The sequence below is a fragment of the Lactuca saligna genome, chromosome 8, assembly GCF_052625555.1.
Source record: "Lactuca saligna cultivar CGN05327 chromosome 8, ASM5262555v1, whole genome shotgun sequence".
NCBI classification, from domain to species: Eukaryota; Viridiplantae; Streptophyta; class Magnoliopsida; order Asterales; family Asteraceae; genus Lactuca; species Lactuca saligna.
Window position 1 is genome coordinate 87,607,971 of NC_136424.1, and position 144,179 is coordinate 87,752,149.

Sequence of the window (144,179 nt, forward strand, 5' to 3'; positions counted from 1 at the left end):
TCTCTCCTCAAAATACTCAAATAACGGCTCATTCGTGCCTGCTCAGTAGACACGTGCTCAGGGCAAAACATTTCCCTCTCATGAAACATCTTGGTAATAGTCGTAACAGACTCCGTACCCTGCTTGAGGGTCAAAAACTCCTGTGCCAACCGATCTCGTTCCACCGAGGGAATGTACTCATCACGAAACATGGTGGTGAACCTCTCCCAGGTCACCGCAGCAAGCTCTGCTGGAGAGTAGTGTGTTGTCGCGAACTTCCACCAGTCCTTCGCCCCTAGGCGAAGCTGGTTCAGCGCAAACCGAACCCTCAAGTGCTCCGGACACAAGCAAGTACATAAACATCTTTCAATGTCAGATACCCATCTCATCGCTGCAATCGGATCTTGCGTCCCATCAAACTTTGGTGGCTTCGTGTTGCTGAACTCCCTGAACAATAACGAATCACCCCCTTGCGGCCTAGCAGCAGCGATGGCTGTAGTGGCCGCTGCGACAGCAGCCTCAGAAAGAGTGGCATAACGTTCGTCAAAAGTCTCAATCAGCGTGGTCTTAATAGACCCAAACATCTCTGGTATCTCTTCTCTGATGGACGCATCCACCTCCTCATGGATGATCCGGCGGATCTCCTCATCACTAATCTCGCTGCTCTCTGGCATAAGTCGTGTCCTCACCATGATCTACCTCTGAAATACAACATACGATATATTAGAAATTCATTCGATCATACTCGCACTCGATACGATATATTAGAAATCCATCCTGCTCAACTCACAGGGTCACCTCTCGACTCACTGATTCAAGGCTTAACCAAAAGAGGTTGTCACATGTGATCTACTTCCTACTAGATCTGGACCTGGATTTGGCCAACTAGCGTTCTATTTCGAACATACGCCTTTCTTGTGTCATTTGTTGTTCTCGTAGTTCCCTAAATCCAGCTTGGGATGCCGCTAGTTCTCTCTGCAAGAAATTAGTACCATCCCTTGTCGCATTATGATTGTCTTCTAGGTTGCGAATGTGAATGATGTTGACTCCAGTAGCAGCATCAACCTGCATCAATCGGTCGATAGCAGCTCTACATTGTTCATCGTTACGCACCACACGACGAACTAACACTAGGAGGGCTATGTCTGTTGAGCCTCCTGCATCCAGATTGTAGAAGCTTCGGTCTCCTTGGTAAGGATGGTTCTGAACCTACTTGTTACTCCACCTGTCTAGGTTTACCGCCCACAAAAGTGTCGGGCCTTGGAAATTTTGTCGTGGATTGGGATTATGGGCAACTGGTGGTGGATTGTAGGCTTTTGATCCTGAATCAGCATCTTCGGGAAAATCTTCTTCAAAATCCTCTTCTATGGGTACTTCATGATTTTCTTCTGCCTCTGCATCGAGCCATCCTCCATTTCCCTTATTAGGAAAGTACGGGTCTCCGGGGAGATGGAATTCAGCCATTATTATCTAAGCGAGAATAGGGATATAAGAAATATCTAATATAATTAGTAAACATAATATTCAAATACAAGTTTCTACGAGAGAAACTTATGGTTAACAGATAATGAATTATGTTCGGTATAACTCCTACTAAGTCCTCTTATAAGCACATAGTGTATACTAATTATATGCAACTCGGGTCGAATAGACCTTCGAATAAATAAACCTACTCTAAATCCACATCCAAACAAGGAAAAGGAAATAAATCTTAGACCACTCATTTTAAGTCTATGCAACCTTAATCATATATAACCATGATGCATGCACTTAGTACTTATAGAACTATCAGCAAGAGTCCTTGGTTATCATGTAGTTGTTCTTAGTATATAGTGCCTAAAATACTCCTATAGTATTTTAACTTTATGTTCTATTCTAAAGTTCTTCTGTATATGTATAGTTGGTAAGTTTTAGACATGTCGCAACACTACCATCACTTCCAAACACATGTTCATCGTATCTCGAATAAATATAGTTGATCGGGCTATATTTATCCTAGATATGATTACATAACTGTCCAGGTTTGGTTGGAGTGTCCAAGTAATTTGAAAGAGAGTATCAACGAAAGGTGAGTGAGAGTAAAAATATTTATGTGTGAAAGCTTGTTTTCTGTTCTTTAATAATGTAAAATATTCCAGAAAATCCTATATTTTCTTATGTAAATGAAAAGTAGTTTTATTCCATAAAACCGTTATGTGTACGTATTGTTGTACTTATATAACATAGTTTTAGTTCATGATAAAACTATAAAATGAATGTTTTCTTTATTGTACTCTTTTCTATTTGCAAACTAGTGTTCAGTGTTTGTATTTCTTTGTAAAACCTGTAAATGTGAGTGTTCCTGGATCCACCAGATATTAATGTAAAATGTATTGTACTACTGTAAATTGTATGTTTGTAAAACTGGTACTTTAAAATTGTACTCATGTTTAGTTAATTATAAACTAATCGTATTGTTAATATCATTTTGATGAGTTATTATAACCATACTTTGACTAGATGGCCTAAATCGACACTTTGGAGGCGTCAGAATTGTTGATAACAATTGTCACTCATAGGCATGTCTGCCCAGGTGTAGCTTACAGTCTGAGTGCGGGATTGTCAATCTCATATAGATCTATACACATTTGTTTCGATCGCCATGATGGAGATTCTGGTTATAATCTCAGAAGTTTAACTATGTTGTTTAACTGTACAAACAACCTGAACATTTACTCATAAAAAGTATATAGACGTTACGTGTATAATAGTAATGAAAACCCAATCCTTCTTAAATAAATGATTAATAGTATGTTCCTTGTTTAGTATACTTGAAATATATTGGAAGTTGTTCACACTTGTCTAGTTTTGAATCAAATCCTTATTCTTTGTAAAATAGTATGCTCTTGTATACTTGACTCGTGAGTTAGTGTTCTTAAATCATAAATTATACATATTATAATTTATATGTACGTCTGTATTCATACTAATTGTTCATGAATGCAACTCCTTGCTCCACATGTTACAAAGGGTATTGAATATTGAATGAAATAACTTATATATATATATATATATATATATATATATATATATATATACATATACATATACAAATATATATATAACTAAAATTTAAACGACATTCGTACAAATAACCAATACCCTAAGTCCACATATAAAACAAGGAAAATGAAATAAAACGAGTTATCAATCCTAAGCCGTTTAAATCGTGTGTGTGTGTATATATATATATATATATATATATATATATATATGTATGTATGTATGTATGTATGTATGTATGTATATGATTTTTGGGGAAATATAAGTTTATAAAATATTTTAAAGAGTTTAACAATTTTGAAATACTTTTGGTGACTTGATGTCATTTTAACAATAAATTTGAAACCATTTGATTTGAAGATAATTGAAATCCATTTTGTAAGATATTTTGAAACCATTTGTTTGTAACACAAAATCCTTGTGTTAGACCTGTATTCCCTCCCGCTCCCCCACCCCCCCTCCCTCCCTAAAATCTATAAAAAGTATGAAAATACGGGGGTATGAACTCACCTTTTTTGAGTAGCATGATTGTTGAATAAATATTGGATGTTTATTTCCACAAGTGAAATCCCGTAGCAAAATAAGTCCTATATAGCAATTTGTATAGTATATATGCAACAAATTAGTGAATATAATCTTAGGAATGATTGGGAATTGGAATAATTTGTAAGTATAACTTACGAATTTGAGACTTAGAAGCTAAGATATTAAGTTGGGAAGTGTTCACGACCAGGAGGGGTGTTCACGGCCCAAGAACACTTGGTGTTCTTGAGTTCACGGCCAGTTGGGTGTTCTAGGCCCAGTGTTCTTGATGAATGAAGAACACCTGGAGATCCTAAGCAAGTTTTTAATAAGATTCAAAGGTTTTTGGTCGGGTGTTCTTCGTGTTTTTCGCGTGTTCTTCGTGAAAACTAGTGAAATTAACGGGTTTCAGCCTAATATAAGAAGATTGAAGGATGTTTTTAAAATGTTCTTGGCTGATGATACTTGAGAGAGAATTGTTGGAGTTTGCGGCCAGAAGTGAAAGAATGAGGAAAACCAGTCAACACTTATATATATATATATATATATATATATATATATATATATATATATATATATATATATATATATATATATATATATATATATATATATATATATATATATAGGGAGGAGTTCAGGGGCGAAGGATTCACAGCTTCGGTTCATGATCGGAAGGCAGTAGTTCGAACCCTAAGTAGGGGAGAACAGGTTATCTATGGAGAGGGCACTAGGATAGGTTTCGAATTTTGTTCTGCAGCCAGGGATCGGTAGTATATTTAGCATGGGTACGCGGGCTACTTGGCTTATGTGGTGGATACACGGATTAGGGATCAGGTTTCGGTTGCTGATGTTCTGGTTGTTAGGGAGTTTGCGGATGTATTCCCGAAGGAGTTTCCCGGTGTGCCTCTCGAGAGGCAGGTCAAGTTCAGGATCGACCTTGTGTCAGGTACGGCCTTGACTGCCAAGGCGCCTTACCGTTTGGCACCGTGTGAGATGTAGGTGTTGGGTTTTTGGTCATAAGACATCCTATGTGCTCATACAAACCCTAATTCTTGGATCTAGGTTTCTCTATTGTACATGCTTTGAATCCAAGACTATAAATCCTAATTCTAGCATACATATAATAATATTAACATGAGAATAAGTTTATAGTGTTACCTTGATTGTTATGTAGCAATAACAATTCCAAATCTCCTTGTATTGACTTTGGAAGGCTTAGAGTCACAAGTGTCACTCCTCTAATGGCTCACAAACACCATAAGCAAGTGGAGAAGGTATAAGGAGAGAGGTGAGAGGTTAGAATTCGTATCTAGGACCTCTTGGGAAGGGATACACGAATTCATGGCCCTAGGGGTGTTTATATAGGTGTAGAGATAGGGTTTCAGTCATTATCCTTATCTAGTTGATTATCCATTAAGCAACCAATAAGATAATCCTTGAATCCTTATCATACTCGAATTCTAAGGGATTTACACCTCAAATTCGTTCACCATATATATAAGATAATCCTTACCTTATTTTGTAACTATCACATAATTACAAATCAGCCCCTCTAGTTTAATTAATTACATTTGATCACAAAACTAATTCTTAATTAATTATTGACCAATATTAATTAAACAAATATGATTTCTCCTTTAATATATTATTCTTATAACATATTAATAAATCATATTATCCTCTCTCTCTTTATTCATTTCTCCAATCAAGTTGCTTTGGTGAAGGCAACCCAAAAGGACCATGCACCATCGGGTCAAGTACATACCAAAATAGTTATGGACTTAGACACTAATCCAACAGCCTCCCACTTGGATAAGTCTAACAACTATTCTGCGTATGACTTCAGATCCCGATCTGCAATCGTAGCTTTCCAAAGCCGCTGTCAACTCTGATCATATCAGATACGCGTGTCCTTAGATAAGGGATCATATATTCCTCCATTCTTGATATCGTCTGAGACATGATTTCTAACACACTTGGCTCAAGCTTGTAAAGAATTATACAACATTGGCTCGTGCTCGACTCGTTTTTTAACTGACGTGCCTAAATAAGCTTAAGTTCGGATCGATCTCGTTAAGAAGCTTGTTTACTAATACTCTAAATCCATAATTCTCCTAATATGTTTTTATTTTAATATATATAAATAATAATAAATTATATTATATAAAGGCTCATTTTGGCTCGCGAGCCTAATCAAGCTTATTAACATAGGCTCGAGCTCGAGCTCGTTTAATAAACAAGCTTAATATTAAGCTCGAGCTCGACTCAGACTCGTTTAATATCGATTTTAAGTCGAGCTTTTAACGATCTGATCCCGAGTAGCTCGCGAGTAGCTTTGCTCATTTGCACACCTACTCTCTCTCTCTCTCTCTCTCTCTCTCTCTCTCTCTCTTTGCTTCTTAGTCACTCTTTGACTCTCATTCTCCCTCTACTTAAAGTTGGGAAATAATTTAGAATCAAATCATTAGCTTTAAGATTTCCAAATGCATAACATGTAATCTTGATTAAACCCATATGAGAACCTAACCTAGAGATTAATTGATCAAAGGTTTGGAAGTATAGAACATTCAAGGGTGGGTGCAAAGAAACGAAGGGGTTTGTAACGTCTAAAAATTTCAACCAATTTAAAACATTTTGTTTCATCCAAAAACCATTAAGTTAATACAACTCGTTTTCAAAATAGTTTAAACATCAGAGTATTCCCAGAACCATATCATAAAAACATAAAACATGAGGAGCGGTACGATCACGCCTTCGTCTTGCCACGATCTCCTGAAGTACCTAAAACAATAAACCAACACTGTAAGCCCGAAAGCTTAGTGAGTTCCCCCAAAGTACCCATACACACATAAACATACTCATACAACAAAGAACAACATACTATGGGTCCAATCAACCTTCCGGTTGGAATACCCCAGGCCCCTCAACCATCGGGTCGGAATGCCATCATATTGTGAGTCCAACAATCCTACCCGGATGGAATACTCTCGGCCCACAACCATCAGGTTGGAATGCTGATACACCTATACCTACATCAATAACTACTATGGGTCCAATCATCCTGCCAGATGGAATACCCCAGGCCCCTCAACCATCGTGTTGGAATGCCAATATACTATGAATCCAATCATCCTACCGGGATGGAATACTCCTGGATCACAACCATCAGGTTGGAATGCCCCACTTCCTATGCATACAAACTACTACTATTACTATGGGCCTATTCATCCCGCAGGATGGAATACCCCAGGCCCCTCAACCATCGGGTTGGAATGACAACATAATACGAGTCCAATCATCCTACCGGGATGGAATACTCTTGGCCCACAACCATCGGGTTGGAATGCCCCTACATTAGCAAGCATGAACACATAACAGGCAACCTCATACCACTCTACAAAATCCACATACTAGGGACCTATCATCCTACCGAGATGGAATACCCTCTGCTACTACTCTACATGCATAAATCACAGTTAATCTCCTACCAGCGTGCATAAGACAAGACCAACTACAGGTCTATAAACATAAAAACTACCCAACTACCAGGGTTCTGATCCAACAGAACTTGCCAATACTCAACTATCCTATCCTCCAGGATACTAAGCTAACAGAGCATAACATCATATTACTTCCCTATCTGCCAGGGTACTAGCAAGCATATAATCACGTACATAACAAGCTATAGAAAACAATAAAAGGGCTGGCCTTGGTGCCTTAGACCCTTGAGTACAGTGAGGATAACTCACATGAAACGAAGAACCGAACCGCGAAGGCACTCTCCCGAAGCATTGCTCCAAACTCCTTATGGGTTTTAGCCATAAGAACTTTCCTATGTGCGCATGCAAAACCCTAATGCTCGGATCTAGGCTTTCTAATTAAACATGCTTTGAATCCAAGACTTCTAATGGCTAATTAGGTTAAATAACAACATTGAAACAGATCTAGAATCATACCTTTGAGTTCCTTCTTGATCTTATAGTCTTAGAGCTTCTAGAGTCACAAATATCACTCCTCTAATGGCTTACAAACACCAATAGCAAGCAAGATGATTTAGGAGAGAGGAGAGGGGAGAAATTCGGCCAGACTATCTCTACTTTAGATGGTGTGTTGTGATTACTCGAATTCCCTCACCCCTAGGGTCTATATATACTTGTAGACTCCTTAAGGATTACAGCTTTAACCCTAATTGGATAACTTAGACTTTAAGTTGATCCATATCCTTTCCTTGATAACCCTATGGACGATTTTGGCTTATCCAAGCCCTAGAAATCGTCCATCCTATCTAGGATAAGGATTTATAGTCTAAAGTGTAACTATCAAACAATTGACAATTTATACCCTCTTATTTAATTAATCTCTTTAAGTCACCAAATTAATACCAATTAATCTATGACTTATATTAATCAAATAACCATATATTATTCCTTATAATATTTACTCTCTCTTAACAAATAATCCTTCAAGTTGCTATGGTGAAGGCAACCCAAAAGGACCATGCACAACCGGATCAAATACTTGCCTAATATAGTTGCAGCCTTAGACACTATCCCAACAGTCTCCCACTTGGATAAGTCTAGTAACTATACAAGTACAATTCGGTTTGCAATCGTAGCTCTCAAAGACGCTGTCAACTCTGATCTAATCAATCTTGTCCTTTAGATAAGGGATCTTACAGTCCTCTGTTAGATATCATGCTGACAATCCTATGGAATGGTTAGTCAAGCATTTGATTTCTAGATCTCCGATTTATTTGACATAGAACTTAATCAAACACATCAATTCAGTTCTGACCGGGCCCGGCACATAAGTCAAATCAAATCATCGAGTGGCCAAGATATCTCTTCTACCCTCTTAGGATAAAATTTACAGATAAACTTCGACTTATATGCATTTACTTATTCATTAACCAACTATACACAACAATGCGTTTTATAACACCAAGCTACTGATGCGTTTTCGCATTATCAATGTACAATCAATTAACAAATAATAAACCATATATCTAGGTTTTAAGACTATATGATATTATCGTCTTGCGATCACCTTTTATATCATATTCCATAAAGTGATTCCAGCAAGCGCGGGTTTGTTCCAATGCTCAAAACCAGTTCATAAGCACTCATGAACGTTGCAGCAACCCTTGCTATGTCTAACACCATTTAGACATTCTACACAACAATTCATGACAATCTTCATTCATATCTACTCCCAACATATGAACGATTGTGGACCATTTGAATAATTCGATTATTCCTAATAAACTCAATTATTCTGGAAGTCAAAACATGCAAAGTGAAAAAATAGTTAAACAATTAACATATGACAGTAACTTTACTTATAAATAAAACTCCTTTATTTAATCATCAAATGTTAATTACATTTATCTATTATACGTTTCTAATACTATCTAATCTATACTAATATCATCCTTCAGCCCAATACTCCTAGCATGCTGCAAGTGCTTAACCCTACTCAGTCCCTTCGTAAGCGGATCTGCTGGGTTATCTTCTGATGATATCCTCTTCACTACGAGTTGTCCTTCTTCTACACGATGTCTAATGAAGTGATATTTTCTGTCGATATGTCGAGATCTACCATGATCCCTCGGTTCCTTAGTCAAGGCAACCGCACCTTCGTTATCACAGAAAATCTCCATGGGCTCCTTTATGGTCGGCACAACTCCAAGATCACCAATGAAGTTCTTTAGCCATATTGCCTCCTTCGACGCTTCGCTCGCTGCGATGTACTCTGATTCGCACGTTGAATCAACTACGGTTTCCTGCTTGGAACTTTTCCAAGTCACTGCTCCTCCATTTAGGGTAAAAACCCAGCCCGACTGCGAACGATAGTTTTCCCTGTCGGTCTGAAAGCTGGCGTCACTATACCCTTGCACCTTCAAGTCATCACTCCCTCCAAGGACTAAGAACCAATATTTCATCCTCCGAAGGTACTTAAGGATGTTATTCACCGCAATCCAATGTGCTTTGCCAGGGTTCCCTTGATATCTGCTAACCATGCTCAAAGCGAAGGCTACATCAGGGCGAGTACAATTCATAGCGTACATGATTGAGCCAACTGCGGAAGCATATGGTATTCGGCTCATTTCTGCTATTTCAACTTCGGTACTCGGACTTTGAGTCTTACTCAACTTGGCATTTCCTTGTATCGGTAATTCTCCCTTCTTTGAGTTTTCCATACTAAAACGTTTTAGTACCTTCTCTAAGTAAGTATTCTGACTAAGTCCAATTAGTCTCTTACTTCTTTCTCTTACTATCCTTATTCCCAAAATGTAAGAAGCCTCTCCGAGGTCCTTCATAGCGAAACACTTCCCGAGCCAGGACTTGACTTCCTGCAGAGTCGGGATGTCGTTTCCTATGAGTAATATGTCATCGACATACAGAACGAGAAAGCTTACTATACTCCCACTGGCTTTGACATATACACAAGATTCATCTTCGCTTCGTACAAATCCAAACTCTTTGACTTTCTCATCGAAGCAAAGATCCCATCTGCAAGATGCTTGCTTAAGTCCATAAATGGACTTCTCAAGTTTACACACTCTATTCGGATGCTTCGGATCCACAAACCCCTCTGGCTGAGCCGTGTAAACATCCTCAGCCAACTTTCCATTAAGGAAAGCGGTTTTGACATCCATTTGCCAAATCTCATAATCATGAAATGCGGCAATTGCTAGCATCACTCTAATAGATTTAATCTTCGCAACTGGTGAGAAGGTCTCATCATAGTCAACTCCGGGAGTTTGAGTAAAGCCCTTCGCGACCAATCGCGCTTTATATGTGTGTACGTTCCCATCCACGTCGGTCTTCTTCTTGAAGATCCATTTGCACCCAACGGTCTTACGTTCGGGCACATAATCAACCAAATTCCAAACTTGGTTATCGTACATGGATTGGATCTCGCTATCCATTGCCTCTTTCCATTTCGCAAACTCCGGGCCTGCCATGGCTTCCTTATAGCTATTAGGTTCATCAAGATTTACTAGTGTACCATCACTAATATACGTGTCCCCTTCGGTAGTAATATGAAAACCATAAAACTGGGGATGAACTCTAACTCTATCGGAACGTCTAAGAGGTAAGGATTCGTCAATCGGTTCAACCGGAGTTTCCTCCTCGGGTTGAATGCCATCGGTAGAGGTTCCTTCATCTATCGATTCTTGAATCTCTTCAAGTTCGATTTGCCTCCCACTGTCTCCTTGGCTTATGAGTTCTCGCTCTCGGAAAACTCCTCTCCTCGCAACAAAGACAACATTGACTTTCGGTCTATAGAAGAGATATCCAAAGGATGTTTGCGGGTAGCCGATGAAAATACATCGCTCACTTCGAGGTTCAAGCTTGTCGTGAGTATCTCGTCTTACGAAAGCCTCGCAACCCCAAACCTTGATATGTGCCAACGAGGGAGCTTCCCCTGTCCACATCTCGTGAGGTGTTTTGGTAACCTTCTTAGTAGGGACTCGGTTAAGGATATGGGCGGCAGTCTCTACGGCATACCCCCAAAAGAAGATAGGTAGTGAAGCACGACTCATCATAGAGCGAACCATATCCAATAAGGTTCGATTACGCCTTTCTGCCACACCATTCAACTGCGGTGTCCTAGGAGGCGTCAATTGCAAAACTATTCAACACTCCTTGAGATAATCGTGGAATTCAAGACTTAGGTACTCTCCTCCTCGATCGGATCGAAGCATCTTGATTTTCCTGCCCAATTGATTCTCCACTTCATTCTTGAACTCTTTGAACTTTTCAAAGGTGTCTGACTTTTTCTTGATTAAGTAGATATACCCATATCTACTATAGTCATCGGTAAAAGTCACATAGAAGCGGTTCCCATCCTTCGTGGTTGATCTAAAGGGTCCACATACATCGGTATGTATTAGGTCCAATAGCCCCTCACCCCTTTCACAAGTACTCGTGAAGGGTGACTTAGTCATCTTTCCAAGTAAACAAGACTCGCATGTGTCATCTTCCCTAAGGTCGAATGACTCCAACACTCCATCCTTTTGGAGTTGTGCTATGCGTTTCTTGTTGACATGTCCAAGACGACAATGCCACAAGGATGATTTATCCATACTAGTGGAACAATCAATATTCAAAACATCATTTCCTAAGTTATCAACAATCATAACAGTTTCATATATTCCATTACATGGTATAGCTTCAAAGTAAAAGACACCATTTAGATAAGCCAAAATAGAACCATTCTCATTATTAAAAGAAAATCTAAATCCTTGTCTATATAAACCATGAAATGAAATGATGTTTCTAGCCATTTCTGGCGAATAGCAACAATTGTTCAAATCTAAAACTAAACTATTCCTAAGCACTAAAGAATACACTCCAATCTTGGTCACAGGCGACGATCTTCTGTTTCCCATGATTAGATTGATCCTTCCTTGCTCTACATCCCTACTTCTTCATAGTCCCTGCACATTAGAACAAATGTGATAACCACAACCGGTATCAAGAACCCAAGAAATAGCATGATTAGAATCGTTAGATTTGATTGTGTATATACCTGCGAAAGATGGCTTGATCTTTCCTTCTTTGATCACTTGCAGGTAATCCAGGCAGCTTCTCTTCCAATGTCCTATCTTGTGGCAGTGGTGGCACTCTTCCTCCTTTGGGTTGGAGTAGGGCTTAGCGGGATCAAGTTTGGTCCCACTAGAAGAGGCACCATCTCGGGCTTTCACCTTGTGGTAGTTATTCGATGAAGCTTTCCTCTTCTTTCCCTTCCCTTGACCAATAGCCAAGACAGGAGCAGCGGACGGATTGGGAGTAGGTGCAACAGACTTGTCCTTGAAGTTGCTCTCAGCGACCCTCAAGAGACCTTGGAGTTTGCTTAGGGTGACCTCTTCTTTGTTCATGTGGTAGGTCATCCTAAATTGGTTGTACATCGGAGGCAAAGAGTGAAGCACCATGTCGATCGCCAAGTCTTCACCGAAGTCAACATTTAACTTGCGAAGGCGGTCGACATACCTTTGCATCTTTTGCAGGTGCACGGTAAGAGATTCTCCATGACCCATCTTAGCGGAGATCATGTTAGTGAAAATCTCGTAACGCTCTTGTCTTGCGTTTTGGTGGTATCTCTCCAACAAGTCTTGATGCATCTCGTATGGATACATGTCCTCGTAGGACTTTTGGAATTCGGAGTTCATGGTGGTGATCATGATGCAATGTACATTCGTTGCATCTCGCTCATGAGTTTCAAAGGCGGTGATTTCGGCGGGAGTAGCAACTTCGGGGTTGATTTTCTCGAGCTTCTCATCGAGGACATACTCTTTATCCTCATAGCGAGCAATGGTGCGAATGTATCTTATCCATTCGCTAAAGTTCGTTCCATCGAAGGTGACCTTTTGGCAAAGGCTCATCAACGTGAAAGAACTAGCAGTAGCTTTGTTTGCGTTCGACATCTATAGAAAGGACAAAGATAGATTAGAATAAGAATCCTTAATTATCACCCAATAAGAAAAATTAGGGCTAGGATCCAACAATAACATTTACATACTAGAAAAGGGATGCCGTAATCTAAAATGCAAATAAATTGAAGGTAAGTGAATGACGATTCACTAATTCTCCATCACAAAACTTAAACTATTAGTCCTAAGTGTTTTTGAGAATTCCTAGGTTCGGATGAGATTCATTGAACTATTCAATGGCATGTTTAAATCTCGATATGCCCCTCTTGTTTGTGACTGGGATGCCGAAGATCACAAACCGGGTGTGAATTACCATGCAAATTCACATGGTGCCTTCATTGTAACGATCACCTATTCGATGTGCCGGTAAACCACACACGCTCCATCGAACTATGATAAACAATGAATCACCCTTTGCCACCTTCGCTTAGAACCAATTAGTGTGCCGGTAAACCACACACGCTCCACTAACTTCTTAGCAAGGTGCAAAGTGTAATTTCATGGGATTGCATCAATTCACTTTTCCTAAAGTAACTAAGATTGGGAAATTTTTTAAAACGTGTAGTTACTTTGTATTTCTTATTATACTTTTAATGAGAGGATGAGGTTGCCCTATCCTACCCGTTCGGCTAACAACCCTCCACCAATCAAGCAAGCGGTGGGTGTGAGTGTACACCCATTAAGCGCCATTTTATAGGCTGCAACCTTATACCCACCTTATAGATCGGCTTCGTGAATGAGGCCTACTAACGGTAAGACTAGCATTTAGTTATACATATATATATTATTCTAGTAATATCATATTAGTATAGGGTTGTATTTTAAAACCTTTTAAAATCTAGGGTTTGAAATTTAAGTTGTCTAAATTAAAACTTTTAATCACAAATATAAATTTCAAAACTTTGGGTAGGTTTTAAACATTTAAAACATGAAGGATCAAATAACAAATAATTCCAATTAACAATTAATATCCTAATTATCTTTATTTGATTTATCCAAGATTTCTTTTAAGATAATTATCAAAATAATTAATCATTTATCGCATAAGGAAATTAAATATTCTATTAGATGATAAATATCTTTAATTAGATCAAGATAATAGTCATATATATCAAAAATTCGGATTAGGGTTGATCTAATATGATTAAGGTAAGTTTCCATAAGATAAACATAAAAAAATCCCGGTTTTGCCTAATCCTGACGCCCGGACTCGCCGAGTACACAAGGGGACTCGCCGAGTCAGGCCTACTCGCCGAGTCCACCTTGGGACTCGCTGAGTCAGTGACCCAAAAACCTAAAAATCGAATTTGCAGGTTTGTTTCAGTTAATCAAGCAACAATTTAAAGAAAACCAAGCTAGGCTCTGATACCACTGATGGGTTTTAGCCATAAGAACTTTCCTATGTGCGCATGCAAAACACTAATGCTCGGATCTAGGCTTTCTAATTAAACATGCTTTGAATCCAAGACTTCTAATGGCTAATTAGGTTAAATAACAACATTGAAACAGATCTAGAATCATACCTTTGAGTTCCTTCTTGATCTTGTAGTCTTGGAGCTTCTAGAGTCACAAATGTCACTCCTCTAATGGCTTACAAACACCAATAGCAAGCAAGATGATTTAGGAGAGAGGAGAGGGGAGGAATTTGGCCAGAGTATCTCTACTTTAGATGGTGTGTTGTGATTACTCGAATTCCCTCACCCCTAGGGTCTATATATACTTGTAGACTCCTTAAGGATTACAGCTTTAACCCTAATTGGATAACTTAGACTTTAAGTTGATCCATATCCTTTCCTTGATAACCCTATGGACGATTTTGGCTTATCCAAGCCCTAGAAATCGTCCATCCTATCTAGGATAAGGATTTATAGTCTAAAGTGTAACTATCAAACAATTGACAGTTTATACCCTCTTATTTAATTAATCTCTTTAAGTCACCAAATTAATACCAATTAATCTATGACTTATATTAATCAAATAACCATATATTATTCCTTATAATATTTACTCTCTCTTAACAAATCATCCTTCAAGTTGCTATGGTGAAGGCAACCCAAAAGGACCATGCACAACCAGATCAAATACTTGCCTAATATAGTTGCAGCCTTAGACACTATTCCAACAACTCCAACACCTAATACCATCAGTGGACCATTGACATAAATAAAAAATTCACCATAACACCCTTAAAGGTCAAAATCAAAGTCCAGGACAAAGCCAACTTCCTGACTGACTCTACTCGCCGAGTCAACCCGATGACTCGTCAAGTACTTATACTCCGAAACTCTTATAACACGACCCAACTCGCCGAGTCAGCCGAGACTTGTCGAGTCCAAAGATCTCCGAGTCCATCCTGCTCAACTCACAGGGTCACCTCTCGACTCACTGATTCAAGACTTAACCAGAAGAGGTTGGGGTTCTACCACCAAACTCGTCGAGTCCAAGAACAGACTCGCCGGGTTCAAGGCCATCTTTAACAGACTCGTCGAGTTGTTCTTCAAACTCGTCAAGTCCATGCTCATATTCATACAACTCGCCGACTACACCCATGTGACTCGTCGAGCCTCTTCAGTTCTCAATCAATACAGTGGCTTTTTGTAACAGCGAAAATTTCCAAAACAAATTTTCGCATTTATAAAAGCATAACTCATTTGTAAATCATAAAAACAACATAGTTTGAAACTCAATTTATAACATATAACAATCCCAAGATCTCATTGCATAAAAATCTCGTGTGTGTACTGATCAAGCCGGCGCCTTCCCGCGATCCTTACTAGTACCTGAAACACATAACACAAAACACTGTAAGCACAAAGCTTAGTGAGTTCCCCAAAATACCACATATAACACATATTAGCCACTCGAGGCTATAACTCTGTGGGTCCGTGCACCTAAACTCTGTGAACCCTCAGGTTCTAACTCTGCAAACATGCACAGCATAAATCACATAGAAGAATGCAGTACAAAAACAATATATATAAAACACTATATCACATAACTCTATTTACCTACTCAAGGTAAAGTATAGTGAGAAGACTCACCTCACGTATCTCAGTAAATATATGTCTCGGAATAAATGTGATCTAGCCTCCGCCTAATCACACAAAGTAATATACTCATAAATACACTGAACTCAACCCTAAAGGTCAACGGTCAACTTTGACCGGACTCGGCGAGTGCAGTAGGGCGACTCGGCGAGTCTATACGTGTCCACTGACTCCCTTGGATCCTCTCTTGACACGCCGAGTGCTTCTCTGACTAGACGAGTTTCACCTGGCATAAATCGTGGGGCCACCATGACTCCACTCGCCGAGTCTCAAGAACAACTTAGCGAGTTCCAACTTAACTCAGTCCCCCCCTGACTCACTGAGTCATCCCTTCAACTCGGCAAGACCACTCGTTGAGTGGTTACGGGCAAACTTCATGGTACTCGCCGAGTCTATTCTTCAGACTCGGCGAGTCCATGTCATGCATAAACTCAAACTCACTTCTGAGGTTAGATTTGTTCCATACAATCATAGATCGGGCCTCCTCAAGCATGATAATTACGTAAAGTCCAAACCTTGGTGCTCAAACAACAACTATTTGCTCCTAAATGAGGTTTTAGCCCCATATCTCATAACTCTAGGTCAAAACTCCCATAAATCCTCATAAAGCTTAAGGAATAAAGCTTCTCTGGGCCTCTATGGATCCCATCTCAAGCTTCATCATAAATAGGGACGAAATGGACATCAAATCTAACCAACAAAGGGGTCAAGAAACCCTAAACCCCCATGTTCATCATAACAACAGAAAAGGAAGCAAAAATATACCTCCAAAATGATGCTCTGAGCTCCAAAATCGAAGGATGTCCACCTCCCTTTCCTCCTCCTAGCTAGAATCTCCTTTGACTTGCCAAACCAAGCTTCAAAAGTCAACAATGGCCTCTTCTCTCTCCCAAAACGCTCAAGCTATTTAGGGTTTCTTTGTGGGGTTGGTGGCCGCAAATGACGGCCATAAGCCCCTTTAAATAGGTCTCAATCCCTGGAAATTAGGGTTTCATTAAACAGCGTGGACTCGTCGAGTCCAGACGCGAACTCATGCACAAAACCGCGATCCTACTCGGCGAGTTTAGACTCCAACTCGCCGAGTCCCACACCATCACCCAAAAATAAAAGAATAAAAATAATACCTAGGAATCCGGGGTGTTACAATTCTCCCCCACTAGAATTAGACTTCGCTCTCAAAGTCTCACTCCGCAAATAACTCCGGATGCTGCTCATGCATCTCATGCTCCGGCTCCCAAGTTAACTCTGACCCTTTCCGATGCTGCCACTAGACTTGCACCAGTGGCACCTCTTTATTCCTTAGGACCTTAATCTTTCAATCTCTGATTGCCACTGGTCTCTCAGCATAATTCAGGCTCGCATCCACCTGAATATCCTCTAGTGGCACTACTGCTGACTCGTCGGCTACGCACTTCCGCAATTGCGACACGTGGAAAGTGTTTTGAATCTGACCCAACTCTGCAGGCAACTACAAATGATAAGCTACCCTGCCTACCCTCGCAACCACCCTGAAGGGACCAATATATCGGAGGCCCCAACTTGCCCCTCTTCCTGAATCGAATCACTCCTTTCCAAGGAGAGACCTTCAGGAGTACAAAGTCGCCGACCTGAAACTCAAGCTCGGACCGGCGTTTGTCCGCATAACTCTTTTGACGACTCTGAGTGGTCAACAACCTCTGTCTGACCTGCTGGATCCGCTCTATCGTCTGAAGCACGATCGCGGTACTACCCATCACGTGCTGCCTTACTTTTCCCCAGCAGATAGGGGTCCGACACCTCCTCCTATACAACAGCTCACAGGGCGGCATGTCAATGCTCGAATGATGGCTGTTGTTGTAAGAAAACTCTGCCAAGGGAAAATACGTGTCCCAACTCCCACCGAAATCCAACACACATGCCCGGAGCATATCCTCGAGCGTCTGAATCGTCTGCTCGCTCTGTCCGTCAGTCTGGGGGTGGTATGCGGTACTAATATGCAACCTAGTACCCAATTCCTCATGAAATTTCTTCCATAATCTGGAAGTGAAACGCACATCTTGGTCTGAGACAATCGAGATCGGCACCCCATGTCGCGATACCACCTCCCTCACATACACCTCGGCCAACTTCTCTGCGGAAGAGTTCTCGCTGATAGCAAGGAAGTGGGCGCTCTTTGTCAACCTGTCCACAATCACCCAAATTTCATCGACTCCCCTAGCATTCCTTGGAAATTTGGTGATAAAATCCATGGTAATCTGTTCCCACTTCCATTCGGGAACCTCCAACGGCTGCAACTTACCATGCAGCCTCTGGTGCTCGGCCATAACCCTACGACAGGTCAAGCACTTCTCAACAAACCAAGCGACATCTCTCTTCATATAGGGCCACCAATACTCTCTCTTCAGATCTAAATACATCTTAGTGGCTCCGGGATGGATCGAGAATCTCGATTTATGTGCCTCCTCCATCAAGATGGTACGCGTTCCTCTGACAAACGGTACCCAAATCCGACCCTGGAAGGTCATAATCCCTCTGCTATCGGTCATGAACTCCGTCACCTACCCGATAACTCGTTCTCTCTTGCGGTTCTCCGGTCTCACTGCCTCAGCCTGGGCCCCTCTGATGGTGTCCAATACCAGAGTCATCACTGTCAATCTCATACAAATATCCCGAATCGAGGCACTCTCTGCTCAATGACTCGGGGCGTCGGCCACCACATTAGCCTTTCCTGGGTGGTACAGGATCTCGCAATCATAATCCTTTACCACGTCTAACCATCTCCTCTGACGCATGTTCAGATTCTACTGATCCATCAAATACTTCAAACTCTTGTGATCTGTGTATATCGTACACCGGACCCCATACAGGTAATGGCACCAAATCTTGAGGGCGAACACCACATCCCCCAACTCTAGATCGTAGGTGGGATATCTTGCCTCATGGGGCTTCAGCTGCCTCGATGTGTATGCGATCACATGCCCCCTCTGCATCAACACCGCGCCCAACCCAGATATCGATGCGTCAGAATACACCACGAAGTCCTCCAACCCCTCTGGAAGAGTCAACACCGGGGCTTCGCATAATCTCTGGCGAAGAGTCTCAAATGAGGCCTGCTGCTCTGGGCCCCAGTTGAACACCACACCCTTCCGGGTCAATCTAGTGAGAGGAACAGCAATCTTGGAGAAATCCCTGATGAACCTCCGATAATAGCCGGTCAACCCTAGAAAACTCCTGATCTAAGAAGGAGATTTCGGCACCTCCCAACTCATTACCGCCTCGATCTTGGCCGGATCGACCAAAATCCCCTCTTGGTTAATGAGGTGACCAAGGAACTGCACCTCTCGTAACCAAAAATCGCACTTGGAGAATTTGGCGTAAAGCCTCTCCGATCTCAGCACGCTGAGGATCTCCAGCAAATGCTCCTCATGCTGCTCCCTGGACTTTGAATACACCAAAATGTCGTTAATGAACACAATTAGTAATCGATCCAACATCGTTCTACATACCCTCTTCATGAGATCCATAATTGATGCAGGCGCATTGGTGAGCCCGAATGGCATCACCACGAACTCGTAATGCCCATAACGAGTCCTGAACGCAGTCTTTTGGATATCCTCCTCGCGCACCCTCATCTGATGATATCTAAATCTCAGATCAATCTTGGAAAATCAAAATGCTCCCTGCAGCTGATCGAACAAATTATCGATCCTCGGCAAAGGATAACGGTTTTTTATAGTTAACTTATTCAGCTCTCGATAATCTATGCACATTCGGTGCGAACCATCCTTTTTCTTCACAAACAGGATCGGTGCTCCCCACGGCAAGTTGCTCGGCTGTACTAACCCCTTCCCCGGCAGCTCCCGAAGCTGCTAGGATAACTCTTGCATCTCTGGAGGTGCAAGGCGATAGGGGGCCTTGGCGATAGGTGCTGCCCCCGGAATCAAATCAATGCGAAACTCCACCTGACTCTCGGGAGTCACACCCGGTAACTCCTCTGGGAAAACATCCGGGAATTCACACACTATCGGGACCTCCTCAACCACACTCGGTCTCCCTGCACCAACCCTCATATCCGACACATACGCTACAAAACCACTACAGCCCTGCTATAGACCTTGCCTCGCTCTAGCAGCCGAACAAAACGCTGAATCGGGACGGGTACCCTTGCCATACACATTAAGAACTCCCCCACTTGGGTCTCGTATAGTCACTAGCTGTCGCTCGCAGTCAATAACTGCTCCAAATCTGCTCAACCAATCCATGCCTACGATGACACAGAGGACCCCCATCGCAATCGGGACCAAATCAATAGGAAACTCTACACCGAAAATCTCAAGTACACATCCACTAATCACCTCCGTGGCATATACTGCTCTCTCGTCAGCGATGGAAACTCTCAGAGGTCGACTCAATGCCTATCGACTAATGCTGATGTGCCGACTAAAAGTCAACGATATAAAATATCAACTCGCACCCGAGTCAAATAACACCAAAGCAGGTACAGAATTCACAAGAAAAGCACCTACGTATATCATAATATAAGCATAAAATCTTTAACATTAAATAATTACATGAAAAAATACATACCAGCCATGACAACGGGCGCTGCACGGACCTCCTTCGCGGTCAACTGGAAGGCTCTCCCTCGCGCCTTCGGTACCTCGGCCTTCACTGGCCGGTTCTCAGTAGCTCTGATAGTAGCAGGGGCAGATCCCTGTGGTGCTCCCTGGGTAGTCTCTCGCAACAGCGGACACTCTGCCTTCTGGTGTCCGGTCTGGTTGCAGTGAAAACACACTGCAAACCCCTTTGGGCAGTCCTTGGCCATATGCCCCTCCTTGCCACACTTATAGCAAGATCCTGCTCAACAAACTCCATCATGACCCTTTCCGCACTTCCCACAAGTGCGGCCCTTCTGGCTCCCTGCTTTGGGTCAGCGGGCTTCGCCCGCTTGGCTGCCGGCTGAGACTGTGTCGGTCGCCGGTCCCTCCCCTAAGACTCCACCTCCGCCCTCGCCTGAGTCTCTAGCTCAATCTCCCTCTTCCGAGCATTTGCCTGAAGCTCGGAAAATGTCCAGTACAAGGAGTTCGCCACGAATTCCCGAATGTCTCTCCTCAAAATACTCAAATAACAGCTCATTCGTGCCTGCTCAGTAGACACGTGCTCAGGGCAAAACATTGCCCTCTCATGAAACATCTTGGTAATAGCCGTAACAGACTCCGTACCCTGCTTGAGGGTCAAAAACTCCTGTGCCAACCGATCTCGTTCCACCGAGGGAATGTACTCATCACGAAACATGGTGGTGAACCTCTCCCAGGTCACCGCAGCAAGCTCTGCTGGAGAGTAGTGTGTTGTCACGAACTTCCACCAGTCCTTCGCCCCTAGGCGAAGCTGGTTCAGTGCAAACCGAACCCTCAAGTGCTCCGGACACAAGCAAGTACATAAACATCTTTCAATGTCAGATACCCATCTCATCGCTGCAATCGGATCTTGCGTCCCATCAAACTTTGGTGGCTTCGTGTTGCTGAACTCCCTGAACAACAACGAATCACCCCCTTGCGGCCTAGCAGCAGCGATGGCTGCAGTGGCTGCTGCGACAGCAGCCTCAGAAAGAGTGGCATAACGTTCGTCAAAAGTCTCAATCAGCGTGGTCTTAATAGACCCAAACATCTCTGGTATCTTTTCTCTGATGGACGCATCCACCTCCTCATGGATGATCCGGCGGATCTCCTCATCACTAATCTCGCTGCTCTCTGGCATAAGTCGTGTCCTCACCATGATCTACCTCTGAAATACAACATACGATATATTAGAAATTCATTCGATCATACTCGCACTCGATACGATATATTAGAAATCCATCCTGCTCAACTCACAGGGTCACCTCTCGACTCACTGATTCAAGGCTTAACCAAAAGAGGTTGTCACATATGATCTACTTCCTACTAGATCTGGACCTGGATTTGGCCAACTAGCGTTCTATTTCGAACATACACCTTTCTTGTGTCATTTGTGGTTCTCGTAGCTCCCTAAATCCGGCTTGGGATGCCGCTAGTTCTCTCTGCAAGAAATTAGTACCATCCCTTGTCGCATTATGATTGTCTTCTAGGTTGCGAATGTGAATGATGTTGACTCCAGTAGCAGCATCAACCTGCATCAATCGGTCGATAGCAGCTCTACATTGTTCATCGTTACGCACCACACGACGAACTAACACTAGGAGGGCTATGTCTGTTGAGCCTCCTGCATCCAGATTGTAGAAGCTTCGGTCTCCTTGGTAAGGATGGTTCTGAACCTACTTGTTACTCCACCTGTCTAGGTTTACCGCCCACAAAAGTGTCGGGCCTTGGAAATTTTGTCGTGGATTGGGATTATGGGCAACTGGTGGTGGATTGTAGGCTTTTGATCCTGAATCAGCATCTTCGGGAAAATCTTCTTCAAAATCCTCTTCTATGGGTACTTCAGGATTTTCTTCTACCTCTGCATCGAGCCATCCTCCATTTCCCTTATTAGGAAAGTACGGGTCTCCGGGGAGATGGAATTCAGCCATTATTATCTAAGCGACAATAGGGATATAAGAAATATTTAATATAATTAGTAAACATAATATTCAAATACAAGTTTCTACGAGAGAAACTTATGGTTAACAGATAATGAATTATGTTCGGTATAACTCCTACTAAGTCCTCTTATAAGCACATAGTGTATACTAATTATATGCAACTCGGGTCGAATAGACCTTCGAATAAATAAACCTACTCTATATCCACATCCAAACAAGGAAAAGGAAATAAAGCTTAGACCACTCATTTTAAGTCTATGCAACCTTAATCATATATAACCATGATGCATGCACTTAGTACTTATAGAACTATCAGCAAGAGTCCTTGGTTATCATGTAGTTGTTCTTAGTATATAGTGCCTAAAATACTCCTATATTATTTTAACTTTATGTTCTATTCTAGAGTTCTTCTGTATATGTATAGTTGGTAAGTTTTAGACATGTCGCAACACTACCATCACTCCCAAACACATGTTCATCGTATCTCGAATAAATATAGTTGATCAGGCTATATTTATCCTAGATATGATTACATAACTGTCCAGGTTTGGTTGCAGTGTCCAAGTAATTTGAAAGAGAGTATCAACGAAAGGTGAGTGAGAGTATAAATATTTATGTGTGAAAGCTTGTTTTCTGTTCTTTAATAATGTAAAATGTTCCAGAAAATCCTATATTTTCTTATGTAAATAAAAAGTAGTTTTATTCCATAAAACCGTTATGTGTACGTATTGTTGTACTTATATAACATAGTTTTATTTCATGATAAAACTATAAAATGAATGTTTTCTTTATTGTACTCTTCTCCATTTGCAAACTAGTGTTCAGTGTTTGTATTTCTTTGTAAAACCTGTAAATGTGAGTGTTCCTGGATCCACCAGATATTAATGTAAAATGTATTGTACTACTGTAAATTGTATGTTTGTAAAACTGGTACTTTAAAATTGTACTCATGTTTAGTGAATTATAAACTAATCGTATTGTTAATATCATTTTGATGAGTTATTATAACCATACTTTGACTAGATGGCCTAAATCGACACTTTGGAGGCGTCAGAATTGTTGATAACAATTGTCACTCATAGGCATGTCTGCCCAGGTGTAGCTTACAGTCTGAGTGCGGGATTGTCAATCTCATATAGATCTATACACATTTGTTTCGATCGCCATGATGGAGATTTTGGTTATAATCTTAGAAGTTTAACTATGTTGTTTAACTATACAAACAATCTGAACATTTACTCATAAAAAGTATATAGACGTTACGTGTATAATAGTAATGAAAACCCAATCCTTCTTAAATAAATGATTAATAGTATGTTCCTTGTTTAGTATACTTGAAATATATTGGAAGTTGTTCACACTTGTCTAGTTTTGAATCAAATCCTTATTCTTTGTAAAATAGTATGCTCTTGTATACTTGACTCGTGAGTTAGTGTTCTTGAATCATAAATTATACATATTATAATTTATATGTACGTCTGTATTCATACTAATTGTTCATGAATGCAACTCCTTGCTCCACATGTTACAAAGGGTATTGAATATTGAATGAAATAACTTATATATATATATATATATATATATATATATATATATATATATATATATATATATACATACATATACATACACAAATATATATAACTAAAATTTAAAAGACATTCGTACAAATAACCAATACCCTAAGTCCACATATAAAACAAGGAAAATGAAATAAAACGAGTTATCAATCCTAAGCCGTTTAAATCGTATATATATATATATATATATATATATATATATATATGTATGTATGTATATATATATATATATATTATATATATATATATATATATATATATATATATATATATATGTATGTATGTATGTATGTATATGATTTTTGGGGAAATATAAGTTTATAAAATATTTTAAAGAGTTTAACAATTTTGAAATACTTTTGGTGACTTGATGTCATTTTAACAATAAATTTGAAACCATTTGATTTGAAGATAATTGAAATCCATTTTGTAAGATATTTTGAAACCATTTGTTTGTAACACAAAATCCTTGTGTTAGACCTGTATTCCCTCCCACTCCCCCCCCCCCCCCCCCCCCCTCCCTAAAATCTATAAAAACTATGAAAATACGGGGGTATGAACTCACCTTTTTTGAGTAGCATGATTGTTGAATAAATATTGGATGTTTATTTCCACAAGTGAAATCCCGTAGCAAAATAAGTCCTATATAGCAATTTGTATAGTATATATGCAACAAATTAGTGAATATAATCTTAGGAATGATTGGGAATTGGAATAATTTGTAAGTATAACTTACGAATTTGAGACTTAGAAGCTAAGATATTAAGTTGGGAAGTGTTCACGGCCAGGACGGGTGTTCACGGCCCAAGAACACTTGGTGTTCTTGAGTTCACAGCCAGTTGGGTGTTCTAGGCCCAATGTTCTTGATGAATGAAGAGCACCTGGAGATCCTAAGCAAGTTTTTAATAAGATTCAAAGGTTTTTCGTCGGGTGTTCTTCGTGTTTTTCGCGTGTTCTTCGTGTTCTTCGTGAAAACTAGTGAAATTAACGGGTTTCAGCCTAATATAAGAAGATTGAAGGATGTTTTTAAAATGTTCTTGGCTGATGATACTTGAGAGAGAATTGTTGGAGTTTGCGGCCAGAAGTGAAAGAATGAGGAAAACCAGTCAACACTTATATATATATATATATATATATATATATATATATATATATATATATATATATATAGGGAGGAGTTCAGGGGCGAAGGATTCATGGCTTCGGTTCACGATCGGAAGGCAGTAGTTCGAACCCTAAGTAGGGGAGAACTGGTTATCTATGGAGAGGGCACTAGGATAGGTTTCGAATTTTGTTCTGCAGCCAGGGATCGGTAGTATATTTAGCATGGGTACGCGGGCTATTTGGCTTATGTGGTGGATACGCGGATTAGGGATCAGGTTTCGGTTGCTGATGTTCTGGTTATTAGGGAGTTTGCGGATGTATTCCCGAAGGAGTTGCCCGGTGTGCCTCTCGAGAGGCAGGTCAAGTTCAGGATCGACCTTGTGTCAGGTACGGCCTTGACTGCCAAGGCGCCTTACCGTTTGGCACCGTGTGAGATGTAGGAGTTGTCATCTCGGTTGCAGGAACTGTTAGGCAAGCAATTCATCAGGCCGATCAGTTCTTCGTGGGGAGCACCGATTTTATTTGTCAAAAAGAAGGATGGTTCGCACAGGATGTGCATTGATTACCGAGAGTTGGACAAGTTAACGGTGAAGAAGTATTATCCCCTTCTACAGATCAATGATTTATTTGATCAGTTGTAGGGTGCATCTTGGTTGTTGTAACGACCCAAAGTCAAGAGTAAAAATTCCTTTTTTATTATAGCCAAAACATTGAAACCATTTATTTCAAACATTCCAAAACATTGTTAATTAAAACATTTATCAGAGTTCATCCCAAAATCATTTACTACGGAAATCATAGGTGTGTGCACTGCGATCGACCCGAGCCTTTCTTTTCCAAATCGGTGATACCTGAAACAATAAAAAAAAATTGTAAGCACGAAGCTTAGTGTGTTCCCCATAGCATACCCCACACACAAACCACATAACATGCATCATATCAGCTATACAAGCTACCTCTGCCACATATCATATATCACCTTAGCTATAAAGCTATCTCTAACATTAGCCATAAAGGCTATATCTACCGTTAGCTATAAAAGTTATCTCTACCCTTAGCCATAAAGGCTATCTCTACCATTAGCTATAAAAGTTATCTCTACCAAAGCCATAGAGACTATCTCTACCGTTAGCCATAAAGGCTATTTTTACCACAAATCAACACATAATCATGCCACACACCTCTACACAACAAGTATACCGATTATCATAAAATGGGACGACCTTGGTGCCTTAGACCCATTGGTATGGTGAGAAGACTCACCTCGAATGCAGAAGCTTCCTAAAAGAATTCACTAGTTGCTCCCTGGTCGACTTCCTAAGCTATCAATACCAAATCAATATACCCAATTAGCAATTGGGTCCCATGCCATAATCCTTAATCCATGCATGGGGTAAAATGACCATTCTACCCCTGGCCCAATATAATCCAAAACTAAGGCCCAAACACAAAACAAAAACCCAACACTATAATGTCCATAAATCCATCAATGGCCCAATTTTCCAAATTCAGCCTAAACCTCTACATGGGTCTTGCCATGAGGCCCAATCATTCTTTTCAATCCAACACACTTACCAATCCAATAATCCAATAATAATTCTCCAATGGCCCAAGTACCAAGCCCATTGGGCCCACTAAAGATAAATATTCCTACAAGGCCCAAGTCTTCCTAGGAGAGTACGCCCAGCGTACCTCTTCTGTACGCTTAGCGTACCGAACAAAAGGGTTGTACGTGCAACGTACTACATTGTACGCCCAACATACAAACAGCTGACGCACAAAATCCATTAAGTTCTTAATGCTTCAAACCAAGGGGGGTTTATAATACAAAAAGGCTTTGCAGCACAAGTTGTTACTCGTTTGTCTTCTCATTTGTTGTACGATGATAACTGAGATTCATTAATAAAAAATATATAATTAAAAGAAAAATAAAAATATCTCTCTTTCTCTCCCCCCCCCCTCTCTCTCTCTCTCTCTCTCTCGAATAAGAAGGGCGTAGTTTCTAGCCTAAAATACATTATGATACATCAATTTACGCCTCCATATTTTAATTTCTACATATGTAGAGTTGGAGGCATTAACCTAGTATCAAGAGGTTTAAGATTTTCGATAAATGCTTTAATCGTTTTCTCTATGTTTCTCTTGCGTCGCCGGAGAATAATGACCTGAGAGCCACCGCCACTTTGCCAGATTCCATCACCATCACTACTTTGTCACCCACCACACAACCCACCATTAATGATACCTCAATTCTCCCTCCTTCACCGTCTAAATCACCTACCCTATCTGATCTGAAGCCACCATCTTGTCGGTAAGATGAAGAATGATGAATTACAGGTAAGATGAAGAAGGTTCTTCAGGTAAATCGTACCGCCACTCCACCTATTGCCACTAAAACTTCTTGCGATGCTAACCCTCACCCAAATCATCAATAAATCGCAGCAACCGTCATCTTCTTCATTTGTGTCGGCTCTTAGGTCTTTTGACAACCTCCACCACTTGACCAAATTATAGGTAACTGGAATGAAATCGGGGATGATAGGGCCAAAATTTGAGACCAAATTTGTAGAAATTGGCACTCTACCTGTGTGTGTCTAGGGTTTTTATTGGGGGTGATAGAAGGTTAGCAAAGGAAGATTCTGGTGCTAAAAGAACTTTAGCATTACTCGAAGCAATCCTAACAATCTCGATTCTCAAATTGTCACTATCTACAACATTTTAAATTTCGGAATCGGCAATGCCTCGTAAGCACTTCCCTCCCATATTTAAACCAATCGATTTCAAGAACCAATCGATTCTCATATGAATCGATTCATGAAAAACATTGGTCAATCGATGTTGTTCTACTTACCCCTAACGTCGACATCTCCCACTGCAAGTGGTCACCTTTGATTGTCTTCCTCTTCTCTCGTTGGTACTTGTCGGATGCTTCTCCGGTGATGAAACTGATGAACAGTTCATTTTTTGCTTATACCCATTTCAAGGAAAAGGGGAAAATAGTGAAGTTCTTTGAGACAAAAGGGAAAAAAGGATTAGAGAGAGAGAGAGAGAGAAATAGAGAGAGAGAGAGAGATGAAACTGAGGATGCTTCTCCGGTGATGAAACCGATGAACTCAGTTTATTTTTTGCTTATACCCATTTCAAAGAAAAGGGAGTGAAGTTCTTTGAGACAAAAGAGAAAAAAGGATTGAAGATTTTAAGAGAGAGAGAGAGAGAGAGAGAGAGAGACCCTTTGTAATTAAATAATAAAATAATAGAAAAATAAAAATAAAAATAAAAAAGAAAAGGAAAAAACAAATAGAAATGGATAAATCCATTATTTGAAGAGTTTTTAAAGTGTATTGAACAAAAACTCAACAAAATAAAAAAATTTAGACTTCTTCCATCAAAAACTCATTTTTTTATGCTCATTGTCTCTAAATTGACTAGCCCGGATCTACGGGCGTTACAACATAATCCTTTGACATCTAAATACTACAGTTTGCTATCGGTGAGTTGTCAAAGTTTTTGTTATATGTTTCTAGAATTAGTGTACGTTCAATTTCAGCCTCATTATCATACCAGAATTGAGATTGCATTGGTTCATCTGATGCTGAAACTTCATTACATAGATCATTTAATTTGGTTTTCCATTCTTTGACCAGTTGATTCTCAGGGTATTTCTTGACAGTATCATTTATTTTATCTTCCAACACTTTGTTTTGATGCATGAGCATGTCGTGCATCTCCTTTATTGTTGAAAGAGTTGCCTATTAAAGTCAACACGATGTGATTACAGTACATAGCAAATAAAAAACATCAATAAGTCATGGAGTATTAATTAATACTATAGTACTTCATAATTCACATATGAATAAGTATTAAAGTATCAAGTGTTTCCCCACTTCCACTGAAAATTTCCCCTCCTTGATTTCCCTACGAAAATTAATAAATTAATAGTTTGTGTATTGATCTTAATACTATATATAAATCAATTATGATTACATTAGTTTACCAAAAATAATCACTTTTTGAATTTAATAATTCAATACATGTATTTATTAGTTTAAAAATTCAACATATTATTTATTAATGATTATATCATATTAATACCTTAAACCATCCATGACTTATTTTCACACTTCTTGCATCAGTTGCCTGTCAATATGTATGAATATAATTAATCTCGATTAAACAAAATAATAAAGTATAAATCTGATATGCATTATTGAATATAATAAGATAGTACCTAAACGTTTTCTTGAACTACATTACCAGAACCAGCTGATTCATTGATGACTTGAAATGGTTCTTGCAATTCACCCATACCCAATCCTATTGTCCTACACTCGACTCTTTCTCGCTCACACAGTTTATCAACATTCCAAAAATATATTGCTGGTCTGCCTCGTACAATCTTTACTTAATCGCATCGTACACTTTCTACATATAGTAGCTACAATAGACACAAATAAATATTTTAGTAAGTAAATACACTTTAATGAATTTCTACATGTAAGTAAATATAGCTATCTGAATTTTATACGGAATCTTACCAAAAGAAATATAATTGGCTCAATATAGAATCCTTTTTTGTTGTTTGGATTCCATGCACTATTTGTGTCCTTAAGGCAATCAAAAACATATCCACACCAATCGATGTCACTTAGATCCAGGTCTTTTGTAACTTTTGATAACATGGAAAGGTCACATGTTCCCATGCTCATTGACTGACCTAGTGTATTACACAGCATAACAAAGATGTTTACTTTAAAAAGTAAACATGTTGTTTGCATAATAGCTTGTTGAACTGCCATTGGTCTAATATTATCTTCATCATCGAATTGTTTCTTCCAAACAGTTATCGCTTTGTCTGTAACTTGTCTATAAGCCATCTACTTTATTGCAACATTCCCTAGAGGCAGACCCAACAATTCGTGAATAAGCTCCCAATTTATTAGTATATCACCATGATGAAGATTGAGCACCATCCTATCTGAATCAAAATTCCTTACTGTATAATGCCCCATAATTGATGCACACCCATCCAATTTCATATTCAACAAATGCCCCAGACCAATAGAAGAAATATATGATTTCTGTTCCTCTCTAAGGTTATGCATACAACTGTACAACACATTTAGTGATGTGCGTACCTGTATTCGCCTTGCTTCTTCTGCATCATTTGCTACAAATTTAGGCACTTTCCTTGCTTTCCCTACATTTCCTTCTTTATTCTTTCTCCTTTTTTGTACAACTTCATTTTTACATAAATTTTTCACATCTTCTTTATCTTCATGTTTGAATGAATTATCATGCATTCTTTTTTCCTAATAACCACAAGTTGAGCATCTTCAAAATCTAAGTCTTCATTGTCATCAAACTTCTTTACATTTAGCTTACTTCGCAGATTATGTTCTCCTATTAAGACATATATAACAAAATAAATGATTATAACTAAATAATGAAATAAACTTCTAACAAATTTAATTTAAACTAATTCATTACTTGAATATGAGTTTAAAACAACAACTTCATCGCCCGTTATTTTACAACTATCAAACCTTTTTTTTTGTTGTCAGTTCATTTTCCCTATGTATTTCATTTTCTGTTGTCGTGTCAACACTTTCATTCAAAGCTGTCAAGATGTAGATAATATAATGGGCAAATGTCATTTTTGCCCATCAAACTTTTCGTGTTTGTTTTAAAAGGTCCCCAAACTATTTTTTTTGCACATTAAAGAAATATACTTTCATTTATCTGTTATAAAATACCCTTATGTTACCTTCTACCGGGTTGAAAGGTAATATACATGCCACGAGGGAAAATGTTGGTGACACATCATTTAATGAAATGGCCATGTGTGTTATAGTTATATTAATTTTGTATAAAGTAAACCGTTTGTGCTATACAATCCCTTTCCCTCATTGAAGAAACCCCTCCTCATTGAAGAAAACTCTCATCATCCCACAATAGTAACGGAAGATCGATGGCTATATTCCTCTCAATCAAAGTTCATTTCCAAGGTGTGTTCATCAACAAACCTTTTTGCTATTCTGATGGTGTTCATCATGTGTTCAAGAACGTCGATTTTGCTGGTATGTCATATAATGAGTTTGTGGGTTTTCTTAAATGATTCACACAAGAGAAGTGTAAGAAAGTTTATTATTGTCAACCCGATTTACAAATCCCAGAAGGTTTAACCTTGATTTCAAACGAACGTCAATATCAAGAATTTATAGACATTGATTATGAATGTGGAGTACAAGTTTCTGTTTACATGGACCATTTTGGTACTACTGTGCATGTAACGAAGGCAAATGAAAATGAAATTGAGGATAATTGTTTTGTTAAGACAAACATGTCAATCAAAGGGGAAGAAGGTATTGACCTAACTGAAATTCAGAGTCCACAAGAAACCAACATGGAAGGAGTAACATATGAAGGAGTAAGTCAGGGTAATGGAATGAGGAGGTCACAGAAGGTGATACAAAAGATGATGAAGATGATAATATCCTAGATGTGAAAGGAAAACCGATGTTTAATGAAGATATACCTTGGAAGAAGCAGTTGCCAATTCTAGGTATGAGGTTCACCAACCCTAAACAATTAAAATTTTTGATTTGTAATTATGCTGTATCAAATGGATATCAATAGTACTTTGAAAAAAACGACATTAAAAGGTTATTGGTTAAGTGTAGTAATGGTCAATGCACATTTAGGCTTTGGGCATCATGGATGAGTGAGGAGCACTCTTTCTAAATGAAGTCCCTTATCATTTACCACAATTGTGCAAGAAATTTTATATTAAGGTCAATTTTTAATTACAGATGGATTGGTAGTCATTTCACCCGAAAAGTGCTTGAGAATCAGAAATTCAATGTTAGGATGTTAAAAGAGGAAGTAAAGACTAAATTTGGCGTAGAGGTTAGTATGGGACAATGTAGGAGAGCTAAGCAACATGCAATGTCTCTTGTTGAAGGTACCATCGTGGAAAATTATGCAAAGTTGTGGTCCTATGGTGAAGAGATAAAAAGGTCTAATTCAGGGTCAACAGTCAAGTTATCTGTGAACTCTATGTCAGATGGGAAAACTTACTTTAGCAGGATATATATATATATATATATATACATATATATATGTGTGTGTGTGTGTGTTTTCATGCACTAAAGGAGGGTTGGAGAAGTGGCTGTAGAGGGATAATAAACTTAGATGGGTGTTTTCTAAAAGGAATATGTACTGGTAAGTTATTATGTGCTGTTGGTAGGAATGGTACCAATCATACATACCCAATAGCTTGGGTTGTAGTTTGTGTTGAAAATAAAGACAATTGGAAATGGTTCTTATAAAACTTGCAAGAAGATCTGCATCATGAAGGTGGTTTTGGTAGGACATTGATGTCAGATCAACATAAGGTATGTTTCTAATTTATAATGTCATACCTACTTTCTTTCAAATGTGATATAATTTTGAATAGTATGATGTATAAATGCAGGGGATAATTGAAGCTGTGAAATTCCCTAGGGCTCAATATTAGAAACTATTTTGGAAGGCTTGTAAGGCCTTAACTGAACCTCTTTTCAGTTCTGCAATGAAAGAGATTCAAATGATTAGCCCTAATGCTTATGTGTATCTGATGGGAAGGAATCCAAACTCATGGCCAAGAGCATTTTTCCTAATAGGAAGGGGGTGTGATGCAGTTGAGAATGGGTTGTCTGAAAGCTTTAACAATGTTATATTGGAGGCCAGGAAGAAGCCAATTATTACAATTTTGGAGGATATTAGACTATATGGGATGCAAAGGATGTGTAGTTTGAGGCAGAAATGAAGTGGATAGGGACATTTTGATGTATGTCCAAACATAAGGCTTGCCCTAAATGAATTGAAGACCCAACAAAGGTATTTTATTATATGAACACCATAATTGAATTCAATATCCAGTCAAGGTATTTAATTACCCCTGTTAACTTTGATTATTTGTAGGTACTGGCAAGTGCTTCCTAGTGGCCTAAATACATTTGAAACAAGAAACTTAGGAGAGTCTTATGGAGTTGATCTGGAAAAGGAAACATGTACATGTAGGATTTGGCAAATGAATGGGTATGGTTGTGTACACTCCGTGGCAGCCATTATTATTGTAAATAGAGATGTAGAGGCATTTGTTGATCCTTTATATCGTGCTTGCATATATATGAACACCTACAAGTACACAATTGGAAGCATGAATGGGAGTGCAATGTGGCACCCAATAGAATACATACCACCTTTGCCACCATTGAAAAGGAAGATGCCATGGAGACCCACTATTAAGAGAAAGAGGGACAGTATTGAGGTTACTGGATCACACAGAGTATCCAAGGCAGGAAAAAAGATGTTTTGTGGTGTTTGTAAGAAATCAGGCCACAATAAGTCAACATGTGATGTAGTGTCAAAGCCTAAAAAAAGTCAGGTGAAAAAGAGGAAGGCTGAAGGTGAAGGTGAATCTAGTGCACTAAAGAAAAGGAAGGGTCAAGGGAAAAATGGGAAGGGAAAGGGTGAAGGTGATACTAAAAGTGGAATTGGTTTAAAAATGGGAGAAGGTGAATGTGGGTCAACAAGTGGTGTGACTAATAAGAATGGTAAAAAATTAGGTACATTGAAATTAAGAAAAAAGTCAAAGAGGATAATAAAGAAAAAGTTGGCAAAAAAGGTTGCAGACAAAAATGGTGAAGGTGATACATCAAGCAAACCAATGGACTTGGATTAAAGATGTTTTTGGAGTATGTTAGTTACGGTGCAAGGTCTTAAATTAAAGGTGTCTTGTTGTTATGGTCTTGTTTAGTATGTGAACGTGTCTTGTTTAGTTTGTTTTATGTTTGTAACATGAATGTTAGTTACTTTAGTTTAAAACATAACATGAATGTATTTTATAATTGTACTTCCAATGCAATTCCACATAATAATGGACTTGAATTATAACAATGTACTTCCATTTGGTACATTTCATTACAAACCATACTACAAGGGGAAATTGAAGTCCTGCAACATCGACCTTCACATTTGGTACATTTCATTACAAACGATAACATCATATGCAAAGCAAAACAAAGGTTATAGTAGGAACTACATTTCATTTCATTCATCCATTACAACAGAGGTTATTGTATTAACAAAAACCCCCAAAAATTTGGTTCTAAACACCATTATATCCTCAATAGGCACCATTGTTCAAAACAACCAACAACACATAACCTAATACATACATATATACTAGCAGATGACGGAATTAGACAAAAAGATACAACCTTCGACAACCCTGATAACCCAAAAGAGACTAATCTCCATCGGGCTAGCTACGAACTAAACTACACCCAGCAAAATCCCCATCTACTGCATTCGACGCAAACACGAACCCAAATCAACGACATCACTGCAACTCCAACAACACCCGTCATGGTCACTTTCCTTTTCAAGTTACATATCTACTCCCTAAGGTCGCCAAGCTGTTGTTGCATTTCATCTCGCATTTCCTCAATCAACACTTGGGTTTCCATGGCATGAATTTTGTCATCAGTTGGTAAGTCTAAATCCGAAGCTCTCAAACCACCATATGAGAAGCTTTGTTCTGAGGCCATCTTCTTGATTTATAGGTGGGAAAAAAAAGCGAAGTTGATGATGTGAATGTTACGGATTAGGGTAACAAAGTGGTGGGGAAGACGGTTTTATAAGGGGACCATTAGCAATGACTTGGCAATTCTTGGGGACCAAGATTTCAATAGTTATATTCCACGGTGGTGTCCGTGTCACAAAAATAGGGGATAAACCTTTTAAAATCGGTAAAGGGATGTAATTAAATGGTCAAATGAGAGTATATTTCTTTAATGTGCAAAAAAATAGTTTGGGGACCTTTTAAAACAAACACGAAAAGTTTGATGGGCAAAAATGACATTTGCCCTAATATAATCATTACTGAATACATTTTGATATACAACTTCTATTACATGAAAACATCATTAATACATGTTTGTTTATTTTTTTAGATGTTTAATCGATTGCCTTTTCTGCAACAAACTTTTTCACCTTCACTTTGGTTTTCATAGTTTCTTCTGTTAATACATATAAAACAATATAAACGATTATAACTAAATACCAAAATAAACTTCAAATAAATTTAATTTTTAACTAATTAATTACTTGAATCTGAGTTCAAAACTGCAACTTCAAGACCATTTCTTTTACAAATGTCAAACCGTTTTTTTGTTCGCATTTCATTTACCCTTTGTATCAAATTATCTGGTGTGCGGTTTACGTGTTCATCCAAACCTTTCAAGATAATAAGTAACACAATCAATATACATTCGAATTGGTGATTAACATTTTCAATCTCATGTAATCATCATTACTACTTGTTTGTTTTTTAATTTTCTTCTTAGGTGTTGAATATTTCTTTTGTATTTGTCTTTTAATCCGAGGTTGTCCTGTTTCGTTTCCTCGATGGTCTTCATCTTCCGTATCAATAAGCACTGGATTGGATTCTTCATTAGTGAATTTCCTGAATGTTGTCTTTAGTAATATCCTCTCGCTTTTCTTTCTACCTAAAAATAACATTGAAATAACACATTCATTGATTAATCACCAATGAATCATTAATTACTAAATCAATTATACATGGTCACTAATAAACACATATTCAATCAAACAAATACTCAATGACAAAGTAATGTCTAATAAAATCAAAACTAAAAACAACCTACTCAATGAATACTACTATATAAAACCATACTTTCCCATCAATCAATATTAAATACATATTATTGAATAAAAAAAATCATAAACGAATACAAAAGGCATAACAGATACTATCAATGTAATGCTAGTATACTTAAACACCATTAAAAATCACTTACTTTCGTAGCTTAATCACCAATGAATATAACAATCACAACTGAATACCAAAGTATATCTACATTTGTTAAACGTAACCAATAATGATTATCACTACTTAAGAAACAGTGTAAACCATTTGGTCACATACACCATTATTCATTAGTTACTACATCATTCATAGGATCATAAACACATATTTACTTAATCAAGTACATAATCACAGGCTAAAATGCCTTTAACAATCAAAACTAAATACAACCTAAACAAGGAATAATATTACAAACGGAGTTCTCTACTATAAACAATAATACTTTACATTTAATCAATATTGAATCCATATAGTTCCTTTAATAAGTCAATAACAAAAATCATTTTTGAAATAAAATATCATTAGTGCATATAAAACACATAACATATGCTACCAATGTCATTCTTTTGCACTTAGACACCATTCAATCTTGATTAGTAAAATTAATTATTCATGTTCTGGTAATCATCAACTACTTCATTTGAACTTCAACAACAGAGTCTAAAAGAAAATTTAAAGAACCCTAATTTTAGGGTTTTCACAATCGTGCTAAAATTGAAAAAACTCAACTACGAATACACATTCATCGACAAGACCAACTTTCAAATATAATCATAAACGAATATTCATAAGTAAATTTGATATTAGACGATTGAAAAATTGAAAAACAACTACGATTATCAATTTCGATTACACATTCAGAGACAAGATCGTTTTTTTCGAAATTTAATATTTTAAACAACATTCATTTACGATTTTGCATCACTGCACTTCATACAAGACGATATAACAAAAAAATCAAAATCCCTACTTCTAGGGTTTTCAGAATCAATTAAAATGTAAAGAATCAGTAAAATGAAATCGACGATTATACTCCTTTTCCAGTTATACCCTATTCATAATAGATTAGAAAGCTTACTTTTTCCACTGAGGTTCATAATCAACGACATTCCTTCACCTTCAACCTTTCACATACTCCAGAATGCACACAAAGTGTTTACGGAAGAACAATAACAATCAACTATCGTATAAATGTTTATTTTTTAGATTATTTTGCATTGCAGATGTAGATACGATCGAATCCTCCCAAAGACTGTGATTACTAAAACATAGGAACAGTTTCTTGAATTGTATCACCTACCCGATATATTCGAAATGGATGACATCCTAAAATTACTTGAATACCCTTTTCTACTTTTTTTTTTAATTCAAAAACAAATTAAAAGCATTTAATTTTATTTTAAAATTAATGATTAATGATAGCCTTAGATTTAGAAATTTTAATGTACTAGATTTGTTTTCGCGTTTTCAACTTTTTAGATGTTCTCATTTGATCATTTCTCTCTCTCTCTCTCTCTCTCTCTCTATATATATATATATATATATATATATATATATATATATATATATAATATTTTATTATAATTTTTTGTATTTTGTAATTTATATGCATATAAAGTCGTTTCATATATTTTATCTATAAATAGATAAAATATCTCAATCAAAATTTATCCCTAAACCATTGTTACTTTTATTTAAAGTTCTTGTTATTACATCTTCTAAAATGGATCCAAGATCATCTTCAACAAAGAAGGTTAAATACAACCGTAGCTACACAAACAAGAATTTTCCAGGCTGAGATTTCATTCTTTTCAAAAAATCGACTTGACAATGCATCAAATATCATCACTGATCTGAAGATTGAAAATCTCTTCGCTAATCTTGATATTGGTCACAGAGACAAGAAAGTTAAAGTGTTGGAGGATATCCAATCCCAATCAAAACACGTTGTTACTTATCATGAAGCTAATGCGTCAGACAAAGTGTTTCAAAACCTTTATGGGGATTTAGTTGAGTGCGGAGGCAGACCGAGTTCATAAGCCAAAGTAAATGTAAAGCAATAGTACATTGTTCGAATTAAAATCACAAAGAAAATGCAGCCAAAAAGTGCACTGTTGCATCTGGATTTAATATCCACACAGGAACAGACCACAAAGTTGCTAGCTAAAAACACCAAAAGAAAATGTAGCCAAAAAAGAGAAATATATGTTTGCATTTTGCCTAATTTTAACTGTTGTGACTTGTGACTTCATGACTCCTGAGTTACCTGTTGCCAAAAATACAGAAGTTAAAATTACAAATCAGATTATACATCCTGCACATATTCACAGATTAACAAAATGTCTTTACATGTTTACATTTTAACTCATTAACATGTTTAAGACCATTGTCTTTACATGGTTATTTCCAGCAATGGTGTATATATATATATATATATATATATATATATATATATATATATATATATATATATATATATATATATATATATATATATATATATATATATATATATATATATATATATATATATATATATAGCTGCCATTGAACATTGTATTAATACATCAAAAGTTGCAGGTCGGGAATATGACTTACCGAAAGGAAGGATATACAAAAGAAAACCAAAGAACATATGATTTATGTTTTAATGGGAAGTCCTCATAGAGAATGTACACGTTTGGAAATAACTTTTGATTTATTATTATATTTAGAATCAACACAATTTTAACCATGATAAACGAAAGTACCAACTTAAAGTGCTACATAATAAGATGTTAGTTTAAAAAAGTATAAATCACAAACCTGAAATGAGCTTAAGGGTAGGTTTGTTACAATGGGACATTTTGGATGATGCGGATAAAGGGGCCATTAACGTCTTTTAGACGAAAGATCGGATGGGGGAGCTAGTCAATGGGTCACCTTTTTCCATCAATTTTTTGTGGACAAAAAACATAACTCTTTGTATAACCGGCCTATCAAAAATGTCATAGATGATGTTTTTTTTTTTTTTTGGAAAAATAAACTTTTTAACCTCTAATTTCTACGGTGGAAAAACATTCGAGGAGAAGACTATTTAAAAAATAATTCACATCTATTCCCACAAGAAAAAAAAAATTAGTTTTTGTTTTTGAAAGACGTTTTCTAAGTTCCAAACTTATGTGATATTTTTTTCACACACCAATCTTGCCATCACTGCTGCTACCACCTCCGCCAACGCCGCTACCACCATCAATGTTGCTGCCGCTGCCACCATCACCATTGCACTCGGTGCCACCACCACCACCACCACCATTGCTGCCACCACCAACACCACCACTTGTTTTTTTTATGAAGATTTAAAAAAACAAACATTTTTTTATGAAGAGAAAAGACATGGAAAATTATTTTTGGTCCACATTTTATTCCACACACATGGAAAAATACCGAAAACATTTTACATCTTCAAAAGCAAACACCAAATTAATCTTTCGACTTTTTTCAAATGCTAATTGATTTTCTTACCTACGCCTTATGCGATACCAGATTATCATGACCGAAGCAGCAAGGGCCAAACCCGCAATGGTTTGTGGCAACATGTTACTCTTATTATTCTTCTTATTCATGTAGACGTAGTAAAGAGGAAAAGGTGGCCTTTTTATGAATCCTAACTCGGAGAGTTTCTTATGTGATATTGCATACTGCTCCAGGAATGAATTTGGATTCTACAAGCAATGATTCAACATAAACATCAATTTTTAAATTTGTATTGAGATGATAAAATACGAAATAAAACCAAATATATAATACGTAGAAAATAAACTACATTACTATGATGCCCATGTGGTAGCAAAATGCAAGTATTTTGCTATTATAGGTATATATAATGTACATTGCTATATTATTAAGACATAAAACAAAGTACATTGTCCATACATGGTAGCAAGGGTAAAGTAGCCTGTTTTTCAATATACCTTACAATGGCTTAGTAAGAAAATGTTGAAAGCACAATGTTGTAATATAAAGAAATGAAAGTATGATGCCATAATAAACCAAATAAATGAAAGTGTGTTGCCAATTCTTGCAATTAGAATTCTATACCTTGGCATATGTAATAACATACAAGCGAAACCAAGCATTAGTCATCAATAATCGATCTGAAGGAAGCAGTAACAACCCCTCCGGCTCTTCGTTCAACAAGTTCGCCAACCTTTTTCCTTGGAACCCTCGCAACGCCCATGGATCCAGCTTCATGAACTCATCCTTATGCACTTTCAGCAGCTCCCTAGTTTCAAAAGTCTTTTGTTATATTAAACAAAGATATTGATAAAAGTATAAATATTTATGACATATACATGCATGCTTTCCAAAAACGTGGTGCTATCGAGTATTAAGAAAATATGTGAATGTATTTCGATTTATCATAAAATCCTACTTTCATTTCTTTTTATTACAACATTGTATTTTGAAAAATCTTCCCAATTATAGGAAAGTAAACTAAATAAAAAGCAATTTTCACTACTATAATTAAAAAGATTTTTCTAATTATAATGTCCAAATAAGAAAAATAAATAAAGTACAATACTATAATTCAGTAGACTTTGTCCTGATGCATAGTAGTACAATGTTGTACTAGAAAGAAAAAAAAAAATAGATGCTATAAGTGCATAAATAAATGAAAGTAATTTGCCATATCTTTTGATGAGCCTATACAAAATTATAATTTGTAATGTCCCTTAAAACAACCAACAAGCCTTACTTAAAGTATGAGTTATCAAATTTAAGGGGCTTTCCAATCCAAGGTCCATCAAAGTCTGATCTATCTTCTTGGGCTCTATCCTGATGACGGCAAAAAACAAACCAAATGATTTAACGCAAAAATGTTTCATATAAATGCATAAAAGATGTAATTGTTTTTTAGGGCATTATAACTTAACAAATAATATGAATTATTTTTCTAAGTACAATGCCCTAATACGAAAATGGTTTGAAAAAATTTACTAGTACAATGTCATTATAAAAAAATTAGGATTGCTATTTCTTGTATGTAGACCATCTCCAAAGTCCAAACACGTAAGATGAAAAATTACAAGAATATGGCCTCCCCAAAGAACTACAATGTCCCTGTCGCTGCATAAGCCCATGCGATTAAACTTGGCCCTCAGATCAGATGCGCCTGCCATAAGTTTAAGAATAAAACTAATGTTAAACATTAGTATACAGTTAAGGCTGAATTCGGCGCGCCACAAATAGTTGATAAGCTAGCTTATTTTTTGATTTTTTTTAATTGTCATGTTTGGCATGTCAAAATGTGGTTGATGAGCTAGCTTTTTGAAAAGCTACTTAGAGTATCTTTTCGGGAGTTTTTTTTACAAACATCATTTTTGTCAGCTAGCAGCTAGGGTTTTAGCTAGTCTGCCAAACATAGCCTAAGTGATGAAGAATAACACTTTACGTAAGGCTGAGATACAAGATATGACCATATACTTTCATTTATTTGTGTATTATGATATCATACTTTCACTTCTTTCTATTACCATTGTATTTTCTTATTAAGAGATTGGACTTTAAAAACTCAACCCAGTAATGCACTTTCATGTTTTTTCTTACTAAGACATTGTACATTTGGAATTTTAACCTATTGTAACAGTAAGAATTGCTTTGTATTTTCTTGATATTGCTATAGTTGGAGAGATTTATCAATGTACAATGCTATTATAGGAATATATGAAAGTAGGATGCTACAATAAAGAAACCAATGGAAATGAAGCTTTTTTCTGCTAATCGGAAATTATATACTTCCTAAACAACAATATTGATACGATTTAGAAGTTTATTATATTTATCTCTCTAGTAGTATGACACACATCAGGGAATTAACTTTAGTGAAAAACAACCTAGATCTTTATATGAGATGAAGAATGAGTGTATGGTTCAAAACCTTTTTCAGCATCCGGGAGTCTGCCTTCTACCGTCCATTCCTCCGAATCCTAAATGAAACACAAAATATGTAAAAGCGTTAAGAATAATCCTCTGTGATATTATTATTATTATTATTATATATATATATATATATATATATATATATATATATATATATATATATATATATATATATATATATATATATATGAAGATCTAAAAATTTAGAGAGTTTGAATTTATAAGAAAAGAGAAAAATATATAACTATTAAAATTGAATTGCATATATATATATATATATATATATATATATATATATATATATATATATATATATATATATTAAATTTAAACAAATAATTTAAATAAATAAACAATTAAAATAATTGTGTTCAATTTAGAAAATTAGTAATTATAAAGAAATTTTTATTAATGAATTAGATATGCATTTATTAGTACATTTATTACATTTAAATATTATTTGGAATTCAATAAATGGAAAAAAAAAACCCCCACAAAATGAGATGAATATAATTTAATATAAATTTACCACTATATAGCATGTGACATAATGCATGAAAGAATAACAAGTGACAAAAATGATGTGTGTGTGATAAGAACCTACAGATGTATGTAAGAAAGAAGTCTCTTGTTAAGAGACAAGAGCAAGAGCAGTTTAAGGCCCTTTTTGGAAATAAGTTGGATCCTTTAGGTCAACCACGTTACAGTTAAAACAGAAGTAACAGTTCTGATCCAATAAGTTAGGAGCAAGTATCTTTTCTGTAATAAACCTGTAGTTGATGTTTTTCAGTTGTGAGTCAGATAATAAGTTATTTGTGTTCTTGTAAACAAGGAGATTTACCATCTCGAATTTGGCCCTATTAATCTAAGTAGTAAGCATTCAACTATTTAATTTAATCAGTTCCTATCATTTGGTTCCATTGCTGGGAAACTTCTTGAAGACATGGTGCATACCCGGAGCAATTCAGAAGAGGGAAACCAACCACCAGAACCTGTAGCAGTGCAACTAGCCGCAATCGCCAAGAAGTTGGAATCTATAGATTTGTTGCTGAGGGAGGTAGCAGCCCTCAAATCTCAATTGCACAATAAAGAAACATAGGTTAATGGTAGACATGATGAGGGAGATTCATCTTGGCATAATCAAAGGCACCGACCCCATAAAAAAAAAAGTTTTTCCTACCTTTAGTGAAGGAAATCCACGGGGTTGGATTCTTAAAGCAGAGAAATATTTATGCTATTATGACATTCCATATGAAGAAAAAGTGGATGTCACATCGATACATTTGGAGGGTGATGCATTGGATTTTTATTCTTGGATATCTACTGATCAATCAGCAGATTTTTGGGAGGGTTTTGTTCGAGCCTTGCAAAGAAATTTTGGACCCACTGAGTTCCAGAATCCGGATGAATTCTTGTGTAATGTTAAACAAACAGGAACGGTACAATAATACGGACAAGAATTTGCCAAACGATCTTCACGGGTGTCCAATTAATTGAAAATTTGTCTTTTAGGAGTGTTCCTTAACGGCCTCAAAGAAGAATTGAAGGAGGATGTACGAATACAGAAACCACAAACAGTATACAAAGCGGTAAGTATCGTTTTAGAATTTGAATCTAAACTCAGCCATACCCGATTTGGGAGAGGATCTACTTGGACAGCACCATCAAAAGCATCTCAAAATGAGTACAAAGATATGACTCCAACAAAAAAAACTTTTCCAAAAATAATACCAAACCACCCTTGCGAATTTCTGATGTAGATAGGCAATCTCGATTTCTTAAAGGGGAATGTTTTCGGTGCGGTGAAATTATGGACCAGGTCATCGATGTAAAATAGGAACTCTCAAGGTGCTGGAAGTGGAAGAAAAGATTGAAGACTAGTCTCCTAATGAAACTGGAGAGATGGTTGAAGATATGAATGATGTGGTAGAGGTTAGTTTACATGCCATTCTTGGAAAACCCCATCCCAGAACTATAAAGGTTCAAGGTATGCTCCAATCTACAGAAGTAATTATTTTAATTGACGAGGGATCAACACATAATTTCATCTTAGATGTACTAGTTAAGGAATTGCGACTTAATACTCAATCAGTGGCACCGTTTGGTGTTCAGATTGGAAATGGTGATTTCATCAGATGTGGTCAAATATGTAAAAACCTTCCAATATAAATCAATGATATTAAAGTTGTCCAGGACTTCTATCCTTTTTCGATTGGTGGAGCAGATTTGGTTTTGAGTATTCAATGGTTGGAGATATTAAATACAGTCCAAGTAAATTGGAAACAGATGTTTATGATTTTTAAGGTAGATGGTAAAACTTATAAGTTGCAGGGAATTACTACAGGTTCACAAAAGTCTTCTAGTTTTTAATACTTGGTTGTTGAACCGGTTAATCCACCAGAAATTCCCAAGGTGCTTCCATCGGTGACCAGCCGATATGATCAGGTCTTTGAAGAACCCAAAAGTCTTCCTCCGAACCATTCACAGAACCATTATATTCCCTTACTACCGAATTCTACACCCTCCCCCCCAATATTTGTCATTATCGATACCCTCATTCCCAAAATGCTGAAATTCAAAAAAAAAAAAAACAAGTGGAAGCATTGTCAACAGCGGGATTTATTCAACCTAGCAACAGTCCCTTTTCAAGTCCGATTCTACTTGTCAAGAAAAAAGTCAGCACTTGGAGGATGTGTGTAGATTATCGAGCCCTCAATAAAATAACGATCGTCGACAAATACCCAATTCCAAATATTGATGAATTGTTGGACGAATTATATGGAGCTACAGTTTTTTTCAAGCTGGACCTTCGCTCCGGTTACCATCAGAACAGAGTTCATGGACCGGACATTCCAAAAACAGCTTTTCGTACTCCTTCCGGGCATTATGTGTTTAAGGTGATGCCCTTTGGTCTAACTAACGCCCCTTCCACGTTTCAGGCGATCATGAATGACTTGTTCCATCCTTATTTACGTCGTTTTATACTAGTTTTCTTTTATGATATAGCAGATAGCCCAACATGGAATAACATCTTTTGCACCTTGAGCAAACTTTGAAATTACTACATGATCATCAGTTCTATGTTAAGCTTTCAAAGTGTTGTTTTGGACAATCTAAAGTTTCTTTTTTGGGGCATATCATAACCGAGGATGATTTACAAGTGGAACAGGAAAAAAATTATGGTTGTACAATCGTGGCCCATCCCTTCTAATGTTAAAGAAGTTCGTGGTTTTCTCGGTCTCACTGGTTATAACCGACGTTTTGTACGAAGTTATGGTTTGATTTCACTACCTTTGACTAATCTTACAAATAAGGATGGTTTTATGTGGTCTAACGAGGCATTAGATGTGTTTACCACATTGAAACAAGATCTACTTTCAGCCCCTGTTCTCCAGTTACCATTTTTCCAAGACATTTGTAGTTGAATGTGATGCTACTTCAGCTGGAATTATTGCTATTCTTTCTCAAGAGTAGCATCCCATTGCTTACTTTAGCAAAGGATTTTCTCCCTCCAACCGATTTAAGTTAGCATATGATCGAGATATGTTAGCTCTTGTTCTTGCTGTTCAGAAATGGAATCACTATTTATTGGGTCGTCACTTTCTTATTCGCACCGATCATTACACTTTAAAATTTTTGTTGGAACAATGCATCAATGCCACTGAACAACAGCGGATTTTACTCAAATTAATGCCCTATGATTTTTCTATAACTCATAGAGCTGGAAAAGAGAACAAGGGAGCGGATGCACTCTCTAGACGAACCCATTCAGGTGAACTATTCATCCTTTATGTACCCTATTGTGTTGAAATCGCTGATGTTAAAGAAGGAATTAAACAAGATCCTTATACAATCGACATTCTCCAACAGCTCCATACAAATCCTTCCTTAGTTCCTGATTTTTCTTCACATGAACAACTCTTGTTTTTCAAAGGAAGGATGGTTATTCCAGATATACCTGATCTTAAACTTAGTTTAATTCAAGAGTGTCATAATTCACCAGTTGGAGGACATGGCGGTTTTTTAAAAACCCTTAAATGATTATCCCTCCAGTTCTTTTAGCCAAAAATCAAACAGGAAGTCAGGGTATTCGTGCAAAATTGCCTCGTATGCCAGCAACAAAAATACCAAACACTTTCCCCGACTGGTCTCCTCCAACCCTTACCAATTCCTATTCAAATTTGGGAGGACATTTCAATGGATTTTGTTGTGGGGTTGCCCCCATCCAACAACTTTGATACTATTTTAGTGGTAGTTGATCGCTTAAGCAAATACGCCCATTTTCTGAGTTTGTCTCACCCCTTTACAGAAAAAAGTGTTGCTGCCCTTTTTTGTAAGGAAAGTGTTCGTTTACACGGTTTCCCACATTCCATTACCTTGGAGTGTGATGTTATTTTCTTGAGCACTTTTTGGAAAGAACTCTTTCGTTTGAGTCAAATCAAATTGCAATTGAGTACCTGTTACCATCCTCAAACGGATAGTCAAACAGAAGTTCTCAATCGGTGTCTCGAGGCCTACTTGCGTTGTTTTGTCCATGAACAACCAACTAAATGGAGTTCATATATAGTATGGTCTGAATACGCTTATAATACTGGGCACCATACTTCCACAGACACAACTCCTTTTTCCATTGTGTATTGTCACACCCCAAAACCGGAACGGCGGAAACGTTCGGGGGCGGAGGACGTCATGTACAGTATCATAACAATGTAAAGTAGTAAACAAGCAACGACATCATCCATTGCGTTAATAGTATAATTTCATATAAATGTGTTCTTTCATTGTAATGAGACACCAAAACATGAATCAAAATAAAAGACGAGTCTTGAGTGTGCTTCGTCTTCTCAAAACCTAGTCATCGTACCTGTCTACTGGTGACCTGAGAATACAAGTTATTTTGAAAGCGTAGATCAACATTTAAGCTGGTGAGTTCATAAGTATTTAGTGTCAATGTTTGTATAAGTTCGATGAAAATGTTTGTAAATGTTCAATGTAAATGTTTGTATATGTTTCAAAACTCCTATAAAATTCTATATTTTCTACTAGTATAAAAAGTAGTCTTTTACCAAGACCCGACTATTTTGAATGTTTGTTTCTCTGTAAAAGTGAATGTTTTCCCAATTGCGACTATCATTACCAAAATATATTTTTATATTACCCTTTATGTGTGAAGATCACAATTGGAATATAATGGGAAAATGTATGTGTGTACTGCAGTATTTTACGTATTAATCGTTGTAGTCATAACTACCTTAACACAAATGGTTTAATTAAGGCAAAATGTTATATGATTGTTACCATGCTAAACCGGCTATAACACGACAATGAAAGAAGTTGGAAGAAATGACATTTGGCACCCGTGGACTTGCAAATCCCACTATAGCGAACAACAAAGGTGTAGGATAGTCAATCCTGTATAGATCTATACGCAAACTCACGCTCTCCCTCCAGGAGATTCTAGTTACAAAACGTGGCACAATGAAATGGTCGTTGTGTCACGAAGTAGTATCTCACATTATGTTATCTAGAATCTTGTTATAGTATACTTGTTATAGGAATAGTATTCTATGTATAGTATTCTCTGTACAGTATGCTATGTATAGTATTCTCTGTCTAGTATTCTCTGTTATAGTATTCTCTGTTATAGTGTTCTTTATCTAGTATTCTCTGCTATAGTATTCTCTGTTATAGTGTTCTCTGTCTAGTATTATCTGTTATAGGAATTGTATATGATAGTATTCTCCTAAACTATACCTATTATAGTTTACTAGTAATTTATAGTATTTGAATGAATGAACGTATACCTTTGCTACCCAAAGGTACTGAACTGATTGAATAGAACTTTTATGTCTACATATGTATAAATAATATATAACTAAGGTTTAGATGACACTCGGACAACTAACCGATACCATAAGTCCACATCCAAACAAGGAAAAGGAAGTAAAGCGAGTTAGCAGTTCTAAGTCATTTAAACCTCATTTATATAACTATACATATCTAGGCATGCTTTTGACAGTTTATATAAGTTTCAAGAAGTTTAATGATACAACTAAAAGATAAAATAGTTTGAAGAAATATTGATTACTTGATGTCGGTTTGTAAAACGATTTGAAAACAGTTGTTTGATAACACAGTTTGAAGGATATTAGGTCCTTTATTGGAAACACAGTTATAAATTACATGTGATTGATTATATAACTACATGTTTTCTACTTGTATTCCCCCCATAAAAGCATTTAAAATCATTTAAAAGATAGATTAATGGGTATGAACTCACATGTAGTGAGTGACGCGAATGAAAGATCGGTAAAGGATGCTAAGTGTCAAGTAAAGACTTTAGCACACACAGATCCTATTTAACATATAATGACACGTATATGATTACAATTAGTGTTTAGAACAACCAATATTGTAATGGAAAAACCTTAGGGACTAGGAAACACTTGCATTGAAGTGTTAAACCACTTAGGGTTACATGTAAGGGTAGTACGGCCTCACATTGGAGTTTATGGACCATATGGTAAAACCACATGAGTTTATGGCCCATGGGCTTATGGCCCAATGAGTTTACAGTCGTAAACTCATGCTAACTAATACTATTTTGTGTTTAAGGTCCTATGGTTCACTAGGAAGTGTTCTAAACTTAGTTCCAGGGCTTAGGAAGGTGATGTACCAACTTTGCACCCAAAAACTAGGGTTTACGGCCTTGGGAGATGCCTTGGCCGTAAACACCTTTCACTTATGATTTCTTGATGATTTCTAGGTGTAAACTAGTTGATTCAAGTATATAGCAAGCTAAGACAAGAGTACTTACAATGTAGAAGCTTGATTGGGTGTTTCAAGTTCAAGAACACTCACTTGAAGATCTATCAAAATGGAATGATTTCATGGATGAAATCAATGATCTGTGACAACCTGAAATTTTCTATCCTGTACAGTCAAGCACTTCATTGAAAGTCAAACTCAATTCTGTCATCTTTTAGCACAATTAAGATTTTATTTGAGCGTTCTAAGCCTTGTACACTTAAGGGATAAGTGTCGGGGTTTATCTGCTGAAGTTATTACTCAAAGAACAACCCTTAAACAACTTGTCAAGGAGTTCACCGCCACCTAAATGGAGTTTACGGTCGTAAACTCCATAAGGGCCGTAAACTCCTCCTATATGATGAATGTTAAGCCATTAGTTCATTTCCTTCTTTCCCTTGGCTGAAATCCTCTCAAGTATCCTCCTGATCTTCGACCCCGATCTTCAAAACTCGTAAGTTTCTTGTCCTAACTAGTTGATATCTTAAATGAACTAGTGATCTTACATGATTTCATCTGTGAAATCATTCCATTTTGTAGATCTTAAAGTTTCACCAAGAACACAAACTAGTGTTTTTGGCCAAAAACGACCATTCAAGCTCCTATATCGTAAGTACTCTTGTTCTAACTCATTGTACACTAGGTTTCACATGTTTAGGGCTTAGAATCACAAAGAATCATGTGATCCAAGGAGCTTACGGCCAAGACATGTTCTTGAGCCGTAAACCCCTTTAAGTAGGGTAAAATGCACCCTAACGCCTTACCAAGCCTTGGAACTTAGTATAGAACCTTGCACCATTGAACTAGGGACTTCAAAACACGAAAAGATACTTCATACCATAACTTTACGGTCGTAAACTCATGGGGAAGTGGTCCCCAAGCCGTAAAATCAATATAAGGTCATTCTTGGACCCTAAACCCACCTAGCCTCTTGTTTAAGCCTTGGAGCACCTAACCACTTAAGACATGATAGCTTTAGGCCTCATTTGGAGACCCATTTGAGATATTACGGCAAGGAGTAAACTCCCCTGGGATGTAAACTCCAACAAGTATGGTCCTTGGACCATAAACTCAAACACGATGCCTTGCAATCCCTAGTTGCAACCCAATGGCCTCCTAGCACTTGACCAAAGTGTTTTCCACGCATTAGGACGTTTTTACTTTTCTAATTAGTGTTATAATCACTAATTATATATATACATATGTCTTTATATGTTATTAGTGTTGGAATAGTGTCTAAGGCTATAACTATATTCGGTGGTGCATGGTCCTTTTGGGTTGCCTTCACCATAGCAACTTGAAGGATGATTTGTTAAGAGAGAGTAAATATTATAAGGAATAATATTTAGCTATTTGATTAATATAAGTCATAAATTAATTGGTATTAATTGGTGACTTAAAGAGATTAATTAAATAAGAGGGTATAAACTGTCAATTGTTTGATAGTTAGACATTAGACTATAAATCCATTAAGATACTCCTTGGACGGATTCTAAAAGCTTTAGGATAGCTCAAAATCGTCCATAGGGTTATCTATGGAATGGATTTGGATAGCCTTAAGAGAAGATTATCCAATTAGGGTTTAGGGTGAAACCCTTAAGGAGTCTAAAGATATAAATAGGCCCTTGGGATGTGGAATTCGTGTACAACCTTTCAGAACCTAAAGCAAGGAACCTCTGGTCGAATTCCATCCCCTCTCCTCTCTCCTAAATCATCTTGCTTGCTATTGGTGTTTGTAAGCCATTAGAGGAGTGACAATTGTGACTCTAGAAGCTCCAAGACAACCAAGATCAACAAGGGATTCAAAGGTATGATTCTAGATCTGTTTCATCATTGTTATTTAACCTAATTAGCCATTAGAAGTCTTGGATTCAAAAGCATGTTTATTAGAAAGCCTAGATCCAAGCAATAGGGTTTTGCATGCGCACATAGGAAAGTTCTTATGGCTAAAACCCAACAGTGGTATCAGAGCCTAGATTGGTTTTCTTTAAATTGTTGCTTGAATAACTGAAACAAACCTGCAAAATTCGATTTTTTGGGTTTTGAGTCACTGACTCGTCAAGTTCCAAGGTGGACTCGTCGAGTAGGCCTGACTCGTCGAGTCCCCTTGTGCACTCGGCGAGTCCAAGCGTCAGGAATGGCCAGATTCGGGATTTTTTCATAATTATCTTATGGAAACTTACCTTAATCATATTAGATCAATGTAAATCCGATTTTTTGATAAATATGACTGTTATCTTGATCTAATTAAAGATATTTATCATCTAATAAAATATTTAATTTCCTTATATGATAATAATTAATTATTTTGGTAATTATCTTCAAAGAAATCAAGATAAATCAAATAAAGATAATTAGAATATTAATTGTTAATTGGAATTATTTGTTATTTGATCCTCTATGTTTTTAAATGTTTAAAACCTACCCTTAAGTTTTGAAATTTATATTTGTGATTAAAAGTTTTAATTTAGACAACTTAAATTTCAAACCCTAGATTTTGAAAAGTTTAAAATGCAACCCTATACTTATATGATATTACTAGAATAATATATATATGTATAACTAAATGCTAGTCTTACCGCTAGTAGGCCTCATTCACGAAGCGGATCTATAAGGTGGGTATAAGGTTGCGGCCTATAAAATGGCGCTTAATGGGTGTACACTCACACCCACCGCTTGCTTGATTGGTGGAGGGTCGTTAGCCGAACGGGTAGGATAGGGCAACCTCATCCTCTCATTAAAAGTATAATAAGAAATACGAAGTAACTAAACTTTCTTTTTAAAATTTCCCAATCTTAGTTACTTTAGGAAAAGTGAATAGATGCAATCCCATGAAATTACACTTTGCACCTTGCTAAGATGTTAGTGGAGCGTGTGTGGTTTACCGGCACACTAATTGGTTCTAAGCGAAGGTGGCAAAGGGTGATTCATTGTTTATCATAGTTCGATGGAGCGTGTGTGGTTTACCGGCACATCGAATAGGTGATCGTAACAATGAAGGCACCATGTGAATTTGCATGGTAATTCACACCCGCTTTGTGATCCTCGGCATCCCAGTCACAAACAAGAGGGGCATATCGAGATTTAAACATGCCATTGAATAGTTCAATGAATCTCATCCGAACCTAGGAATTCTCAAAAACACTTAGGACTAAAAGTTTAAGTTTTGTGATGGAGAATTAGTGAATCGTCATTCACTTACCTTCAATTTATTTGCATGTTGGATTACGGCATCCCTTTTCTAGTATGTAAATGTTATTGTTGGATCCTAGCCCTAATTTTTCTTATTGGGGGATAATTAGGGATTCTTGTTCTAATCTATCTTTGTCCTTTCTATAGATGTCAAACGCAAACAAAGCTGCTGCTAGTTCTTTCACGTTGATGAGCCTTTGCCAAAAGGTCACCTTCGATGGAACGAACTTTGGCGAATGGATAAGATACATTCGCACCATTGCTCGCTATGAGGATAAAGAGTATGTCCTCGACGAGAAGCTCGAGAAAATCAACCCCGAAGTTGCTACTCCCGCCGAAATCACCGCCTTTGAAACTCATGAGCGAGATGCGACAAAAGTACATTGCATCATGATCGCCACCATGAACTCCGAATTCCAAAAGTCCTACGAGGACATGTATCCATACGAGATGCATCAAGACTTGTTGGAGAGGTACCACCAAAACGCGAGACAAGAGCGTTACGAGATCTTCACTAACATGATTTCCGCCAAGATGGGTCATGGAGAATCTCTTACCGTGCACTTGCAAAAGTTGCAAAGGTATGTCGACCGTCTTCGCAAGTTAAATGTTGACTTCGGCGAAGACTTGGCGATCGACATGGTGCTTCACTCTTTGCCTCCGATGTATAATCAATTTAGGATGACCTACCACATGAACAAAGAGGAGGTCACTCTAAGTAAACTCCAAGGTCTCTTGAGGGTTGCTGAGAGCAATTTCAAAGACAAGTCTGTTGCACCAACTCCCAATCCATCCGCTGCTCCTGTCTTGGCTATTGGTCAAGGGAAGGGAAATAAGAGGAAAGCTTCTTCAAATAACTATCGAAAGGTGAAAGCCCGAGATGGTTCCTCTTCTAGTGGGACCAAAGTTGATCCCTCTAAGCCCTGCTCTAACCCGAAGGAGGCAGAGTGCCACCACTGCCACAAGATAGGACATTGGAAGAGAAGATGCCCGGATTACCTGCAAGCCAACAAGGAAGGAAAGATCAAGCCATCTTTCGCAGGTATATATGCAATAGAATCTAACGATTCTAATCATGCTATTTCTTGGGTTCTTGACACCGGTTGTGGTTATCACATTTGTTCTAATGTGCAGGGACTAAGAAGAAGTAGGGATGTGGAGCAAGGAAGGATCAATCTAATCATGGGGAACAGAAGATCGTCGCCTGTGACCAAGATTGGAGTGTATTCTTTAGTGCTTAAGAATAGTTTAGTTTTAGATTTGAACAATTGTTGCTATTCGCCAGAAATGGCTAGAAACATCATTTCATTTCATGGTTTATATAGACAAGGATTTAGATTTTCTTTTAATAATGAGAATGGTTCTATTTTGGCTTATCTAAATGGTTTCTTTTACTTTGAAGCTATACCATGTAATGGAATATATGAAACTGTTATGATTGTTGATAACTTAGGAAATGATGTTTTGAATATTGATTCTTCCCTTAGTATGGATAAAGCATCCTTGTGGCATTGTCGTCTTGGACATGTCAACAAGAAACGCATAGCCCAAATCCAAAAGGATGGAGTGTTGGAGTCATTCGACCTTAGGGAAGATGACACATGCGAGTCTTGCTTGCTTGGAAAGATGACTAAGTCACCCTTCACGAGTACTTGTGAAAGGGGTGAGGGACTATTAGACCTAATACATACCGATGTATGTGGACCTTTTAAATCAACCACGAAGGATGGGAACCGCTTCTATGTGACCTTTACCGATGATTATAGTAGATATGGGTATATCTATTTAATCAAGCAAAAGTCAGAAACCTTTGAAAAGTTCAAAGAGTTCAAGAATGAAGTGGAGAATCAATTGGGCAGGAAAATCAAGATGCTTCGATCCGATCGAGGAGGAGAGTACCTAAGTCTTGAATTCCACGATTATCTCAAGGAGTGTGGAATAGTTTCGCAATTAACGCCTCCTAGGACACCACAGTTGAATGGTGTGGCAGAAAGGCGTAATCGAACCTTATTGGATATGGTTCGCTCTATGATGAGTCGTGCTTCACTACCTATCTTCTTTTGAGGGTATGCCTTAGAGACTGCCGCCCATATCCTTAACCGAGTCCCTACTAAGAAGGTTGCCAAAACACCTCACGAGATGTGGACGGGGAAAGCTCCCTCGTTGGCACATATCAAGGTTTGGGGTTGCGAGGCTTTTGTAAGACGAGATACTCACGACAAGCTTCAACCTTGAAGTGAGCGATGTATTTTCATCGGCTACCCGCAAACTTCCTTTGGATATCTCTTCTATAGACCGAAAGATAATGTTATCTTTGTTGCGAGGAGAGGAGTTTTCCGAGAGCGAGAACTCATATGCCAAGGAGACAGTGGGAGGCAAATCGAACTTGAAGAGATTCAAGAGTCGATAGATGAAGGAACCTCTACCGCTGGCGTTCAACCCGAGGAGGAAACTCCGGTTGAACCAATTGACGAATCCTTACCTCTTAGACGTTCCGATAGAGTTAGAGTTCAACCCCAGTTTTATGGTTTTCATATTACTACCGAAGGGGACACGTATATTAGTGATGGTACACTAGTAAATCTTGATGAACCTAATAGCTATAAGGAAGCCATGGCAGGCCCGGAGTCTGCGAAATGGAAAGAGGCGATGGATAGCGAGATCCAATCCATGTACGATAACCAAGTTTGGAATTTGGTTGATTACGTGCCCGAACGTAAGACCGTAGGGTGCAAGTGGATCTTCAAGAAGAAGACCGACGTGGATGGGAACGTACACACATATAAGGCGCGATTGGTCGCGAAGGGCTTTACTCAAACTCCCGGAGTTGACTATGATGAGACCTTCTCACCAGTTGCGAAGATTAAATCTATTAGAGTGATGCTAGCGATTGCCGCATTTCATGATTATGAGATTTGGAAAATGGATGTGAAGACCGCTTTCCTTAACGGAAAGTTGGCTGAGGATGTTTACATGGCTCAGCCAGAGGGGTTTGTGGATCCGAAGCATCCGAATAGAGTGTGTAAGCTTGAAAAGTCCATTTATGGACTTAAGCAAGCGTCTCGTAGATGGAATCTTTGCTTCGATGAGAAAGTCAAAGAGTTTGGATTTGTACGAAGCGAAGATGAATCTTGTGTATATGTCAAAGCCAGTGGGAGTATAGTAAGCTTCCTCGTTCTATATGTCGATGACATATTACTCATAGGAAACGACATCCGGACTCTGCAGGAGGTTAAGTCCTGGCTCGGGAAGTGCTTCGCTATGAAGGACCTCGGAGAGGCTTCTTACATTTTGGGAATAAGGATAGTAAGAGAAAGAAGTAAGAGACTAATTGGACTTAGTCAGAATACTTACTTGGAGAAGGTACTAAAACGTTTTAGTATGGAGAACTCAAAGAAGGGGGAACTACCGATACAAGGAAATGCCAAGTTGAGTAAGACTCAAAGTCCGAGTACCAAAGCTGAGATAGCAGAAATGAGCCGAGTACCATACGCTTCCGCAGTTGGCTCAATCATGTACGCTATGACTTGTACTCGCCATGATGTAGCCTTCGCTTTGAGCATGGTTAGTAGATATCAAGGGAACCCTGGAAAAGCACATTGGATTGCGGTGAAGAACATCCTTAAGTACCTTCGGAGGACGAAAGAATGGTTCTTAATCCTTGGAGGGAGAAATGACTTGAAGGTGCGAGGGTATAGTGACGCCAGCTTTCAAACCGACAGGGACAACTATCGTTCGCAGTCGGGCTGGGTCTTTACCCTAAATGGAGGAGCAGTGACATGGAAAAGTTCCAAGCAGGAAACCGTAGCTGATTCAACGTGCGAATCAGAGTACATCGCAGCGAGCGAAATGTCGAAGGAGGCAATATGGCTGAAGAACTTCATCGGTGATCTTGGAGTTGTGTCGGCCATAAAGGAGCCCATGGAGATTTTCTGTGATAACGAAGGTGCGGTTGCCTTGACCAAGGAACCGAGGGATCATGGTAGATCTCGACATATCGACAGAAAATATCACTTCATTAGACATCGTGTAGAAGAAGGACAACTCGTAGTGAAGAGGATATCATCAGAAGATAACCCAGCAGATCCGCTTACGAAGGGACTGAGTAGGGTTAAGCACTTGCAGCATGCTAGGAGTATTGGGCTGAAGGATGATATTAGCATAGATTAGATAGTATTAGAAACGTATAATAGATAAATGTAATTGACATTTGATGATTAAATAAAGAAGTTTTATTTATGAGTAAAGTTACTATCACATGTTAGTTGTTTAACTATTGTTTCACTTTGCATGTTTTGACTTCCAGAATAATTGAGTTTATTAGGAATAATCGAATTATTCAAATGGTCCACAATCGTTCATATGTTGGGAGTAGATATGAATGAAGATTGTCATGAATTGGTGTGTAGAATGTCTAAATGGTGTTAGACATAGCAAGGGTTGCTGCAACGTTCATGAGTGCTTATGAACTGGTTTTGAGCATTGGAATAAACCCGCGCTTGCTGGAATCACCTTATTGAATACGATATAAAAGGTGATCGCGAGACGATAATATCATATGGTCTTAAAACCTAGATATATGGTTTATTATTTGTTAATTGATTGTGCATTGATAATGCGAAAACGCATCAGTAACTTGATGTTATAAAACACATTGTTGTGTATAGTTGGTTAATGAATAAGTAAATGCATATAAGTCGAAGTTTATCTGTAAATTTTATCCTAAGAGGGTAGAAGAGATATCTTGGCCGCTCGATGATTTGATTTGACTTATGTGCCGGGCCCGGTCAGAACTGAATTGATGTGTTCGATTAAGTTCTATGTCAAATAAATCGAAGATCGAGAAATCTAAATGCTAGACTAACCATTCCATAGGATTGTCAGCATGATATCTAACAGAGGACTGTACGATCCCTTATCTGAAGGACAAGATTGATTAGATCAGAGTTGACAGCGTCTTTGAGAGCTACGATTGCAAACCGTATTGTACTTGTACAGTTACTAGACTTATCCAAGTGGGAGACTGTTGGAATAGTGTCTAAGGCTATAACTATATTCGGTGGTGCATGGTCCTTTTGGGTTTCCTTCACCATAGCAACTTGAAGGATGATTTGTTAAGAGAGAGTAAATATTATAAGGAATAATATTTAGCTATTTGATTAATATAAGTCATAAATTAATTGGTATTAATTGGTGACTTAAAGAGATTAATTAAATAAGAGGGTATAAACTGTCAATTGTTTGATAGTTAGACATTAGACTATAAATCCATTAAGATACTCCTTGGACGGATTCTAAAAGCTTTAGGATAGCTCAAAATCGTCCATAGGGTTATCTATGGAATGGATTTGGATAGCCTTAAGAGAAGATTATCCAATTAGGGTTTAGGGTGAAACCCTTAAGGAGTCTAAAGATATAAATAGGCCCTTGGGATGTGGAATTCGTGTACAACCTTTCAGAACCTAAAGCAAGGAACCTCTGGTCGAATTCCATCCCCTCTCCTCTCTCCTAAATCATCTTGCTTGCTATTGGTGTTTGTAAGCCATTAGAGGAGTGACAATTGTGACTCTAGAAGCTCCAAGACAACCAAGATCAACAAGGGATTCAAAGGTATGATTCTAGATCTGTTTCATCATTGTTATTTAACCTAATTAGCCATTAGAAGTCTTGGATTCAAAAGCATGTTTATTAGAAAGCCTAGATCCAAGCAATAGGGTTTTGCATGCGCACATAGGAAAGTTCTTATGGCTAAAACCCAACAGTGGTATCAGAGCCTAGATTGGTTTTCTTTAAATTGTTGCTTGAATAACTGAAACAAACCTGCAAAATTCGATTTTTTGGGTTTTGAGTCACTGACTCGTCAAGTTCCAAGGTGGACTCGTCGAGTAGGCCTGACTCGTCGAGTCCCCTTGTGCACTCGGCGAGTCCAAGCGTCAGGAATGGCCAGATTCGGGATTTTTTCATAATTATCTTATGGAAACTTACCTTAATCATATTAGATCAATGTAAATCCGATTTTTTGATAAATATGACTGTTATCTTGATCTAATTAAAGATATTTATCATCTAATAAAATATTTAATTTCCTTATATGATAATAATTAATTATTTTGGTAATTATCTTCAAAGAAATCAAGATAAATCAAATAAAGATAATTAGAATATTAATTGTTAATTGGAATTATTTGTTATTTGATCCTCTATGTTTTTAAATGTTTAAAACCTACCCTTAAGTTTTGAAATTTATATTTGTGATTAAAAGTTTTAATTTAGACAACTTAAATTTCAAACCCTAGATTTTGAAAAGTTTAAAATGCAACCCTATACTTATATGATATTACTAGAATAATATATATATGTATAACTAAATGCTAGTCTTACCGCTAGTAGGCCTCATTCACGAAGCGGATCTATAAGGTGGGTATAAGGTTGCGGCCTATAAAATGGCGCTTAATGGGTGTACACTCACACCCACCGCTTGCTTGATTGGTGGAGGGTCGTTAGCCGAACGGGTAGGATAGGGCAACCTCATCCTCTCATTAAAAGTATAATAAGAAATACGAAGTAACTAAACTTTCTTTTTAAAATTTCCCAATCTTAGTTACTTTAGGAAAAGTGAATAGATGCAATCCCATGAAATTACACTTTGCACCTTGCTAAGATGTTAGTGGAGCGTGTGTGGTTTACCGGCACACTAATTGGTTCTAAGCGAAGGTGGCAAAGGGTGATTCATTGTTTATCATAGTTCGATGGAGCGTGTGTGGTTTACCGGCACATCGAATAGGTGATCGTAACAATGAAGGCACCATGTGAATTTGCATGGTAATTCACACCCGCTTTGTGATCCTCGGCATCCCAATCACAAACAAGAGGGGCATATCGAGATTTAAACATGCCATTGAATAGTTCAATGAATCTCATCCGAACCTAGGAATTCTCAAAAACACTTAGGACTAAAAGTTTAAGTTTTGTGATGGAGAATTAGTGAATCGTCATTCACTTACCTTCAATTTATTTGCATGTTGGATTACGGCATCCCTTTTCTAGTATGTAAATGTTATTGTTGGATCCTAGCCCTAATTTTTCTTATTGGGGGATAATTAGGGATTCTTGTTCTAATCTATCTTTGTCCTTTCTATAGATGTCAAACGCAAACAAAGCTGCTGCTAGTTCTTTCACGTTGATGAGCCTTTGCCAAAAGGTCACCTTCGATGGAACGAACTTTGGCGAATGGATAAGATACATTCGCACCATTACTCGCTATGAGGATAAAGAGTATGTCCTCGACGAGAAGCTCGAGAAAATCAACCCCGAAGTTGCTACTCCCGCCGAAATCACCGCCTTTGAAACTCATGAGCGAGATGCGACAAAAGTACATTGCATCATGATCGCCACCATGAACTCCGAATTCCAAAAGTCCTACGAGGACATGTATCCATACGAGATGCATCAAGACTTGTTGGAGAGGTACCACCAAAACGCGAGACAAGAGCGTTACGAGATCTTCACTAACATGATTTCCGCCAAGATGGGTCATGGAGAATCTCTTACCGTGCACTTGCAAAAGTTGCAAAGGTATGTCGACCGTCTTCGCAAGTTAAATGTTGACTTCGGCGAAGACTTGGCGATCGACATGGTGCTTCACTCTTTGCCTCCGATGTATAATCAATTTAGGATGACCTACCACATGAACAAAGAGGAGGTCACTCTAAGTAAACTCCAAGGTCTCTTGAGGGTTGCTGAGAGCAATTTCAAAGACAAGTCTGTTGCACCAACTCCCAATCCATCCGCTGCTCCTGTCTTGGCTATTGGTCAAGGGAAGGGAAATAAGAGGAAAGCTTCTTCAAATAACTATCGAAAGGTGAAAGCCCGAGATGGTTCCTCTTCTAGTGGGACCAAAGTTGATCCCTCTAAGCCCTGCTCTAACCCGAAGGAGGCAGAGTGCCACCACTGCCACAAGATAGGACATTGGAAGAGAAGATGCCCGGATTACCTGCAAGCCATCAAGGAAGGAAAGATCAAGCCATCTTTCGCAGGTATATATGCAATAGAATCTAACGATTCTAATCATGCTATTTCTTGGGTTCTTGACACCGGTTGTGGTTATCACATTTGTTCTAATGTGCAGGGACTAAGAAGAAGTAGGGATGTGGAGCAAGGAAGGATCAATCTAATCATGGGGAACAGAAGATCGTCGCCTGTGACCAAGATTGGAGTGTATTCTTTAGTGCTTAAGAATAGTTTAGTTTTAGATTTGAACAATTGTTGCTATTCGCCAGAAATGGCTAGAAACATCATTTCATTTCATGGTTTATATAGACAAGGATTTAGATTTTCTTTTAATAATGAGAATGGTTCTATTTTGGCTTATCTAAATGGTTTCTTTTACTTTGAAGCTATACCATGTAATGGAATATATGAAACTGTTATGATTGTTGATAACTTAGGAAATGATGTTTTGAATATTGATTCTTCCCTTAGTATGGATAAAGCATCCTTGTGGCATTGTCGTCTTGGACATGTCAACAAGAAACGCATAGCCCAAATCCAAAAGGATGGAGTGTTGGAGTCATTCGACCTTAGGGAAGATGACACATGCGAGTCTTGCTTGCTTGGAAAGATGACTAAGTCACCCTTCACGAGTACTTGTGAAAGGGGTGAGGGACTATTAGACCTAATACATACCGATGTATGTGGACCTTTTAAATCAACCACGAAGGATGGGAACCGCTTCTATGTGACCTTTACCGATGATTATAGTAGATATGGGTATATCTATTTAATCAAGCAAAAGTCAGAAACCTTTGAAAAGTTCAAAGAGTTCAAGAATGAAGTGGAGAATCAATTGGGCAGGAAAATCAAGATGCTTCGATCCGATCGAGGAGGAGAGTACCTAAGTCTTGAATTCCACGATTATCTCAAGGAGTGTGGAATAGTTTCGCAATTAACGCCTCCTAGGACACCGCAGTTGAATGGTGTGGCAGAAAGGCGTAATCGAACCTTATTGGATATGGTTCACTCTATGATGAGTCGTGCTTCACTACCTATCTTCTTTTGAGGGTATGCCTTAGAGACTGCCGCCCATATCCTTAACCGAGTCCCTACTAAGAAGGTTGCCAAAACACCTCACGAGATGTGGACGGGGAAAGCTCCCTCGTTGGCACATATCAAGGTTTGGGGTTGCGAGGCTTTTGTAAGACGAGATACTCACGACAAGCTTCAACCTTGAAGTGAGCGATGTATTTTCATCGGCTACCCGCAAACTTCCTTTGGATATCTCTTCTATAGACCGAAAGATAATGTTATCTTTGTTGCGAGGAGAGGAGTTTTCCGAGAGCGAGAACTCATAAGCCAAGGAGACAGTGGGAGGCAAATCGAACTTGAAGAGATTCAAGAGTCGATAGATGAAGGAACCTCTACCGCTGGCGTTCAACCCGAGGAGGAAACTCCGGTTGAACCAATTGACGAATCCTTACCTCTTAGACGTTCCGATAGAGTTAGAGTTCAACCCCAGTTTTATGGTTTTCATATTACTACCGAAGGGAACACGTATATTAGTGATGGTACACTAGTAAATCTTGATGAACCTAATAGCTATAAGGAAGCCATGGCAGGCCCGGAGTCTGCGAAATGGAAAGAGGCGATGGATAGCGAGATCCAATCCATGTACGATAACCAAGTTTGGAATTTGGTTGATTACGTGCCCGAACGTAAGACCGTAGGGTGCAAGTGGATCTTCAAGAAGAAGACCGACGTGGATGGGAACGTACACACATATAAGGCGCGATTGGTCGCGAAGGGCTTTACTCAAACTCCCGGAGTTGACTATGATGAGACCTTCTCACCAGTTGCGAAGATTAAATCTATTAGAGTGATGCTAGCGATTGCCGCATTTCATGATTATGAGATTTGGAAAATGGATGTCAAGACCGCTTTCCTTAACGGAAAGTTGGCTGAGGATGTTTACATGGCTCAGCCAGAGGGGTTTGTGGATCCGAAGCATCCGAATAGAGTGTGTAAGCTTGAAAAGTCCATTTATGGACTTAAGCAAGCGTCTCGTAGATGGAATCTTTGCTTCGATGAGAAAGTCAAAGAGTTTGGATTTGTACGAAGCGAAGATGAATCTTGTGTATATGTCAAAGCCAGTGGGAGTATAGTAAGCTTCCTCGTTCTATATGTCGATGACATATTACTCATAGGAAACGACATCCGGACTCTGCAGGAGGTTAAGTCCTGGCTCGGGAAGTGCTTCGCTATGAAGGACCTCGGAGAGGCTTCTTACATTTTGGGAATAAGGATAGTAAGAGAAAGAAGTAAGAGACTAATTGGACTTAGTCAGAATACTTACTTGGAGAAGGTACTAAAACGTTTTAGTATGGAGAACTCAAAGAAGGGGGAACTACCGATACAAGGAAATGCCAAGTTGAGTAAGACTCAAAGTCCGAGTACCAAAGCTGAGATAGCAGAAATGAGCCGAGTACCATACGCTTCCGCAGTTGGCTCAATCATGTACGCTATGACTTGTACTCGCCATGATGTAGCCTTCGCTTTGAGCATGGTTAGTAGATATCAAGGGAACCCTGGAAAAGCACATTGGATTGCGGTGAAGAACATCCTTAAGTACCTTCGGAGGACGAAAGAATGGTTCTTAATCCTTGGAGGGAGCGATGACTTGAAGGTGCGAGGGTATAGTGACGCCAGCTTTCAAACCGACAGGGACAACTATCGTTCGCAGTCGGGCTGGGTCTTTACCCTAAATGGAGGAGCAGTGACATGGAAAAGTTCCAAGCAGGAAACCGTAGCTGATTCAACGTGCGAATCAGAGTACATCGCAGCGAGCGAAGCGTCGAAGGAGGCAATATGGCTGAAGAACTTCATCGGTGATCTTGGAGTTGTGTCGGCAATAAAGGAGCCCATGGAGATTTTCTGTGATAACGAAGGTGCGGTTGCCTTGACCAAGGAACCGAGGGATCATGGTAGATCTCGACATATCGACAGAAAATATCACTTCATTAGACATCGTGTAGAAGAAGGACAACTCGTAGTGAAGAGGATATCATCAGAAGATAACCCAGCAGATCCGCTTACGAAGGGACTGAGTAGGGTTAAGCACTTGCAGCATGCTAGGAGTATTGGGCTGAAGGATGATATTAGCATAGATTAGATAGTATTAGAAACGTATAATAGATAAATGTAATTGACATTTGATGATTAAATAAAGAAGTTTTATTTATGAGTAAAGTTACTATCACATGTTAGTTGTTTAACTATTGTTTCACTTTGCATGTTTTGACTTCCAGAATAATTGAGTTTATTAGGAATAATCGAATTATTCAAATGGTCCACAATCGTTCATATGTTGGGAGTAGATATGAATGAAGATTGTCATGAATTGGTGTGTAGAATGTCTAAATGGTGTTAGACATAGCAAGGGTTGCTGCAACGTTCATGAGTGCTTATGAACTGGTTTTGAGCATTGGAATAAACCCGCGCTTGCTGGAATCACCTTATTGAATACGATATAAAAGGTGATCGCGAGACGATAATATCATATGGTCTTAAAACCTAGATATATGGTTTATTATTTGTTAATTGATTGTGCATTGATAATGCGAAAACGCATCAGTAACTTGATGTTATAAAACACATTGTTGTGTATAGTTGGTTAATGAATAAGTAAATGCATATAAGTCGAAGTTTATCTGTAAATTTTATCCTAAGAGGGTAGAAGAGATATCTTGGCCGCTCGATGATTTGATTTGACTTATGTGCCGGGCCCGGTCAGAACTAAATTGATGTGTTCGATTAAGTTCTATGTCAAATAAATCGAAGATCGAGAAATCTAAATGCTAGACTAACCATTCCATAGGATTGTCAGCATGATATCTAACAGAGGACTGTACGATCCCTTATCTGAAGGACAAGATTGATTAGATCAGAGTTGACAGCGTCTTTGAGAGCTACGATTGCAAACCGTATTGTACTTGTACAGTTACTAGACTTATCCAAGTGGGAGACTGTTGGAATAGTGTCTAAGGCTATAACTATATTCGGTGGTGCATGGTCCTTTTGGGTTTCCTTCACCATAGCAACTTGAAGGATGATTTGTTAAGAGAGAGTAAATATTATAAGGAATAATATTTAGCTATTTGATTAATATAAGTCATAAATTAATTGGTATTAATTGGTGACTTAAAGAGATTAATTAAATAAGAGGGTATAAACTGTCAATTGTTTGATAGTTAGACATTAGACTATAAATCCATTAAGATACTCCTTGGACGGATTCTAAAAGCTTTAGGATAGCTCAAAATCGTCCATAGGGTTATCTATGGAATGGATTTGGATAGCCTTAAGAGAAGATTATCCAATTAGGGTTTAGGGTGAAACCCTTAAGGAGTCTAAAGATATAAATAGGCCCTTGGGATGTGGAATTCGTGTACAACCTTTCAGAACCTAAAGCAAGGAACCTCTGGTTGAATTCCATCCCCTCTCCTCTCTCCTAAATCATCTTGTTTGCTATTGGTGTTTGTAAGCCATTAGAGGAGTGACAATTGTGACTCTAGAAGCTCCAAGACAACCAAGATCAACAAGGGATTCAAAGGTATGATTCTAGATCTGTTTCATCATTGTTATTTAACCTAATTAGCCATTAGAAGTCTTGGATTCAAAAGCATGTTTATTAGAAAGCCTAGATCCAAGCAATAGGGTTTTGCATGCGCACATAGGAAAGTTCTTATGGCTAAAACCCAACAGTGGTATCAGAGCCTAGATTGGTTTTCTTTAAATTGTTGCTTGAATAACTGAAACAAACCTGCAAAATTCGATTTTTTGGGTTTTGAGTCACTGACTCGTCAAGTTCCAAGGTGGACTCGTCGAGTAGGCCTGACTCGTCGAGTCCCCTTGTGCACTCGGCGAGTCCAAGCGTCAGGAATGGCCAGATTCGGGATTTTTTCATAATTATCTTATGGAAACTTACCTTAATCATATTAGATCAATGTAAATCCGATTTTTTGATAAATATGACTGTTATCTTGATCTAATTAAAGATATTTATCATCTAATAAAATATTTAATTTCCTTATATGATAATAATTAATTATTTTGGTAATTATCTTCAAAGAAATCAAGATAAATCAAATAAAGATAATTAGAATATTAATTGTTAATTGGAATTATTTGTTATTTGATCCTCTATGTTTTTAAATGTTTAAAACCTACCCTTAAGTTTTGAAATTTATATTTGTGATTAAAAGTTTTAATTTAGACAACTTAAATTTCAAACCCTAGATTTTGAAAAGTTTAAAATGCAACCCTATACTTATATGATATTACTAGAATAATATATATATGTATAACTAAATGCTAGTCTTACCGCTAGTAGGCCTCATTCACGAAGCGGATCTATAAGGTGGGTATAAGGTTGCGGCCTATAAAATGGCGCTTAATGGGTGTACACTCACACCCACCGCTTGCTTGATTGGTGGAGGGTCGTTAGCCGAACGGGTAGGATAGGGCAACCTCATCCTCTCATTAAAAGTATAATAAGAAATACGAAGTAACTAAACTTTCTTTTTAAAATTTCCCAATCTTAGTTACTTTAGGAAAAGTGAATAGATGCAATCCCATGAAATTACACTTTGCACCTTGCTAAGATGTTAGTGGAGCGTGTGTGGTTTACCGGCACACTAATTGGTTCTAAGCGAAGGTGGCAAAGGGTGATTCATTGTTTATCATAGTTCGATGGAGCGTGTGTGGTTTACCGGCACATCGAATAGGTGATCGTAACAATGAAGGCACCATGTGAATTTGCATGGTAATTCACACCCGCTTTGTGATCCTCGGCATCCCAGTCACAAACAAGAGGGGCATATCGAGATTTAAACATGCCATTGAATAGTTCAATGAATCTCATCCGAACCTAGGAATTCTCAAAAACACTTAGGACTAAAAGTTTAAGTTTTGTGATGGAGAATTAGTGAATCGTCATTCACTTACCTTCAATTTATTTGCATGTTGGATTACGGCATCCCTTTTCTAGTATGTAAATGTTATTGTTGGATCCTAGCCCTAATTTTTCTTATTGGGGGATAATTAGGGATTCTTGTTCTAATCTATCTTTGTCCTTTCTATAGATGTCAAACGCAAACAAAGCTGCTGCTAGTTCTTTCACGTTGATGAGCCTTTGCCAAAAGGTCACCTTCGATGGAACGAACTTTGGCGATGGATAAGATACATTCGCACCATTGCTCGCTATGAGGATAAAGAGTATGTCCTCGACGAGAAGCTCGAGAAAATCAACCCCGAAGTTGCTACTCCCGCCGAAATCACCGCCTTTGAAACTCATGAGCGAGATGCGACAAAAGTACATTGCATCATGATCGCCACCATGAACTCCGAATTCCAAAAGTCCTACGAGGACATGTATCCATACGAGATGCATCAAGACTTGTTGGAGAGGTACCACCAAAACGCGAGACAAGAGCGTTACGAGATCTTCACTAACATGATTTCCGCCAAGATGGGTCATGGAGAATCTCTTACCGTGCACTTGCAAAAGTTGCAAAGGTATGTCGACCGTCTTCGCAAGTTAAATGTTGACTTCGGCGAAGACTTGGCGATCGACATGGTGCTTCACTCTTTGCCTCCGATGTATAATCAATTTAGGATGACCTACCACATGAACAAAGAGGAGGTCACTCTAAGTAAACTCCAAGGTCTCTTGAGGGTTGCTGAGAGCAATTTCAAAGACAAGTCTGTTGCACCAACTCCCAATCCATCCGCTGCTCCTGTCTTGGCTATTGGTCAAGGGAAGGGAAATAAGAGGAAAGCTTCTTCAAATAACTATCGAAAGGTGAAAGCCCGAGATGGTTCCTCTTCTAGTGGGACCAAAGTTGATCCCTCTAAGCCCTGCTCTAACCCGAAGGAGGCAGAGTGCCACCACTGCCACAAGATAGGACATTGGAAGAGAAGATGCCCGGATTACCTGCAAGCCATCAAGGAAGGAAAGATCAAGCCATCTTTCGCAGGTATATATGCAATAGAATCTAACGATTCTAATCATGCTATTTCTTGGGTTCTTGACACCGGTTGTGGTTATCACATTTGTTCTAATGTGCAGGGACTAAGAAGAAGTAGGGATGTGGAGCAAGGAAGGATCAATCTAATCATGGGGAACAGAAGATCGTCGCCTGTGACCAAGATTGGAGTGTATTCTTTAGTGCTTAAGAATAGTTTAGTTTTAGATTTGAACAATTGTTGCTATTCGCCAGAAATGGCTAGAAACATCATTTCATTTCATGGTTTATATAGACAAGGATTTAGATTTTCTTTTAATAATGAGAATGGTTCTATTTTGGCTTATCTAAATGGTTTCTTTTACTTTGAAGCTATACCATGTAATGGAATATATGAAACTGTTATGATTGTTGATAACTTAGGAAATGATGTTTTGAATATTGATTCTTCCCTTAGTATGGATAAAGCATCCTTGTGGCATTGTCGTCTTGGACATGTCAACAAGAAACGCATAGCCCAAATCCAAAAGGATGGAGTGTTGGAGTCATTCGACCTTAGGGAAGATGACACATGCGAGTCTTGCTTGCTTGGAAAGATGACTAAGTCACCCTTCACGAGTACTTGTGAAAGGGGTGAGGGACTATTAGACCTAATACATACCGATGTATGTGGACCTTTTAAATCAACCACGAAGGATGGGAACCGCTTCTATGTGACCTTTACCGATGATTATAGTAGATATGGGTATATCTATTTAATCAAGCAAAAGTCAGAAACCTTTGAAAAGTTCAAAGAGTTCAAGAATGAAGTGGAGAATCAATTGGGCAGGAAAATCAAGATGCTTCGATCCGATCGAGGAGGAGAGTACCTAAGTCTTGAATTCCACGATTATCTCAAGGAGTGTGGAATAGTTTCGCAATTAACGCCTCCTAGGACACCGCAGTTGAATGGTGTGGCAGAAAGGCGTAATCGAACCTTATTGGATATGGTTCACTCTATGATGAGTCGTGCTTCACTACCTATCTTCTTTTGAGGGTATGCCTTAGAGACTGCCGCCCATATCCTTAACCGAGTCCCTACTAAGAAGGTTGCCAAAACACCTCACGAGATGTGGACGGGGAAAGCTCCCTCGTTGGCACATATCAAGGTTTGGGGTTGCGAGGCTTTTGTAAGACGAGATACTCACGACAAGCTTCAACCTTGAAGTGAGCGATGTATTTTCATCGGCTACCCGCAAACTTCCTTTGGATATCTCTTCTATAGACCGAAAGATAATGTTATCTTTGTTGCGAGGAGAGGAGTTTTCCGAGAGCGAGAACTCATAAGCCAAGGAGACAGTGGGAGGCAAATCGAACTTGAAGAGATTCAAGAGTCGATAGATGAAGGAACCTCTACCGCTGGCGTTCAACCCGAGGAGGAAACTCCGGTTGAACCAATTGACGAATCCTTACCTCTTAGACGTTCCGATAGAGTTAGAGTTCAACCCCAGTTTTATGGTTTTCATATTACTACCGAAGGGAACACGTATATTAGTGATGGTACACTAGTAAATCTTGATGAACCTAATAGCTATAAGGAAGCCATGGCAGGCCCGGAGTCTGCGAAATGGAAAGAGGCGATGGATAGCGAGATCCAATCCATGTACGATAACCAAGTTTGGAATTTGGTTGATTACGTGCCCGAACGTAAGACCGTAGGGTGCAAGTGGATCTTCAAGAAGAAGACCGACGTGGATGGGAACGTACACACATATAAGGCGCGATTGGTCGCGAAGGGCTTTACTCAAACTCCCGGAGTTGACTATGATGAGACCTTCTCACCAGTTGCGAAGATTAAATCTATTAGAGTGATGCTAGCGATTGCCGCATTTCATGATTATGAGATTTGGAAAATGGATGTCAAGACCGCTTTCCTTAACGGAAAGTTGGCTGAGGATGTTTACATGGCTCAGCCAGAGGGGTTTGTGGATCCGAAGCATCCGAATAGAGTGTGTAAGCTTGAAAAGTCCATTTATGGACTTAAGCAAGCGTCTCGTAGATGGAATCTTTGCTTCGATGAGAAAGTCAAAGAGTTTGGATTTGTACGAAGCGAAGATGAATCTTGTGTATATGTCAAAGCCAGTGGGAGTATAGTAAGCTTCCTCGTTCTATATGTCGATGACATATTACTCATAGGAAACGACATCCGGACTCTGCAGGAGGTTAAGTCCTGGCTCGGGAAGTGCTTCGCTATGAAGGACCTCGGAGAGGCTTCTTACATTTTGGGAATAAGGATAGTAAGAGAAAGAAGTAAGAGACTAATTGGACTTAGTCAGAATACTTACTTGGAGAAGGTACTAAAACGTTTTAGTATGGAGAACTCAAAGAAGGGGGAACTACCGATACAAGGAAATGCCAAGTTGAGTAAGACTCAAAGTCCGAGTACCAAAGCTGAGATAGCAGAAATGAGCCGAGTACCATACGCTTCCGCAGTTGGCTCAATCATGTACGCTATGACTTGTACTCGCCATGATGTAGCCTTCGCTTTGAGCATGGTTAGTAGATATCAAGGGAACCCTGGAAAAGCACATTGGATTGCGGTGAAGAACATCCTTAAGTACCTTCGGAGGACGAAAGAATGGTTCTTAATCCTTGGAGGGAGCGATGACTTGAAGGTGCGAGGGTATAGTGACGCCAGCTTTCAAACCGACAGGGACAACTATCGTTCGCAGTCGGGCTGGGTCTTTACCCTAAATGGAGGAGCAGTGACATGGAAAAGTTCCAAGCAGGAAACCGTAGCTGATTCAACGTGCGAATCAGAGTACATCGCAGCGAGCGAAGCGTCGAAGGAGGCAATATGGCTGAAGAACTTCATCGGTGATCTTGGAGTTGTGTCGGCCATAAAGGACCCCATGGAGATTTTCTGTGATAACGAAGGTGCGGTTGCCTTGACCAAGGAACCGAGGGATCATGGTAGATCTCGACATATCGACAGAAAATATCACTTCATTAGACATCGTGTAGAAGAAGGACAACTCGTAGTGAAGAGGATATCATCAGAAGATAACCCAGCAGATCCGCTTACGAAGGGACTGAGTAGGGTTAAGCACTTGCAGCATGCTAGGAGTATTGGGCTGAAGGATGATATTAGCATAGATTAGATAGTATTAGAAACGTATAATAGATAAATGTAATTGACATTTGATGATTAAATAAAGAAGTTTTATTTATGAGTAAAGTTACTATCACATGTTAGTTGTTTAACTATTGTTTCACTTTGCATGTTTTGACTTCCAGAATAATTGAGTTTATTAGGAATAATCGAATTATTCAAATGGTCCACAATCGTTCATATGTTGGGAGTAGATATGAATGAAGATTGTCATGAATTGGTGTGTAGAATGTCTAAATGGTGTTAGACATAGCAAGGGTTGCTGCAACGTTCATGAGTGCTTATGAACTGGTTTTGAGCATTGGAATAAACCCGCGCTTGCTGGAATCACCTTATTGAATACGATATAAAAGGTGATCGCGAGACGATAATATCATATGGTCTTAAAACCTAGATATATGGTTTATTATTTGTTAATTGATTGTGCATTGATAATGCGAAAACGCATCAGTAACTTGATGTTATAAAACACATTGTTGTGTATAGTTGGTTAATGAATAAGTAAATGCATATAAGTCGAAGTTTATCTGTAAATTTTATCCTAAGAGGGTAGAAGAGATATCTTGGCCGCTCGATGATTTGATTTGACTTATGTGCCGGGCCCGGTCAGAACTGAATTGATGTGTTCGATTAAGTTCTATGTCAAATAAATCGAAGATCGAGAAATCTAAATGCTAGACTAACCATTCCATAGGATTGTCAGCATGATATCTAACAGAGGACTGTACGATCCCTTATCTGAAGGACAAGATTGATTAGATCAGAGTTGACAGCGTCTTTGAGAGCTACGATTGCAAACCGTATTGTACTTGTACAGTTACTAGACTTATCCAAGTGGGAGACTGTTGGAATAGTGTCTAAGGCTATAACTATATTCGGTGGTGCATGGTCCTTTTGGGTTTCCTTCACCATAGCAACTTGAAGGATGATTTGTTAAGAGAGAGTAAATATTATAAGGAATAATATTTAGCTATTTGATTAATATAAGTCATAAATTAATTGGTATTAATTGGTGACTTAAAGAGATTAATTAAATAAGAGGGTATAAACTGTCAATTGTTTGATAGTTAGACATTAGACTATAAATCCATTAAGATACTCCTTGGACGGATTCTAAAAGCTTTAGGATAGCTCAAAATCGTCCATAGGGTTATCTATGGAATGGATTTGGATAGCCTTAAGAGAAGATTATCCAATTAGGGTTTAGGGTGAAACCCTTAAGGAGTCTAAAGATATAAATAGGCCCTTGGGATGTGGAATTCGTGTACAACCTTTCAGAACCTAAAGCAAGGAACCTCTGGTCGAATTCCATCCCCTCTCCTCTCTCCTAAATCATCTTGTTTGCTATTGGTGTTTGTAAGCCATTAGAGGAGTGACAATTGTGACTCTAGAAGCTCCAAGACAACCAAGATCAACAAGGGATTCAAAGGTATGATTCTAGATCTGTTTCATCATTGTTATTTAACCTAATTAGCCATTAGAAGTCTTGGATTCAAAAGCATGTTTATTAGAAAGCCTAGATCCAAGCAATAGGGTTTTGCATGCGCACATAGGAAAGTTCTTATGGCTAAAACCCAACAATTAGGATCATTGTGGGTGTCTAAGTCTTCACTTAACACCAAGCACTTATCTGACACTTCCATACGATCCACTCACTGCAGGTAAGTTCATACCCCTTAATTAACCTTTTAAACGTTCTTAAATGTTTATAAATGCTTTTATGGGGGGAATACAAGTTGAATCATGATAGTTATAATATCAATCACATGTGATTAATAACTAGCATGCAAATGGATATACTAAACTTTTAGCTGTTTTACCAAATATATTACTTCAAATGACTTTCTCAAACGTTTTTACATGTTAAAACTCCTTATCAAACTATCTTACTTACTGTATGTTTCATTTCAAACTCTGTTACTATTGTGTTTCAAACAAAGGTTTTTACTATACTTAAAACTGTTTTATCCGGCAAACTACTTTCAAATCATTTTATAATCTGACATCAAGTCATTATTTCTTAGTTATTAAACTTTTCCAAGATTTTACCAAAATTCTTTTATACTTTTATATTGTCAAATGCATGCCTATATATGTATATTTATATAAGTAATTTTTAATGGACTTAGAATGGCTAGCTCGCTTTATCTCCTTTTCCTCGTTTGGATGTGGTCTTAGGGTATCGGTTATTCATCCGAATGTCATCTAAATAGTAGTTATATATCATGTATACATATATAGACATAAAGGTTCTATCAGTCAGTCCAGTACCTTTGGGTAGCAAAGGCACACTTACGGTTACACACGTACATTACTAGTAACTATAATAGGCATAGTTAAGAGATACTACTTACTAACTCAAGTACAAGGAATTACAAAAGAGTCAGTTCGTTCATGAGTCTATACGAATACATTATATACTATATGAAGAGATACTATTACATAGATACTAGTAAAGAGATACGATTACATACTACGTAATGAGATACTATTACATGTTATATGAGTAGACACTATTACATACATTATGTGACTTACCATTCCACCCCCAGGGCTGTTAGCTACAGTAAGGAAGATGTACATTGTCGCATGTCTACGGTCAACACTATTCGACAAGTTACTCCGTCGTGATTATCCTAGTACCAAAGGATAATACTTGAATGATTATATTATTTTCCTTATTACCTTTATTTTGTGACACATTCACATAATCGACGAGGTAGATTAGATGAATAATAATAGTTGTACAATGGAAAAACCTTCACTTATGTAGAGGTTCAAACCTTCAAAACAGTGGAGTCTTGGTAGAAGACTACATTTTATACTAGTAGGAAATATGGGATTTTCTAGGTTTTTCAAACGTTTACAATCACTTACAAACATTTTCATACTTATACAAACTTGTCTTCAAAACAATTACAAGTCTTTCATTACATGTTTTACAAATCAATGACACTAAATTACTTATGAATTCACCAGCTTTATTGCTGATATTCGCTTTCAAAATAACTTGTATTCTCATGTCACAAATAGATAGGTACGACGACCAGGTTTTATGAAGACGGAGAGGTCAAGACTCGTCTTTTATTTCGAGTATTCATTATGTTGTTTTATACTTTGAAAGAACACACTTGTAATTAAAATTATACTATTAATGCAATGGATGATGTTGTTGCTTGTTTACTACTTTTCATTGTTGTGATACATTACATAACGTCCTCCACCCCAGAACGTTTCCGTCGTTCTCGGTTTTGGGGTGTGACAGATTGGTATTACAACATTGTTTATAGTGAATTAAGTATATCAGCCCATGAAAGATATGCTACCTGTAAATACAATGGGATTAAAATACTCTGACCAAGAGTATATACTTTTAAATAATAAAATATTTAACTAAGTATACATGCATGCATTCATACTAAAATCAGTGTCACAATGACAAGAACAAAAGTATTACGATTGTTGAATATCACAAGTAAGCTCGGGGATGTATGGTAAGTCGTGGGAGTGGCATAGCCTAATCAACTATGCTAGTCCGAGGAGTGATTAGCATATGCCCAAGAATGGTTGTGATGTGGCAACAAGTCTAAAAACTTACCAACACTATCACAATGAGAACTTTAGAACAAAACATAAAGTAAAATACTATAGGAGTATTTAAAGATACTATCCAATAACAATACTAAAAGTGTACAATAACAAGAAACGAATGAATCAAACATGAAACAAAGATACTATACGAGTATCTTGACAAACCATTTTTAATTTACGTGGGAATTAAAGACCCTTACTGATAGAACTATAATTGTAGGGTGGATACTTCCAAAAGTTGCATATAATAAAGATCTCATAGACTTAGAATATGTGTTTTCGCTTTATTTCCTTTTCCTCGTTTGGATGTGGACTTAGAGTAGGATCACATATTCGAAGGGCTATTAGATCCAAGTTATATATAATTTGTAAGCACCAAGTGGTTATAGAAGGACCCAGTAAGGATCACATGTTAAAAATCTAGTTTTAGAAATAGATTCTTTAGACACTTCCTTTATCGCACCGACAACATACCTAGAGACACCACCTCACTAGGACAGTCCATAGAGGAGTCAAGGAGGGACCAGGAGGAAGCCACATATATAACATCGAGAAGGGATCAGAAAAAGAGTACGAAGCTAGAGGAATACCAGAAGATATCACATGAACATAAGAGGACACCAGATTACTTTTAACAGGAGTAGAAAAGAGGAAACCACTCGCGAGTCATGGGAGGTGGCAGAGAACATTACACGTCGCCCTAACAACTAAAAGATCCATACAACCTAGTGAGTCGGTGAATACACCACTCACACTATGTGGTAGGCTTAGAGTATATATAATTACAATTTGGATAACAATGATTTGACAGTCGAATAGTTCTCGACAATCCTTGTACAAATACTTTCATTCTTCTATCATTAGATCCCTATACCAATCATACTATCTTTTGTTGTTGAACTATGGCGATTTAGTTCATGAGACACATTCATTTTCTATACTATCGAGGTCTTATCGTTTTCTTATATTTTCAACTTATAATTGAAAGATGCCTCCTAGAAGATATCCAAGATGTAACAATGGTAACGAAGCACCTATACCACCCCCGCCACCACCTCCTCAGTTCGACGCTGCTATGTTCCAAGCAGCAGTCACGGCGGCTATAGCGGCTACCATGACACATATCAATACTTCTGGTGCAACTGGTTCGGGAATTGGTGCACTTCCTTCAAACCATGGCGAGAGTCATGGGAACTCACGAGAGTGCACCTATAAAGATTTTACGAACGCCAAACCCCTGAATTTTAATGGAACTGGAAGGGTTATAATATTAAGACAATTGATAGAAAAGACAGAAGCAGTCTTTGAAATCTGCGCCTGTCCAGAGAACAACAAGGTCAAGTTTGCTACTTGTACCTTTTTAGAAAAAACTTTAACTTGGTGGAATGGCCACGTTAAGGCACTAACTCTGATAGTGGCAAATTCGATAAGTTGGGAAAATTTAAAAGCCATGCTAATGCGAGAGTACTATCTGTGAGGAGAAATTCAAAAACTCAAGAAGGAACTCTGGAATCTAAAAATGGTTGGTACTGATATATCAGCCTATATGAGTAGATTCTGTGATCTAGCAATTCTTTGCCCATATATGGTTGCTCCTGAGAGCAAGAAAATAGAGAGATATATGTGGGGACTGACATCCCAAATTCATACAAGTGTGTTAGCATCACAGCCTGATACTATTGACAGTGCCAAGGAACTAGCACAATCTATTGTTGACCACGGAAACTATACGAGTTTAAAGATTTATGCATCTGTTCAACAAATGGGAAACGACCACAACAACAGGAAGCAGGGTTGGAACAAGAGGAAAGAGAAGTCCTCACAAGAACCCTCAAAGAAGCAACAACTAGTTACAGTTAATGATGTCACTGTACCTACTAATCTCTTACCACCTAAGCCTTACACTGGTAACCTTCCAAAGTGCAACAAATGCACATTCCATCATCATGGTCCTTGCCGTGAAATGCAGTGCGCTAACTGCGACAAGAAAGGGCACACTGCCCGTTTTTGCAAACTTCCGACAAGGCCAATTAATCAAGTTCTCGGTGTGGGCACGAGCCCAACTTGTTATGGTTGTGGAGAAGCGGGCCATTACAAAAGAAATTGCCCAAAGGCACGAAATGCTGGTGCAGATGGGCAAATACTAATGATCACCGCCGCTGGAGGGACTATTCCAAATCCACGTTAAACTTCTAGTACGTTCAGTAGCGTTTATGATAGACTCCTAAACTTTTAAAAACTAGGGAAACTAGAGTCATATCTTTTGCGAGATCCCATCATGTTCTTAGGGATTCCCGTGCTGCTTGTACTTGCTTTTTGGAGAATACCTTGTTCGCATCAATAGTCTTGTAGTAGTCTAAAGTACTGAAACTCTGTTAAAAGTTGAACTTTTGTGTTTTGTCTGTAACGCCTTTATGATCAAATCTAGTACCTTTATTTTCAAGTGATTCCAGTATTATCATACAACTTGAGCCAGTTCGATCCTCACAATACCAGTCTCGTACGCATGTCTCTTTCTCCGTAAACACCTTTCTAGCGAAGCCGTGATTTCAAAACGCCGAAGTACTCATGCGTAGAGTATCTCACATTTCTTATCCTTTCCAAAGAAACCGCAACAAACCTCCTTGGAGTACCACTCGTGCAGTACGTCAAGATCAATACAAGGACTCTTACGGTTAATCTATCGTTGAAGAATGTATACACAAGGGTGGTATATAATCAAGGTTCTACAGGTTTAGAATTGATGATTCCACTTTAACTTCTTTTCCTTGTTGGGATGTGAGCTTAAGGAAGAATCATTTATTCGACTACCTTTTCAATCTTAATTATTTACGACTCGTATACACGAGACAATGATTAATGAACCATGTATAAATTCTAATATGAACTTCAGGACGGAAACTACCCAGGACTACGAATAAACACATCGTCATGGGAACAAACTTAGAACCCAATACTACTCCTGTAACCAATGCGCCCGTAGTATTCATAAACTTAATGAATAGGGTACTCCATTCTTACTAGGGTCAGTTCGTCATTGTCCTTGTAAATGACTTACTTATCTACTCTGGTAGTAGGAAGGAAATCATAAAGAGCATCTACAACAAACCATGGAAACATTACGATCAGACGAAAGAAGCAACACCGCATCCCGTTAGTGAAGTTTTGCTAGAATGCCAACCGAGGACCTGAATTCACTTGGGAGCATGAGAGTAAATCGAATAGGAAGTATCCCCACCTCCTTGCTCGAGTATTCATACTTACTCTTTTACCTAAATTCTAATTTCGGGACGAAATTCCCTCTAACCGGGGGGGGGGGGGGGGGATGATGTGACAACCCGAAATTTTCTATCAAGTACAGTCAAACACTTCATTGAAAGTCAAACTCTATTATGTCACCTTTTAGCACAACTAGGAGTTTATTTGAGCGTTCTGAGCCTTGTACACTTAAGGGATAAGTGCCGGGGTTTATCTGCTGAAGTTATTGCTCAAAGAACAAGCCTTAAACAACATGTCAAGGAGTTCACGGCCACCTCAATGGAGTTTACGGCCATAAACTCCATAAGGGTCGTAAACTCCTCATATATGATGAATGTTAAGCCATTAGTTCATTTCCTTCTTTCCCTTGGCTGAAATCCTCTCAAGTATCCTCCCGATCTTCGACCCCGATATTCAAAACTCGTAAGTTTCTTGTCCTAACTAGTTGATATCTTACATGAACTAGTGATCTTACATGATTTCATCCGTGAAATCATTCCATTTTGTAGATCTTCAAGTTTCACCAAGAACACCAAGAACACACACTAGTGTTTTTGGCCAAAAACAACCATCAAGCTCCTAGATCATAAGTACTCTTGTTCTAAGTCGTTGTACACTAGGTTTCACATGTTTAGGGCTTTGAAATCACAAAGAATCATGTGATCCAAGGAGTTTACGGCCAAGACATGTTCTTGGGTCGTATACCCCTTTAAGTGGGGTAAAATGCACCCTAACACCTTACCAAGCCTTGAAACTTAGTATAGAACCTTACACCATTGAACTAGGGACTTCAAGACACGAAATGGTACTTCATACCATGACTTTACGGTCGTAAACTCATGGGGAAGTGGTCCCCAGGCCGTAAACTCAATATAAGGTCATTCTTGGACCTTAAACCCACCTAGCCTCTTGTTTACGCCTTGGAGCACCTAACCACTTAAGACATGATAGCTATAAGCCTCATTTGGAGACCCATTTGATTGAAGTGAATGGTTTGTACAGATAGAAATTTCGGGCTGTCACATGTATGGTCGAGATCCTCCTCTCCTTCTGCCTTATGTAACGGGCGAAACCAAAAATGCATAATTGGAACAACAATTAGTTAATCGCGATCATATGTTGCAATTGTTACGTCTTAACCTTACGAAAGCTCAAGATAGGATACGTAATCAAGCCAATACCAAACGACGCGAAGTTAATTTTTAGGTTTGGGATTATGCATTCTTAAAGATTCAACCTTACTGACAACACAACTTAGCTAAACGTTGTTTTGAAAAGTTATCTCTTTGATTCTTTGGTCCTTATCCGAATAAAAGTGTCATTGGGCCAGTGGCTTATAAGCTCGAATTACCTCCGGATGCGAAAATACATCCTGTGTTTCATGTTTCTATGCTCAAACCAGTTCCAGGGTCTTTTTCTCCAACCTCTATTGCTCCTTTGCCTATCACAAAGGATTGGGAGTTTGAGTTCGATGGGTGCATGAAGCAGGCCAACCTGTACTCAAATTAGTGGTTTCTAGGAATAACCGTCCTATGGAAGAAGCTTCTTGGGAATCTTACGATCTGTTTGTTGAGCAATTTCCTTATTTTTAACTTGAGGAGAAGTCATTTTACCGATGGAGAAGTAATGAAAAGAACCTACAAGTGTATATAAGAAAGAAGTCATGAGTTAAGAGACAGGAGCAAGAGAAGTTTAATGCCCTTTTTGGAAATCAGTTGGATCCTTTAGGCCAACCATGTAACAGTTAAAAGAGAAGGAACTATTATGATCCAATAAGTTAGGAGCAGTTATCTTTTGTAACAAACATGTAGTTGATGTTTTTCAGTTGTAAGTCAGATAATAAGTTATTTGTGTTCTTGTAATCAAGGAGATTTGCCATCTCGAATTTGGCCCTGTTAATCTAAGTCGTAAGCATTCAGCTATTTAAATTAATCAGTTCCTATCAGAGTCTCTCTCTCTCTCTCTCTCTCTCTCTCTCTTTATATATATATATTATATATATATATATATATATATATATATATATATATATATATATATATATATATATATATATATATATATATATATAGGGAAAACGGGGATATACATTACATCCCCACCTAAGCTTAGGTACTAAACCTCTTCAAAATACATTGTTTTACTATATAAAGATTACAGTTAATGGATTCACGATTAATACTTTAAGATGTAAATTCAAGATCGACACAATAGGGTTTAGGGTTTAGGGTTCAGGGCTTAGGGTTTAGGTTTAGGGTTTAGGGTTTAGGATTTAGGTTTAAGGTTTAGGGTTTAGGGTTTAGATTCAGTGTTTAGGGTTTAGGGTTTAGTAATGTTCACTTGGGTGAATTAATAAACGATAATGGAGGAAAGAAAACAGAAATGGTAAAACGATAATGAAAGAAAGAAATGTTATGGAGGATGATATATTTACCAAGTGAAACCAAACCGGGTATATTTAGCAAGTTAAAACGATATATTTAGCAATGTTATGGAGAATGATATATTTTAGAAGTTTAGTACCTAAGCTTAGGTGAGACTGTAAAGTGTATTATATATATATATATATATATATATATATATATATATATATATATATATATATATATATATATATATATATTCCAAGGTGTAAAATTATATTCCGAAGATAAGACATGTGAACAAAAAGCTAATATCAATTACATGGAAAATCAAAGTACCTTTCTACCAGGAATAAATTCAATGGTAGGACCACCGGCGACCTCAACAGCAACGACACCCGCAAGCTGCCAATAGACCGCTTGCTTATCGATAAGTACATAATATAAATTTAAAAGAACCAAAAAGCATTAGTCTCTGTGCTAAATATGATTGAAATACCCTGATAAATGTCAGCATATGAAATTATTGGATGCTTTATCTTTATTTGTTCTGCAATGTAATGTACCATCAATAAACTTATTATATTACTTTTGTGAAGGAAAGTTAACTATGTAAATAAGAATGTTGCGACAATACAGAACAACACAAGCAGTTTACCGCAAAAGTCAATGGCAGTTTTCAGTCCTTTGTTAACGCTTTGTTCAAACTCTTCCGGCTTCCTAATGGAGCCATTTGGACCTCCCGTCTGCGTCTCCTTGCAATAAGTTGCAGCATCATGAAATCTACGTACAATCATATCATTTTCAATTTGATCATCACAATATGTTATAGATAAACAAGAAGGATCTTACGCTAAACGGAGCATGATCGGGGCACAACTTTTGCTAGAGATCAGATGATGTAAGTCTCGACGAGCTTTTCGAATTTCTGCACTGTACACGGCATCAACAACGGGCATTTCCATTAATGAATGGTGGTTCATTTGGGAGAGAATGAAGAACGAACGACTCGTGTGTCTGTGTTTATGCAAATTAAATTGGGTTAGGGTTTGGTAAACAACTTGCCATGCACAAAAACCACTTTAAAAGTGCTTATTAATTAGCTTATATATAGTAGAAAAACATAATTTGAGAAAAAATGTTCATATTATAGCTTTTGCGGTAGCAAAACGGTGTAAGCTGATACATACTTTTTGGAGTGTTGTTTTAGCAAAAACTCCTAATATATGAAAAATGAATCGAAAAGACATGCTTATATTTTGGCCTATTTGTTTACTTACATATAAAACTTTATCTTTAATCATTTATATAATCTTACACATTAAAATGACCAAAAAAGAGATGTCTAGCTTTCCTTCAAGATGGTGAGGAACAAGTTATATATTGTGATTTCAAGCTTCTAATATCCTACTTGATGAGGTACAACAACATTGATCATAGCCTATAATAATTGCATAACTAATTTTCCAGATTTTAAGATTTACCCAACACTCAATTGCTATGACCTTGCATGAATTCATTGCAAAATATCCGATTTTGATTTTGCCTAAGGCGAAGGCAGGTTCAACCGGTGATAAGACCCATGATTCAACTCAAGTAATCTACATGTCCTACCTAGCTTCTAACTGAAAGCCCTAAGTATATCTGTTGTTAATTTCGGTATCCAATGAAATTACCACTAGTTTTAATTAATTATATCTGTTGTTAATTTCGGTAACTAGCCTGAAGATATATGAATTTCTCCATATACACGGGCTGAGTACAAAACCTAACTTAATTCATAAAATCATTAATTTAAGGAACCATACCTCTAATTTCAATGCCTTAATTCAATCTGTGTAACCAATCAAAGCATTCTGGATCAAAATCTGCAAAATGGTTCCTTTCTCGATCATTGAATTAGGATTCTGAATTTCTAGGGCGAGAACGTCGAAGGACCATGATGCCTCTATTCCATTGATTTGTCGCTTTGACTACTCTTTGATGAAATCCTTAGGAGTTTTGGTGATAAAAAAAATAGCGCAACAGAAATTCCCATGGTTTTTTATTTTTATTTTTATTTTTACTTTTTTTTATAAAAGTGCACACACCTACAGCCGACTTTAACGGATTAACGCGACATCCCTGTACCGTTGCATGGCTTTCTTCCCGCCCAAAAGAGCCCTATACGGTTTATTTCCTTAATTCCCTACTTAACCCACTTTATTATTGTTTTTTATTTTATGGAATTACAAAATTTGCCCATTTGTAAAAACTGCATTCATGGTTCAAAATTTGAAACTTTTATGGTTTTAATCCTCAAAATTTTAATATGATTTTTTTCCATTTAATTTATCTTTCACATTTTTGTATTATATGAATATTTAAAAAAAAAATAGGTCACCCCACCATACCCTCTCTCTCTCTCTCTGTCTCTCTCTCTCTCTCTCTCTCTCTCTCTCTTAGGGGTGCAAACATGCCGAGCCGAGCCCGATCCTAGCCAGCCTCGGTTCGGGCTCATTTAAGTTATATGAGGCTCGAGTTCGAGCTCGGCTCGATTCAAGCTTTCTTGTACTGAGTTTGGCTCGAGCTTGTAAAGAATTATACAACATTGGCTCGTGCTCGACTCGTTTTTTAACTGACGTGCCTAAATAAGCTTAAGTTCGGATCGATCTCGTTAAGAAGCTTGTTTACTAATACTCTAAATCCATAATTCTCCTAATATGTTTTTATTTTAATATATATAAATAATAATAAATTATATTATATAAAGGCTCATTTTGGCTCGCGAGCCTAATCAAGCTTATTAACATAGGCTCGAGCTCGAGCTCGTTTAATAAACAAGCTTAATATTAAGCTCGAGCTCGACTCAGACTCGTTTAATATCGATTTTAAGTCGAGCTTTTAACGATCTGATCCCGAGTAGCTCGCGAGTAGCTTTGCTCGTTTGGACACCTACTCTCTCTCTCTCTCTCTCTCTCTCTCTCTCTCTTTGCTTCTTAGTCACTCTTTGACTCTCATTCTCCCTCTACTTAAAGTTGGGAAATAATTTAGAATCAAATCATTAGCTTTAAGATTTCCAAATGCATAACATGTAATCTTGATTAAACCCATATGAGAACCTAACCTAGAGATTAATTGATCAAAGGTTTGGAAGTATAGAACATTCAAGGGTGGGTGCAAAGAAACGAAGGGGTTTGTAACGTCTAAAAATTTCAACCAATTTAAAACATTTTGTTTCATCCAAAAACCATTAAGTTAATACAACTCGTTTTCAAAATAGTTTAAACATCAGAGTATTCCCAGAACCATATCATAAAAACATAAAACATGAGGAGCGGTACGATCACGCCTTCGTCTTGCCACGATCTCCTGAAGTACCTAAAACAATAAACCAACACTGTAAGCCCGAAAGCTTAGTGAGTTCCCCCAAAGTACCCATACACACATAAACATACTCATACAACAAAGAACAACATACTATGGGTCCAATCAACCTTCCGGTTGGAATACCCCAGGCCCCTCAACCATCGGGTCGGAATGCCATCATATTGTGAGTCCAACCATCCTACCCGGATGGAATACTCTCGGCCCACAACCATCGGGTTGGAATGCTGATACACCTATACCTACATCAATAACTACTATGGGTCCAATCATCCTGCCAGATGGAATACCCCAGGCCCCTCAACCATCGTGTTGGAATGCCAATATACTATGAATCCAATCATCCTACCGGGATGGAATACTCCTGGATCACAACCATCAGGTTGGAATGCCCCACTTCCTATGCATACAAACTACTACTATTACTATGGGCCCATTCATCCCGCAGGATGGAATACCCCAGGCCCCTCAACCATCGGGTTGGAATGACAACATAATACGAGTCCAATCATCCTACCGGGATGGAATACTCTTGGCCTACAACCATCGGGTTGGAATGCCCCTACATTAGCAAGCATGAACACATAACAGGCAACCTCATACCACTCTACAAAATCCACATACTAGGGACCTATCATCCTACCGAGATGGAATACCCTCTGCTACTACTCTACATGCATAAATCACAGGTAATCTCCTACCAGCGTGCATAAGACAAGACCAACTACAGGTCTAAAAACATAAAAACTACCCAACTACCAGGGTTCTGATCCAACAGAACTTGCCAATACTCAACTATCCTATCCTCCAGGATACTAAGCTAACAGAGCATAACATCATATTACTTCCCTATCTGCCAGGGTACTAGCAAGCATATAATCACGTACATAACAAGCTATAGAAAACAATAAAAGGGTTGGCCTTGGTGCCTTAGACCCTTGAGTACAGTGAGGATAACTCACATGAAACGAAGAACCGAACCGCGAAGGCACTCTCCCGAAGCATTGCTCCAAACTCCTTATGGGTTTTAGCCATAAGAACTTTCCTATGTGCGCATGCAAAACCCTAATGCTCGGATCTAGGCTTTCTAATTAAACATGCTTTGAATCCAAGACTTCTAATGGCTAATTAGGTTAAATAACAACATTGAAACAGATCTAGAATCATACCTTTGAGTTCCTTCTTGATCTTGTAGTCTTGGAGCTTCTAGAGTCACAAATGTCACTCCTCAAATGGCTTACAAACACCAATAGCAAGCAAGATGATTTAGGAGAGAGGAGAGGGGAGGAATTCGGCCAGACTATCTCTACTTTAGATGGTGTGTTGTGATTACTCGAATTCCCTCACCCCTAGGGTCTATATATACTTGTAGACTCCTTAAGGATTACAGCTTTAACCCTAATTGGATAACTTAGACTTTAAGTTGATCCATATCCTTTCCTTGATAACCCTATGGATGATTTTGGCTTATCCAAGCCCTAGAAATCGTCCATCCTATCTAGGATAAGGATTTATAGTCTAAAGTGTAACTATCAAACAATTGACAGTTTATACCCTCTTATTTAATTAATCTCTTTAAGTCACCAAATTAATACCAATTAATCTATGACTTATATTAATCAAATAACCATATATTATTCCTTATAATATTTACTCTCTCTTAACAAATAATCCTTCAAGTTGCTATGTTGAAGGCAACCTAAAAGGACCATGCACAACCGGATCAAATACTTGCCTAATATAGTTGCAGCCTTAGACACTATCCCAACAGTCTCCCACTTGGATAAGTCTAGTAACTATACAAGTACAATTCGGTTTGCAATCGTAGCTCTCAAAGACGCTGTCAACTCTGATCTAATCAATCTTGTCCTTTAGATAAGGGATCTTACAGTCCTCTGTTAGATATCATGCTGACAATCCTATGGAATGGTTAGTCAAGCATTTGATTTCTCGATCTCCGATTTATTTCACATAGAACTTAATCAAACACATCAATTCAGTTCTGATCGGGCCCGGCACATAAGTCAAATCAAATCATCGAGTGGCCAAGATATCTCTTCTACCCTCTTAGGATAAAATTTACAGATAAACTTCGACTTATATGCATTTACTTATTCATTAACCAACTATACACAACAATGCGTTTTATAACACCAAGCTACTGATGCGTTTTCGCATTATCAATGTACAATCAATTAACAAATAATAAACCATATATCTAGGTTTTAAGACTATATGATATTATCGTCTTGCGATCACCTTTTATATCATATTCCATAAAGTGATTCCAGCAAGCGCGGGTTTGTTCCAATGCTCAAAACCAGTTCATAAGCACTCATGAACGTTGCAGCAACCCTTGCTATGTCTAACACCATTTAGACATTCTACACACCAATTCATGACAATCTTCATTCATATCTACTCCCAACATATGAACGATTGTGGACCATTTGAATAATTCGATTATTCCTAATAAACTCAATTATTCTGGAAGTCAAAACATGCAAAGTGAAAAAATAGTTAAACAATTAACATATGACAGTAACTTTACTTATAAATAAAACTCCTTTATTTAATCATCAAATGTTAATTACATTTATCTATTATACGTTTCTAATACTATCTAATCTATACTAATATCATCCTTCAGCCCAATACTCCTAGCATGCTGCAAGTGCTTAACCCTACTCAGTCCCTTCGTAAGCGGATCTGCTGGGTTATCTTCTGATGATATCCTCTTCACTACGAGTTGTCCTTCTTCTACACGATGTCTAATGAAGTGATATTTTCTGTCGATATGTCGAGATCTACCATGATCCCTCGGTTCCTTAGTCAAGGCAACCGCACCTTCGTTATCACAGAAAATCTCCATGGGCTCCTTAATGGTCGGCACAACTCCAAGATCACCAATGAAGTTCTTTAGCCATATTGCCTCCTTCGACGCTTCGCTCGCTGCGATGTACTCTGATTCGCACGTTGAATCAGCTACGGTTTCCTGCTTGGAACTTTTCCATGTCACTGCTCCTCCATTTAGGGTAAAGACCCAGCCCGACTGCGAACGATAGTTTTCCCTGTCGGTCTGAAAGCTGGCGTCACTATACCCTTGCACCTTCAAGTCATCACTCCCTCCAAGGACTAAGAACCAATATTTCATCCTCCGAAGGTACTTAAGGATGTTCTTCACCGCAATCCAATGTGCTTTGCCAGGGTTCCCTTGATATCTGCTAACCATGCTCAAAGCGAAGGCTACATCAGGGCGAGTACAAGTCATAGCGTACATGATTGAGCCAACTGCGGAAGCATATGGTATTCGGCTCATTTCTGCTATTTCAACTTCGGTACTCGGACTTTGAGTCTTACTCAACTTGGCATTTCCTTGTATCGGTAATTCTCCCTTCTTTGAGTTTTCCATACTAAAACGTTTTAGTACCTTCTCTAAGTAAGTATTCTGACTAAGTCCAATTAGTCTCTTACTTCTTTCTCTTACTATCCTTATTCCCAAAATGTAAGAAGCCTCTCCGAGGTCCTTCATAGCGAAACACTTCCCGAGCCAGGACTTGACTTCCTGCAGAGTCGGGATGTCGTTTCCTATGAGTAATATGTCATCGACATACAGAACGAGAAAGCTTACTATACTCCCACTGGCTTTGACATATACACAAGATTCATCTTCGCTTCGTACAAATCCAAACTCTTTGACTTTCTCTTCGAAGCAAAGATTCCATCTGCGAGATGCTTGCTTAAGTCCATAAATGGACTTCTCAAGTTTACACACTCTATTCGGATGCTTCGGATCCACAAACCCCTCTGGCTGAGCCGTGTAAACATCCTCAGCCAACTTTCCGTTAAGGAAAGCGGTTTTTGACATCCATTTGCCAAATCTCATAATCATGAAATGCGGCAATTGCTAGCATCACTCTAATAGATTTAATCTTCGCAACTGGTGAGAAGGTCTCATCATAGTCAACTCCGGGAGTTTGAGTAAAGCCCTTCGCGACCAATCGCGCTTTATATGTGTGTACGTTCCCATCCACGTCGGTCTTCTTCTTGAAGATCCATTTGCACCCAACGGTCTTACGTTCGGGCACATAATCAACCAAATTCCAAACTTGGTTATCGTACATGGATTGGATCTCGCTATCCATTGCCTCTTTCCATTTCGCAAACTCCGGGCCTGCCATGGCTTCCTTATAGCTATTAGGTTCATCAAGATTTACTAGTGTACCATCACTAATATACGTGTCCCCTTCGGTAGTAATATGAAAACCATAAAACTGGGGATGAACTCTAACTCTATCGGAACGTCTAAGAGGTAAGGATTCGTCAATCGGTTCAACCGGAGTTTCCTCCTCGGGTTGAATGCCAGCGGTAGAGGTTCCTTCATCTATCGATTCTTGAATCTCTTCAAGTTCGATTTGCCTCCCACTGTCTCCTTGGCTTATGAGTTCTCGCTCTCGGAAAACTCCTCTCCTCGCAACAAAGACAACATTGTCTTTCGGTCTATAGAAGAGATATCCAAAGGATGTTTGCGGGTAGCCGATGAAAATACATCGCTTACTTCGAGGTTCAAGCTTGTCGTGAGTATCTCGTCTTACGAAAGCCTCGCAACCCCAAACCTTGATATGTGCCAACGAGGGAGCTTCCCCTGTCCACATCTCGTGAGGTGTTTTGGTAACCTTCTTAGTAGGGACTCGGTTAAGGATATGGGCGGCAGTCTCTAAGGCATACCCCCAAAAGAAGATAGGTAGTGAAGCACGACTCATCATAGAGCGAACCATATCCAATAAGGTTCGATTACGCCTTTCTGCCACACCATTCAACTGCGGTGTCGTAGGAGGCGTCAATTGCGAAACTATTCCACACTCCTTGAGATAATCGTGGAATTCAAGACTTAGGTACTCTCCTCCTCGATCGGATCGAAGCATCTTGATTTTCCTGCCCAATTGATTCTCCACTTCATTCTTGAACTCTTTGAACTTTTCAAAGGTGTCTGACTTTTGCTTGATTAAGTAGATATACCCATATCTACTATAGTCATCGGTAAAAGTCACATAGAAGCGGTTCCCATCCTTCGTGGTTGATCTAAAGGGTCCACATACATCGGTATGTATTAGGTCCAATAGCCCCTCACCCCTTTCACAAGTACTCGTGAAGGGTGACTTAGTCATCTTTCCAAGTAAACAAGACTCGCATGTGTCATCTTCCCTAAGGTCGAATGACTCCAACACTCCATCCTTTTGGAGTTGTGCTATGCGTTTCTTGTTGACATGTCCAAGACGACAATGCCACAAGGATGATTTATCCATACCAGTGGAAGAATCAATATTCAAAACATCATTTCCTAAGTTATCAACAATCATAACAGTTTCATATATTCCATTACATGGTATAGCTTCAAAGTAAAAGACACCATTTAGATAAGCCAAAATAGAACCATTCTCATTATTAAAAGAAAATCTAAATCCTTGTCTATATAAACCATGAAATGAAATGATGTTTCTAGCCATTTCTGGCGAATAGCAACAATTGTTCAAATCTAAAACTAAACTATTCCTAAGCACTAAAGAATATACTCCAATCTTGGTCACAGGCGACGATCTTCTGTTCCCCATGATTAGATTGATCCTTCCTTGCTCTACATCCCTACTTCTTCTTAGTCCCTGCACATTAGAACAAATGTGATAACCACAACCGGTATCAAGAACCCAAGAAATAGCATGATTAGAATCGTTAGATTTGATTGTGTATATACCTGCGAAAGATGGCTTGATCTTTCCTTCTTTGATCACTTGCAGGTAATCCGGGCAGCTTCTCTTCCAATGTCCTATCTTGTGGCAGTGGTGGCACTCTGCCTCCTTTGGGTTGGAGTAGGGCTTAGCGGGATCAAGTTTGGTCCCACTAGAAGAGGCACCATCTCGGGCTTTCACCTTGCGATAGTTATTCGATAAAGCTTTCCTCTTCTTTCCCTTCCCTTGACCAATAGCCAAGACAGGAGCAGCGGATGGATTGGGAGTAGGTGCAACAGACTTGTCCTTGAAGTTGCTCTCAGCGGCCCTCAAGAGACCTTGGAGTTTGCTTAGGGTGACCTCTTCTTTGTTCATGTGGTAGGTCATCCTAAATTGGTTGTACATCGGAGGCAAAGAGTGAAGCACCATGTCGATCGCCAAGTCTTCACCGAAGTCAACATTTAACTTGCGAAGGCGGTCGACATACCTTTGCATCTTTTGCAGGTGCACGGTAAGAGATTCTCCATGACCCATCTTAGCGGAGATCATGTTAGTGAAAATCTCGTAACGCTCTTGTCTCGCATTTTGGTGGTATCTCTCCAACAAGTCTTGATGCATCTCGTATGGATACATGTCCTCGTAGGACTTTTGGAATTCGGAGTTCATGGTGGTGATCATGATGCAATGTACATTCGTTGCATCTCGCTCATGAGTTTCAAAGGCAGTGATTTCGGCGGGAGTAGCAACTTCGGGGTTAATTTTCTCGAGCTTCTCATCGAGGACATACTCTTTATCCTCATAGCGAGCAATGGTGCGAATGTATCTTATCCATTCGCTAAAGTTCGTTCCATCGAAGGTGACCTTTTGGCAAAGGCTCATCAACGTGAAAGAACTAGCAGCAGCGTTGTTTGCGTTCGACATCTATAGAAAGGACAAAGATAGATTAGAATAAGAATCCCTAATTATCACCCAATAAGAAAAATTAGGGCTAGGATCCAACAATAACATTTACATACTAGAAAAGGGATGCCGTAATCTAACATGCAAATAAATTGAAGGTAAGTGAATGACGATTCACTAATTCTCCATCACAAAACTTAAACTATTAGTCCTAAGTGTGTTTGAGAATTCCTAGGTTCGGATGAGATTCATTGAACTATTCAATGGCATGTTTAAATCTCGATATGCCCCTCTTGTTTGTGACTGGGATGCAGAAGATCACAAACCGGGTGTGAATTACCATGCAAATTCACATGGTGCCTTCATTGTAACGATCACCTATTCGATGTGCCGGTAAACCACACACGCTCCATCGAACTATGATAAACAATGAATCACCCTTTGCCACCTTCGCTTAGAACCAATTAGTGTGCCGGTAAACCACACACGCTCCACTAACTTCTTAGCAAGGTGCAAAGTGTAATTTCATGGGATTGCATCAATTCACTTTTCCTAAAGTAACTAATATTGGGAAATTTTTTAAAACGTGTAGTTACTTTGTATTTCTTATTATACTTTTAATGAGAGGATGAGGTTGCCCTATCCTACCCGTTCGGCTAACGACCCTCCACCAATCAAGCAAGCGGTGGGTGTGAGTGTACACCCATTAAGCGCCATTTTATAGGTTGCAACCTTATACCCACCTTATAGATCGGCTTCGTGAATGAGGCCTACTAACGGTAAGACTAGCATTTAGTTATACATATATATATTATTCTAGTAATATCATATTAGTATAGGGTTGTATTTTAAAACCTTTTAAAATCTAGGGTTTGAAATTTAAGTTGTCTAAATTAAAACTTTTAATCACAAATATAAATTTCAAAACTTTGGGTAGGTTTTAAACATTTAAAACATGAAGGATCAAATAACAAATAATTCCAATTAACAATTAATATCCTAATTATCTTTATTTGATTTATCCAAGATTTCTTTTAAGATAATTATCAAAATAATTAATCATTTATCACATAAGGAAATTAAATATTCTATTAGATGATAAATATCTTTAATTAGATCAATATAATAGTCATATATATCAAAAATTCGGATTAGGGTTGATCTAATATGATTAAGGTAAGTTTCCATAAGATAAACATGAAAAAATCCCGGTTTTGCCTAATCCTGACGCCCGGACTCGCCGAGTACACAAGGGGACTCGCCGAGTCAGGCCTACTTGCCGAGTCCACCTTGGGACTTGCCGAGTCAGTGAACCAAAAACCTAAAAATCGAATTTGCAGGTTTGTTTCAGTTAATCAAGCAACAATTTAAAGAAAACCAAGCTAGGCTCTAATACCACTGATGGGTTTTAGCCATAAGAACTTTCCTATGTGCGCATGCAAAACCCTAATGCTCGGATCTAGGCTTTCTAATTAAACATGCTTTGAATCCAAGACTTCTAATGGCTAATTAGGTTAAATAACAACATTGAAACAGATCTAGAATCATACCTTTGAGTTCCTTCTTGATCTTGTAGTCTTGGAGCTTCTAGAGTCAGAAATGTCACTCCTCAAATGGCTTACAAACACCAATAGCAAGCAAGATGATTTAGGAGAGAGGAGAGGGGAGGAATTTGGCCAGAGTATCTCTACTTTAGATGGTGTGTTGTGATTACTCGAATTCCCTCACCCCTAGGGTCTATATATACTTGTAGACTCCTTAAGGATTACAGCTTTAACCCTAATTGGATAACTTAGACTTTAAGTTGATCCATATCCTTTCCTTGATAACCCTATGGACGATTTTGGCTTATCCAAGCCCTAGAAATCGTCCATCCTATCTAGGATAAGGATTTATAGTCTAAAGTGTAACTATCAAACAATTGACAGTTTATACCCTCTTATTTATTTAATCTCTTTAAGTCACCAAATTAATACCAATTAATCTATGACGTATATTAATCAAATAACCATATATTATTCCTTATAATATTTACTCTCTCTTAACAAATCATCCTTCAAGTTGCTATGGTGAAGGCAACCCAAAAGGACCATGCACAACCAGATCAAATACTTGCCTAATATAGTTGCAGCCTTAGACACTATCCCAACAACTCCAACACCTAATACCATCAGTGGACCATTGACATAAATAAAAAATTCACCATAACACCCTTAAAGGTCAAAATCAAAGTCCTGGACAAAGCCAACTTCCTAAATGACTCTACTCGCCGAGTCAACCCGATGACTCGTCAAGTACTTATACTCCGAAACTCTTATAACACGACCCAACTCGCCGAGTCACCCGAGACTTGTCGAGTCCAAAGATCTCCGAGTCCATCCTGCTCAACTCACAGGGTCACCTCTCGACTCACTGATTCAAGACTTAACCAGAAGAGGTTGGGGTTCTACCACCAAACTCGTCGAGTCCAAGAACAGACTCGCCGGGTTCAAGGCCATCTTTAACAGACTCGTCGAGTTGTTCTTCAAACTCGTCAAGTCCATGCTCATATTCATACAACTCGCCGACTACACCCATGTGACTCGTCGAGCCTCTTCAGTTCTCAATCAATACAGTGGCTTTTTGTAACAGCGAAAATTTCCAAAACAAATTTTCGCATTTATAAAAGCATAACTCATTTGTAAATCATAAAAACAACATTGTTTGAAACTCAATTTATAACATATAACAATCCCAAGATCTCATAGCATAAAAATCTCATGTGTGTACTGATCAAGCCGGCGCTTTCCCGCGATCCTTACTAGTACCTGAAACACATAACACAAAACACTGTAAGCACAAAGCTTAGTGAGTTCCCCAAAATACCACATATAACACATATTAGCCACTCGAGGCTATAACTCTGTGGGTCCGTGCACCTAAACTCTGTGAACCCTCAGGTTCTAACTCTGCAAACATGCACAGCATAAATCACATAGAAGAATGCAGTACAAAAACAATATATATAAAACACTATATCACATAACTCTATTTACCTACTCAAGGTAAAGTATAGTGAGAAGACTCACCTCGCGTATCTCAGTAAATATATGTCTCGGAATAAATGTGATCTAGCCTCCGCCTAATCACACAAAGTAATATACTCATAAATACACTGAACTCAACCCTAAAGGTCAACGGTCAACTTTGACCGGACTCGGCGAGTGCAGTAGGGCGACTCGGCGAGTCTATACGTGTCCACTGACTCCCTTGGATCCTCTCTTGACACGCCGAGTGCTTCTCTGACTAGACGAGTTTAACCTGGCATAAATCGCGGGGCCACCACGACTCCACTCGCCGAGTCTCAAGAACAACTCAGCAAGTTCCAGCTTAACACAGTCCCCCCTGACTCACTGAGTCATCCCTTCAACTCGGCAAGACCACTCGTTGAGTGGTTACGGGCAAACTTCATGCTACTCGCCGAGTCTATTCTTCAGACTCGGCGAGTCCATGTCATGCATAAACTCAAACTCACTTCTGAGGTTAGATTTGTTCCATACAATCATAGATCGGGCCTCCCCAAGCATGATAATCACGTAAAGTCCAAACCTTGGTGCTCAAACAACAACTATTTGCTCCTAAATGAGGTTTTAGCCCCATATCTCATAACTCTAGGTCAAAACTCCCATAAATCCTCATAAAGCTTAAGGAATAAAGCTTCTCTGGGCCTCTATGTATCCCATCTCAAGCTTCATCATAAATAGGGACGAAATGGACATCAAATCTAACCAACAAAGGGGTCAAGAAACCCTAAACCCCCATGTTCATCATAACAACAGAAAAGGAAGCCAAAATATACCTCCAAAATGATGCTCTGAGCTCCAAAATCGAAGGATGTCCACCTCCCTTTCCTCCTCCTAGCTAGAATCTCCTTTGCCTTGCCAAACCAAGCTTCAAAAGTCAACAATGGCCTCTTCTCTCTCCCAAAACGCTCAAGCTCTTTAGGGTTTCTTTGTGGGGTTGGTGGCCGCAAATGACGGCCATAAGCCCCTTTAAATAGGTCTCAAACCCTGGAAATTAGGGTTTCATTAAACAGCGTGGACTCGTCGAGTCCAGGCGCAAACTCATGCACAAAACCGCGATCCTACTCGGCGAGTTTAGACTCCAACTCGCCGAGTCCCACACCATCACCCAAAAATAAAAGAATAAAAATAATACCTAGGAATCCGGGGTGTTACAATTCTCCCCCACTAGAATTAGACTTCGCTCTCAAAGTCTCACTCCGCAAATAACTCCGGATGCTGCTCATGCATCTCACGCTCCGGCTCCCAAGTTAACTCTGACCCTTTCCGATGCTGCCACTAGACTTGCACCAGTGGCACCTCTTTATTCCTTAGGACCTTAATCTTTCAATCTCTGATTGCCACTGGTCTCTCAGCATAATTCAGGCTCGCATCCACCTGAATATCCTCTAGTGGCACTACTGCTGACTCGTCGGCTACACACTTCCGCAATTGCGACACGTGGAAAGTGTTTTGAATCTGACCCAACTCTGCAGGCAACTCCAAATGATAAGCTACCCTGCCTACCCTCGCGACCACCCTGAAGGGACCAATATATCGGGGGCCCCAACTTGCCCCTCTTCCTGAATCGAATCACTCCTTTCCAAGGAGAGACCTTTAGGAGTACAAAGTCGCCGACCTGAAACTCAAGCTCGGACCGGCGTTTGTCCGCATAACTCTTCTGACGACTCTGAGTGGTCAACAACCTCTGTCTGACCTGCTGGATCTGCTCTATCGTCTGAAGCACGATCGCGGTACTACCCATCACGTGCTGCCTTACTTTTCCCCAGCAGATAGGGGTCCGACACCTCCTCCTATACAACAGCTCACAGGGCGGCATGTCAATGCTCGAATGATGGCTGTTGTTGTAAGAAAACTCTGCCAAGGGAAAATACGTGTCCCAACTCCCACTGAAATCCAACACACATTCCCGGAGCATATCCTCGAGCGTCTGAATCGTCTGCTCGCTCTGTCCGTCAGTCTGGGGGTGGTATGCGGTACTAAAATGCAACCTAGTACCCAATTCCTCATGAAATTTCTTCCATAATCTGGAAGTGAAACGCACATCTTGGTCTGAGACAATCGAGATCGGCACCCCATGTCGCGATACCACCTCCCTCACATACACCTCGGCCAACTTCTCTGCGGAAGAGTTCTCGCTGATAGCAAGGAAGTGGGCGCTCTTTGTCAACCTGTCCACAATCACCCAAATTGCATCGACTCCCCTAGCATTCCTTGGAAATTTGGTGATAAAATCCATGGTAATCTGTTCCCACTTCCATTCGGGAACCTCCAACGGCTGCAACTTACCATGCAGCCTCTGGTGCTCGGCCATAACCCTACGACAGGTCAAGCACTTCTCAACAAACCAAGCGACATCTCTCTTCATATAGGGCCACCAATACTCTCTCTTCAGATCTAAATGCATCTTAGTGGCTCCGGGATGGATCGAGAATCTCGATTTATGTGCCTCCTCCATCAAGATGGTACGCGTTCCTCCGACAAACGGTACCCAAATCCGACCCTGTAAGGTCATAATCCCTCTGCTATCGGTCATGAACTCCGTCACCTACCCGATAACTCGTTCTCTCTTGCGGTTCTCCGGTCTCACTGCCTCAGCCTGGGCCCCTCTGATGGTGTCCAATACCAGAGTCATCACTGTCAATCTCATACAAATATCCCGAATCGAGACACTCTCTGCTCAATGACTCGGGGCGTCGGCCACCACATTAGCCTTTCCTGGGTGGTACAGGATCTCGCAATCATAATCCTTTACCACGTCCAACCATCTCCTCTGACGCATGTTCAGATTCTACTGATCCATCAAATACTTCAAACTCTTGTGATCTGTGTATATCGTACACCGGACCCCATACAGGTAATGGCACCAAATCTTGAGGGCGAACACCATAGCCCCCAACTCTAGATCGTAGGTGGGATATCTTGCCTCATGGGGCTTCAGCTGCCTCGATGTGTATGCGATCACATGCCCCCTCTGCATCAACACCGCGCCCAACCCAGATATCGATGCGTCAGAATACACCACGAAGTCCTCCAACCCCTCTGGAAGAGTCAACACCGGGGCTTCGCATAATCTCTGGCGAAGAGTCTCAAATGAGGCCTGCTGCTCTGGGCCCCAGTTGAACACCACACCCTTCCGGGTCAATCTAGCGAGAGGAACAGCAATCTTGGAGAAATCCCTGATGAACCTCCGATAATAGCCGGTCAACCCTAGAAAACTCCTGATCTAAGAAGGAGATTTTGGCACCTCCCAACTCATTACCGCCTCGATCTTGGCCGGATCGACCAAAATCCCCTCTTGGTTAATGAGGTGACCAAGGAACTGCACCTCTCGTAACCAAAAATCGCACTTGGAGAATTTGGCGTAAAGCCTCTCCGATCTCAGCACGCTGAGGATCTCCAGCAAATGCTCCTCATGCTGCTCCCTGGACTTTGAATACACCAAAATGTCGTTAATGAACACAATCAGTAATCGATCCAACATCGTTCTACATACCCTCTTCATGAGATCCATAATTGATGCAGGCGCATTGGTGAGCCCGAATGGCATCACCACGAACTCGTAATGCCCATAACGAGTCCTGAACGCAGTCTTCTGGATATCCTCCTCGCGCACCCTCATCTGATGAGATCCAAATCTCAGATCAATCTTGGAAAACCAAAATGCTCCCTGCAGCTGATCGAACAAATCATCGATCCTTGGCAAAGGATAACGGTTTTTTACAGTTAACTTATTCAGCTCTCGATAATCTATGCACATTCGGTGCGAACCATCCTTTTTCTTCACAAACAGGATCGGTGCTCCCCACGGCAAGTTGCTCGGCCGTACTAACCCCTTCCCCGGCAGCTCCCGAAGCTGCTAGGATAACTCTTGCATCTCTGGAGGTGCAAGGCGATAGGGGGCCTTGGCGATAGGTGCTGCCCCCGGAATCAAATCAATGCGAAACTCCACCTGACTCTCGGGAGTCACACCCGGTAACTCCTCTGGGAAAAGATCCGGGAATTCACACACTATCGGGACCTCCTCAACCACACTCGGTCTCCCTGCACCAACCCTCATATCCGACACATACGCTACAAAACCACTACAGCCCTGCTATAGACCTTGCCTCGCTCTAGCAGCCGAACAAAACGCTGAATCAGGACGGGTACCCTTGCCATACACATTAAGAACTCCCCCACTTGGGTCTCGTATAGTCACTAGCTGTCGCTCGCAGTCGATAACTGCTCCAAATCTGCTCAACCAATCCATGCCTACGATGACACAGAGGACCCCCATCGCAATCAGGACCAAATCAATAGGAAACTCTACACCGAAAATCTCAAGTACACATCCACTAATCACCTCCGTGGCATATACTGCTCTCTCGTCAGCGATGGAAACTCTCAGAGGTCGACTCAATGCCTATCGACTAATGCTGATGTGCCGACTAAAAGCCAACGATATAAAATATCAACTCGCACCCGAGTCAAATAACACCAAAGCAGGTACAGAATTCACAAGAAAAGCACCTACACATATCATAATATAAGCATAAAATCTTAAACATTAAATAATTTCATGAAAGAATACATACCAGCCATGACAACGGGCGCTGCACGGACCTCCTCCGCGGTCAACTGGAAGGCTCTCCCTCGCGCCTTCGGTACCTCGGCCTTCACTGGCCGATTCTCAGTAGCTCTGATAGCAGCAGGGGCAGATCCCTGTGGTGCTCCCTGGGTAGTCTCTCGCAACAGCGGACACTCTGCCTTCTGGTGTCCGGTCTGGTTGCAGTGAAAACACACTGCAAACCCCTTTGGGCAATCCTTGGCCATATGCCCCTCCTTGCCACACTTATAGCAAGATCCTGCTCAACAAACTCCATCATGACCCTTTCCGCACTTCCCACAAGTGCGGCCCTTCTGGATCCCTGCTCTGGGTCAGCGGGCTTCGCCCGCTTGGCTGCCGGCTGAGACTGTGTCGGTCGCCGGTCCCTCCCCTAAGACTCCACCTCCGCCCTCGCCTGAGTCTCTAGCTCAATCTCCCTCTTCCGAGCATTTGCCTGAAGCTCGGAAAATGTCCGGTACAAGGAGTTCGCCACGAACTCCCGAATGTCTCTCCTCAAACTACTCAAATAACGGCTCATTCGTGCCTGCTCAGTAGACACGTGCTCAGGGCAAAACATTGCCCTCTCATGAAACATCTTGGTAATAGCCGTAACAGACTCCGTACCCTGCTTGAGGGTCAAAAACTCCTGTGCCAACCGATCTCGTTCCACCGAGGGAATGTACTCATCACGAAACATGGTGGTGAACCTCTCCCAGGTCACCGCAGCAAGCTCTGCTGGAGAGTAGTGTGTTGTCACGAACTTCCACCAGTCCTTTGCCCCTAGGCAAAGCTGGTTCAGTGCAAACCGAACCCTCAAGTGCTCCGGACACAAGCAAGTACATAAACATCTTTCAATGTCAGATACCCATCTCATCGCTGCAATCGGATCTTGCGTCCCATCAAACTTTGGTGGCTTCGTGTTGCTGAACTCCCTGAACAACAACGAATCACCCCCTTGCGGCCTAGCAGCAGCGATGGCTGCAGTGGCCGCTGCGACAGCAGCCTCAGAAAGAGTGGCATAACGTTCGTCAAAAGTCTCAATCAGCGTAGTCTTAATAGACCCAAACATCTCTGGTATCTCTTCTCTGATGGACGCATCCACCTCCTCATGGATGATCCGGTGGATCTCCTCATCACTAATCTCGCTGCTCTCTGGCATAAGTCGTGTCCTCACCATGATCTACCTCTGAAATACAACATACGATATATTAGAAATTCATTCGATCATACTCGCACTCGATACGATATATTAGAAATCCATCCTGCTCAACTCACAGGGTCACCTCTCGACTCACTGATTCAAGGCTTAACCAAAAGAGGTTGTCACATATGATCTACTTCCTACTAGATCTGGACCTGGATTTGGCCAACTAGCGTTCTATTTCGAACATACACCTTTCTTGTGTCATTTGTGGTTCTCGTAGTTCCCTAAATCCGGCTTGGGATGCCGCTAGTTCTCTCTGCAAGAAATTAGTACCATCCCTTGTCGCATTATGATTGTCTTCTAGGTTGCGAATGTGAATGACGTTGACTCCAGTAGCAGCATCAACCTGCATCAATCGGTCGATAGCAGCTCTACATTGTTCATCGTTACGCACCACACGACGAACTAACACTAGGAGGGCTATGTCTGTTGAGCCTCCTACATCCAGATTGTAGAAGCTTCGGTCTCCTTGGTAAGGATGGTTCTGAACCTACTTGTTACTCCACCTGTCTAGGTTTACCGCCCACAAAAGTGTCGGGCCTTGGAAATTTTGTCGTGGATTGGGATTATGGGCAACTGGTGGTGGATTGTAGGCTTTTGATCCTGAATCAGCATCTTCGGGAAAATCTTCTTCAAAATCCTCTTCTATGGGTACTTCATGATTTTCTTCTGCCTCTGCATCGAGCCATCCTCCATTTCCCTTATTAGGAAAGTACGGGTCTCCGGGGAGATGGAATTCAGCCATTATTATCTAAGCGAGAATAGGGATATAAGAAAAATTTAATATAATTAGTAAACATAATATTCAAATACAAGTTTCTACGAGAGAAACTTATGGTTAACAGATAATGAATTATGTTCGGTATAACTCCTACTAAGTCCTCTTATAAGCACATAGTGTATACTAATTATATGCAACTCGAGTCGAATAGACCTTCGAATAAATAAACCTACTCTAAATCCACATCCAAACAAGGAAAAGGAAATAAAGCTTAGACCACTCATTTTAAGTCTATGCAACCTTAATCATATATAACCATGATGCGTGCACTTAGTACTTATAGAACTATCAGCAAGAGTCCTTGGTTATCATGTAGTTGTTCTTAGTATATAGTGCCTAAAATACTCCTATATTATTTTAACTTTATGTTCTATTCTAGAGTTCTTCTGTATATGTATAGTTGGTAAGTTTTAGACATGTCGCAACACTACCATCACTCCCAAACACATGTTCATCGTATCTCGAATAAATATAGTTGATCAGGCTATATTTATCCTAGATATGATTACATAACTGTCTAGGTTTGGTTGCAGTGTCCAAGTAATTTGAAAGAGAGTATCAACGAAAGGTGAGTGAGAGTATAAGTATTTATGTGTGAAAGCTTGTTTTCTGTTCTTTAATAATGTAAAATGTTCCAGAAAATCCTATATTTTCTTATGTAAATAAAAAGTAGTTTTATTCCATAAAACCGTTATGTGTACGTATTGTTGTACTTATATAACATAGTTTTATTTCATGATAAAACTATAAAATGAATGTTTTCTTTATTGTACTCTTCTCCATTTGCAAACTAGTGTTCAGTGTTTGTATTTCTTTGTAAAACCTGTAAATGTGAGTGTTCCTGGATCCACCAGATATTAATGTAAAATGTATTGTACTACTGTAAATTGTATGTTTGTAAAACTGGTACTTTAAAATTGTACTCATGTTTAGTGAATTATAAACTAATCGTATTGTTAATATCATTTTGATGAGTTATTATAACCATACTTTGACTAGATGGCCTAAATCGACACTTTGGAGGCGTCAGAATTGTTGATAACAATTGTCACTCATAGGCATGTCTGCCCAGGTGTAGCTTACAGTCTGAGTGCGGGATTGTCAATCTCATATAGATCTATACACATTTGTTTCGATCGCCATGATGGAGATTCTGGTTATAATCTTAGAAGTTTAACTATGTTGTTTAACTGTACAAACAATCTGAACATTTACTCATAAAAAGTATATAGACGTTACGTGTATAATAGTAATGAAAACCCAATCCTTCTTAAATAAATGATTAACAGTATGTTCCTTGTTTAGTATACTTGAAATATATTGGAAGTTGTTCACACTTGTCTAGTTTTGCATCAAATCCTTATTCTTTGTAAAATAGTATGCTCTTGTATACTTGACTCGTGAGTTAGTGTTCTTGAATCATAAATTATACATATTATAATTTATATGTACGTCTGTATTCATACTAATTGTTCATGAATGCAACTCCTTGCTCCACATGTTACAAAGGGTATTGAATATTGAATGAAATAACTTATATATATATATATATATATATATATATATATATATATATATACATATACATACACAAATATCTATAACTAAAATTTAAAAGACATTCGTACAAATAAACAATACCCTAAGTCCACATATAAAACAAGGAAAATGAAATAAAACGAGTTATCAATCCTAAGTCGTTTAAATCGTGTATATATATATATATATATATATATATATATATATATATATATATGTATGTATGTATGTATATATATATATATATATGTATGTATGTATGTATGTATGTATATGATTTTTGGGGAAATATAAGTTTATAAAATATTTTAAAGAGTTTAACAATTTTGAAATACTTTTGGTGACTTGATGTCATTTTAACAATAAATTTGAAACCATTTGATTTGAAGATAATTGAAATCCATTTTGTAAGATATTTTGAAACCATTTGTTTGTAACACAAAATCCTTGTGTTAGACCTGTATTCCCTCCCACTCCCCCCCCCCCCCCCCCCTCCCTCCCTAAAATCTATAAAAACTATGAAAATACGGGGGTATGAACTCACCTTTTTTGAGTAGCATGATTGTTGAATAAATATTGGATGTTTATTTCCACAAGTGAAATCCCGTAGCAAAATAAGTCCTATATAGCAATTTGTATAGTATATATGCAACAAATTAGTGAATATAATCTTAGGAATGATTGGGAATTGGAATAATTTGTAAGTATAACTTACGAATTTGAGACTTAGAAGCTAAGATATTAAGTTGGGAAGTGTTCACGGCCAGGACCGGTGTTCACGGCCCAAGAACACTTGGTGTTCTTGAGTTCACGGCCAGTTGGGTGTTCTAGGCCCAATGTTCTTGATGAATGAAGAGCACCTCAAGATCCTAAGCAAGTTTTTAATAAGATTCAAAGGTTTTTCGTCGGGTGTTCTTCGTGTTTTTCGCGTGTTCTTCGTGTTCTTCGTGAAAACTAGTGAAATTAACGGGTTTCAGCCTAATATAAGAAGATTGAAGGATGTTTTTAAAATGTTCTTGGCTGATGATACTTGAGAGAGAATTGTTGGAGTTTGCGGCCAGAAGTGAAAGAATGAGGAAAACCAGTCAACACTTATATATATATAATATATATATATATATATATATATATATATATATATATATATATATATATATATATATATATATACAGGGAGGAGTTCAGGGGCGAAGGATTCACGGATTCGGTTCACGATCGGAAGGCAGTAGTTCGAACCCTAAGTAGGGGAGAACTGGTTATCTATGGAGATGGCACTAGGATAGGTTTCGAATTTTGTTCTGCAGCCAGGGATCGGTAGTATATTTAGCATGGGTACGCGGGCTATTTGGCTTATGTGGTGGATACGCGGATTAGGGATCAGGTTTCGGTTGCTGATGTTCTGGTTATTAGGGAGTTTGCGGATGTATTCCCGAAGGAGTTGCCCGGTGTGCCTCTCGAGAGGCAGGTCAAGTTCAGGATCGACCTTGTGTCAGGTACGGCCTTGACTGCCAAGGCGCCTTACCGTTTGGCACCGTGTGAGATGTAGGAGTTGTCATCTCGGTTGCAGGAACTGTTAGGCAAGCAATTCATCAGGCCGATCAGTTCTTCGTGGGGAGCACCGATTTTATTTGTCAAAAAGAAGGATGGTTCGCACAGGATGTGCATTGATTATCGAGAGTTGGACAAGTTAACGGTGAAGAAGTATTATCCCCTTCTACAGATCAATGATTTATTTGATCAGTTGTAGGGTGCATCTTGGTTGTTGTAACGACCCAAAATCAAGAGTAAAAATTCCTTTTTTATTATAGCCAAAACATTGAAACCATTTATTTCAAACATTCCAAAACATTGTTAATTAAAACATTTATCAGAGTTCATCCCAAAATCATTTACTACGGAAATCATAGGTGTGTGCACTGCGATCGACCCGAGCCCTTCTTTTCCAAATCGATGATACCTGAAACAATAAAAAAAAATTGTAAGCACGAAGCTTAGTGTGTTCCCCATAGCATACCCCACACACAAACCACATAACATGCATCATATCAGCTATACAAGCTACCTCTGCCACATATCATATATCACCTTAGCTATAAAGCTATCTCTAACATTAGCCATAAAGGCTATATCTACCGTTAGCTATAAAAGTTATCTCTACCCTTAGCCATAAAGGCTATCTCTACCATTAGCTATAAAAGTTATCTCTACCAAAGCCATAGAGACTATCTCTACCGTTAGCCATAAAGGCTATTTTTACCACAAATCAACACATAATCATGCCACACACCTCTACACAACAAGTATACCGATTATCATAAAATGGGACGACCTTGGTGCCTTAGACCCATTGATATGGTGAGAAGACTCACCTCGAATGCAGAAGCTTCCTAAAAGAATTCACTAGTTGCTCCCTGGTCGACTTCCTAAGCTATCAATACCAAATCAATATACCCAATTAGCAATTGGGTCCCATGCCATAATCCTTAATCCATGCATGGGGTAAAATGACCATTCTACCCCTGGCCCAATATAATCCAAAACTAAGGCCCAAACACAAAACAAAAACCCAACACTATAATGTCCATAAATCCATCAATGGCCCAATTTTCCAAATTCAGCCTAAACCTCTACATGGGTCTTGCCATGAGGCCCAATCATTCTTTTCAATCCAACACACTTACCAATCCAATAATCCAATAATAATTCTCCAATGGCCCAAGTACCAAGCCCATTGGGCCCACTAAAGATAAATATTCCTACAAGGCCCAAGTCTTCCTAGGAGAGTACGCCCAGCGTACCTCTTCTGTACGCTTAGCGTACCAAACAAAAGGGTTGTACGTGCAACGTACTACATTGTACGCCCAACATACAAACAGCTGACGCACAAAATCCATTAAGTTCTTAATGCTTCAAACCAAGGGGGTTTTATAATACAAAAAGGCTTTGCAGCACAAGTTGTTACTCGTTTGCCTTCTCATTTGTTGTACGATGATAACTGAGATTCATTAATAAAAAATATATAATTAAAAGAAAAATAAAAATATCTCTCTTTCTCTCCCCCCCCTCTCTCTCTCTCTCTCGAATAAGAAGGGCGTAGTTTCTAGCCTAAAATACATTATGATACATCAATTTATGCCTCCATATTTTAATTTCTACATATGTAGAGTTGGAGGCATTAACCTAGTATCAAGAGGTTTAAGATTTTCGATAAATGCTTTAATCGTTTTCTCTATGTTTCTCTTGCGTCGCCGGAGAATAATGACCTGAGAGCCACCGCCACTTTGCCAGATTCCATCACCATCACTACTTTGTCACCCACCACACAACCCACCATTAATGATACCTCAATTCTCCCTCCTTCACCATCTAAATCACCTACCCTATCTGATCTGAAGCCACCATCTTGTCGGTAAGATGAAGAATGATGAATTACAGGTAAGATGAAGAAGGTTCTTCAGGTAAATCGTACCGCCACTCCACCTATTGCCACTAAAACTTCTTGCGATGCTAACCCTCACCCAAATCATCAATAACTCGTAGCAACCGTCATCTTCTTCATTTGTGTCAGCTCTTAGGTCTTTTGACAACCTCCACCACTTGACCAAATTATAGGTAACTGGAATGAAATCGGGGATGATAGGGCCAAAATTTGAGACCAAATTTGTAGAAATTGGCACTCTACCTGTGTGTGTCTAGGGTTTTTATTGGGGGTGATAGAAGGTTAGCAAAGGAAGATTCTGATGCTAAAAGAACTTTAGCATTACTCGAAGCAATCCTAACAATCTCGATTCTCAAATCGTCACTATCTACAACATTTTAAATTTCGGAATCGGCAATGCCTCGTAAGCACTTCCCTCCCATATTTAAACCAATCGATTTCAAGAAGCAATCGATTCTCATATGAATCGATTCATGAAAAACATTGGTCAATCGATGTTGTTCTACTTACCCCTAACGTCGACATCTCCCACTGCAAGTGGTCACCTTTGATTGTCTTCCTCTTCTCTCGTTGGTACTTGTCGGATGCTTCTCCGGTGATGAAACTGATGAACAGTTCATTTTTTGCTTATACCCATTTCAAGGAAAAGGGGAAAATAGTGAAGTTCTTTGAGAATAAAGGGAAAAAAGGATTAGAGAGAGAGAGAGAAATAGAGAGAGAGAGAGAGAGAGAGATGAAACTGAGGATGCTTCTCCGGTGATGAAACCGATGAACTCAGTTTATTTTTTGCTTATACCCATTTCAAAGAAAAGGGAGTGAAGTTCTTTGAGACAAAAGAGAAAAAATGATTGAAGATTTTAAGAGAGAGAGAGAGAGAAAGAGAGAGAGCCTTTGTAATTAAATAATAAAATAATAGAAAAATAAAAATAAAAATAAAAAAGAAAAGGAAAAAACAAATAGAAATGGATAAATCCATTATTTGAAGATTTTTTAAAGTGTATTGAACAAAAACTCAACAAAATAAAAAATTTAGACTTCTTCCATCAAAAACTCATTTTTTTTATGCTCATTGTCTCTAAATTGACTAGCCCGGATCTACGGGCGTTACAACATAATCCTTTGACATCTAAATACTACAGTTTGCTATCGGTGAGTTGTCAAAGTTTTTGTTAGATGTTTCTAGAATTAGTGTACGTTCAATTTCAGCCTCATTATCATACCAGAATTGAGATTGCATTGGTTCATCTGATGCTGAAACTTCATTAAATAGATCATTTAATTTGTTTTTCCATTCTTTGACCAATTGATTCTCAGGGTATTTCTTGACAGTATCATTTATTTTATCTTCCAACACTTTGTTTTGATGCATGAGCATGTCGTGCATCTCCTTTATTGTTGAAAGAGTTGCCTATTAAAGTCAACACGATGTGATTACGGTACATAGCAAATAAAAAACATCAATAAGTCATGGAATATTAATTAATACTATAGTAATTCATAATTCACATATGAATAAGTATTAAAGTATCAAGTGTTTCCCCACTTCCACTAAAAATTTCCCCTCCTTGATTTCCCTACGAAAATTAATAAATTAATAGTTTGTGTATTGATCTTAATACTATATATAAATCAATTATGATTACATTAGTTTACCAAAAATAATCACTTTTTGAATTTAATAATTCAATACATGTATTTATTAGTTTAAAAATTCAACATATTATTTATTAATGATTATATCATATTAATACCTTAAACCATCCATGACTTATTTTCACACTTCCTGCATCATTTGCCTGTCAATATGTATGAATATAATTAATCTCGATTAAACAAAATAATAAAGTATAAATCTGATATGCATTATTGAATATAATAAGATAGTACCTAAACGTTTTCTTGAACTACATTACCAGAACCAGCTGATTCATTGATGACTTGAAATGGTTCTTGCAATTCACCCATACCCAATCCTATTGTCCTACACTCGACTCTTTCTCGCTCACACAGTTTATCAACATTCCAAAAATATATTGTTGGTCTGCCTCGTACAATCTTTACTTAATCGCATCGTACACTTTCTACATATAGTAGCTACAATAGACACAAATAAATATTTTAGTAAGTAAATACACTTTAATGAATTTCTACATGTAAGTAAATATAGCTATCTGAATTTTATACGGAATCTTACCAAAAGAAATATAATTGGCTCAATATAGAATCCTTTTTTGTTGTTTGGATTCCATGCACTATTTGTGTCCTTAAGGCAATCAAAAACATATCCACACCAATCGATGTCACTTAGATCCAGGTCTTTTGTAACTTTTGATAACATGGAAAGGTCACATGTTCCCATGCTCATTGACTGACCTAGTGTATTACACAGCATAACAAAGATGTTTACTTTAAAAAGTAAACGTGTTGTTTGCATAATAGCTTGTTGAACTGCCATTGGTCTAATATTATCTTCATCATCGAATTGTTTCTTCCAAACAGTTATCGCTTTGTCTGTAACTTGTCTATAAGCCATCTACTTTATTGCAACATTCCCTAGAGGCAGACCCAACAATTCGTGAATAAGCTCCCAATTTATAAGTATATCACCATGATGAAGATTGAGCACCATCCTATCTGAATCAAAATTCCTTACTGTATAATGCCCCATAATTGATGCACACCCATCCAATTTCATATTCAACAAATGCCCCAGACCAATAGAAGAAATATATGATTTCTGTTCCTCTCTAAGGTTATGCATACAACTGTACAACACATTTAGTGATGTGCGTACCTGTATTCGCCTTGCTTCTTCTGCATCATTTGCTACAAATTTAGGCACTTTCCTTGCTTTCCCTACATTTCCTTCTTTATTCTTTCTCCTTTTTTGTACAACTTCATTTTTACATAAATTTTTCACATCTTCTTTATCTTCATGTTTGAATGAATTATCATGCATTCTTTTTTCCTAATAACCACAAGTTGAGCATCTTCAAAATCTAAGTCTTCATTGTCATCAAACTTCTTTACATTTAGCTTACTTCGCATATTATGTTCTCCTATTAAGACATATATAACAAAATAAATGATTATAACTAAATAATGAAATAAACTTCTAACAAATTTAATTTAAACTAATTCATTACTTGAATATGAGTTTAAAACAACAACTTCATCACCCGTTATTTTACAACTATCAAACCATTTTTTTTTTGTCAGTTCATTTTCCCTATGTATTTCATTTTCTGTTGTCGTGTCAACACTTTCATTCAAAGCTGTCAAGATGTAGATAATATAATGGGAAAATGTCATTTTTGCCCATCAAACTTTTCGTGTTTGTTTTAAAAGGTCCCCAAACTATTTTTTTTGCACATTAAAGAAATATACTTTCATTTATCTGTTATAAAATACCCTTATGCTACCTTCTACCGGGTTGAAAGGTAATATACATGCCACGAGGGAAAATGTTGGTGACACATCATTTAATGAAATGGCCATGTGTGTTATAGTTATATTAATTTTGTATAAAGTAAACCGTTTGTGCTATACAATCCCTTTCCCTCATTGAAGAAACCCCTCCTCATTGAAGAAAACTCTCGTCATCCCACAATAGTAACGGAAGATCGATGGCTATATTCCTCTCAATCAAAGTTCATTTCCAAGGTGTGTTCATCAACAAACCTTTTTGCTATTCTGATGGTGTTCATCATGTGTTCAAGAACGTCGATTTTGCTGGTATGTCATATAATGAGTTTGTGGGTTTTCTTAAACGATTCACACAAGAGAAGTGTAAGAAAGTTTATTATTGTCAACCCGATTTACAAATCCCAGAAGGTTTAACCTTGATTTCAAACGAACGTCAATATCAAGAATTTATAGACATTGATTATGAATGTGGAGTACAAGTTTCTGTTTACATGGACCATTTTGGTACTACTGTGCATGTAACGAAGGCAAATGAAAATGAAATTGAGGATAATTGTTTTGTTAAGACAAACATGTCAATCAAAGGGGAAGAAGGTATTGACCTAACTGAAATTCAGAGTCCACAAGAAACCAACATGGAAGGAGTAACCTATGAAGGAGTAAGTCAGGGTAATGGAATGAGGAGGTCACAGAAGGTGATACAAAAGATGATGAAGATGATAATATCCTAGATGTGAAAGGAAAACCGATGTTTAATGAAGATATACCTTGGAAGAAGCAGTTGCCAATTCTAGGTATGAGGTTGACCAACCCTAAACAATTAAAATTTTTGATTTGTAATTATGCTGTATCAAATGGATATCAATAGTACTTTGAAAAAAACGACATTAAAAGGTTATTGGTTAAGTGTAGTAATGGTCAATGCACATTTAGGCTTTGGGCATCATGGATGAGTGAGGAGCACTCTTTCTAAATGAAGTCCCTTATCATTTACCACAATTGTGCAAGAAATTTTAAATTAAGGTCAATTTTTAATTACAGATGGATTGGTAGTCATTTCACCCGAAAAGTGCTTGAGAATCAGAAATTCAATGTTAGGATGTTAAAAGAGGAAGTAAAGACTAAATTTGGCGTAGAGGTTAGTATGGGACAATGTAGGAGAGCTAAGCAACATGCAATGTCTCTTGTTGAAGGTACCATCGTGGAAAATTATGCAAAGTTGTGGTCCTATGGTGAAGAGATAAAAAGGTCTAATTCAGGGTCAACAGTCAAGTTATCTGTGAAATCTATGTCAGATGGAAAAACTTACTTTAGGAGGATATATATATATATATATATATATATATATATATATATATATATATATATATATATATATGTTTTCATGCACTAAAGGAGGGTTAGAGAAGTGGCTGTAGAGGGATAATAAACTTAGATGGGTGTTTTCTAAAAGGAATATGTACTGGTAAGTTATTATGTGCTGTTGGTAGGAATGGTACCAATCATACATACCCAATAGCTTGGGTTGTAGTTTGTGTTGAAAATAAAGACAATTGGAAATGGTTCTTAGAAAACTTGCAAGAAGATCTGCATCATGAAGGTGGTTTTGGTAGGACATTGATGTCAGATCAACATAAGGTATGTTTCTAATTTATAAAGTCATACCTTTCAAATGTGATATAATTTTGAATAGTATGATGATATAAATGCAGGGGATAATTGAAGCTGTGAAAGATTTATTTCCAGAGATAGAACATAGGGAATGTGTCAGGCATGTTCTTTCCAATTTCAAGAAGAAATTCCCTAGGGCTCAATATTAGAAACTATTTTGGAAGGCTTGTAAGGCCTTAACTAAACCTCTTTTCAGTTCTGCAATGAAAGAGATTCAAATGATTAGCCCTAATGCTTATGTGTATCTGATGGGAAGGAATCCAAACTCATGGCCAAGAGCATTTTTCCTAATAGGAAGGGGGTGTGATGCAGTTGAGAATGGGTTGTCTGAAAGCTTTAACAATGTTATATTGGAGGCCAGGAAGAAGCCAATTATTACAATTTTGGAGGATATTAGACTATATGTGATGCAAAGGATGTGTAGTTTGAGGCAGAAATGAAGTGGATAGGGACATTTTGATGTATGTCCAAACATAAGGCTTGCCCTAAATGAATTGAAGACCCAACAAAGGTATTTTATTATATGAACACCATAATTGAATTCAATATCCAGTCAAGGTATTTAATTACCCCTGTCAACTTTGATTATTTGTAGGTACTGGAAAGTGCTTCCTAGTGGCCTAAATACATTTGAAACAAGAAACTTAGGAGAGTCTTATGGAGTTGATCTGGAAAAGGAAACATGTACATGTAGGATTTGGCAAATGAATGGGTATGGTTGTGTACACTCCGTGGCAGCCATTATTATTGTAAATAGAGATGTATAGGCATTTGTTGATCCTTTATATCGTGCTTGCATATATATAAACACCTACAAGTACACAATTGGAAGCATGAATGGGAGTGCAATGTGGCACCCAATAGAATACATACCACCTTTGCCACCATTGAAAAGGAGGATGCCATGGAGACCCATTATTAAGAGAAAGAGGGACAGTATTGAGGTTACTGGATCACACAGAGTATCCAAGGCAGGAAAAAAGATGTTTTGTGGTGTTTGTAAGAAATCAGGCCACAATAAGTCAACATGTGATATAGTGTCAAAGCCTAAAAAAAGTCAGGTGAAAAAGAGGAAGGCTGAAGGTGAAGGTGAATCTAGTGCACTAAAGAAAAGGAAGGGTCAAGGGAAAAATGGGAAGGGAAAGGGTGAAGGTGATACTAAAAGTGGAATTGGTTTAAAAATGGGAGAAGGTGAATGTGGGTCAACAAGTGGTGTGACTAAGAAGAATGGTAAAAAATTAGGTACATTGAAATTAAGAAAAAAGTCAAAGAGGATAATAAAGAAAAAGTTGGCAAAAAAGGTTGCAGACAAAAATGGTGAAGGTGATACATCAAGCAAACCAATGGACTTGGATTAAAGATGGTTTTGGAGTATGTTAGTTACGGTGCAAGGTCTTAAATTAAAGGTGTCTTGTTGTTATGGTCTTGTTTAGTATGTGAACATGTCTTGTTTAGTTTGTTTTATGTTTGTAACATGAATGTTAATTACTTTAGTTTAAAACATAACATGAATGTATTTTATAATTGAACTTCCAATGCAATTCCACATAATAATGGACTTGAATTATAACAATGTACTTCCATTTGGTACATTTCATTACAAACCATACTACAAGGGGAAATTGAAGTCCTGCAACATCGACCTTCACATTTGGTACATTTCATTACAAACGATAACATCATATGCAAAGCAAAACAAAGGTTATAGTAGGAACTACATTTCATTTCATTCATCCATTACAACAGAGGTTATTGTCTTAACAAAAACCCCCAAAAATTTGGTTCTAAACACCATTATATCCTCAATAGGCACCATTGTTCAAAACAACCAACAACACATAACCTAATACATACATATATACTAGCAGATGACGGAATTAGACAAAAAGATACAACCTTCGACAACCCTGATAACCCAAAAGAGACTAATCGCCATCGTGCTAGCTACGAACTAAACTACACCCACCAAAATCCCCATCTACTGCATTCGACGCAAACACGAACCCAAATCAACGACATCACTGCAACTCCAACAACACCCGTCATGGTCACTTTCCTTTTCAAGTTACATATCTCCTCCCTAAAGTCGCCAAGCTATTGTTGCATTTCATCTCGCATTTCCTCAATCAACACTTGGGTTTCCATGGCATGAATTTTGTCATCAGTTGGTAAGTCTAAATCCGAAGCTCTCAAACCACCATATGAGAAGCTTTGTTCTGAGGCCATCTTCTTGATTTATAGGTGGGAAAAAAAGCGAAGTCGATGATGTGAATGTTACGGATTAGGGTAACAAAGTGGTGGGGAAGACGGATTTAGGGGAAGACGGTTTTATAAGGGGACCATTAGCAATGACTTGGCAATTCTTGGGGACCAAGATTTCAATAGTTATATTCCACGGTGGTGTCCGTGTCACAAAAATAGGGGATAAACCTTTTAAAATCAGTAAAGGGATGTAATTAAATGGTCAAATGAGAGTATATTTCTTTAATGTGCAAAAAAAATAGTTTGGGGACCTTTTAAAACAAACACGAAAAGTTTGATGGGCAAAAATGACATTTGCCCTAATATAATCATTACTGAATACATTTTGATATACAACTTCTATTACATGAAAACATCATTAATACATGTTTGTTTATTTTTTTAGATGTTTAATCGATTGCCTTTTCTGCAACAAACTTTTTCACCTTCACTTTGGTTTTCATAGTTTCTTCTGTTAATACATATAAAACAATATAAACGATTATAACTAAATACCAAAATAAACTTCAAATAAATTTAATTTTTAACTAATTAATTACTTGAATCTGAGTTCAAAACTGCAACTTCAAGACCATTTCTTTTACAAATGTCAAACCGTTTTTTTGTTCGCATTTCATTTACCCTTTGTATCAAATTATCTGGTGTGCGGTTTACGTGTTCATCCAAACCTTTCAAGATAATAAGTAACACAATCAATATAGATTCGAATTGGTGATTAACATTTTCAATCTCATGTAATCATCATTACTACTTGTTTGTTTTTTAATTTTCTTCTTAGCTGTTGAATATTTCTTTTGTATTTGTCTTTTAATCCGAGGTTGTCCTATTTCGTTTCCTCGATGGTCTTCATCTTCCGTATCAATAAGCACTGGATTGGATTCTTCATTAGTGAATTTCCTGAATGTTGTCTTTAGTAATATCCTCTCGCTTTTCTTTCTACCTAAAAATAACATTGAAATAACACATTCATTGATTAATCACCAATGAATCATTAATTACTAAATCAATTATACATGGTCACTAATAAACACATATTCAATCAAACAAATACTCAATGACAAAGTAATGTCTAATAAAATCAAAACTAAAAACAACCTACTCAATGAATACTACTATATAAAACCATACTTTCCCATCAATCAATATTAAATACATATTATTGAATAAAAAAAATCATAAACGAATACAAAAGGCATAACAGATACTATCAATGTAATGCTAGTATACTTAAACACCATTAAAAATCACTTACTTTCGTAGCTTAATCACCAATGAATATAACAATCACAATTGAATACCAAAGTATATCTACATTTGTTAAATGTAACCAATAATGATTATCACTACTTAAGAAACAGTGTAAACCATTTGGTCACATACACCATTATTCATTAGTTACTACATCATTCATAGGATCATAAACACATATTTACTTAATCAAGTACATAATCACAGGCTAAAATGCCTTTAACAATCAAAACTAAATACAACCTAAACAAGGAATAATATTACAAACGGAGTTCTCTACTATAAACAATAATACTTTACATTTAATCAATATTGAATCCATATAGTTCCTTTCATAAGTCAATAACAAAAATCATTTTTGAATTAAAATATCATTAGTGCATATAAAACACATAACATATGCTACCAATGTCATTCTTTTGCACTTAGACACCATTCAATCTTGATTAGTAAAATTAATTATTCATGTTCTGGTAATCATCAACTACTTCATTTGAACTTCAACAACAGAGTCTAAAAGAAAATTTAAAGAACCCTAATTTTAGGGTTTTCACAATCGTGCTAAAATTGAAAAAAGTCAACTACGAATACACATTCATCGACAAGACCAACTTTCAAATATAATCATAAACGAATATTCATAAGTAAATTTGATATTAGACGATTGAAAAATTGAAAAACAACTACGATTATCAATTTCGATTACACATTCAGAGACAAGATCATTTTTTTCGAAATTTAATATTTTAAACAACATTCATTTACGATTTTGCATCACTGCACTTCATACAAGACGATATAACAAAAAAATCAAAATCCCTACTTCTAGGGTTTTCAGAATCAATTAAAATGTAAAGAATCAGTAAAATGAAATCGACGATTATACTCCTTTTCCAGTTATACCCTATTCATAATAGATTAGAAAGCTTACTTTTTCCACTGAGGTTCATAATCGACGACATTCCTTCACCTTCAACCTTTCACATACTCCAGAATGCACACAAAGTGTTTACGGAAGAACAATAACAATCAACTATCGTATAAATGTTTATTTTTTAGATTATTTTGCATTGCAGATGTAGATACGATCGAATCCTCCCAAAGACTGTGATTACTAAAACATAGGAACAGTTTCTTGAATTGTATCACCTACCCGATATATTCGAAATGGATGACATCCTAAAATTACTTGAATACCCTTTTCTACTTTTTTTTTAATTCAAAAACAAATTAAAAGCATTTAATTTTATTTTAAAATTAATGATTAATGATAGCCTTAGATTTAGAAATTTTAATGTACTAGATTTGTTTTCGCGTTTTCAACTTTTTAGATGTTCTCATTTGATCATTTCTCTCTCTCTCTCTCTCTCTCTCTATATATATATATATATATATATATATATATATATATATATATATATATATATATATATAATATTTTATTATAATTTTTTGTATTTTGTAATTTATATGCATATAAAGTCGTTTCATATATTTTATCTATAAATAGATAAAATATCTCAATCAAAATTTATCCCTAAACCATTGTTACTTTTATTTAAAGTTCTTGTTATTACATCTTCTAAAATGGATCCAAGATCATCTTCAACAAAGAAGGTTAAATACAACCGTAGCTACACAAACAAGAATTTTCCAGGCTGAGATTTCATTCTTTTCAAAAAATCGACTTGACAATGCATCAAATATCATCACTGATCTGAAGATTGAAAATCTCTTCGCTAATCTTGATATTGGTCACAGAGACAAGAAAGTTAAAGTGTTGGAGGATATCCAATCCCAATCAAAACACGTTGTTACTTATCATGAAGCTAATGCGTCAGACAAAGTGTTTCAAAACCTTTATGGGGATTTAGTTGAGTGCGGAGGCAGACCGAGTTCATAAGCCAAAGTAAATGTAAAGCAATAGTACATTGTTCGAATTAAAATCACAAAGAAAATGCAGCCAAAAAGTGCACTGTTGCATCTGGATTTAATATCCACACAGGAACAGACCACAAAGTTGCTAGCTAAAAACACCAAAAGAAAATGTAGCCAAAAAAGAGAAATATATGTTTGCATTTTGCCTAATTTTAACTGTTGTGACTTGTGACTTCATGACTCCTGAGTTACCTGTTGCCAAAAATACAGAAGTTAAAATTACAAATCAGATTATACATCCTGCACATATTCACAGATTAACAAAATGTCTTTACATGTTTACATTTTAACTCATTAACATGTTTAAGACCATTGTCTTTACATGGTTATTTCCAGCAATGGTGTATATATATATATATATATATATATATATATATATATATATATATATATATATATATATATATATATATATATATATATATATATATATATATATATATATATATATATATATATATATATATATACAGCTGCCATTGAACATTGTATTAATACATCAAAAGTTGCAGGTCGGGAATATGACTTACCGAAAGGAAGGATATACAAAAGAAAACCAAAGAACATATGATTTATGTTTTAATGGGAAGTCCTCATAGAGAATGTACACGTTTGGAAATAACTTTTGATTTATTATTATATTTAGAATCAACACAATTTTAACCATGATAAACGAAAGTACCAACTTAAAGTGCTACATAATAAGATGTTAGTTTAAAAAAGTATAAATCACAAACCTGAAATGAGCTTAAGGGTAGGTTTGTTACAATGGGACATTTTGGATGATGCGGATAAAGGGGCCATTAACGTCTTTTAGACGAAAGATAGTCAATGGGTCACCTTTTTCCATCAATTTTTTGTGGACAAAAAACATAACTCTTTGTATAACCGGTCTATCAAAAATGTCATAGATGATGTTTTTTTTTTTTTTTTGGAAAAATAAACTTTTTAACCTCTAATTTCTACGGTGGAAAAACATTCGAGGAGAAGACTATTTAAAAAATAATTCACATCTATTCCCACAAGAAAAAAAAAATTAGTTTTTGTTTTTGAAAGACGTTTTCTAAGTTCCAAACTTATGTGATATTTTTTTCACACACCAATCTTGCCATCATTGCTGCTACCACCTCCGCCAACGCCGCTACCACCATCAATGTCGCTGCCGCTGCCACCATCACCGTTGCACTCGGTGCCACCACCACCACTTGTTTTTTTTATGAAGATTTAAAAAAACAAACATTTTTTTATGAAGAGAAAAGACATGGAAAATAATTTTTGGTCCACATTTTATTCCACAAACATGGAAAAATACCGAAAACATTTTACATCTTCAAAAGCAAACACCAAATTAATCTTTCGACTTTTTTCAAATGCTAATTGATTTTCTTACCTACGCCTTATGCGATACCAGATTATCATGACCGAAGCAGCAAGGGCCAAACCCGCAATGGTTTGTGGCAACATGTTACTCTTATTATTCTTCTTATTCATGTAGACGTAGTAAAGAGGAAAAGGTGGCCTTTTTATGAATCCTAACTCGGAGAGTTTCTTATGTGATATTGCATACTGCTCCAGGAATGAATTTGGATTCTACAAGCAATGATTCAACATAAACATCAATTTTTAAATTTGTATTGAGATGATAAAATACGAAATAAAACCAAATATATAATACGTAGAAAATAAACTACATTCATGAACTCATCCTTATGCACTTTCAGCAGCTCCCTAGTTTCAAAAGTCTTTTGTTATATGAAACAAAGATATTGATAAAAGTATAAATATTTATGACATATACATGCATGCTTTCCAAAAACGTGGTGCTATCGAGTATTAAGAAAATATGTGAATTTATTTCGATTTATCATAAAATCCTACTTTCATTTCTTTTTATTACAACATTGTATTTTGAAAAATCTTCCCAATTATAGGAAAGTAAACTAAATAAAAAGCAATTTTCACTACTATAATTAAAAAGATTTTTCTAATTATAATGTCCAAATAAGAAAAATAAATAAAGTACAATACTATAATTCAGTAGACTTTGTCCTGATGCATAGTAGTACAATGTTGTACTAGAAAGAAAAAAAAATAGATGCTATAAGTACATAAATAAATGAAAGTAATTTGCCATATCTTTTGATGAGCCTATACAAAATTATAATTTGTAATGTCCCTTAAAACAACCAACAAGCCTTACTTAAAGTATGAGTTATCAAATTTAAGGGGCTTTCCAATCCAAGGTCCATCAAAGTCTGATCTATCTTCTTGGGCTCTATCCTGATGACGGCAAAAAACAAACCAAATGATTTAACGCAAAAATGTTTCATATAAATGCATAAAAGATGTAATTGTTTTTTAGGGCATTATAACTTAACAAATAATATGGATTATTTTTCTAAGTACAATGCCCTAATACGAAAATGGTTTGAATAAATTTACTAGTACAATGTCATTATAAAAAAATTAGGATTGCTATTTCTTGTATGTAGACCATCTCCAAAGTCCAAACACGTAAGATGAAAAATTACAAGAATATGGCCTCCCTATAGAACTACAATGTCCCTGTCGCTGCATAAGCCCATGCGATTAAACTTGGCCCTCAGATCAGATGCGCCTGCCATAAGTTTAAGAATAAAACTAATGTTAAACATTAGTATACAGTTAAGGCTGAATTCGGCGCGCCACAAATAGTTGATAAGCTAGCTTATTTTTTGATTTTTTTTAATTGTCATGTTTGGCATGTCAAAATGTGGTTGATGAGCTTGCTTTTTGAAAAGCTACTTAGAGTATCTTTTCGGGAGTTTTTTTTACAAACATCATTTTTTGTCGGCTAGCAGCTAGGGTTTTAGCTAGTCTGCCAAACATAGCCTAAGTGATGAAGAATAACACTTTACATAAGGCTTAGATACAAGATATGACCATATACTTTCATTTATTTGTGTATTATGATATCATACTTTCACTTCTTTCTATTACCATTGTATTTTCTTATTAAGAGATTGGACTTTAAAAACTCAACCCAGTAATGCACTTTCATGTTTTTTCTTACTAAGACATTGTACATTTGGAATTTTAACCTATTGTAACAATAAGAATTGCTTTGTATTTTCTTGATATTGCTATAGTTGGAGAGATTTATCAATGTACAATGCTATTATAGGAATATATGAAAGTAGGATGCTACAATAAAGAAACCAATGGAAATGAAGCTTTTTTCTGCTAATCGGAAAATTATATACTTCCTAAACAACAATATTGATACGATTTAGAAGTTTATTATATTTATCTCTCTAGTAGTATGACACACATCAGGGAATTAACTTTAGTGAAAAACAACCTAGATCTTTATATGAGATGAAGAATGAGTGTATGGTTCAAAACCTTTTTCAGCATCCGCGAGTCTGCCTTCTACCGTCCATTCCTCCGAATCCTAAATGAAACACAAAATATGTAAAAGTGTTAAGAATAATCCTCTGTGATATTATTATTATTATTATTATTATTATTATTATTATTATTATATATATATATATATATATATATATATATATATATATATATATATATATATATATATATATATATATATATATATATATGAAGATCTAAAAATTTAGAGAGTTTGAATTTATAAGAAAAAAGAAAAATATATAACTATTAAAATTGAATTGCATATATATATATATATAAATATATATATATATATATATATATATATATATATATATATATATATTTAAATTTAAACAAATAATTTAAATAAATAAACAATTAAAATAATTGTGTTCAATTTAGAAATTTAGTAATTATAAAGAAATTTTTATTAATGAATTAGATATGCATTTATTAGTACATTTATTACATTTAAATATTATTTGGAATTCAATAAATGGAAAAAAAAAACCCCCCACAAAATGAGATGAATATAATTTAATATAAATTTACCACTATATAGCATGTGACATAATGCATGAAAGAATAACAAGTGACAAAAATGATGTGTGTGTGATAAGAACCTACAGATGTATGTAAGAAAGAAGTCGCTTGTTAAGAGACAAGAGCAAGAGCAGTTTAAGGCCCTTTTTGGAAATAAGTTGGATCCTTTAGGTCAACCACGTTACAGTTAAAACAGAAGTAACAGTTCTGATCCAATAAGTTAGGAGCAAGTATCTTTTCTGTAATAAACCTGTAGTTGATGTTTTTCAGTTGTGAGTCAGATAATAAGTTATTTGTGTTCTTGTAAACAAGGAGATTTACCATCTCGAATTTGGCCCTATTAATCTAAGTAGTAAGCATTCAACTATTTAATTTAATCAGTTCCTATCATTTGGTTCCATTGCTGGGAAACTTCTTGAAGACATGGTGCATACCCGGAGCAATTCAGAAGAGGGAAACCAACCACCAGAACCTGTAGCAGTGCAACTAGCCGCAATCGCCAAGAAGTTGGAATCTATAGATTTGTTGCTGAGGGAGGTAGCAGCCCTCAAATCTCAATTGCACAATAAAGAAACATAGGTTAATGGTAGACATGATGAGGGAGATTCATCTTGGCATAATCAAAGGCACCGACCCCATAAAAAAAAAAGTTTTTCCTACCTTTAGTGAAGGAAATCCACGGGGTTGGATTCTTAAAGCAGAGAAATATTTATGCTATTATGACATTCCATATGAAGAAAAAGTGGATGTCACATCGATACATTTGGAGGGTGATGCATTGGATTTTTATTCTTGGATATCTACTGATCAATCAGCAGATTTTTGGGAGGGTTTTGTTCGAGCCTTGCAAAGAAATTTTGGACCCACTGAGTTCCAGAATCCGGATGAATTCTTGTGTAATGTTAAACAAACAGGAACGGTACAATAATACGGACAAGAATTTGCCAAACGATCTTCACGGGTGTCCAATTAATTGAAAATTTGTCTTTTAGGAGTGTTCCTTAACGGCCTCAAAGAAGAATTGAAGGAGGATGTACGAATACAGAAACCACAAACAGTATACAAAGCGGTAAGTATCGTTTTAGAATTTAAATCTAAACTCAGCCATACCCGATTTGGGAGAGGATCTACTTGGACAGCACCATCAAAAGCATCTCAAAATGAGTACAAAGATATGACTCCAACAAAAAAAACTTTTCCAAAAATAATACCAAACCACCCTTGCGAATTTCTGATGTAGATAGGCAATCTCGATTTCTTAAAGGGGAATGTTTTCGGTGCGGTGAAATTATGGACCAGGTCATCGATGTAAAATAGGAACTCTCAAGGTGCTGGAAGTGGAAGAAAAGATTGAAGACTAGTCTCCTAATGAAACTGGAGAGATGGTTGAAGATATGAATGATGTGGCAGAGGTTAGTTTACATGCCATTCTTGGAAAACCCCATCCCAGAACTATAAAGGTTCAAGGTATGCTCCAATCTACAGAAGTAATTATTTTAATTGACGAGGGATCAACACATAATTTCATCTTAGATGTACTAGTTAAGGAATTGCGACTTAATACTCAATCAGTGGCACCGTTTGGTGTTCAGATTGGAAATGGTGATTTCATCAGATGTGGTCAAATATGTAAAAACCTTCCAATATAAATCAATGATATTAAAGTTGTCCAGGACTTCTATCCTTTTTCGATTGGTGGAGCAGATTTGGTTTTGAGTATTCAATGGTTGGAGATATTAAATACAGTCCAAGCAAATTGGAAACAGATGTTTATGATTTTTAAGGTAGATGGTAAAACTTATAAGTTGCAGGGAATTACTACAGGTTCACAAAAGTCTTCTAGTTTTTAATACTTGGCTGTTGAACCGGTTAATCCACCAGAAATTCCCAAGGTGCTTCCATCGGTGACCAGCCGATATGATCAGGTCTTTGAAGAACCCAAAAGTCTTCCTCCGAACCATTCACAGAACCATTATATTCCCTTACTACCGAATTCTACACCCTCCCCCCCAATATTTGTCATTATCGATACCCTCATTCCCAAAATGCTGAAATTCAAAAAAAAAAAAACAAGTGGAAGCATTGTCAACAGCGGGATTTATTCAACCTAGCAACAGTCCCTTTTCAAGTCCGATTCTACTTGTCAAGAAAAAAGTCAGCACTTGGAGGATGTGTGTAGATTATCGAGCCCTCAATAAAATAACGATCGTCGACAAATACCCAATTCCAAATATTGATGAATTGTTGGACGAATTATATGGAGCTACAGTTTTTTTCAAGCTGGACCTTCGCTCCGGTTACCATCAGAACAGAGTTCATGGACCGGACATTCCAAAAACAGCTTTTCGTACTCCTTCCGGGCATTATGTGTTTAAGGTAATGCCCTTTGGTCTAACTAACGCCCCTTCCACGTTTCAGGCGATCATGAATGACTTGTTCCATCCTTATTTACGTCGTTTTATACTAGTTTTCTTTTATGATATAGCAGATAGCCCAACATGGAATAACATCTTTTGCACCTTGAGCAAACTTTGAAATTACTACATGATCATCAGTTCTATGTTAAGCTTTCAAAGTGTTGTTTTGGACAATCTAAAGTTTCTTTTTTGGGGCATATCATAACCGAGGATGATTTACAAGTGGAACAGGAAAAAAATTATGGTTGTACAATCGTGGCCCATCCCTTCTAATGTTAAAGAAGTTCGTGGTTTTCTCGGTCTCACTGGTTATAACCGACGTTTTGTACGAAGTTATGGTTTGATTTCACTACCTTTGACTAATCTTACAAATAAGGATGGTTTTATGTGGTCTAACGAGGCATTAGATGTGTTTACCACATTGAAACAAGATCTACTTTCAGCCCCTGTTCTCCAGTTACCAGATTTTTCCAAGACATTTGTAGTTGAATGTGATGCTACTTCAGCTGGAATTATTGCTATTCTTTCTCAAGAGTAGCATCCCATTGCTTACTTTAGCAAAGGATTTTCTCCCTCCAACCGATTTAAGTTAGCATATGATCGAGATATGTTAGCTCTTGTTCTTGCTGTTCAGAAATGGAATCACTATTTATTGGGTCGTCACTTTCTTATTCGCACCGATCATTACACTTTAAAATTTTTGTTGGAACAATGCATCAATGCCACTGAACAACAGTGAATTTTACTCAAATTAATGCCCTATGATTTTTCTATAACTCATAGAGCTGGAAAAGAGAACAAGGGAGCGGATGCACTCTCTAGACGAACCCATTCAGGTGAACTATTCATCCTTTATGTACCCTATTGTGTCGAAATCGCTGATGTTAAAGAAGGAATTAAACAAGATCCTTATACAATCGACATTCTCCAACAGCTCCATACAAATCCTTCCTTAGTTCCTGATTTTTCTTCACATGAACAACTCTTGTTTTTCAAAGGAAGGATGGTTATTCCAGATATACCTGATCTTAAACTTAGTTTAATTCAAGAGTGTCATAATTCACCAGTTGGAGGACATGGCGGTTTTTTAAAAACCCTTAATTCAAGAGTGTCATAATTCACCAGTTGGAGGACATGGCGGTTTTTTAAAAACCCTTAAATGATTATCCCTCCAGTTCTTTTAGCCAAAAATCAAACAGGAAGTCAGGGTATTCGTGCAAAATTGCCTCGTATGCCAGCAACAAAAATACCAAACACTTTCCCCGACTGGTCTCCTCCAACCCTTACCAATTCCTATTCAAATTTGGGAGGACATTTCAATGGATTTTGTTGTGGGGTTTCCCCCATCCAACAACTTTGATACTATTTTAGTGGTAGTTGATCGCTTAAGCAAATACGCCCATTTTCTGAGTTTGTCTCACCCCTTTACAGAAAAAAGTGTTGCTGCCCTTTTTTGTAAGGAAAGTGTTCGTTTACACGGTTTCCCACGTTCCATTACCTTGGAGTGTGATGTTATTTTCTTGAGAACTTTTTGGAAAGAACTCTTTCGTTTGAGTCAAATCAAATTGCAATTGAGTACATGTTACCATCCTCAAACGGATAGTCAAACAGAAGTTCTCAATCGGTGTCTCGAGGCCTACTTGCGTTGTTTTGTCCATGAACAACCAACTAAATGGAGTTCATATATAGTATGGTCTGAATACGCTTATAATACTGGGCACCATACTTCCACAGACACAACTCCTTTTTCCATTGTGTATTGTCACACCCCAAAACCGGAACGGCGGAAACGTTCGGGGGCGGAGGACGTCATGTACAGTATCATAACAATGTAAAGTAGTAAACAAGCAACGGCATCATCCATTGCGTTAATAGTATAATTTCATATAAATGTGTTCTTTCATTGTAATGAGACACCAAAACATGAATCAAAATAAAAGACGAGTCTTGAGTGTGCTTCGTCTTCTCAAAACCTAGTCATCGTACCTGTCTACTGGTGACCTGAGAATACAAGTTATGTTGAAAGCGTAGATCAACATTTAAGCTGGTGAGTTCATAAGTATTTAGTGTCAATGTTTGTATAAGTTCGATGAAAATGTTTGTAAATGTTCAATGTAAATGTTTGTATATGTTTGAAAACTCCTATAAAATTCTATATGTTCTACTAGTATAAAAAGTAGTCTTTTACCAAGACCCGACTATTTTGAATGTTTGTTTCTCTGTAAAAGTGAATGTTTTCCCAACTGCGACTATCATTACCAAAATATAGTTTTATATTACCCTTTATGTGTGAAGATCACAATTGGAATATAATGGGAAAATGTATGTGTGTACTGCAGTATTTTACGTATTAATCGCTGTAGTCATAACTACCTTAACACAAATGGTTTAATTAAGGCAAAATGTTATATGATTGTTACCATGCTAAACCGGCTATAACACGACGATGAAAGAAGTTGGAAGAAATGACATTTGGCACCCTTGGACTTGCAAATCCCACTATAGCGAACAACAAAGGTGTAGGATAGTCAATCCAGTATAGATCTATACGCAAACTCACGCTCTCCCTCCAGGAGATTCTAGTTACAAAACGTGGCACAATGAAATGGTTGTTGTGTCATGAAGTAGTATCTCACATTATGTTATCTAGAATCTTGTTATAGTATACTTGTTATAGGAATAGTATTCTATGTATAGTATTCTCTGTACAGTATGCTCTGTATAGTATTCTCTGTCTAGTATTCTCTGTTATAGTGTTCTCTGTCTAGTATTCTCTGCTATAGTATTCCCAGTTATACTGTTCTCTGTCTAGTATTATCTGTTATAGGAATTGTATATGATAGTATTCTCCTAAACTATACCTATTATAGTTTACTAGTAATTTATAGTATTTGAATGAATGAATGTATACCTTTGCTACCCAAAGGTACTGAACTGATTGAATAGAAATTTTATGTCTACATATGTATACATAATATATAACTAAGGTTTAGATGACACTCGGACAACTAACCGATACCATAAGTCCACATCCAAACAAGGAAAAGGAAGTAAAGCGAGTTAGCAGTTCTAAGTCATTTAAACCTCATTTATATAACTATACATATCTAGGCATGCTTTTGACAGTTTATATAAGTTTAAAGAAGTTTAATGATACAACTGAAAGATAAAATATTTTGAAGAAATATTGATTACTTGATGTCGTTTTGTAAAACGATTTGAAAACAGTTGTTTGATAACACAGTTTGAAGGATATTATGTCCTTTATTTGAAACACAGTTATAAATTACATGTGATTGATTATATAACTACATGTTTTCTACTTGTATTCCCCCCATAAAAGCATTTAAAATCATTTAAAAGATAGATTAATGGGTATGAACTCACATGTAGTGAGTGACGCGAATGAAAGATCGGTAAAGGATGCTAAGTGTCAAGTAAAGACTTTAGCACACACGGATCCTATTTAACATATAATGACACGTATATGATTACAATTAGTGTTTAGAACAACCAATATTGTAATGGAACAACCTTAGGGACTAGGAAACACTTGCATTGAAGTGTTAAACCACTTAGGGTTACATGTAAGGGTAGTAGGGCCTCACATTGGAGTTTATGGACCATATGGTAAAACCACATGAGTTTATCGCCCATGGGCTTATGGCCCAATGAGTTTACGGCCGTAAACTCATGCTAACTAATACTATTTTGTGTTTAAGGTCCTATGGTTCACCAGGAAGTGTTCTAGACTTAGTTCCAAGGCTTAGGAAGGTGATGTACCAACTTTGCACCCAAAAACTAGGGTTTACAGCCTTGGGAGATGCCTTAGCCATAAACACCTTTCACTTATGATTTCTTGATGATTTCTAGGTGTAAACTAGTTGATTCAAGTATATAGCAAGCTAAGACAAGAGTACTTACAATGTAGAAGCTTGATTGGGTGTTTCAGGTTCAAGAACACTAGTGTGTGTTCTTGGTGAAATGAAGAACACTTGAAGATCTATCAAAATGGAATGATTTCATGGATGAAATCAATGATCTGTGACAACCCGAAATTTTCTATCCTGTACAGTCAAGCACTTCATTGAAAGTCAAACTCAATTCTGTCATCTTTTAGCACAATTAGGATTTTATTTGAGCGTTCTGAGCCTTGTACACTTAAGGGATAAGTGTCGGGGGTTTATCTGCTGAAGTTATTGCTCAAAGAACAAGCCTTAAACAACTTGTTAAGGAGTTCACCGCCACCTAAATGGAGTTTACAGTCGTAAACTCCATAAGGGCCGTAAACTCCTCCTATATGATGAATGTTAAGCCATTAGTTCATTTCCTTCTTTCCCTTGGCTGAAATCCTCTCAAGTATCCTCCTGATTTCCATAAGGGCCGTAAACTCCTCCTAACTAGTTGATATCTTAAATGAACTAGTGATCTTACATGATTTCATCTGTGAAATCATTCCATTTTGTAGATCTTAAAGTTTCACCAAGAACACCAAGAACACAAACTAGTGTTTTTTTTGGCCAAAAACGACCATTCAAGCTCCTATATCGTAAGTACTCTTGTTCTAACTCATTGTACACTAGGTTTCACATGTTTAGGGCTTAGAATCATAAAGAATCATGTGATCCAAGGAGTTTACGGCCAAGACATGTTCTTGAGGCGTAAACCCCTTTAAGTGGGGTAAAATGCACCCTAACACCTTACCAAGCCTTGGAACTTAGTATAGAACCTTACACCATTGAACTAGGGACTTCAAGACACGAAATGATACTTCATACCATAACTTTACGGCTGTAAACTCATGGGGAAGTGGTCCCCAAGCCGTAAACTCAATATAAGGTCATTCTTGGACCCTAAACCCACCTAGCCTCTTGTTTAAGCCTTGGAGCACCTAACCACTTAAGACATGATAGCTTTAAGCCTCATTTGGAGACCCATTTGAGAGTTTACGGCAAGGAGTAAACTCCCCTGGGCCGTAAACTCCAACAAGTATGGTCCTTGGACCATAAACTCAAACACGATGCCTTGCAATCCCTAGTTGCAACCCAATGGCCTCCTAGCACTTGACCAAAGTGTTTTCCACGCATTAGGACGGTTTTACTTTTCTAATTAGTGTTATAATCACTAATTATATATATAAATATGTCTTTATATGTTATTAGGATCATTGTGGGAGTCTAAGTCTTCACTTAACACCAAGCACTTGTCCGACACTTCCATACGATCCACTCACTGCAGGTAAGTTCATACCCCTTAATTAACCTTTTAAATGTTCTTAAATGTTTATAAATGCTTTTATGGGGGGAATACAAGTTGAATCATGATAGTTATAATATCAATCACATGTGATTAATAACTAGCTTGCAAATGGATTTACTAAACTTTTAGCTGTTTTACCAAACATATTACTTCAAATGACTTTCTCAAACGTTTTTACATGTTAAAACTCCTTATCAAACTGTCTTACTTACTGTATGTTTCATTTCAAACTCTGTTACTATTGTGTTTCAAACAAAGGTTTTTACTATACTTAAAACTGTTTTATCCGGCAAACTACTTTCAAATCATTTTATAAACTGAAATCAAGTCATTATTTCTTAGTTATTAAACTTTTCCAAGATTTTACCAAACTTCTTTTATACTTTTATATTGTCAAATGCATGCCTATATATGTATCGTTATATAAGTAATTTTTAAAGCACTTAGAACGGCTAGCTCGCTTTATCTCCTTTTCCTCGTTTAGATGTGGTCTTATGGTATCAGTTATTCGTCCGGATGTCATCTAAATATTAGTTATATATCATGTATACATATATAGACGTAAATGTTCTATCAATCAGTCCAGTACCTTTGGGTAGCAAAGGTACACTTATGGTTACACACGTACATTACTAGTAACTATAATAGGCGTAGTTAGGAGATACTACTTACTAACTGAAGTACAAGGAATCACACAAGAGTCAGTTCATTAATGAGTCTATACGAATACATTACATACTATATGAAGAGATACTATTACATAGATACTAGTAAAGAGATACGATTACATACTACGTAATGAGATACTATTACATGTTATATGAGTAGATACTATTACATACATTATAGGACTTACCATTCCACCCCCAGGGTTGTTAGCTACAGTAGGGAAGACGTACATCGACGCATGTCTACGGTAAACAGTATTCGACAAGTTACTCTGCCATGATTATCCTAGGACCAAAGGATAATACTTAAATGATTATATTATTTTCCTTATTACCTTTATTGTGTGACACATTCACATAATCGATGAGGTAGATTAGATGAATAATAATAGTTGTACAAGGGAAAAACCTTCACTTATGTAGAGGTTTAAACCTTCAAAACAGTCTGGTCTTGGTAGAAGACTACATTTTATACTAGTAGGAAATGTAGTATTTTCTAGGATTTTCAAACGTTTACAATTACTTACAAAAATTTTCATACTTATACAAACTTTTCTTCAAAACAATTACAAGAAATATCAACTCGCACCCGAGTCAAATAACACCAAAGCAGGTACAGAATTCACAAGAAAAGTACCTACGCATATCATAATATAAGCATAAAATCTTAAACATTAAATAATTACATGAAAGAATACATACCAGCCATGACAACGGGCGCTGCACGGACCTCCTCCGCGGTCAACTGGAAGGCTCTCCCTCGCGCCTTCGGTACCTCGGCCTTCACTGGCCGATTCTCAGTAGCTCTGATAGCAGCAGGGGCAGATCCCTGTGGTGCTCCCTGGGTAGTCTCTCGCAACAGCGGACACTCTGCCTTCTGGTGTCCGGTCTGGTTGCAGTGAAAACACACTGCAAACCCCTTTGGGCAGTCCTTGGCCATATGCCCCTCCTTGCCACACTTATAGCAAGATCCTGCTCAACAAACTCCATCATGACCCTTTCCGCACTTCCCACAAGTGCGGCCCTTCTGGATCCCTGCTCTGGGTCAGCGGGCTTCGCCCGCTTGGCTGCCGGCTGAGACTGTGTCGGTCGCCGGTCCCTCCCCTAAGACTCCACCTCCGCCCTCGCCTGAGTCTCTAGCTCAATCTCCCTCTTCCGAGCATTTGCCTGAAGCTCGGAAAATGTCCGGTACAAGGAGTTCGCCACGAACTCCCGAATGTCTCTCCTCAAAATACTCAAATAACGGCTCATTCGTGCCTGCTCAGTAGACACGTGCTCAGGGCAAAACATTGCCCTCTCATGAAACATCTTGGTAATAGCCGTAACAGACTCCGTACCCTGCTTGAGGGTCAAAAACTCCTGTGCCAACCGATCTCGTTCCACCGAGGGAATGTACTCATCACGAAACATGGTGGTGAACCTCTCCCAGGTCACCGCAGCAAGCTCTGCTGGAGAGTAGTGTGTTGTCACGAACTTCCACCAGTCCTTTGCCCCTAGGCGAAGCTGGTTCAGTGCAAACCGAACCCTCAAGTGCTCCGGACACAAGCAAGTACATAAACATCTTTCAATGTCAGATACCCATCTCATCGCTTCAATCGGATCTGGCATCCCATCAAACTTTGGTGGCTTCGTGTTGCTGAACTCCCTGAACAACAACGAATCACCCCCTTACGGCCTAGCAGCAGCGATGGCTGCAGTGGCCGCTGCGACAGCAGCCTCAGAAAGAGTGGCATAACGTTCGTCAAAAGTCTCAATCAGCGTGGTCTTAATAGACCCAAACATCTCTGGTATCTCTTCTCTGATGGACGCATCCACCTCCTCATGGATGATCCGGTGGATCTCCTCATCACTAATCTCGCTGCTCTCTGGCATAAGTCGTGTCCTCACCATGATCTACCTCTGAAATACAACATACGATATATTAGAAATTCATTCGATCATACTCGCACTCGATACGATATATTAGAAATCCATCCTGCTCAACTCACAGGGTCACCTCTCGACTCACTGATTCAAGGCTTAACCAAAAGAGGTTGTCACATATGATCTACTTCCTACTAGATCTGGACCTGGATTTGGCCAACTAGCGTTCTATTTCGAACATACACCTTTCTTGTGTCATTTGTGGTTCTCGTAGTTCCCTAAATCCGGCTTGGGATGCCGCTAGTTCTCTCTGCAAGAAATTAGTACCATCCCTTGTCGCATTATGATTGTCTTCTAGGTTGCGAATGTGAATGACGTTGACTCCAGTAGCAGCATCAACCTGCATCAATCGGTCGATAGCAGCTCTACATTGTTCATCGTTACGCACCACACGACGAACTAACACTAGGAGGGCTATGTCTGTTGAGCCTCCTACATCCAGATTGTAGAAGCTTCGGTCTCCTTGGTAAGGATGGTTCTGAACCTACTTGTTACTCCACCTGTCTAGGTTTACCGCCCACAAAAGTGTCGGGCCTTGGAAATTTTGTCGTGGATTGGGATTATGGGCAACTGGTGGTGGATTGTAGGCTTTTGATCCTGAATCAGCATCTTCGGGAAAATCTTCTTCAAAATCCTCTTCTATGGGTACTTCATGATTTTCTTCTGCCTCTGCATCGAGCCATCCTCCATTTCCCTTATTAGGAAAGTACGGGTCTCGGGGGAGATGGAATTCAGCCATTATTATCTAAGCGAGAATAGGGATATAAGAAATATTTAATATAATTAGTAAACATAATATTCAAATACAAGTTTCTACGAGAGAAACTTATGGTTAACAGATAATGAATTATGTTCGGTATAACTCCTACTAAGTCCTCTTATAAGCACATAGTGTATACTAATTATATGCAACTCGAGTCGAATAGACCTTCGAATAAATAAACCTACTCTAAATCCACATCCAAACAAGGAAAAGGAAATAAAGCTTAGACCACTCATTTTAAGTCTATGCAACCTTAATCATATATAACCATGATGCATGCACTTAGTACTTATAGAACTATCAGCAAGAGTCCTTGGTTATCATGTAGTTGTTCTTAGTATATAGTGCCTAAAATACTCCTATATTATTTTAACTTTATGTTCTATTCTAGAGTTCTTCTGTATATGTATAGTTGGTAAGTTTTAGACATGTCGCAACACTACCATCACTCCCAAACACATGTTCATCGTATCTCGAATAAATATAGTTGATCAGGCTATATTTATCCTAGATATGATTACATAACTGTCCAGGTTTGGTTGCAGTGTCCAAGTAATTTGAAAGAGAGTATCAACGAAAGGTGAGTGAGAGTATAAATATTTATGTGTGAAAGCTTGTTTTCTGTTCTTTAATAATGTAAAATGTTCCAGAAAATCCTATATTTTCTTATGTAAATAAAAAGTAGTTTTATTCCATAAAACCGTTATGTGTACGTATTGTTGTACTTATATAACATAGTTTTATTTCATGATAAAACTATAAAATGAATGTTTTCTTTATTGTACTCTTCTCCATTTGCAAACTAGTGTTCAGTGTTTGTATTTCTTTGTAAAACCTGTAAATGTGAGTGTTCCTGGATCCACCAGATATTAATGTAAAATGTATTGTACTACTGTAAATTGTATGTTTGTAAAACTGGTACTTTAAAATTGTACTCATGTTTAGTGAATTATAAACTAATCGTATTGTTAATATCATTTTGATGAGTTATTATAACCATACTTTGACTAGATGGCCTAAATCGACACTTTGGAGGCGTCAGAATTGTTGATAACAATTGTCACTCATAGGCATGTCTGCCCAGGTGTAGCTTACAGTCTGAGTGCGGGATTGTCAATCTCATATAGATCTATACACATTTGTTTCGATCGCCATGATGGAGATTCTGGTTATAATCTTAGAAGTTTAACTATGTTGTTTAACTGTACAAACAATCTGAACATTTACTCATAAAAAGTATATAGACGTTACGTGTATAATAGTAATGAAAACCCAATCCTTCTTAAATAAATGATTAACAGTATGTTCCTTGTTTAGTATACTTGAAATATATTGGAAGTTGTTCACACTTGTCTAGTTTTGAATCAAATCCTTATTCTTTGTAAAATAGTATGCTCTTGTATACTTGACTCGTGAGTTAGTGTTCTTGAATCATAAATTATACATATTATAATTTATATGTACGTCTGTATTCATACTAATTGTTCATGAATGCAACTCCTTGCTCCACATGTTACAAAGGGTATTGAATATTGAATGAAATAACTTATATATATATATATATATATATATATATATATATATATATATATATATATATATATACATATACATACACAAATATCTATAACTAAAATTTAAAAGACATTCGTACAAATAACCAATACCCTAAGTCCACATATAAAACAAGGAAAATGAAATAAAACGAGTTATCAATCCTAAGTCGTTTAAATCGTGTATATATATATATATATATATATATATATATATATATATATATATATATGTATGTATATATATATATATATATGTATGTATGTATGTATGTATGTATATGATTTTTGGGGAAATATAAGTTTATAAAATATTTTAAAGAGTTTAACAATTTTGAAATACTTTTGGTGACTTGATGTCATTTTAACAATAAATTTGAAACCATTTGATTTGAAGATAATTGAAATCCATTTTGTAAGATATTTTGAAACCATTTGTTTGTAACACAAAATCCTTGTGTTAGACCTGTATTCCCTCCCACTCCCCCCCCCCCCCCCCTCCCTCCCTAAAATCTATAAAAACTATGAAAATACGGGGGTATGAACTCACCTTTTTTGAGTAGCATGATTGTTGAATAAATATTGGATGTTTATTTCCACAAGTGAAATCCCGTAGCAAAATAAGTCCTATATAGCAATTTGTATAGTATATATGCAACAAATTAGTGAATATAATCTTAGGAATGATTGGGAATTGGAATAATTTGTAAGTATAACTTACGAATTTGAGACTTAGAAGCTAAGATATTAAGTTGGGAAGTGTTCACGGCCAGGACCGGTGTTCACGGCCCAAGAACACTTGGTGTTCTTGAGTTCACGGCCAGTTGGGTGTTCTAGGCCCAATGTTCTTGATGAATGAAGAGCACCTGGAGATCCTAAGCAAGTTTTTAATAAGATTCAAAGGTTTTTCGTCGGGTGTTCTTCATGTTTTTCGCGTGTTCTTCGTGAAAACTAGTGAAATTAACGGGTTTCAGCCTAATATAAGAAGATTGAAGGATGTTTTTAAAATGTTCTTGGCTGATGATACTTGAGAGAGAATTGTTGGAGTTTGCGGCCAGAAGTGAAAGAATGAGGAAAACCAGTCAACACTTATATATATATATATATATATATATATATATATATATATATATATATATATATATATATATATATATATATATATATATATATATATATATAGGGAGGAGTTCAGGGGCGAAGGATTCACGGCTTCGGTTCACGATCGGAAGGCAGTAGTTCGAACCCTAAGTAGGGGAGAACTGGTTATCTATGGAGATGGCACTAGGATAGGTTTCGAATTTTGTTCTGCAGCCAGGGATCGGTAGTATATTTAGCATGGGTACGCGGGCTATTTGGCTTATGTGGTGGATACGCGGATTAGGGATCAGGTTTCGGTTGCTGATGTTCTGGTTATTAGGGAGTTTGCGGATGTATTCCCGAAGGAGTTGCCCGGTGTGCCTCTCGAGAGGCAGGTCAAGTTCAGGATCGACCTTGTGTCAGGTACGGCCTTGACTGCCAAGGCGCCTTACCGTTTGGCACCGTGTGAGATGTAGGAGTTGTCATCTCGGTTGCAGGAACTGTTAGGCAAGCAATTCATCAGGCCGATCAGTTCTTCGTGGGGAGCACCGATTTTATTTGTCAAAAAGAAGGATGGTTCGCACAGGATGTGCATTGATTATCGAGAGTTGGACAAGTTAACGGTGAAGAAGTATTATCCCCTTCTACAGATCAATGATTTATTTGATCAGTTGTAGGGTGCATCTTGGTTGTTGTAACGACCCAAAATCAAGAGTAAAAATTCCTTTTTTATTATAGCCAAAACATTGAAACCATTTATTTCAAACATTCCAAAACATTGTTAATTAAAACATTTATCAGAGTTCATCCCAAAATCATTTACTACGGAAATCATAGGTGTGTGCACTGCGATCGACCCGAGCCCTTCTTTTCCAAATCGATGATACCTGAAACAATAAAAAAAAATTGTAAGCACGAAGCTTAGTGTGTTCCCCATAGCATACCCCACACACAAACCACATAACATGCATCATATCAGCTATACAAGCTACCTCTGCCACATATCATATATCACCTTAGCTATAAAGCTATCTCTAACATTAGCCATAAAGGCTATATCTACCGTTAGCTATAAAAGTTATCTCTACCCTTAGCCATAAAGGCTATCTCTACCATTAGCTATAAAAGTTATCTCTACCAAAGCCATAGAGACTATCTCTACCGTTAGCCATAAAGGCTATTTTTACCACAAATCAACACATAATCATGCCACACACCTCTACACAACAAGTATACCGATTATCATAAAATGGGACGACCTTGGTGCCTTAGACCCATTGGTATGGTGAGAAGACTCACCTCGAATGCAGAAGCTTCCTAAAAGAATTCACTAGTTGCTCCCTGGTCGACTTCCTAAGCTATCAATACCAAATCAATATACCCAATTAGCAATTGGGTCCCATGCCATAATCCTTAATCCATGCATGGGGTAAAATGACCATTCTACCCCTGGCCCAATATAATCCAAAACTAAGGCCCAAACACAAAACAAAAACCCAACACTATAATGTCCATAAATCCATCAATGGCCCAATTTTCCAAATTCAGCCTAAACCTCTACATGGGTCTTGCCATGAGGCCCAATCATTCTTTTCAATCCAACACACTTACCAATCCAATAATCCAATAATAATTCTCTAATGGCCCAAGTACCAAGCCCATTGGGCCCACTAAAGATAAATATTCCTACAAGGCCCAAGTCTTCCTAGGAGAGTACGCCCAGCGTACCTCTTCTGTACGCTTAGCGTACCGAACAAAAGGGTTGTACGTGCAACGTACTACATTGTACGCCCAACATACAAACAGCTGACGCACAAAATCCATTAAGTTCTTAATGCTTCAAACCAAGGGGGTTTTATAATACAAAAAGGCTTTGCAGCACAAGTTGTTACTCGTTTGCCATCTCATTTGTTGTACGATGATAACTGAGATTCATTAATAAAAAATATATAATTAAAAGAAAAATAAAAATATCTCTCTTTCTCTCCCCCCCTCTCTTTCTCTCTCTCTCTCTCGAATAAGAAGGGCGTAGTTTCTAGCCTAAAATACATTATGATACATCAATTTACGCCTCCATATTTTAATTTCTACATATGTAGAGTTGGAGGCATTAACCTAGTATCAAGAGGTTTAAGATTTTCGATAAATGCTTTAATCGTTTTCTCTATGTTTCTCTTGCGTCGCCGGAGAATAATGACCTGAGAGCCACCGCCACTTTGCCAGATTCCATCACCATCACTACTTTGTCACCCACCACACAACCCACCATTAATGATACCTCAATTCTCCCTCCTTCACCGTCTAAATCACCTACCCTATCTGATCTGAAGCCACCATCTTGTCGGTAAGATGAAGAATGATGAATTACAGGTAAGATGAAGAAGGTTCTTCAGGTAAATCGTACCGCCACTCCACCTATTGCCACTAAAACTTCTTGCGATGCTAACCCTCACCCAAATCATCAATAACTCGCAGCAACCGTCATCTTCTTCATTTGTGTCAGCTCTTAGGTCTTTTGACAACCTCCACCACTTGACCAAATTATAGGTAACTGGAATGAAATCGGGGATGATAGGGCCAAAATTTGAGACCAAATTTGTAGAAATTGGCACTCTACCTGTGTGTGTCTAGGGTTTTTATTGGGGGTGATAGAAGGTTAGCAAAGGAAGATTCTGATACTAAAAGAACTTTAGCATTACTCGAAGCAATCCTAACAATCTCGATTCTCAAATCGTCACTATCTACAACATTTTAAATTTCGGAATCGGCAATGCCTCGTAAGCACTTCCCTCCCATATTTAAACCAATCGATTTCAAGAACCAATTGATTCTCATATGAATCGATTCATGAAAAACATTGGTCAATCGATGTTGTTCTACTTACCCCTAACGTCGACATCTCCCACTGCAAGTGGTCACCTTTGATTGTCTTCCTCTTCTCTCGTTGGTACTTGTCGTATGCTTCTCCGGTGATGAAACTGATGAACAGTTCATTTTTTGCTTACACCCATTTCAAGGAAAAGGGGAAAATAGTGAAGTTCTTTGAGAATAAAGGGAAAAAAGGATTAGAGAGAGAGAGAAATAGAGAGAGAGAGAGAGAGAGATGAAACTGAGGATGCTTCTCCGGTGATGAAACCGATGAACTCAGTTTATTTTTTGCTTATACCCATTTCAAAGAAAAGGGAGTGAAGTTCTTTGAGACAAAAGAGAAAAAAGGATTGAAGATTTTAAGAGAGAGAGAGAGAGAGAGAGAGAGAGAGAGAGAGAGCCTTTGTAATTAAATAATAAAATAATAGAAAAATAAAAATAAAAATAAAAAAGAAAAGGAAAAAACAAATAGAAATGGATAAATCCATTATTTGAAGAGTTTTTAAAGTGTATTGAACAAAAACTCAACAAAATAAAAAATTTAGACTTCTTCCATCAAAAACTCATTTTTTTATGCTCATTGTCTCTAAATTGACTAGCCCGGATCTACGGGCGTTACAACATAATCCTTTGACATCTAAATACTACAGTTTGCTATCGGTGAGTTGTCAAAGTTTTTGTTAGATGTTTCTAGAATTAGTGTACGTTCAATTTCAGCCTCATTATCATACCAAAATTGAGATTGCATTGGTTCATCTGATGCTGAAACTTCATTAAATAGATCATTTAATTTGTTTTTCCATTCTTTGACCAATTGATTCTCAGGGTATTTCTTGACAGTATCATTTATTTTATCTTCCAACACTTTGTTTTGATGCATGAGCATGTCGTGCATCTCCTTTATTGTTGAAAGAGTTGCCTATTAAAGTCAACACGATGTGATTACGGTACATAGCAAATAAAAAACATCAATAAGTCATGGAATATTAATTAATACTATAGTAATTCATAATTCACATATGAATAAGTATTAAAGTATCAAGTGTTTCCCCACTTCCACTGAAAATTTCCCCTCCTTGATTTCCCTACGAAAATTAATAAATTAATAGTTTGTGTATTGATCTTAATACTATATATAAATCAATTATGATTACATTAGTTTACCAAAAATAATCACTTTTTGAATTTAATAATTCAATACATGTATTTATTAGTTTAAAAATTCAACATATTATTTATTAATGATTATATCATATTAATACCTTAAACCATCCATGACTTATTTTCACACTTCCTGCATCAGTTGCCTGTCAATATGTATGAATATAATTAATCTCGATTAAACAAAATAATAAAGTATAAATCTGATATGCATTATTGAATATAATAAGATAGTACCTAAACGTTTTCTTGAACTACATTACCAGAACCAGCTGATTCATTGATGACTTGAAATGGTTCTTGCAATTCACCCATACCCAATCCTATTGTCCTACACTCGACTCTTTCTCGCTCACACAGTTTATCAACATTCCAAAAATATATTGTTGGTCTGCCTCGTACAATCTTTACTTAATCGCATCGTACACTTTCTACATATAGTAGCTACAATAGACACAAATAAATATTTTAGTAAGTAAATACACTTTAATGAATTTCTATCTGTCACCCAACCTACTTAAACAACCTAAAGGCTTGGTCCCGTCCCGTTTGGAGAATAATGTAAGTAAATATAGCTATCTGAATTTTATACGGAATCTTACCAAAAGAAATATAATTGGCTCAATATAGAATCCTTTTTTGTTGTTTGGATTCCATGCACTATTTGTGTCCTTAAGGCAATCAAAAACATATCCACACCAATCGATGTCACTTAGATCCAGGTCTTTTGTAACTTTTGATAACATGGAAAGGTCACATGTTCCCATGCTCATTGACTGACCTAGTGTATTACACAGCATAACAAAGATGTTTACTTTAAAAAGTAAACGTGTTGTTTGCATAATAGCTTGTTGAACTGCCATTGGTCTAATATTATCTTCATCATCGAATTGTTTCTTCCAAACAGTTATCGCTTTGTCTGTAACTTGTCTATAAGCCATCTACTTTATTGCAACATTCCCTAGAGGCAGACCCAACAATTCGTGAATAAGCTCCCAATTTATTAGTATATCACCATGATGAAGATTGAGCACCATCCTATCTGAATCAAAATTCCTTACTGTATAATGCCCCATAATTGATGCACACCCATCCAATTTCATATTCAACAAATGCCCCAGACCAATAGAAGAAATATATGATTTCTGTTCCTCTCTAAGGTTATGCATACAACTGTACAACACATTTAGTGATGTGCGTACCTGTATTCGCCTTGCTTCTTTTGCATCATTTGCTACAAATTTAGGCACTTTCCTTGCTTTCCCTACATTTCCTTCTTTATTCTTTCTCCTTTTTTGTACAACTTCATTTTTACATAAATTTTTCACATCTTCTTTATCTTCATGTTTGAATGAATTATCATGCATTCTTTTTTCCTAATAACCACAAGTTGAGCATCTTCAAAATCTAAGTCTTCATTGTCATCAAACTTCTTTACATTTAGCTTACTTCGCAGATTATGTTCTCCTATTAAGACATATATAACAAAATAAATGATTATAACTAAATAATGAAATAAACTTCTAACAAATTTAATTTAAACTAATTCATTACTTGAATATGAGTTTAAAACAACAACTTCATCGCCCGTTATTTTACAACTATCAAACCATTTTTTTTTTGTCAGTTCATTTTCCCTATGTATTTCATTTTCTGTTGTCGTGTCAACACTTTCATTCAAAGCTGTCAAGATGTAGATAATATAATGGGCAAATGTCATTTTTGCCCATCAAACTTTTCGTGTTTGTTTTAAAAGGTCCCCAAACTATTTTTTTTGCACATTAAAGAAATATACTTTCATTTATCTGTTATAAAATACCCTTATGCTACCTTCTACCGGGTTGAAAGGTAATATACATGCCACGAGGGAAAATGTTGGTGACACATCATTTAATGAAATGGCCATGTGTGTTATAGTTATATTAATTTTGTATAAAGTAAACCGTTTGTGCTATACAATCCCTTTCCCTCATTGAAGAAACCCCTCCTCATTGAAGAAAACTCTCGTCATCCCACAATAGTAACGGAAGATCGATGGCTATATTCCTCTCAATCAAAGTTCATTTCCAAGGTGTGTTCATCAACAAACCTTTTTGCTATTCTGATGGTGTTCATCATGTGTTCAAGAACGTCGATTTTGCTGGTATGTCATATAATGAGTTTGTGAGTTTTCTTAAACGATTCACACAAGAGAAGTGTAAGAAAGTTTATTATTGTCAACCCGATTTACAAATCCCAGAAGGTTTAACCTTGATTTCAAACGAACGTCAATATCAAGAATTTATAGACATTGATTATGAATGTGGAGTACAAGTTTCTGTTTACATGGACCATTTTGGTACTACTGTGCATGTAACGAAGGCAAATGAAAATGAAATTGAGGATAATTGTTTTGTTAAGACAAACATGTCAATCAAAGGGGAAGAAGGTATTGACCTAACTGAAATTCAGAGTCCACAAGAAACCAACATGGAAGGAGTAACCTATGAAGGAGTAAGTCAGGGTAATGGAATGAGGAGGTCACAGAAGGTGATACAAAAGATGATGAAGATGATAATATCCTAGATGTGAAAGGAAAACCGATGTTTAATGAAGATATACCTTGGAAGAAGCAGTTGCCAATTCTAGGTATGAGGTTGACCAACCCTAAACAATTAAAATTTTTGATTTGTAATTATGCTGTATCAAATGGATATCAATAGTACTTTGAAAAAAACGACATTAAAAGGTTATTGGTTAAGTGTAGTAATGGTCAATGCACATTTAGGCTTTGGGCATCATGGATGAGTGAGGAGCACTCTTTCTAAATGAAGTCCCTTATCATTTACCACAATTGTGCAAGAAATTTTAAATTATGGTCAATTTTTAATTACAGATGGATTGGTAGTCATTTCACCCGAAAAGTGCTTGAGAATCAGAAATTCAATGTTAGGATGTTAAAAGAGGAAGTAAAGACTAAATTTGGCGTAGAGGTTAGTATGGGACAATGTAGGAGAGCTAAGCAACATGCAATGTCTCTTGTTGAAGGTACCATCGTGGAAAATTATGCAAAGTTGTGGTCCTATGGTGAAGAGATAAAAAGGTCTAATTCAGGGTCAACAGTCAAGTTATCTGTGAACTCTATGTTAGATGGAAAAAATTACTTTAGCAGGATATATATATATATATATATATATATATATATATATGTTTTCATGCACTAAAGGAGGGTTAGAGAAGTGGCTGTAAAGGGATAATAAACTTAGATGGGTGTTTTCTAAAAGGAATATGTACTGGTAAGTTATTATGTGCTGTTGGTAGGAATGGTACCAATCATACATACCCAATAGCTTGGGTTGTAGTTTGTGTTGAAAATAAAGACAATTGGAAATGGTTCTTAGAAAACTTGCAAGAAGATCTGCATCATGAAGGTGGTTTTGGTAGGACATTGATGTCAGATCAACATAAGGTATGTTTCTAATTTATAAAGTCATACCTTTCAAATGTGATATAATTTTGAATAGTATGATGATATAAATGCAGGGGATAATTGAAGCTGTGAAAGATTTATTTCCAGAGATAGAACATAGGGAATGTGTCAGGCATGTTCTTTCCAATTTCAAGAAGAAATTCCCTAGGGCTCAATATTAGAAACTATTTTGGAAGGCTTGTAAGGCCTTAACTAAACCTCTTTTCAGTTCTGCAATGAAAGAGATTCAAATGATTAGCCCTAATGCTTATGTGTATCTGATGGGAAGGAATCCAAACTCATGGCCAAGAGCATTTTTCCTAATAGGAAGGGGGTGTGATGCAGTTGAGAATGGGTTGTCTGAAAGCTTTAACAATGTTATATTGGAGGCCAGGAAGAAGCCAATTATTACAATTTTGGAGGATATTAGACTATATGTGATGCAAAGGATGTGTAGTTTGAGGCAGAAATGAAGTGGATAGGGACATTTTGATGTATGTCCAAACATAAGGCTTGCCCTAAATGAATTGAAGACCCAACAAAGGTATTTTATTATATGAACACCATAATTGAATTCAATATCCAGTCAAGGTATTTAATTACCCCTGTTAACTTTGATTATTTGTAGGTACTGGAAAGTGCTTCCTAGTGGCCTAAATACATTTGAAACAAGAAACTTAGGAGAGTCTTATGGAGTTGATCTGGAAAAGGAAACATGTACATGTAGGATTTGGCAAATGAATGGGTATGGTTGTGTACACTCCGTGGCAGCCATTATTATTGTAAATAGAGATGTAGAGGCATTTGTTGATCCTTTATATCGTGCTTGCATATATATAAACACCTACAAGTACACAATTGGAAGCATGAATGGGAGTGCAATGTGGCACCCAATAGAATACATACCACCTTTGCCACCATTGAAAAGGAGGATGCCATGGAGACCCATTATTAAGAGAAAGAGGGACAGTATTGAGGTTACTGGATCACACAGAGTATCCAAGGCAGGAAAAAAGATGTTTTGTGGTGTTTGTAAGAAATCAGGCCACAATAAGTCAACATGTGATATAGTGTCAAAGCCTAAAAAAAGTCAGGTGAAAAAGAGGAAGGCTGAAGGTGAAGGTGAATCTAGTGCACTAAAGAAAAGGAAGGGTCAAGGGAAAAATGGGAAGGGAAAGGGTGAAGGTGATACTAAAAGTGGAATTGGTTTAAAAATGGGAGAAGGTGAATGTGGGTCAACAAGTGGTGTGACTAAGAAGAATGGTAAAAAATTAGGTACATTGAAATTAAGAAAAAAGTCAAAGAGGATAATAAAGAAAAAGTTGGCAAAAAAGGTTGCAGACAAAAATGGTGAAGGTGATACATCAAGCAAACCAATGGACTTGGATTAAAGATGGTTTTGGAGTATGTTAGTTACGGTGCAAGGTCTTAAATTAAAGGTGTCTTGTTGTTATGGTCTTGTTTAGTATGTGAACATGTCTTGTTTAGTTTGTTTTATGTTTGTAACATGAATGTTAATTACTTTAGTTTAAAACATAACATGAATGTATTTTATAATTGTACTTCCAATGCAATTCCACATAATAATGGACTTGAATTATAACAATGTACTTCCATTTGGTACATTTCATTACAAACCATACTACAAGGGGAAATTGAAGTCCTGCAACATCGACCTTCACATTTGGTACATTTCATTACAAACGATAACATCATATGCAAAGCAAAACAAAGGTTATAGTAGGAACTACATTTCATTTCATTCATCCATTACAACAGAGGTTATTGTCTTAACAAAAACCCCCAAAAATTTGGTTCTAAACACCATTATATCCTCAATAGGCACCATTGTTCAAAACAACCAACAACACATAACCTAATACATACATATATACTAGCAGATGACGGAATTAGACAAAAAGATACAACCTTCGACAACCCTGATAACCCAAAAGAGACTAATCGCCATCGTGCTAGCTACGAACTAAACTACACCCACCAAAATCCCCATCTACTGCATTCGACGCAAACACGAACCCAAATCAACGACATCACTGCAACTCCAACAACACCCGTCATGGTCACTTTCCTTTTCAAGTTACATATCTCCTCCCTAAAGTCGCCAAGCTGTTGTTGCATTTCATCTCGCATTTCCTCAATCAACACTTGGGTTTCCATGGCATGAATTTTGTCATCAGTTGGTAAGTCTAAATCCGAAGCTCTCAAACCACCATATGAGAAGCTTTGTTCTGAGGCCATCTTCTTGATTTATAGGTGGGAAAAAAAGCGAAGTCGATGATGTGAATGTTACGGATTAGGGTAACAAAGTGGTGGGGAAGACGGATTTAGGGGAAGACGGTTTTATAAGGGGACCATTAGCAATGACTTGGCAATTCTTGGGGACCAAGATTTCAATAGTTATATTCCACGGTGGTGTCCGTGTCACAAAAATAGGGGATAAACCTTTTAAAATCAGTAAAGGGATGTAATTAAATGGTCAAATGAGAGTATATTTCTTTAATGTGCAAAAAAAATAGTTTGGGGACCTTTTAAAACAAACACGAAAAGTTTGATGGGCAAAAATGACATTTGCCCTAATATAATCATTACTGAATACATTTTGATATACAACTTCTATTACATGAAAACATCATTAATACATGTTTGTTTATTTTTTTAGATGTTTAATCGATTGCCTTTTCTGCAACAAACTTTTTCACCTTCACTTTGGTTTTCATAGTTTCTTCTGTTAATACATATAAAACAATATAAACGATTATAACTAAATACCAAAATAAACTTCAAATAAATTTAATTTTTAACTAATTAATTACTTGAATCTGAGTTCAAAACTGCAACTTCAAGACCATTTCTTTTACAAATGTCAAACCGTTTTTTTGTTCGCATTTCATTTACCCTTTGTATCAAATTATCTGGTGTGCGGTTTACGTGTTCATCCAAACCTTTCAAGATAATAAGTAACACAATCAATATAGATTCGAATTGGTGATTAACATTTTCAATCTCATGTAATCATCATTACTACTTGTTTGTTTTTTAATTTTCTTCTTAGCTGTTGAATATTTCTTTTGTATTTGTCTTTTAATCCGAGGTTGTCCTATTTCGTTTCCTCGATGGTCTTCATCTTCCGTATCAATAAGCACTGGATTGGATTCTTCATTAGTGAATTTCCTGAATGTTGTCTTTAGTAATATCCTCTCGCTTTTCTTTCTACCTAAAAATAACATTGAAATAACACATTCATTGATTAATCACCAATGAATCATTAATTACTAAATCAATTATACATGGTCACTAATAAACACATATTCAATCAAACAAATACTCAATGACAAAGTAATGTCTAATAAAATCAAAACTAAAAACAACCTACACAATGAATACTACTATATAAAACCATACTTTCCCATCAATCAATATTAAATACATATTATTGAATAAAAAAAATCATAAACGAATACAAAAGGCATAACAGATACTATCAATGTAATGCTAGTATACTTAAACACCATTAAAAATCACTTACTTTCGTAGCTTAATCACCAATGAATATAACAATCACAACTGAATACCAAAGTATATCTACATTTGTTAAACGTAACCAATAATGATTATCACTACTTAAGAAACAGTGTAAACCATTTGGTCACATACACCATTATTCATTAGTTACTACATCATTCATAGGATCATAAACACATATTTACTTAATCAAGTACATAATCACAGGCTAAAATGCCTTTAACAATCAAAACTAAATACAACCTAAACAAGGAATAATATTACAAACGGAGTTCTCTACTATAAACAATAATACTTTACATTTAATCAATATTGAATCCATATAGTTCCTTTCATAAGTCAATAACAAAAATCATTTTTGAATTAAAATATCATTAGTGCATATAAAACACATAACATATGCTACCAATGTCATTCTTTTGCACTTAGACACCATTCAATCTTGATTAGTAAAATTAATTATTCATGTTCTGGTAATCATCAACTACTTCATTTGAACTTCAACAACAGAGTCTAAAAGAAAATTTAAAGAACCCTAATTTTAGGGTTTTCACAATCGTGCTAAAATTGAAAAAAGTCAACTACGAATACACATTCATCGACAAGACCAACTTTCAAATATAATCATAAACGAATATTCATAAGTAAATTTGATATTAGACGATTGAAAAATTGAAAAACAACTACGATTATCAATTTCGATTACACATTCAGAGACAAGATCGTTTTTTTCGAAATTTAATATTTTAAACAACATTCATTTACGATTTTGCATCACTGCACTTCATACAAGACGATATAACAAAAAAATCAAAATCCCTACTTCTAGGGTTTTCAGAATCAATTAAAATGTAAAGAATCAGTAAAATGAAATCGACGATTATACTCCTTTTCCAGTTATACCCTATTCATAATAGATTAGAAAGCTTACTTTTTCCACTGAGGTTCATAATCGACGACATTCCTTCACCTTCAACCTTTCACATACTCTAGAATGCACACAAAGTGTTTACGGAAGAACAATAACAATCAACTATCGTATAAATGTTTATTTTTTAGATTATTTTGCATTGCAGATGTAGATACGATCGAATCCTCCCAAAGACTGTGATTACTAAAACATAGGAACAGTTTCTTG

The 144,179-nt window shown here is 37.5% G+C and overlaps 2 protein-coding genes and 1 long non-coding RNA gene across 3 annotated transcripts; all 3 read right to left on the reverse strand.

Moving 5' to 3' along the window:
- Positions 1-38,004: 38,004 nt before the first annotated feature.
- LOC145009848 (putative L-ascorbate peroxidase 3) lies at positions 38,005-41,487 on the reverse strand. The gene is made up of 6 exons (XM_078968479.1): positions 41,466-41,487; positions 41,038-41,123; positions 40,707-40,786; positions 40,049-40,232; positions 39,473-39,672; positions 38,005-38,234 (listed from the first exon to the last, which is right to left on the reverse strand). Exons 1-6 carry the CDS (start codon positions 41,485-41,487, stop codon positions 38,231-38,233), a joined length of 576 nt encoding a protein of 191 aa, XP_078824605.1. The 3' UTR covers positions 38,005-38,230.
- A 357-nt stretch (positions 41,488-41,844) lies between these two features.
- On the reverse strand, positions 41,845-81,230 carry LOC145009849 (putative L-ascorbate peroxidase 3, peroxisomal). Its single transcript, XM_078968480.1, has 6 exons — positions 81,078-81,230; positions 80,122-80,286; positions 79,928-80,052; positions 79,769-79,819; positions 79,609-79,688; positions 41,845-41,937 (listed from the first exon to the last, which is right to left on the reverse strand). The coding sequence occupies exons 2-6, from the start codon at positions 80,250-80,252 to the stop codon at positions 41,845-41,847; spliced, it is 480 nt and encodes a 159-aa protein (XP_078824606.1). The 5' UTR covers positions 80,253-80,286; positions 81,078-81,230.
- A 33,151-nt stretch (positions 81,231-114,381) lies between these two features.
- On the reverse strand, positions 114,382-115,999 carry LOC145008739 (uncharacterized). Its single transcript, XR_013663626.1, has 2 exons — positions 115,810-115,999; positions 114,382-114,611 (listed from the first exon to the last, which is right to left on the reverse strand). It is a non-coding gene; the product is annotated as an uncharacterized LOC145008739 (long non-coding RNA).
- Between the last annotated feature and the right edge of the window lie 28,180 nt (positions 116,000-144,179).

Excerpts from the sequence above, each read along its gene's own strand:
- LOC145009848 (XM_078968479.1), bottom strand. The coding sequence starts at position 41,487 with ATGGTAATAGAAAGAAGTGAAA. Across the intron at positions 40,787-41,037 it reads TTTGGGGAGGCCATATTCTT|GATAGAGCCCAAGAAGATAG; the intron begins GTAATTTTTCAT and ends TGCCGTCATCAG. Across the intron at positions 40,233-40,706 it reads TTTGATAACTCATACTTTAA|GGAGCTGCTGAAAGTGCATA; the intron begins GTAAGGCTTGTT and ends TTTTGAAACTAG.
- LOC145009849 (XM_078968480.1), bottom strand. The coding sequence starts at position 80,252 with ATGAACCACCATTCATTAATGGAAATGCCCGTTGTTGATGCCGTGTAC. Across the intron at positions 79,820-79,927 it reads AACTGCCATTGACTTTTGCG|AACAAATAAAGATAAAGCAT; the intron begins GTAAACTGCTTG and ends ATTACATTGCAG. Across the intron at positions 79,689-79,768 it reads ATATGCTGACATTTATCAGG|CGGTCTATTGGCAGCTTGCG; the intron begins GTATTTCAATCA and ends TCGATAAGCAAG.